This window comes from Chlorocebus sabaeus, chromosome 12, assembly GCF_047675955.1.
Source record: "Chlorocebus sabaeus isolate Y175 chromosome 12, mChlSab1.0.hap1, whole genome shotgun sequence".
Classification (NCBI taxonomy): domain Eukaryota; kingdom Metazoa; phylum Chordata; class Mammalia; order Primates; family Cercopithecidae; genus Chlorocebus; species Chlorocebus sabaeus.
In genome coordinates, this window is record NC_132915.1 from 14,678,927 (window position 1) to 14,823,105 (window position 144,179).

At 40.3% G+C, this 144,179-nt stretch overlaps 1 protein-coding gene across 1 annotated transcript; it reads left to right on the forward strand.

Annotated features, from left to right (window-relative positions):
- The first annotated feature begins 211 nt into the window (after positions 1–211).
- RASEF (RAS and EF-hand domain containing) lies at positions 212–83,625 on the forward strand. The gene is made up of 17 exons (XM_007969583.3): positions 212–910; positions 37,218–37,364; positions 41,034–41,124; positions 47,612–47,707; positions 51,079–51,156; positions 53,705–53,820; positions 55,979–56,047; positions 57,684–57,768; positions 58,721–58,809; positions 62,168–62,402; positions 62,707–62,844; positions 62,960–63,107; positions 64,813–64,894; positions 66,136–66,250; positions 70,209–70,328; positions 72,769–72,845; positions 80,423–83,625. Exons 1-17 carry the CDS (start codon positions 489–491, stop codon positions 80,526–80,528), a joined length of 2,214 nt encoding a protein of 737 aa, XP_007967774.3. The 5' UTR covers positions 212–488; the 3' UTR covers positions 80,529–83,625.
- The last annotated feature ends 60,554 nt before the right edge of the window (positions 83,626–144,179 follow it).

Sequence of the window (144,179 nt, forward strand, 5' to 3'; positions counted from 1 at the left end):
TGGGCTCTACCCAAGCAGCGCTTACGCGGAAGGGCAATGCTCCCCCCGCACCCCCGTTGAGGCCAACCAGGTCTCCCCTTCCTACGCGGAAAGCAGCGGCGGGCTCCGGGGCGTGGGAACTAGAGAAGGGAAGGCGTGCGCTCCTCCTCCCCAGCTGGGCGGAGCCGCACCCGCCCGGAGAGTGGTGAGGGCCACCGCGGCGCGCGGGCGCTCAGTCGCGGGAGGAGCTCTTTCGCGGTGCCCGGAGCCAGCGCACACCCCACCGCCCCCGGGACCTGTTGGGGACTGGCCCGAACCGTCGTCGAAGGGAGCCGCCCGGCAACCCCCGACGTCCCTCGCCCCGCCCGACGTTCCCGCTAGTGGTCAAACCAGCCGGACAAGCCAAACTCGCCGGGTCTCCCGGCAGCAGCAGGTGGCCCCGTCCTTCCAGGGAGGGCCGTGCGCCCCGCGGCGCTCCGGAGCCCTCTCGGCCGCCCCCGCCAGGCGGGATGGAGACGGACGGAGACGGAGAGCAGCTGGCCCGGCTGCGCTCGGTCTTCGCCGCCTGCGACGCGAACCGCTCGGGACGCCTGGAGCGTGAGGAGTTCGAGTCACTGTGCGTGGAGCTGCGGGTGCGGCCGGCCGACGCCGAGACCGTATTCCAGCGGCTCGACGCCGACCATGACGGCGCCATCACATTCCAGGAGTTCGCACGTGGCTTCCGCGGGGCCCTCCGCGGGGGGCGGCGCCAGGACTGGGGTCTGCTGGAACCTGCGCCCGCCGTGGCTGAGGCGGGGCCCGAGACCCCCGACAGCGAGGAGGACGAGGACGCGGAGGCGGCACAGGCCACCTCGTGGGGCCCGGCGAGTCCCGACCGGGCTTGGCAGGATTTCCAGGCGCGACTCGGGGAGGAAGCCAAGTTCATTCCCAGGTGCGAGTGTGAGCTGGGGCGGGAGGTGATCCTGGCGCTTCCTGCTTTCTTCTTCCCACTTTCTTGCAGGTGTGCAGACCCAATGCACTTTACACTTCTCTGTAAGTTGCTTGTCTTCCCTCACCTACTCGCTTTGACTTTTCCAAGATCCGCTAGAGTTAAGCAAAGGGAGAGAGTCAGCGTTTGGGGAGAAAGTTTTACGTGCTGAATCCTGAGCCTGCGACTGGCAGCGTGTTAATTACAGGAGCTCTCCTGAAATCTGCAGCCTCTGGCGCCCCGCGCGGGTTTAGGCGCGCGCCCCACATCTCACCGCGTCCTGGTTACGTCACCTTCTACCCCAGGCCTTAGGCTCGCACCCCAGGGCTGGGGCCCGGGCTGTTTGCCAATTTGGCGTCCTCTGTAATAGTTTTCTGATTTGTTGTTTTCCTAAGACTGTATAGAAAAGGAAACTTTGTTGGGTTTTTATATTGCTGAACACAAATATTCATAGATGTACCTGCTAGGCATTTTACAGAGTTCACACGTTTAATTTTCATAACATCCCGAGAAGGTAGGCTGGCTTATTTCTGAACTTAGACTTAGAAATTAGACAGACGTTAAGGGACTTGCCCAGTTTAGCAGCAGAGATTTGACCCCACATTTTGTGAACTGAAAAACTCACTTTTTATGTGACGGAATAAAATGATAAAATGCCGCTATATTCTCTGCTCTTATTGCTCTAACAGAAGTAACGTGTCAAGTCACGGACTTAATTATCAGGAGGTAAGAGGATGCCTGCAGGTGGGATTTCAGGGCCTGGAGGGAGAGAGGCTCAGTTTTTCTTCTTTGAGCTTCATTTGCATTTGTCCATCCCTTGGCGTGGTGGGTGTCTCCAGCTGCTATTTTTCACTTCATTCCCCGGCGATACACACATTTCAGTGCTGTAAGTGTTTTTCTGCTTTATGTTTGGGGTTTAGCTGAAATTTTATTGAACTCTGGCTGTCGTTATTAAGACGCTCTGAAAGGCATCATTTTGGTTGGCACATCTGAGACGGAAGACTGAAAAGGAAGTATCCCTGGAAGGTTGTCAGTGTGCTTGTTCATTGGAAGTCCTCACTTCCTCCTCCTCCCAACTTCTCCCTCCAGCTTGGAAAGTGAGGGGAATATTGGGCATGGAGAGTGACTCACTGCCGTAGAAGGGTTGTGTAGAGAAAGTGGGTGGGTAACTATCTTTTCTATTGTTTACAGATGAGTTACTCCCCAACCAGGGAAGTACAAAATTAAAACACTGCTACAACCTATACTCTTTCTTTGAGTCATCTTTCATCTGTAACTTAGTTTGGGTGCAGCTAGTTTAAAAAGGTAAGAATTTTAGGAATGAGGCAAGGTGAGTCCATATCATATTGGATATGATGTATGCATACATGTGGATCTGTTTTTCACAGCTGTCTAGTCTCAGCAACAAATATTTCACATACAACCTTAAATGATTGAAATGACCTGGATCAGTGTACAAACCAGGACTTAATATTGTTGGCGGAATTATTATTATCATGTTGCCTTTCCAAACTCTTCAGAGATTACTACGTTTAATGGGCACTGGTGTCACCTGGTAGACTTGTGTCCTAAGCCTCACCTCACCTCCTGATGTGAGATTAACAAGTACAATATTTGTCTTCCTCTCATGTTCAAGTGGAAGAGATCTAAACTGCGTTGCTGCATCAGATTGTTACCATGGCAGCCATCCGCTGTTTTGGTAAATTGGATTAATTCTACTTCACTTCCTCATACAGCTGTTCACCTTTTCTTCCATCCATCCAAATGTGATTTAAATTTTTTTTTTTGTTATTGATAATGCTGTCGGCATTATTTCAGCCAAATTTATTCCACAGACTTTACCAATAGCCTGCCATATGTGAGATACTGGCTTGGGCACTGTCCTAGGTCACTGGGGACAAAGAGAAGGGTGGTATGTAGTTCATGCCTTCAGGATGCTCATGGTGTAGATGAAACATTTTTCCAACAACTTCATTGAAGAACATTTAAAGCCAAAGGAAATTTGTAGGGAACTCTCTGTATTGTGGACATAGCTCAACAGACGGCTGCAAGCAAGAATTTTCTTTAAAAAGTCATTAAGTTGTTCATGTTTGTACACAATATTTTGGGACTTGTTTTAATATAAAGTAGAGTTTCTTCTGAAGGGAGAATTGTCTTTCCAGGAAAGTGTGCCATTCCAACTTGTGGCTTTGTTTCCCACCTGGCACTCAATCTTATCCCTGGGGACAGCCTGCCCCAGGGCTATCCTGGGGAGTGTTCACATCCAGTTTGAGAATAACGGATATTAAATAGGAAAATGTTTGGTTCCTATAAAGGTAAAGCATGACACTGTTGATTTTCATTTAAAGGATCTTTCAAGCAAAATATTAAGCAATTTTGGATTAAACTCCCCAGTCATCAGTAATCGTGATGTTAGAGGGAAGATAATACGGCATCATGAAGCGATGAAAGTGGCCTTTGGGATGTGTGTCATTCTTGAGTTCATTTTCTCTTAGAAATTTGAGGGACTTTTTCTTTTGAAGGCTGAGGAAGGAGTGTCCAAGGAGCTGTGTGACATGGTAAGCTGAGCCTGGCAGGTGTGAAGGGTCTGCAAGGTGGACCTTGACCACTTCCTGGTCAGTTTGATAAGGTCAGCCAACAGGTGAAGGCAGCAGGACAATGCGATGTGGTTACATGGGGGAATTTGGGAGGGCAGTTGCTACAAGGCTAAGAAAAGTCCTGGAAGTAGGAAGAAAATGTGTGGGTGTTGAGGGTGGAGGGGCAGGGCAGAGAGCAAACTTACAATGTAGCCTTGCCAGTTTCTGATGCCTGGGTCATTGTCTTGGTGACCGGGAGTTTCATACTCAGGAGATACTCAGTAAATACTCAGCAAATGTTTGCTGAATGAATAGAAGATACCAGTAATCTTTGATTCTTGTTTCAGATATCTGCATTTTGAGAGAAAGTGTAGTTCATGCTGTGAGCTTTTGCAGATTTTCTCACTTTTTTTTTTTTTTCAGTTACTGTTGTGAGCCGGTCATGGTGTTTAGAGATTGCCAAGAGAAGGAAATAGGCTCTGTGTGTGTGTGTGTGTGTGTGTGTGTGTGTGTGTATAGAGCATTTGATGGATGGCTGAGAGGAGGGATGAGGGTCTCTTCTCTGACCTTTAGTCAGAGCTGAAGTTTTCAGTGTTTTCTCAACTCCATTTGCAGCAATTTTGAGTGTTATCTGTGAATTGATTCATGCTGATAAATTAACTTGGAAAACCCCACATTCTCACAAACAGCAACGTGAGGGTGCAGCTGACACTGGAACCATCATGGGCCTGTGAGTGGGCACAGGTATCCCAAAAGTGTCCAAAGCAGGGACAACCTCAGGTCAGGTACCTGCTGTGTGATAGGTATCAGTGATGGGTGACCTGCCAGGCGGTGCTGGGCTAGGATTTGTTGGGACATCAAAATCAGCACCGTTAGCTGTTTCGCATAGTTTGCGATGTTTCTACATGCACCATGTTGAAGGGGATTCTTTTATTTGGTAATTTAAAAACAAATTTAATTGAGAGGAGCCAAAACTTTCCATATGTGAATTGTATAGAGATTGGCAAAACGGCTTACCTTATTGAGGAAAGGCTCCCCCATGGGACAGCAATCCTATTTAATTGGGAAATTTTGAAAAACAAGTAGCTGCCGGTAAGCAGAGGCAAAGTTTCAGTACTAGTGAGGGTTGCTTCTCCATTTCCTCTTCTTGGGTTCTAGTTTAGCCCTTTTCAGAATGATTGCCTTGTTTTGTAATAGTGTAGTTGCTTCACAGCTCCCTTAATTTACATGATACGGTGCTTGACAAGATAGAAAAGGGAGGGGAGAGATAGAGGCAAAGAAAGACATAAATACATCAGGAGTGACCCAGAGAGCAAGAGAGAAGGCCAGAGATAGAGTGGCAGAGGGGGAAATGGTGAGAGGGAGTGAAACACAGAGATTGGATGGAGGGGAAAGGAAGAGAGACTGATGGATTCCATCTTGCCTCGGTTTCCCCTCTTTCCACTCAGTGAGCCTATGGCCCTGAGCCACCTTGAGATGAGAGAGGCAAATCAGCTCTTCCCTCTTTGATCTCAGCCCTTGAATATCTTCCACATGTGAGCATCTTGGTGCTTTGTGATGTGTTTGTGGTATGTAAAGATGAATATATATATATATATATGTATATTTTCATGCTCATGGTCCTCATCCATGGAGGATGAGTACAACACCCACACATTTTCTTCCTACTTCCAGGACTTTTCTTAGCTTTGTAGCAACTGCCCTCCCAAATTCTCTTGTGTAACCACGTCACATCTGGTTCTCATCCAAGAAGAGAAGATGTGTTCTAGCCTTGCAACATGGTGGTGGGCTGCACCCAAGTCCTAGATATCAAGGGTATTTACCTTGAGTACCAGCTTTGGGATCTGTCACTGTGCTCACCATAGGTTTTCTGGAGGTTTCTTTGCCTTTTCTGGATTCTGAACCAGGATCCTAACGTCTGTGTCTCTGTTTATGTCTGAACCTGGATCTCCTTGTTTTCTAACTGTTGCTATTCTGTAGCTTTTTGCTTTTTCTCTTTAATGTGTCCTCTGTCACAGTTATGTGTATCATTACTCTGCTGACTGGGAGAAACCTGTCTCTTAATAACTACAGCTCATTATTGGTGTATAGAAATGCTACCGATTTTTCTACATTGATTTTTGTATCCTGAGAATTAACTGAATTCGTTTATCAAAGCTTAGGAGTCTTTTGTAGGAGTCTTTAGGGTTTTCTAGATATAAGATTATATTGTCAGCCAACAGAGATAATTTGACTTCCTCTTTTCCAATTTGGATGGGTTTCTTTCTTTCTCTTGCCTGATTGCTCTGGCTAGGACTTCTAGTACTGTATTGAGTAGGAGTGGTGAGAGCGGGCATCCTTGCCTTGCTCCAGAATTTAGGGGGAATGAACCTTTGATCCTTCCTCCTAGGCCTTGTGTGAATCTGTGCATGCCTTAGATTTTATGGGCTCTACTTGCTGGGTAGTGGTCACTTCTGGTTCCGATACTTGAATTTAATCTCAAGGTAGTAATTTCTTTTTGGCTTTCAGATTTGGGAAAAGTATTCTGGCCTTCTAGTCCTTAGAAGGCTCTCTGTTAGCCATCTGGGCAGTGGCCTGCTGTAACCCTCAGAATTCACTGATTGCTCAGAGCTTTGCTCTCAGAATTTGAAGAAAGATGATTTATTCTGTCCTTCTGGTTTGTGCAAAAATCAAAAGGCTTAAAAAGAAAAAGTCTTAAAACTTAGTGTTATCAGGGAAACTTTCCTGCCAGAACTACAGACTCTTCTCTAGCTTTTCCTCGACCTGAACTTGGGATTTACTCTTCTCTAAAATTACTGTTAAATTCAGTTACACTACCCCTATCTCTTTAAGCATGGAACAATCTTTATCTGTTTCTTATTTTCTGCCTGGGTTATCCAATCTTTCTTCATTTGTGAAATGAAAGTGGCTGCATCATATGGGGAATGGTTAGTGTGCCATGGTGATTCCAAATGTGTTTTGAATCCTTTTTCTCTCCTCAGAGGGTATATACAGTATACATTCTTGCTTCATGTATAACTTATTACAATTTAGGTAGCACTTGAGTGCAGTATACAGTCAGAAGAGGGAAATGGGAAGATAATATTTATTCTGAGTGGTCAGGGATGCCTCACCTGACTGTATTAGTCTCATGTGAGATTGTAAAATGGAAAGTAAACACTGTCTGTCTCCCAGAGGGAAGTTCTAATGATGGAATTGATCTATGACACATAGGATTTCTTTAGAATTACTTTGTCTAACAAACAAGTTCATTGCTTCAACTTGTAAATATTCAGGGTCTTCCAAATGATAATTGCTTTTCTCAGAGTAATTATAAGAAAAGAAGAATGAATTTTAACCCTTAAGGCCTTAGTCTGTATGTCTTATAAAAACAGGATATACAGCTCCAGTAGTGCAAATGTTTCTTTGATCCTTTCTCTAGTTCACCCAATATTGACATTGCCCTTGACATCTCACTAGGCACTACGCATACCTGACCCTGACCTTGTTTCTCGCCTTCTTAAATACTCAGGAGTTTCTGACACCTGAAGGACCTGGGGTGTGGAATAATGAATGGGAAAATTCCTCCTGGCACACTGAAACACCACTCATTCTGGACTATGGATGTTTCACATCGAATGTTTCTCAAATTGGGAGCCATAGACCCTTCGTGGTCATTACATATATCTTTGGGAGTTTTAGGAGACCAAATATTCTTATTTTCATTTTGGTGATAATGTAAAATAAATTGACGTGAGCTCATTCCAGATCACCGGCATTACAGATTTGGATGACTCTTGCATTACAGATTTGGGTATGCAATGTCAAAACCTGCCTTTGTGTTCGTGAGGCATCCCATAACACTGTGCGCATTGTCATGAGCTAAGGAGGAAGGCCGAAAGGTGGGCTGTGCGTGTGAGCCATGTTTCCATGTAATCCGAAGGTGACTGACAGCAGAGTCCTGGATTTTCTGTAGTCTTAATATAAAAGTGATGGGAGAATGGGGTTTTGATCATAGAAATGTGCTCCAGATAGCCATGTATGAGCCAGTCCCACACTGACATTGACTGTGGAGATTTAGCTTGGAAAACTGCATGCCCTGTTACATTAGCTGACGATTCTGACTAATTCTGATTTCATTGATTTTGTAAATGTGTGTCAGTGTTAGAAATGTACTGATGCTATTGGTATAAGGAGTTTATATCCGATTTGTGTTTGTTCATAGTTAAATGTAATGTGTTATTAGCAATATTTAAGTTAACTGTGGAATTCACAGGAGTCTTGTTTTTTTTTTTTTTTTGAAACGGAGTCTCGCTCTGTCGCCCGGGCTGGAGTGCAGTGGCTCAATCTCAGCTCACTGCAACCTTTGCCTCCCGGGTTCAAGTGATTCTCCTGCCTCAGCCTCTTGAGTAGCTGGGATCACAGGTGTGCACTACCATACCCGGCTAATTTTTGTATTTTTAGTACAGATAGTACTATGTTGGCCATGCTGGTCTTGAACTCCAGGACTCAGGAGATCCGCCCTCCTCAGCCTCCCGAAGTGCTGGGATGACAGGCGTGAGCCACCGTGCATAGCCTCACAAGAGTCTTTAATAAGGTCTACCTGTTAATCTAAGTATGAGAAATATTATTCTAATGGGACTTGAAATCCTCAAGAACTATATAGGACTGTAAAACGTGTGTTTCATTTCTCAATATGCATTTATCTCCTCTGTCATTTAAATTGAGGGCATAACACTATGGAAAAAGTAAATCTTAAATCTCCCAATCCTAAACAAGGAAGATCTGTGTTATTTTCCCACAGAGGAAACTCTTCTCCCCCTTTTTCCTATTTTTCATTCATTCATTCATTTACTCATTCATTCCTTCACTTAACAATTTTTTTTTTTTTTTTGGTCCACTGTATGCCAAGGACTTCACGAGGCACTAAGTACTTAGAAATAGTCTCCTGCCAAAAGTCCAAGTTGCTTAGCTGGTTTCTCTCTATTCAGAAGGTAATGACATCAGTGAGGATATAAAGTGGCGAGAATCACGAGGTAGATGGCCTGGGTCCAGCTCTCAGTGGTGGTCAGAAATCAAACAGACCAGCTACACTCAGGGAGTTTCCTCCCCTCTACCACAGAGAAGTGAAGCCTTCACGCCTTCCCTTGCAAGGCTGAAGTGTGCCAAAACTTCTTTCTTTTGTAGTCCAGCATGAGTAGGACTGCAGGTCCCTGTCAAATGACCTCCAAGCTCCTTCCACTCTTATTACATACACCGTGGGCTGTGATTAATGGAGGAGGGTTTGCAAACATGGAAGCCTCCAGAGCCAGGCAGGTAACGTTGACCCAGTGATGTGGACTCTATGGCCAGTAAGAGCCTCTGCTTTATATGCTGGGAGGAAAGCCACTTCTCAGCTTGGCCACTTTTCAGCTCCAGACAGTGGCTGCCGTGCAGGATGTGGGTCCAATGTTGACAGTGATGCTGGATTTTAAGTGCCAATTTCCAATTTTGCATAGCTAAAGAGACAGCATTTCCAGTGTGCAACCTGTGAATGTGCCCTGGTTAATTCAAATGTTAGGTTTGATCTCATTGTGAAGATCCCTGTCGATTTGAGCATGTCGTTCCATGACATCCTAACTTAGAACTTTAATGGTGTTACTTATTTCCCCTCTAAGTTTGTGGGATACCCTTTTGACCCAATGACAGTTTATCTTTACTTTCTTGTTTGCTCTTAGATGTTATTGTACTTTGCAGAGTTATCTCGCTCAGGCTCAACAGATGTTGTTGTATAATATTTTCTACTTCCAGGTTATGCTGTCCTAATGGGTATGTCCTAGGGGAGGAGGGCTGAACTATGAATGCATTGGGATGTCTAGGATACCTATTACTCTAATATTTTTCTTTCTTTTCGTCTGATGCTGGAAGTACTTGGCTGTACAGTTTTTAAAACATGTAAAAAATCAATTGGAATGAAATGATTTGTGATGAAAATTAAGGGAATTTAGTTATAAGAGGTCATATTTTCTGGTATTGTTGTATTATTTTCTTTCATTGTTGGAATTCTTCGTCCGTTAGGCACCGTTGTATTTTAGGGCTAAGAAATTTGAACAGCCACAACAGCTGTGTGTCTGGGTTTCTTTTCCTCTTTCTTTCTTTTTTTTTTTTTTTTTCATTTTCTGTCTTTTTTTATTTTGTTTTGGAGTAGTCTCATACAGGTTCAGTCAAGCTTTATTCCTTAAATGTTTTCACATGTATCTGTCCTCGTCTTCCATTTTTAAGTGGCCAGGCGGAAATACTCAAGGTAATAGCATGTTCTGAGAGCTCCTCCCCACCACGTGCACACCAAGAGCAGCCGCTATCTTTAATTTCAATTTTTTAAATTTAGTTTTGGGGTGTCTTCGGGGAATGTTCAGCCTCGATACCGTCTGTGATCATTTACAGCTATAAAAGTACGGTGCATGCTCAGATGGCCATTCTGTCATAATAGTATCTTTGATCAAGTATATCTTTTAAGTATCTAGATAGAAAGCAAAGAAGTACATAAGGAGTTATTTATTCTGAAATCTGAGTGCAGTGGTGAAAGTATCACGTATTGTTAGCTGCCTGTAGCTACCTGGTGCGAGGGCGAAGGGCTTATGGGAGGTTTAGGCAGCATTTCCTGTTTTGTTACCCATCTGCCTAGCATGGTGGACTCTACCATTTCATCCCCTGGGATAACACAGTCACCTCATAATTCTTGCGTTGTCAAACGGAGTTACAGTCTGCTCTGGGCTGAGGTGGAAGAATTCATGAAGAGCCAACACACATTTGTTTAGATAATCCATTTGAGGATACTCCTGTGTCATGTTTTCTGATGGGAATGCTGTAAACTAGTGTTAGTGTTTGTGGTGCAGAATACTTTTGCTTTTCCTCCTTGGGGATCTCTTGGTATAGCATGTACTTCAAACTGGCAGATATGGTTTGCTTGGGGATGCTAATGAATGAATTATACTACAGGCGTTTCTGCTTGAACACAGTGTATACATTCCAGAAAAGCCTAGTGTTCTGCAAACACACAGGGCATTTGGAAGAAAAGGTAGAAATGGTGCAGACCACGCGATAGCTATACTTCCGTAATAAGACTCAAATAAGCAGTAACAATCATAAAATACTAGCACAGTAAAAAAATAAATAAATAAAAAGTCATGCTAGATTCTTAATAGACATAGAAATACAGTACTCCGTAATACCTGTAGGTATCTTAAAAATGGTAACTATTGGGTACTAAGCTTAGTACCTGGGTGGTGAAATAATCTGTACAACAGAGCCTCATGACACGAGTTTACGTGTATAACAAACCTGCACGTGTACCCCTGAGCCTAAAATAAGAGTTAAAAAATAATCTGAAAAACTGTTTAAACATGAAAATATAGGATTTTGTAGGGTTTTTTTTTTTTTTTTTTCCCCGAAGGTGAAGGTAGCCTGATGGAGATGTGGGGTTGCAGCTGCTTTTAGTTAGTGGGGCAAGGACAAAATGCACAAGGATCCAAGAGAACCCGGACAACGCAGGTGGACAGTCTGTGCTAAGAGGACGATCACAGTGCGAAATGGCGTCGGGTCCACACTGCATTCCTTTGTAGCCTGCGGCGTGCAGCTGTTAGTGGACTTGCATTTCAGTGGCTGTTACTTGGGGGCATAAAGCATTAACACACTGGGAAAAGTCATTTCCACTTTAGCATCCTTCACTTACTAACCTAGGGAGTGAACTAACTGATGCTGCAGGTACCTGCATTATGGCAGAGAAATCCTAAAAGTACATCTTGAGTACAGAACTCATGGGAAGCTCCAGCAAGGCACAGAGACAGAAATGAATGTCAGATTGATTCTGTGTACACAGATTCAAGGTTTTGTGTTGGTCTAAAAGGATAATGCATCACCTCTCTCCTAAGAGATTATACCAAATGAGCTCTCTTCAGGATAATAAAAGTCCATCAGTCCACAAAAGTTTAGAAATCTATTAGGTTGTTAGAGTCCTAATGACCCTGGCTAAAATGAAACTATGATGGGATAGCTGAGCACTTGGAGCCTTGGGAAGTGACCTACTTTGTTGAATGATATTTGACATTAAGGTTTTTATCAGTAACAAATAAAGTTCTTATTCAGCTCTTTTCATCAGTCCTAGCATACATTCACTGTGAAGCTGGTACTTTGGTCTACATTGATTAACTCCAATGAAAGTGCAGTGATTTTAGACATTTGTATTAGAGTTTTCCAGAGAAACAGAACCAATAAGATATGTGTATGTGTGCATAATGTACATAAACACAGACACACATATAAAATATATGTGTTATGTATATACCATATGTATACACATATGTCTTGACATATTATTTAGAAAGAGAGAGATTGATTTCAGGGAATTGACTCATGTGACTATGGAGGCTGGTAAGTCCCAACTCTGCAGGGCAGGGTGGCAGGCTGGAGACCCAGAGAGGGGTTGAGGTTGCAGTCCTGGTGAAAAGGTCATCTGCTAGCAGAATTCCCACTTCCTCCTGGGAGATCAGTCTTTGTTCCAGGTCTTTACTGAATGGATGAGGCTCACCTACCCACATTATGGAGAGTAAACTGCTTTACTCGAAGTCTGCTGATTTAAATGTTAATATTGTGTATAGTATACCTTCACAGCAACATACTCACATGTTTGAGCAACAGTCTGGCTGCTGTGGCCTAGACAAGTTGACATAAATAAAATTCACCATCATAGCCACTAAGAGAGTTTTTCAGATATTCTCAGTTTTGAGATGATCACCGAGCATTTTTGAATGCTTCTAGCTTGCAAGTAACAGAAAAATTCGAACTATTTTAATCAGGAAAAATTCCTATACATATATTATATCCCCCCACCTTCCAAATGCCTCAACACTCCACAACGAAGTACCTAAGTCAACTTTAAAGTTATTAATATTTTTTCTCTTCCAAGAAAAGGCTTGCCCTACATCTGCTTATGGCTGTGAGATGCCCCTCTGGGAGAAGAGGTCTTACTATTCAGCCATGTTCCTGCCCCTCCACACTCACCCTGCAATCCCATTCTTCGTCAAAATAGTCATGACTTCAAACTGAGCACCTCACAGAAGGTACATCTTGGATTTGAGCATAGCTATCCAGCAAGCCACACAAACATTATGCTTTGCTGGACTCTCCTGGGCAAATTCACTGCTTTCTGGCTTCCTTTCTTGTCCTCCTTCCTTCTCCTTCCTTCCCTCCTTTCTGCAAATTGCTCTGTGAAAGGAAGGCATTGTGCCAAGAAGTCCAAAGGCTGACATTTTAATGAGGAACAGGAAGAAATTCTTTCCAGTAGGAATGGGTTCTTATCTACTAGTTTTTGTCCCTGAGTTGGAAGTTACTTACAGGATGTAATATGAGAGCACAGGGAAGCCAGAAGTGTTCCACCGGGTATAAGTCCTAAAGCAGCCACAAGAGAGCTGCTAGATTCATTATTCAGCAGCTCAGTGGGCACTGGTGGTAAATCACATCTTCTCTCTGCTAGTCAAGGGCGTTTCTAGAAATGCAAACTCCCAGGGCCCACCGCAGACTCACCGAAGCATCTGTATTTTAACAGAATCCCTGAATGGTTTGTGTGTGTAGTAAACTCTGCTGAGAAAATGAGAAGTGAGAGTGTGGGATGTGGCCACATCTGCTGGGCAGATGTTTCCAAAAAGGCAGAGAAGACCCAGAAAAAAATCGCTGAACTGGAGTAGAAGAGAGAAACTTCGCTGACTTCAAAATGTTGCCTTGGAGTGCTTCTGGTTATTTGATATCTGAATTTTGAGATGTTCATGACTGAGTTTACCTTGAGGATACAGTCCTTTATACTCCATCAAGTAGTTTGTGTATTTTGTGAATGTATTCTTCAAAGACAAAACACGTGCAAAAAAAGCACACGGAGCAGAAGCGTATAGCTTGCTGGGTTTTCAGATGGATTGCTTGAGTAAATCAGAATGCAGGTGAGGAAGCAGAACATTTCACTACATTGCGGAAGCCCAGGTTCCCCCCTCAATCACTGCAGACCCCTCTTTCCAGAGGAGTCATCGTCCTTTGCCTCTGTGTTGATGTTACATACATAGGTTCGTGCAGTGCATCTGGCTTCTTTCAGTCACCGTGATGTTTGGGAGCTTGTAGTTTAAAACTTTTATTTTCATTGATGTAGACTCTTCCGCAGTGTGAAAATACCACAATCAATTTATCCAGTTCACTAAAAATGTCCATGTGGATAATTTCTACTTCATGGATGTCACACATAGTACTGCAGTGATCATCTGTCACAAGACTTTTGGTAAGCATATGGACGTGGGCAACGCGTTGGTCAGAAAAATTGTTTGCAAAATCACTGAAGCTTTCCGTGCTAATTCAGGGTCATCATATGAAGTCTAGTTTTATTCTGGGAGGTAGTAGAATGATATCCCCAGGGATTTGTGGAGATGGTGGTTCAGCTTGGCTTTTGAAGTTACTGTGTGGAGTGTCTGTCCTTGCCATCAGGCTGCCAGATGACGTTTTACTATTCTCAGTACTTCCTTCCTTCCTGGGTCTTTGTCTGTTGAAGTTTTGGAAAACAGATTATCAGATACATTAGAATTGTGTTTTTTAAAAGCCCGGTTTGAATGTAAATGATTCCTATACCAAGCAGGAGTGTCTCAGAAGCTGTTTTTCTTTTTTTTTTTTTTCTGACTTTCCAACCTCCTTTTGGATTCTTCTTGGCGTCAGATACCTGAGTTTCAGATAGCTGGAGTGCTGCCATCATTTTGAAATTATAATATTATTATTATTTGTAGCTTTACTCCTGTTCCATTTTTATTCATACATTAACTCCTTTTTCAATTTTGTTTATTTTGGAGGTTCCTCAAGTAGACACTGTGGTTCTAAATTATCTTTTTAGACATTCAGCCACTTAGAGAGAGATAAGCGCAAAACATGGACTTACATTATTTTGAATACAAATAAGAAGTAGGTGCCCAGCCAGGAGTGGGCATAGTTCACGCTGAATGAATCCACTGGAGTCTGTCAGTCACCTCATATGTTGGTCACTGAAATTATTTTTAATCCTTTCTCTTTTGAGTTTTAGGGGAATGCTTAAAAAATTACACACCAAGATAAACAAATACTACTGCTTTGTGGATTCTCCTTGTCCACTCGAGCAAATTATCATAATAACTTTATGACAACTTTCTGTATAGTACTGGGATTTAAAGCAACAATTAGGCATTTATTTCCATTTTCTTTAGTAGCTTTTGCATTTGTTTTGCTGCCCAGAGGGTATCTTATTATCCAAGCAGGTGAGAGAGGAGTGTGGCTCAGACCACAGGGAAACAGAACTGGAAACCAAGGGAATGTTAAAGGTTTGGGATAAAAAAATATAAACTGAGATAAATGTAAATATACGGCTTACTGAAATTGCTTTTTCCTTATCTGATGAACCAGTGAGTTAAGATGATGACTCAATTAAGGGAAGACTGGTTTTTCTTTTCTTGACTTTTCCTGGGGGTTGAGGTCAGACTGTGTTGGCAGATGGTGTTTGCAGATCTGAAGGCTGTTTGCTCTTTTAGTGAACTGTGGCTCTGGGAGCACAAAAGTGGACCAGTGGCAGGACAACTGATCCTTGAATAATGTGCAAAAGTCGGATTTTAATGAGATTTTTGGCTACCTTTTTTTAAAAAACACATTTCAGAAAGTCACCCTTCCGTTCTGGAGAAAATCAAATGAAAAAGTAATTAAACGTCCTAGCAGGTTGCTGGGAAAGCAGTGGAGTGGACAGATGATGGGCAGTGGGGTCTGTCCCAGGAGGCTTCTGCTTTGTGGAAAATGTATCCCACGCACCTTGGAGTGAGACTGGGAGCCTCTCAAAGGGTATTAACTGTTGAAATGTCAAATTAGAGATGTTGGCAGCATTTTATTTCTAAGGGGAAATGTGTTTAAGAAATTCATAAGAAAATCTCTACAGCTAATTTTACTTGGTTTGATATGTTTGATCTATTTTTGTATCTTTTCATAAAACAGACGAACACTGTTATTGATTTATCTTTGTGTTTGATGGTTAGGTAGCAGGGTAGGTAGGTAAAAATCAGTGATTCTTAAAAGTAGATTATAAAATTCTGTGACATGTCTTTTGGGACACTAAAGAAATAATATCACATATATAAATAGTTTTAACATAATTCAAAGATGTAATAGACAATAATATCACGCTTAATTACATTAACTGTCATAGCAAACTAATGTAACCTTTGAAATAGGCTTTTAAAAGGGCCAGAGCACCAGGCACAGTGGCACACACCTGTAATCCCAGCACTTTGGGAGGCCCAGGCAGGTAGATCACCTGAGGTCAGGAGTTCAAGACCAGCCCGAGTAACATCTCTCTACTAAATACAAAAAGTTAGCGAGGCATGGTGGCGCGTGCCTGTAAACTTGGGAGGCTGAGGCGGGAGAATCATTTGAACCCAGGAGGCAGAGGTTGCAGTGAGCTGAGATCGTGCCATTGCACTCTAGCCTGGGTGACAAGAGTGAAACTCTGTATCAAAAAATATATTTAAAATAAAATAAAGGGGGCGGAGCAAGATGGCCGAATAGGAACAGCTCCAGTCTCCAACTCCCAGCGCGAGCGACACAGAAGACCGGTGATTTCTGCATTTTCAACTGAGGTACTGGGTTCGTCTCACTGGGGAGTGCCAGACGATCGGTGCTGGTCAGCTGCTGCAGCCCGACCAGCGAGAGCTGAAGCAGGGCGAGGCATTGCCTCACCTGGAAAGCGCAAGGGGGAAGGGAATCCCTTTTCCTAGCCAGGGGAACTGAGACACACAACACCTGGAAAATCGGGTAACTCCCACCCCAAAACTGCGCTTTAAGCAAACCGGCATACCAGGAGATCATATCCCACACCTGGCCGGGAGGGTCCCACACCCACGGAGCCTCCCTCATTGCTAGCACAGCAGTCTGTGATCTACCAGCAAGGCAGCAGCGAGGCTGGGGGAGGGGCGCCCGCCATTGCTGAGGCTTAAGTAGGTAAACAAAGCTGCTGGGAAGCTCGAACTGGGTGGAGCTCACAGCAGCTCAAGGAAACCTGCCTGTCTCTGTAGACTCCACCTCTGGGGACAGGGCACAGTAAATAATAACAAACGCAGCAGCTCTGCAGACGCAAACGACTCTGTCTGACAGCTTTGAAGAGAGCAGTGGATCTCCCAACACGGAGGTTGAGATCTGAGAAGGGACAGACTCCCTGCTCAAGTGGGTCCCTGACCCCTGAGTAGCCTAACTGGGAGACATCCCCCACTAGGGGCAGTCTGACACCCCACACCTCACAGGGTGGAGTACACCCCTGAGAGGAAGCTTCCAAAGCAAGAATCAGACAGGTACACTCGCTGTTCAGAAATATTCTATCTTCTGCAGCCTCTGCTGCTGATACCCAGGCAAACAGGGTCTGGAGTGGACCTCAAGCAATCTCCTACAGCTATAACCTACAGCTGAGGATCCTGACTGTTAGAAGGAAAGCTATCAAACAGGAAGGACACCTACACCAAAACCCCATCAGTACATCACCATCATCAAAGACCAGAGGCAGATAAAACCACAAAGATGGGGAAAAAGCAGGGCAGAAAAGCTGGGAATTCAAAAAATAAGAGCGCATCTCCCCCGGCAAAGGAGCGCAGCTCATCGCCAGCAACGGATCAAAGGTGGACGGAGAATGACTTCGACGAGATGAGAGAAGAAGGCTTCAGTCCATCAAATTTCTCAGAGCTAAAGGAGGAATTACGTACCCAGCGCAAAGAAACTAAAAATCTTGAAAAAAAAGTGGAAGAATTGATGGCTAGAGTAATCAATGCAGAGAAGCTCACAAACGAAATGAAAGAGACGAAAACCATGGCACGAGAAATACGTGACAAATGCACAAGCTTCAGTAACCGACTCGACCAACTGGAAGAAAGAATGTCAGCGATGGAGGATCAAATGAATGAAATGAAGCGAGAAGAGAAACCAAAAGAAAAAAGAAGAAAAAGAAATGAACAAAGCCTGCAAGAAGTATGGGATTATGTAAAAAGACCAAATCTACGTCTGATTGGGGTGCCTGAAAGTGAGGGGGAAAATGGAACCAAGTTGGAAAACACTCTTCAGGATATCATCCAGGAGAACTTCCCCAACCTAGTAGGGCAGGCCAACATTCAAATCCAGGAAATACAGAGAACGCCACAAAGATACTCCTCGAGAAGAGCAACTCCAAGACACATAATTGCCAGATTCACCAAAGTTGAAATGAAGGAAAAAATCTTAAGGGCAGCCAGAGAGAAAGGTCGGGTTACCCACAAAGGGAAGCCCATCAGACTAACAGCAGATCTCTCGGCAGAAACTCTTCAAGCCAGAAGAGAGTGGGGGCCAATATTCAACATTCTTAAAGAAAAGAATTTTAAACCCAGGATTTTATATCCAGCCAAACTAAGTTTCATAAGTGAAGGAGAAATAAAATCCTTTACAGATAAGCAAATGCTTAGGGATTTTGTCACCACTAGGCCTGCCTTACAAGAGACCCTGAAGGAAGCACTAAACATGGAAAGGAACAACCGGTACCAGCCATTGCAAAAACATGCCAAAATGTAAAGACCATCAAGGCTAGGAAGAAACTGCATCAACTAACGAGCAAAATAACCAGTTAATATCATAATGGCAGGATCAAGTTCACACATAACAATCTTAACCTTAAATGTAAATGGACTAAATGCTCCAATTAAAAGACACAGACTGGCAAACTGGATAAAGAGTCAAGACCCATCAGTCTGCTGTATTCAGGAGACCCATCTCACGCGCAGAGACATACATAGGCTCAAAATAAAGGGATGGAGGAAGATTTACCAAGCAAATGGAGAACAAAAAAAAGCGGGGGTTGCAATACTAGTCTCTGATAAAACAGACTTTAAACCATCAAAGATCAAAAGAGACAAAGAAGGCCATTACGTAATGGTAAAGGGATCAATTCAACAGGAAGAGCTAACTATCCTAAATATATATGCACCCAATACAGGAGCACCCAGATTCATAAAGCAAGTCCTTAGAGACTTACAAAGAGACTTAGACTCCCATACAATAATAATGGGAGACTTCAACACTCCACTGTCAACATTAGACAGATCAACAAGACAGAAAGTTAACAAGGATATCCAGGAATTGAACTCATCTCTGCAGCAAGCAGACCTAATAGACATCTATAGAACTCTCCACCCCAAATCAACAGAATATACATTCTTCTCAGCACCACATCGTACTTACTCCAAAATAGACCACGTAATTGGAAGTAAAGCACTCCTCAGCAAATGTACAAGAACAGAAATTATAACAAACTGTCTCTCAGACCACAGTGCAATCAAATTAGAACTCAGGACTAAGAAACTCAATCAAAACCGCTCAACTACATGGAAACTGAACAACCTGCTCCTGAATGACTACTGGGTACATAACGAAATGAAGGCAGAAATAAAGATGTTCTTTGAAACCAATGAGAACAAAGATACAACATACCAGAATCTCTGGGACACATTTAAAGCAGTGTGTAGAGGAAAATTTATAGGACTAAATGCCCACAAGAGAAAGCAGGAAAGATCTAAAATTGACACTCTAACATCGCAATTAAAAGAACTAGAGAAGCAAGAGCAAACACATTCGAAAGCTAGCAGAAGGCAAGAAATAACTAAGATCAGAGCAGAACTGAAGGAGATAGAGACACAAAAAACCCTCCAAAAAATCAATGAATCCAGGAGTTGGTTTTTTGAAAAGATCAACAAAATTGACAGACCACTAGCAAGACTAATAAAGAAGAAAAGAGAGAAGAATCAAATCGACGCAATTAAAAATGATAAAGGGGATATCACCACCGACCCCACAGAAATACAAACTACCATCAGAGAATACTATAAACACCTCTACGCAAATAAACTGGAAAATCTAGAAGAAATGGATAATTTCCTGGACACTTACACTCTTCCAAGACTAAACCAGGAAGAAGTTGAATCCCTGAATAGACCAATAGTAGGCTCTGAAATTGAGGCAATAATTAATAGCCTACCAACCAAAAAAAGTCCAGGACCAGATGGATTCACAGCTGAATTCTACCAGAGGTACAAGGAGGAGCTGGTACCATTCCTTCTGAAACTATTCCAATCAATAGAAAAAGAGGGAATCCTCCCTAACTCATTTTATGAGGCCAACATCATCCTGATACCAAAGCCTGGCAGAGACACAACAAAAAAAGAGAATTTTAGACCAATATCCCTGATGAACATCAATGCAAAAATCCTCAATAAAATACTGGCAAACCGGATTCAGCAACACATCAAAAAGCTTATCCACCATGATCAAGTGGGCTTCATCCCTGGGATGCAAGGCTGGTTCAACATTCGCAAATCAATAAACATAATCCAGCATATAAACAGAACCAAAGACAAGAACCACATCATTATCTCAGTAGATGCAGAAAAGGCTTTTGACAAAATTCAACAGCCCTTCATGCTAAAAACGCTCAATAAATTCGGTATTGATGGAACGTACCTCAAAATCATAAGAGCTATTTATGACAAACCCACAGCCAATATCATACTGAATGGGCAAAAACTGGAAAAATTCCCTTTGAAAACTGGCACAAGACAGGGATGCCCTCTCTCACCACTCCTATTCAACATAGTGTTGGAAGTTCTGGCTAGGGCAATCAGGCAAGAGAAAGAAATCAAGGGGATTCAGTTAGGAAAAGAAGAAGTCAAATTGTCCCTGTTTGCAGACGACATGATTGTATATTTAGAAAACCCCATTGTCTCAGCCCAAAATCTCCTTAAGCTGATAAGTAACTTCAGCAAAGTCTCAGGATACAAAATTAATGTGCAAAAATCACAAGCATTCTTATACACCAGTGACAGTCAAACAGAGAGCCAAATCAGGAATGAACTTCCATTCACAATTGCTTCAAAGAGAATAAAATACCTAGGAATCCAACTTCCAAGGGATGTAAAGGACCTCTTCAAGGAGAACTACAAACCACTGCTCAGTGAAATAAAAGAGGACACAAACAAATGGAAGAACATACCATGCTCATGGATAGGAAGAATCAATATCTTGAAAATGGCCATACTGCCCAAGGTAATTTATAGGTTCAATGCCATCCCCATCAAGCTACCAATGAGCTTCTTCACAGAATTGGAAAAAACTGCTTTAAAGTTCATATGGAACCAAAAAAGAGCCCGCATCTCCAAGACAATCCTAAGTCAAAAGAACAAAGCTGGAGGCATCACGCTACCTGACTTCAAACTATACTACAAGGCTACAGTAACCAAAACAGCATGGTACTGGTACCAAAACAGAGATATAGACCAATGGAACAGAACAGAGTCCTCAGAAATAATACCACACATCTACAGCCATCTGATCTTTGACAAACCTGAGAGAAACAAGAAATGGGGAAAGGATTCCCTATTTAATAAATGGTGCTGGGAAAACTGGCTAGCCATAAGTAGAAAGCTGAAACTGGATCCTTTCCTTACTCCTTATACGAAAATTAATTCAAGATGGATTAGAGACTTAAATGTTAGACCTAATACCATAAAAATCCTAGAGGAAAACCTAGGTAGTACCATTCAGGACATAGGCATGGGCAAAGACTTCATGTCTAAAACACCAAAAGCAACGGCAGCAAAAGCCAAAATTGACAAATGGGATCTCATTAAACTAAAGAGCTTCTGCACAGCAAAAGAAACTACCATCAGAGTGAACAGGCAACCTACAGAATGGGAGAAAATTTTTGCAATCTACTCATCTGACAAAGGGCTAATATCCAGAACCTACAAAGAACTCAAACAAATTTACAAGAAAAAAGCAAACAACCCCATCAAAAAGTGGGCAAAGGATATGAACAGACATTTCTCAAAAGAAGACATTCATACAGCCAACAGACACATGAAAAAATGCTCATCATCACTGGCCATCAGAGAAATGCAAATCAAAACCACAATGAGATACCATCTCACACCAGTTAGAATGGCAATCATTAAAAAGTCAGGAAACAACAGGTGCTGGAGAGGATGTGGAGAAATAGGAACACTTTTACACTGTTGGTGGGATTGTAAACTAGTTCAACCATTATGGAAAACAGTATGGCGATTCCTCAAGGATCTAGAACTAGATGTACCATATGACCCAGCCATCCCATTACTGGGTATATACCCAAAGGATTATAAATTATGCTGCTATAAAGACACATGCACACGTATGTTTATTGCAGCACTATTCACAATAGCAAAGACTTGGAATCAACCCAAATGTCCATCAGTGACAGATTGGATTAAGAAAATGTGGCACATATACACCATGGAATACTATGCAGCCATAAAAAAGGATGAGTTTGTGTCCTTTGTAGGGACATGGATGCAGCTGGAAACCATCATTCTTAGCAAACTATCACAAGAACAGAAAACCAAACACCGCATGTTCTCACTCATAGGTGGGAACTGAACAATGAGATCACTTGGACTCGGGAAGGGGAACATCACACACCGGGGCCTATCATGGGGAGGGGGGAGGGGGGAGGGATTGCATTGGGAGTTATACCTTATGTAAATGACGGGTTGATGGGTGCAGCACACCAACATGGCACAAGTATACATATGTAGCAAACCTGCACATTGTGCACATGTACCCTACAACTTGAAGTTTAATAATAATAAATTTAAAAAAATAAATAAATAAATAAAATAAAATAAAATAAAAAGGCCAAAGCAGGTTGTGTAGAATTCTAACAAATTTTCTTGCCAGTGTTATGTATATTCAAGCATAAGGTTTATTTAATTGTTAACAAAATGTGATGAGGAACCAGTTATCTTTGCATGATACCAGTAATAATTCAGAATTAAATGCCAACTATTTAATAATCAGTGGTAGGTATTCAATATATAATAAGTGCTAATGCAGGAAATATATTTGCTATTGAATGAACAAGTAGAATGCACTTACATATTCCACAATGTACTGATTTTGAAAGAAAAAGTGTTCTTTACTGGTATTCATGATTCTGTAGTATATTAATAAATTATTTGGAGATTTTAGAATGACAAGCAAATCCTTATCTTTTGTGGAAGCTAATGGTGAGTTATCTATGTATGCAATATATTGTCTTTGTTGATCTCCATAGAATCATGTAATTTAATTTATTTTTGGAACTCACATATATGCTATTAACAAATATAAATATTATTTTGTTAAAAATGCCCCCACATTTATTATTGAAGTATATTCAAAATATATTCAAGATTTGATATATGGGTTTAGCCATTCAGCTGATGTTGAAATTTCAGCAACCTCAGCTCACAAAAACACAAATCTGAGGTGGAGTGTATTCATCCATTTTCATACTGCTTTGAAGAAATACCCGAGACTGGGTAATTTATAAAGAAAAAGAGGTTTAAGGGACTCACAGTTCCACATGGCTGAGAGGCAAGGGAGGAGCAAAGGCACATCTCACATGGCTGCAGGCAAGAATGTGTAGGGGAACTGCCCTTTATAAAACCATCAGATCTCATGAGACTTATTCACTATCAGTAGAACAGCATGGAAAAACCTGCCCCCGTGATTCAATTACCTTCCACCGGGTACCTCCCACGACACATGGGAATTATGGGAGCTACAGTTAAGATGAGATTTGGCTGGGGACACAACCAAACCATATCATGGAACAAAATGAAGGGGACTTTGCATATCAGAAATAGTTCCAGATACCAGCAAGACAGACAGTTTCTTGAGTTGGACTTATTTTCAGCATTCTTAGCATCTGTTATATGGTAAATAGTGGGCGCATCCCCATTGAAAACAATGTGAAAGGAGAAAAGGGAAAAAACAGTGGAGAAGGCAGAAGCACGCTGAAGACTGGTGCATGCTGGTGCGTGTAAAGTTCAGATGGAATCTGGTGTGCTTTCTAGAATCTCCTACTTTCTCACTGTGTTCAGCAGGGGAGACCCTTTTTATCTTGGCAATTATGTTTCCCATAGTTCGCCCTCTCCCTAACCCTGTGCAGGCAAGGCTCACCTGCTCACTCCTTCCCACCGTTGCCCTCTTTATTCTCTGTGAGTCAGAGTTCTGAGCCTGTCGCAGATCCAGTACAAAACTCCACCTTCTCCACATCAGTTCATGTTGAGGCCTTCTTCCCAGACCTCCTGCCTCCTTCATTCATTCATTAATGGAGAAACTGCTCCAGGTCAAACCTATAGGTGCCGACTGCTGCAAGGGATATGAGACTGACAGGGTAACCAGGAAGGTAAAACATCCACAGAAAACTCAATACACAGAACTCAGATAATAAAGTGTGGTGGGGGTAGGAGGAGAGGGATTTCCCTGTGACTGGAGTATTCAGGGCTGATTTTCAGAGGTGACTTTTGGGAAAGCCTTGACTGATGTGTAGGATTTGGCTTCTACATAGCATATATGAAAGGCTTAGATTCTGATCAAAGACTCAGATTAAAATGTACTTTGACCAGGGAGGAAAGAATTTGTTTCTCAACTTCTGCAGTTTCAAAAATTGAAAAAAACAAAACAAAACAAAACAAAAAACACAGAACAGTGATGTGAAATCAGTCAAGAAAACATGCTTCATCTGAACCTTGTCTCCTTTGCTGAAAAGTTACATATTTTGTATTGAGCCCTCTACAAAATACTTGAGGACATTGAGCACCTAAGGATGGAAAAAGAATGAAGGAAATGAGATAGAAAACTAGAGTGGCCGTAGAATTGATTCCCTAAACCAGGACTTGTTTGAGAATAAAATGAGGTGAACTAATTTACTTTAAATTATGTAATTTTATCAAAATACTATTTTATTATCTAACAAATTGTTTTCATTATATAGTGGTCCTATATACTAGTGCTAGTCAAAAATTTTAAAAGTAAAGTTATTTGTAAAATATGTAAAAGGTTGATGTACATTGAAGTAAAAATTTTCTTATCACTTACGTGAACATTAAAAATTGCATGTGCAAAATAGTACTGGAACATATTCACATATTTTAATGTTAATTACCTATATCTATCTCTAATGCCAGAATTAGTGGTACTTTTCTGAAGAATACATCATCTTCAATGTGGTTGTATTAATTTTTTCTATAATATCGCTTGTAATCTTTAGAGTTATGGTTTCATTTTTTGACTACTAAATTTGAAATTGTTGACATCAGCAGTTGACTCTTCTGTGTAGATTATAATTTTTTTTAAAATTAAGAAAACACTCTCAAGTGTTGAACTATAATTGTAGAGTAATTCCAAGTGGAGGATATCGTTAATTCTTTTTTGTCTTGGTATTGACATGTAAATATTAACATATGTGAATAATTTAGTCCACGATTGTCACAGGTTCTATGTCTTTACCTCCTTTCAAAATACTTTGACAAATTTATTAACATTTATAAGACAAGACTTATCAAGTTGTGTTCGTTTATGTTTCTTTTAAATGTTGTCCAATACTTAGAGACATCAAAATTGTAGGACTTCTCAATTCTATCCTATTGTTACAGAATATAAATTTAATCAATAAAGATAGGAAGACCATCAAAAGATTTTTCTCTTAAGTTCAGATATTCCACATAATAATTACAGAATTTCATTTATACATTTGAACTCTCATCATTTAATCTGTTTAATTCCTTAGCATCTTTCTGTTTTCAGGCTTACTTTTCAATTAACTTCAGTCTGCAAAAAGCTTGAAAAATGGATGATAGCCTTTATAGTTCCCATTGCTGAGTGATTTGCTTAAAGTTTTCCAACTGATTTTGAACAAAATGTAATGAAAGCTTAGAGGACTAGTTTACAAAAAGACATAGGACATTTAGGATGATTTGCTAAGTAGTTCTTCAAAGGCCCAAAGATTTCCAAAATCTGAATGGTGATAAGCCACAAAGAGAGAAAATGACAATTGCAAAAATGTTTAGATAATGTAATTATGTGTGTAAATGTATTTGAAATTTTGACATTTTAGTCTGCAGAATATTAAAGTGTATTTGGATTCAGTTATATGTGCCACCAATTCCAATGCGTTTGTACTTCACAGATTTCTTGATTTGCTAAAAATACAATTTTTACTACAATGCTTTATTCTTTTATTTTTCACTGAATTTATGATAGCATTTGTAATAATAAGTTGAATGTTTTGTCTTTGACGGAATGAACTTCCTGAACTTTGATTCCATCTACTTTTTTTGAAGCATCTCATTGCACTGATATAAAACTAGCCTGATTTACCTTTGTGAAGTTCTTTTTCTGCTAATGCAGACAATAAACACAGCTATCATTTCACTCTTTGCATTTATACAAGATAATCGGTAATAAAAATTTGTGCAGAATTAATTTGAAACAACAGTCTCTTGACCTAAGAAAAAAGTCACGTTTCACAGGTGGTATGTAAGTAAGCCTTCTGCAGCTGCATGAGGAAAATTGTAGACTCTGAAGAACACGGTTGTCTTAAAAGACATAGATTCTGTTGCTTCTTCAGGAGCTTTATATTTTCTGGTTTTCATATGGCTAATGATACCACTATAGGGCACCATGACGTCACTGTAGGGCACCATAGGGCACCATGGTGGAGGATAATATTGAGAAGCTTTTTTTTTTTTAATAAAAAGAAGATGGTATAGTGTTCCTATGTAACGTGTACTCACTTCTCCTTATTAATATCTTGCTTTGGTGCAGTGCAATTGTTACAGTTAATGAACTGATTATTGATTCACTGTTATTAACTGAAGTCCATATTCGGATTTCCTCAGTTTTTCCCCAAAGTCCCTTTTTTGTTGTTGTTCCAGCATCCATTTAGGACACCACGTTCCATTTTGTTGTCATGTCTCCTTATGCTCCTCTTGGCTATGACAGTTAACCATTTGGAGCAGTTATGCATTTATCTACTTTCTTGAGGAAAGGAAATTGAGTACTCAACTTTTTATTAAGCGTGCACCATTTTTTTGTTTATTTTTTGAGGTTGTTGCTGCCAGACGGGTTTACTGCAAAAGATAAAAGCATTGCCATCCAATAAAATAACTAGATATACACTTAAGCCATACAAAAAGCATCAGCTTACTGTAGCAAGAGCATCCGAGGTACTCTCCATCGCTCTGAGGCAGGCCTGTCCAACTTCTGTTTTCTGTACATATTTCATGTGCACTATGCTTGTAAATTTCCAGTTTCCCACTGACTTGACCACATGGCTGCCTGGCAGCATTTCGCACATCTTGCAGATAGGAGCACAACTGACTGACTTTCGAAATGGTTGGCCGAGGCAACAGCTTCCAGTCTTTCTCCACCACCGTCTGAGTCCTGAAGGAGTTTTCTGTCTCCAGCTTCTCTTGTCCAAGCTTGATTTGTTTTATCAGTGAGTGTGAGTGTTCTGTTTCCTGCCCCTGAAACGAAAGTTTCTGGTAAGGGTCAGAAAAGGAGAGAGATGGGTTTATTCCTGATTATCTTCTGATTTAGCCACGTATTATTCTATCTTTTCCCTGGCATGGATGTCTCACACACTAAAAAGTGAAAGTGATAGTAGAGATGCAACAAATTCACCCTGGATTATTTTAATGCAACTGTTAATAAGCTTAAATGCACAGTTGGTACGCAGTTTAAGAACAGGTAATACATGTTAATGCAACTTTTTGATTACAGTGAAAGGGAAATTCTAGTTAGATGCTTACCGTGGACAGGATACAGGACAACGAGCATAAACTGGGGGTGTGTGTCCTAATCTGGGAAGGTGACATGTCATCTAAAGAGAAATTTTACATAAAAATGGATACTGTACTCCTTATTTTCTCCTCAGCGCCTTTTTTTTTTTTTTAACCGAAGTAGAAGTATTTTTTTTCCATGAAAAATAGCTATAATATACCGACTTGCACTAACACTACTAGATTATGCCTACATTTAACTTGACTCAGGTTAAGTTGATAGAAGAGGAATACAGGGAGAGCAAATGTGCATTGCAAGACAAGTGCTCTTAAAGAGCTGTATATTCTTACATATACATGGACACATATAGCACATACCTTCTATAATATCAACAAAATGAACTTCTGTATATGAAAAAGTTTGATCTGGACTTGGGGCAGGATGTGAATAAAAGCCTGTTTATCTGAGTGTGGAAGGGTGAGGTCTGCATTGCCCCATGCACATTGCTACGCTCAGGGCCTTATGTTAACAGACGGTAACAGGGGTCAGCACAGCAAGGCTCATCTATCCCTCTGCCTATTACTGTAAATAAAGTTTTATTGAAACACAGCCAAACTTACTCATTTATGCATTGTCTAGGCTGCTTTCACACTGCAGTGATAGAGCTAAATAGTTGCAACAGAGATAGTATGTCCTGCAAAGCCTAAAGTATTTTCTACGTGGTACTTCACAGAGAAGATATTACTTACCCAGGGACTGTAACTTTTGCAGACTGACCTTGAACATGACCTAATTTAATTCTCCCTTTTCAGTTCCCAGAGTACTGCCACCCATAAGACATTTCTGTTCATGGAGCTCCTGTACTACAAGGTTTTCTTCCTTTGAGCCCCTTTTGAAACACCACCCAGATGTGGACAGGAGACAACCATCTACTTCTTTTTAACTCAGTTGGGGCATGGAGTCAGGAGTAATAATGGATGGGAACAATGGCTGGCACTTACTGATTACCAACATTTTACCTCACAGCTACCCTTAGGTGGTAGCTTCTATTGTTATATCCACTTTATGGTTGAGGAAGCTGAAGCTGGAGAGGTAAAGTGTTTGGCTTTGAGTCATAAAGCTTAGATGTGGTGGACGAAGCACTTAAATCTGCCCAGGCCATTCCACTTGTCCCGTGCTGTATTCATTTATGACTCCAGAAGCCCTAGTTGTTTTGAGGCTGTGCCTGCAGTAAACCTTCAGCACGATGCTTTCTACTGTTTCTACCTTCCTGCCTCCGTTGGCGAACTCCCAGTAACTAAATATCAGTGATTGAAAATAGGAAGCAATTTGCAATCTGGATTGTTTCTAGACGTTGAATGGATCTAGTTAACTCTCTCATCTTCCAGGAAATTTTCATTTTAATACCTTTTGGTGAATGTTATAAAAATAGGTACTTAGGTAAGTAATATTTCTCTAGATGACACAAACCCAGAAAGACTTACCTGCAGGAGATATATGTGGTTAAGGGGGCCTGAGTGAGGCACTGGTGGTTTAAAACGTAGATTAGAAACTCCTGTGATCAGACAGCCACAAAACCGAAGCCAGAGAAGCCTCAGCCCCTGGACCACTTTGTCTTTCCAAGTCTGCTGGTTGCTGGGGCCAAGTTGAGGAGACCATCATTTGTTTTCTCTAAGTTGGAGAGCTGGATAGCCATTCTGTATGCAGATTGAGACCACAGCCAATCGTAGGCAACTCTGTTAGTAGGAAGAGGTCATCCTGTCTAGAAAACAAGACTTAAATTTTAGAAAGGGAATTAATATTGCTCTGTTCTAGTAGCATAGCTGGATTTGGCCCTTAGAATTTATTTTCTAGTTAATTTGGGGTTTATTCTGGAAGCATGCATACTATGTAATAAAATACATTTTTAAAAGAGTACTTTTTATTTAACTTGTATAGGAGAAAAAGGATAAACCTTTGCACTTACTGACGAAACAACTGTGATTCGTTCGGGGCATTGAACGAAGTAGGTGAACTGGTATTACATTAGTAAGAACATACTCCTTGTTCGTACCCAAAAAGAGAAATAATTATACTATCAGATTTTAATTGTCTATAATTTTACCTATTCTGGAGTAAAAACTAGTGACAACTCCTGAAGTTCTACATTTCTGGATTAAATGATAATGGCCTTAGATTTATCTTTATCTCTGCATATTTATTTCGAAATCCTTTGTTTAATTCCTTGCTTCAGCCCAAACTGTGAAAATGCAAACTCGATCATGACACCTCTTGCTTTAAATCTTGCCATGGCTTCCCATCCTTTCGGGATATCCCCGCCGACCCCCTTCAATACGCTTTTGGTCCTTGAGGATGTGCTCATTGGGCTCCTGCTAACTTGTCCAGCCCCAGCTCTCCTGCCTGAGGCTGTGCACAGCCTGTGGCTATTGATACCTGGAAGAGACCACCCCCTACTGCACCGCCTTTCTGCCTAGTTGACGTCTATGCACGCTTCAGGGAATACCCCAAGGACTGGTCACGTTCACCTGTTCTATGCTATCAGCACATCTTGTACTTAATCCTCACAGAACTTTTCAATCACGTGTGAGCTTTATGCAGGCAGGAACTCAGCTTCCTAGCATTTTATTTTCAGGATCTCACATGGTGCCTCTTGGATTGCATGCATGTTTTAATGTCTCATGTTCAGATGCTAGGATCTCAGCGTCAATGTTCTTGTGGCATTCCTTAGTGTAGAATGATGAAGACATTGGCATTTAATACTGTGTGCTTTTGTTTACAAAAAATTGGGTTTTAGATACATAAAACATACAGTTTGAATAATTTAGTGCCCTATTTTAATGCTTAAATCAGTAAGACTTGGGATCTGAGGGCCAGTTTTCCTAAGCCCCCTACTGGATCACTGTATTTCTTAGTGTGGAGTGAAGTTTTCTGTACTTAACTGGTTTCCAGAGATGTCCTGAGATCAGCTGTGTCCAAGCTTTCTACCTACCAGCCCTACTGCATTCCAGATATATAAACACAAATATATATGTCATCTTCTGAGTAAAATGTTAACCTTATGAAAATACGTGACCTTTAAAAATTTCTGTACATCTTAAGTAATACTGTTTTCTCTTCAAATAGATGTAATTTCCCTCTCAGCTTCAATGGGAATATTTGCTATTTAGGGTTCTTATTTCCCAGGGATCCTTTAAAAATTTTAAGTTGTGAAGTTTTCATCAGTAATTAGCCATTGCTACTGTCATTCATACAAATCATCATATAATTTATTGAACAAGAAGGTAAATAACATCTAAAACATTGATAATTCAAGGTACATTTTTCTCTCATTGCATTTCACTTGATATCTTCAGACACAAATTAGAGATATTAGTGTTGGTTGCTCTCTCAGCACAGAAGTAGAGACTGCTTTTTTCTTGACTGGCTAATGCTTACGACTTGATCCTTGATCTTTCTTTACCTGGCGTTTGCCAAGTACACCTGTAAACAGATCTGCGTGGTATTTGAGAGTGCAGGTGTAATTGCTTTAGATGAGCCCCTGGGTCCCTCATGAATTCAAAATGCTTTCAAGCCTTGTCACTGCTCGTCACCCTTCTCAGCACTCACTTGTGCCAACTGGGTCAGGCCCAGAAGAAAACAGAGCTATGTGTCTGGCCATTGTATCATTTCTGCTTGTTTAACTTTTGACGTCAGAAGCTAGGACACCGGAAGAGGCCAGTAACTACTACACCCTTGGGGAGGAACAAAAGATTATCTTGGCACCAAGTAATGGTGCCAAGTTTATTGAGTTGAGAAATCCACAGGCATTTAGCTGCCCAGGTGAGGCACAGCATATAAATCTTACGTAGAGGGACCAGGTATTATCTTTTGCTATGATGAAGTATTTTTTGTTTCTTTTGCTTTTCCTTTTCCTATCAGGTGTGAGAATTGCCAAGAGCGTTATGTTACAGTCTCTTGGCATAACCCAGAAGGTGCATCATTTCCACAGTATGGACCAAGCGAAGCACACAGGCAGATGGGGTCAGGGATGGAAGGTGGGACTGTGCCCGCTGCGTGTAATAGTCCTTCCCCCAAATAGCTTTAAGGAAACTAAATTGTATAAGGTTATCTCATTTTTATCTTATTCATGCTTTCGTTCTTTTAAGGAGTCCTCTTGTAATGTGGGTAATCCTTGTAGCAATAAAACATGTCCTCTTCCAAAGTAATTTTTAAAAAGTCTTGTTATATTACACATTCCTAAATGGAGGTATGTACTTAAGACCCCTGAAAACTGGCTCAGCACTTACTTTCGGTGTGAAGAGCTAGTTCTTCCCTGGGGAGCCCAACTCTGGAGCCAGATGGATTGAGTGGGAATCCTACCTCTGCTGAAGGGACATACTTGTCTAAGTCTCCTCCTCAGTAAATAGGATACTAGTGACAACATCTTCATAGAGTTATCATGAAAATTAAATGAATAATATACGTAAAGGCTTAAATCGGCACCTCGACTACATATATAAGGTGATCAATAAGTGTCTGCTTTGGTATATGAATGCTTCAGAATAACCTTTTGTTCCCTTCTAAAAAAGAGTGGGTAGTGATTGTTAAGACTTACCTGATCATAAAAGTTTTATTGCATACTTATGGTGTGAAGCTATCAAGTAAGGCGGTAAGGAAGTATGTTAATATGGAAGAAGATGATAAAATACCCAGAGAGGAAACCATAATGCCAACTTTCTAAGCTTAAGCTGACTGTAACAAAGAACTGGCTTTGTGACAAAGAACAAGTCTTACTGGCTTCATGCAATGCAGACATTTTTTTCTTATGTATCTGACAGATCGAGGTGATCAGGTAGCTCTCCTGAGCAGCCTTCCACCATGTGGTGATTCAGGGATCCAAGCACGTTCTATCACGAGGCTTAGCCATATTGGAGTTTTTCACATTAGTGATGAGGATGAGGGAGAAAGTGGGAGAGAATGAGAGAGGGAGAAAGGTGGGAAAGGGAGAAAGAAGGAGAAGGTGGAAAGGGAAGAGAGAGAAATTGAGAAAGAAAGTGAGAAAGAAAGAAAAAAGAAAGAATGAAAGAAAATGTGCTGAAGATTTTGTAAGCGATTTTACAGGTCAAGCCTGGAGGTGGCAAACACCATTTCTGTACCTACTCCATTTTCTAGAACTAGTCACATGACTCCAACTATTGGCCAGGGGTTCTTGGGAATCAGATCTCCCTGTGTGACCTGTAATGCAAAGCAAGATAGATGAGTTTCCGTAGTAGAGTCCTGGCACAACAGGTAACCATGTGACGTATTTTCTGTTAGTGGCAGATATTTCCTATAATTATTCTATTTGTATACTTCACTGTAAACTCTTTTTGAAATTCTCTGTAATGAATTCCGGGACCAACAAATGACCCAAAAATTTACAAATCATTATGTTTCTTTCTCATTTTAGAAATTTGCAGAAAGTGAGGGAATCTACTCAGATGTCTACTTCTGAACATTTTGATGTTGTACAGATAGCCAGCAAACAAGGATTCGAGGTGACGGTATCTTTGTGTGTGTGTGTGTGATGGAGTCTCACTCTGTCACCCAGGCTGGAGTGCAGTAACACGATCTTGGCTCACCGCAACCTCTGCCTCCCAGGTTCAAGCGATTCTCCTGTCTCAGCCTCCCGAGAAACTGGGATTACAGGCGCTCACCACCACGCCTGGCTCATTTTTGTATTTTTAGTAGAGATAAGGTTTTAGCATATTGGTCAGGCTGGTCTCGAACTCCTGACCTCAGGCGATCTACCCACCAAAATGCTGGGATTACAGGCATGAGCCACCACACCCGGCCCAGGTGACGGTATCTTATGTCCCCCTGACAGGCAGGATTCTATTAAAGAGCAGGTTTTTATGCTTTGCACCTTCCTGGTAGTCAGTAAATGACAAAGACGCAAGAAGTTAATGATCCATTGAAATTACATTGGACAATCTAAGAGTAGAGATTTTTCTTTTATTGCCCCCTAATAAATATGGCTCACTGTTGCAACCAGAATTTGTACTCAGTTCTGATGGGAAAGATAATGGCAGTTTCTGTGTCTTATACCACCAAATGAAGAGACTTACTACTGCAGGTTTATTAATAATATTTTCCTTGAGCAGTTCTTTTGAATCATATTGGCCTCTGTACAGATCAAGCAGTTTGTTTATAAGAGTAAGCCTGGGACCAGGTGCGATGGCACAGGCCTGTAATCCCAGCACTTTGGGAGGGCGAGGCGGGTGGATCACCTGAGGTCAGGAGTTTGAGACCAGCATGGTCTCAGAGACATGGTGAAACCCTGTCTCTACTAAAAATACAAAAAAAAAAAAAAAAAAAAAAAAAAAAAAATTTAGCTGGGCATGGTGGTGGACACCTGTAATCCCAGCTGCTTGGGAGGCTGAGGTAGGAGAATTGCTTGAACCTGGGAAGCGGAGGTTGCAGTGAGCCGAGATCACACCACTGTACTCCAGCCTGGGTGACAGAGTGAGACTCTGTCTCAAAAAAAAAAAAAAAAAAAAAAAAAGAAAAGAGAAAGAAAGAGCAAGCCTGGGAGAGTTTACAGCCACATGGACACACCTTGGGGCCGTGCTTAACTAAGCTTCAGAGTTAATGTGTACCTTGTGTTTTTCAGTGTTTCCTAGATCTATGGATTGACTTCGAATCCCATTTCTTCTGCCAGAGTTTAGCTATTTAACGCATAGGGAAGCAATATGATTTTATGGTTGGTCAGGTGGCCCACAGCGTGAAACTGAGTTTGAATCCTTATTCTGCCACTTAACCACCGTGTTACCATGGGCCCTATACAGTATGTGTTTGCTAGGGCTGCCTAGGTATTTGTGGCAAGAAGCATCACAAACTGGGTGACTTAAATAACAGAAGTTTATTTTCTCACAGTTCTGGAGGCTAGAAGTCTGAGATGATGGTATCAGCAGGGTTGGTTTCTTCTGGGGCCTGTCTTCTTGACTTGCAGATGGCTGTCATTTCCTGTGTCTTTACATGATCTTCTGTGTGTGTGTGTGTCTGGGTTCAAATCTCTTTTTATAAGGTGAGCAGTAAGATTGGATTTGGAGCTACTCTAATGACCACATTTTAACTTAATTACCTCTTTAAAGACCCATTTCCAAATATAGTCACATTCTGAAATACTGGGATAAGAAAGGTACTTCATGATGTTGTTGTCAGCATTTGAAGAGAGGATGCATACGCGTTTCCTCACACATTACCAGGAATATGGTGACTACTCGCTACATATAACTATTTTTATTACAATTATAAAGTGTATTCTATCTGTCTGTGTCTTCTTTTCCAGTTGTGAGATGGCTCTCTGCATGGCTTTTCAATTACTGAGGCCTGGGGTTATTGTCGTCTTTCTAGCGCCCTCATAGCATCTTAAAATGCTGCCTTCCACAGAATAATAGGGCAAAAGCCCAAGGAATGTTGATCAAATGGATGGGTATGAATTTTGTGCTCAGGATTTCTGAGTGGTCTTCTGTGGCTATTGCTTTGGTGTCACTGTGGTGTCACACCATAGATGGCTGTGAAATGCTCTCAGATTTCCTGGTTCCTGGAGTGGCCTGCCCAAAAACTAGACAAGGACCTGGAGAAGAGTAATGTCTCCATGTCAGGGACAGGAGACAGAAGTCGTTGTGCATTGTCAGGGGAGTAACTGTAAAATCACAGAACCAGATCACCAAACATAAGAATTATCCAAACATTGGAGGCGATTTTTAAATCAGGCAGTCTGTCAAAGTGGTTGACTTTCCTGCAATTATTAGCTATCCCCAACATTTCTAGGCTTAATGAGAATCAATGGAATTATTTTATGCTGGTATTATGGTAGGTTATCATCTCATGCCCAAAGAATTGACTCTTCTCTAAATTTTTGGTATTTCTTGTTTCAACTGGTATAAATGTTCTTTGCTTTAAAAAAGTGCTGCTACTGTCACAACCCAGTCACAACCTGTGTTAAATACTAGCAAGCAGGGATCCACTAGGATCAGAAGAAGGCGGCCAGATTGCAGAGTCTCTGATATAAGTTGTCAAGGAGGCCAGTATGCAGCCCATCAATCCAGAGAAGCTTGGATACGCTGGGGAATAGTGTGCTTATTAAGTCTACACATGGCTATAGCATCCATCCATAGCAGATGAGTTACACAGGCTTCATTAACTAGACACAAAGGGTATATTATTCATAGATCATGCTAGATTCCTCTTAGTGAATCAGCTCTTAAACTGTGAGTCAAGAACACCACCAGCCTCACCAACTAGCTCCTTTATCCTCTATCAGATCAGCTACTGAATCTGGTTAATTTTTCTTTTGAAATACCTCTAAAAATGTTTGTCTTTTATTAAAAGGTTTTAAATAGTAACTGTGAGGACTATCACAAATAAAGAGTGTGATACAATAAGAAATATGTAGTTGGGCTTTGTCCCAACTTCCTGGAATACAGCTCCTAAAACCCTTGGAATCTCCAGAGTGATGAGTGTCTTTTGTATGGTAGTGAGAAGGCTGGTAGCTGGGAGCCCCTAGACCTTCAAGAGGGGATTGGACATGATTAAGACTAAGAAAGACTGACATGATTAGAAGGTTGGAACTTTCAGCCCCATCCCTGACCTCTAGGGAGGAGAGAGAAGCTGAAAATTGAGGTAATCACCAGTGGCCAGTGATGTAATCTCTCACATCTGTGCAGCAGAATCACCATAAAGCCCCCAAAACAATAGTGTTTGGATTGTTGCTGGGTTGGTGAACATACTGAGGTGCTGGGAGGGTGCTGTTCCCAGAGGAGGCATGGAAGTTCTGTGCACCCACACTCTGCTCCCATACCTTGCCCAAAGCATCTCTTCCATTTGGCCATCCTGAGTTATATTATTTATGATAAACTGGTAAACTTAAGTCAAGTGTTTTCCTGAGTTCTGTGAGCCATTTAAGCAAAGTACGGAACCTAAAGAGGGGGGTCACAGAAACCCCTGATTTATAGGTGATTGGTCAGAAGTGTAGGTGGCAACCTGGAACTTGTGACTGGCATCTAAGTGGGTAGTAGTCTTGTGGCACTGATCCCATAACCTGTGGGGTCAGTGCTAACTCTGGGTGGTGTCAGAATGAAATTGGATTGTTGGACACTCAGTTGGTATCTGAAATGTTGGAGAATTGGTTGGTATGAGGAAAAAATTCACACATTTGGTGTCAGGAGAATTGTGACTGACATCAATGCAAATGTATATAAAAATGTGAATTTATATGAAGTAATTTTTAGCTGACCATAACATAATAGTTATATTCATTGCTGTGGTTTGACTGTGTCCACACTCACATCTCATCTTGAATGGTAATCCCCTTAATCCCCATGCATCTAGGGACAGAGCTGTTGGGAGGTGCTTGGATCATGTGGGCAGTTTCCCTTATGCTGTTCTCATGATAGTGAAAGAGTTCTCAGGAGATCTGCTGGTTTAAGGAGGAGCTCTTCCTCCTTCACTCCTCACTCTTCTCTCTCCTGTCACCATGTGAAGAAGATCCTTGCTTCCCCTTCCGCCATGATTGTAAGTTTCCTGAGGCCTCCCAGTCATGTGGAACTGTGGGTCAGTTAAAACCTCTTTTATGTATAAATTACCCAGTCTTGGGTATTTCTTTATAGCAGTGTGAAAATGGACTAATACACCCACTGTTATGACCATAAAGGCTGAAACATGTCTTATTAGGGGTGGGTGAAACATGGAATTAAGTAACTGATTTAATGTTACCTAATTGTTCTATAAATTGATTTATCTTTCTATTAAAATTTAGGAAAAAAAAACACAGCAGGGACAACAACAAAATCCTTCCTTATTAGTCACTTGCTGTGCATTTTCACTGTCCTCACAGGTCCCCCATCTCCTGTTGTGGAAAAAGTCCAACCATATCTCCTGACTGCTGTCTTCCCTTCCTTCCGATCATTGTATGATTGCTGGTTTTTCTTTCCTTAGTTCTTCATTTGTGTTTCTCTTTCTTAAAATTCCCCTGCAGAGTTGCCTTTAAAATTTTGTAATTGGTTTAATTTTTCTTTATTTGGCAGAGAAGAGCAAGTTAGTACCTTGTACCAAAACATCAACCTTGTGGAACCAAGATTAATTCAACCATATGAACATGTTATAAAGAACTTCATCCGTGAGATCAGACTTCAAAGCACAGAAATGGAAAATTTGGCCATTGCGGTGAAGAGGTATTGAAGTCCTTCCTTTATAAGTGGCCTGTGGGTGCTTTAACTTGCTCTCTGACCTGGGTGGCAAATGGGCTGAACTGCATTGTTACCCTATGATATTGGTGGACTTACTGAGCTTCAGGAGTCTAGAGCTTTCAAAATTAAGCCAGCACTGGAGAAGTAGGTCAGCTACCAATCAATCAATAGGTCATCATGATTCTATTATATAAACTCTTCAGGATCAGTGACTTGATACAGAACAATTCAGAGATTTATCTTACATCTTGCTGCTTAAAACACACAGGAGAAACTTTATCTAGAGAAGTAGGTGGAACTCTATTTGAAGCCTGGCCTTGTTACCTACGTGTATGAGACTTTGTGAGCAGGTTACTTAATCTCCCTGAGTTCAATTCCTGCATCTTCAAAATGAGGATGAATATCTTCACGTCCTCTGGGTGTTAAGACTTAGTGGATGATGTCATGGGTGAGCCCCTCACACTGCCCACCACATGGGTGCTCAGCAGTACTGCTTTGGCTCTCTCTACTCTCTAGCCCTCCTCACTTGGCCCTCCCCCTCTGAACTGAAAGCCAAAGAACTATTAAACTCTTACTCTAATACAGTTCATGTAAGCCATAGCTAGCTTACATAGGATATCTGATTGGTGTTAACAGCTATATCATGCAAAAAAGGAATTAATATGTGTTGCAGTCCAAATATCAGCCTCTTTGCCCCCTGGAAAAACTGCATTCCTTTAGCATATATTGGGAAAAAGAGGGCATTGTGCTTGTCACAGTTCTGGTGTGTTGTGTCCCACCGATGCTCCTTGCTGCCATGTGCTCCACCAGCAGCTCTCAAGACGCTGTGCACCCTGCTGGTTTCTGCCTGGAGCTTATAAACACAGCCCTTTTAATAGGAGGCTGCCCTGTCTACATAGGGGCGGGTGACTTGTCTTCAATTCTGCTGTCTCTTTATCCCTCCCATCCACATGATGCTGAAACTATCTAGTTGAACCTTCAGAGTAACTAAAGGACATTGTAATGTAGGAAAGAAAATATTTTAAATTCTTGATACAAAATAGGACCTTTCTTATAGTCCTAGAATCAAGCAAAAGTTAATCTATTCACAAGGGACTTCTTATGAACATTTTTAGTACCTGACTGACCGTTTTTCTCTTACATTAGCCTTCTAGGGGCTTCCAGTAGGATAAAGCGTGGTCCTCAGAACTCCAGAACAGCTGTAGAGCATGCTGGAGTGTGGATTAGAGTCCCAGAGTTGGCCTCTTTTGACATGTGACAGGCAGACACACACATTGATTCTTCAGAGCACCCAATAAGTATTAAAACAGACAAACTCACAGGTATACACATAGGTACACATATACAGACCCACACAAAGATATGTGGGTATACACACACATACACACGCCTCCATCTAAATATAATACCATGTACACCTACGAGGGAAAAAAACATACTGGCGTGCTTGATGTTCTCATTACCAGCTAGGCTGCTTTTTCACGGTGGAGTGAGTACATCACATTAATTCGAGCTGTGTTGGTGTCCCCGTCCACTCCCTTCTGTGCTGCTGGGGCCATCCAGAGCCAGGCTCTATGCTGAGCCTAAGTCTCCTAAAGGCTCCTTTCTTAGCTATCAAAGACGTCAGGAACTATTTAAATAGCTACTTGTAAACTATTCCTTACATTCTTAGCCATCCATTCTCACCTCTATTTTGGATTGGGGGAGGGTTTTGGCCATTTTGCTCTGCACTACACCTGAAGAATGGGTTCCCAGTGTCCTGGTGGGAGCCCTGGACTAAGGTCACAGTGAGCAGACATTTCAGTAGAAATTAGAAATTGCTGGGGCAAGCACTCTGTCATTATGCATCACCCTGATTTGCAAAAGAAGAAAAATGTTGCTCAGAAGTGAAAAGGGAGAGAGAGTCCATTACGGAGCAGTCCCAGATGTGTGGGATGGGATAGCTAGAAGAAGTAGGTGGGAAATGATCATAGCAAAGGGAGAAAGGATATGTGCCTTAGCCATTTACAGTCCCAGAGTTGACCAAAAAAACCACCAGGCATTGCTATGGAGATACATAATTTCTGGACTTCAAATAGCAGGTATTTATAAGCAGAAATGAACTGATTTCCCAAGTTTGGTTAACATAACCTTAGACAGGCTACAAGCTGAGGAAGAAGTAAATAGGAACAGAAGATAATAATGTTACTGAAAATTTTACTTTGGGGTCTTTTTCCTCCCACAATATTTCCTTGGAGTTTTATGTGGAAGTTGAACCAATGCATGAATAAATTGTGTTGTGAGGGAGTAAATAAGTCAAAAGCAGGTAAGTTGCTATAGCAGAGACCCATCAAACTAGAAGACAGAAAATCTTCTATTTAAGCCCTATCATTTGTTAATAGCATGCCATTTGTCCAAATGAATCACCTCTAAAGCTCATGGTTTAGATGCAAATCAATGTGCTTTGCCTTTATAGAGATGTGATTTATAATTGCACTCGTAACAGTAACAATTTTTCTAAAAGGTAACTTTATCTACATTCTAGAACTTTAGGGGACAAATAAGAAATAATGATTGAGATCTTTTTTTCCCTTCTCACTTTAACATATAACATTGTGAGTTTTTTATAGTGAAATTTCAAAATTATATCTAACCATCACTTTGCCATGGAGTTCTTCTTCTTCTTTTTTTTTTTGAGAGGGAGTCTCACTGTGTCACCCAGGCTGGAGCGCAGTGGCCAGATCTGAGCTCACTGCAAGCTCCGCCTCCCGGGTTTACGCCATTCTCCTGCCTCAGCCTCCTGAGTAGCTGGGACTACAGGCGCCCGCCACCTCGCCCGGCTAGTTTTTTTTTTGTATTTTTTTATTAGAGATGGGGTTTCACCATGTTAGCCAGGCTGGTCTCGATCTCCTGACCTCGTGATCTGCCTGTCTCGGCCTCCCAAAGTGCTGGGACTACAGACTTGAGCCACCGCGCCCGGCCGAGTTCTTCTTTTTAATCCAGGATTGTAACTCAGTCATGAGAGAAAAAAAAAAAAAAAAAAATTCAGAATTTATTGAGAGCCTGCAGCACTTTGATATCTTTATTGCTTGCCACAATCTAGTTTAATATCATTTTATCCAATGTATTCATTTATTTGGTATAGTCAGGTACCACATCACGATGTTTTGATCAATAAAGGATTACATAAATGACAGTGGTCCCATAAGAATATAATCCTATATTTTTACTGTATCTATTCTGTGTTTAGGTACACAAATACTGGCCATTGTGTTCCAGTTACTTGCAGTATTCAGTACAGTTCCGGTTTGCAGCCTAGGAGCAATGTGCTATACCGTACAGCCTAGGTGTGAAGTAGGCTGTAGCAGCTAGGTTGGTGTGAATACTCTATGATGCTTGCACAATGACAAAAATCTCCAAAAGACACATTTCTCAGAATGTAAGCTAGTTGTTAAGGAATGCATGACCGTATCTAGTTTTAAAATGATTTTACACCAAAATGGTCAAATTGCCAATCTCATTTTGTTACGTAGATGGAATGGGGAATATCATTTTGAATGGTGTGTTTCTCTTCATCTGTAATATATAGGGCTTCACATAGATGAGTCTGAAGTTTCTCTTCATGTTTCAAGTTCAAGAGTGTAATGAAAAGGTGTGCATCCTTTTGAATTTCAGAGCCCAGGACAAGGCAGCTTTGCAGCTGAGTGAGTTGGAAGAGGAAATGGATCAGAGGATTCAGGCTGCAGAATATAAGACACGGAAAGACGTGAGTTTCTGGGTTGGCCATTCATTCCAGCAGATCTTTATGAGGTGCTTTCTATGGAGAGGGCCCAGACAGTATTCTGGGTATCATGCATGGGTACAGCAAGTCCAGCTTCCCACAGATCCTCCCAGCAAAGGAATTTTTACTGGTGGTGTTTTTTGGGGATGGGGTAAGAAGAAATAGATATAATCAAATAAAAAAGTAAAGCAAATAAGTTCAGATAGTGACAAGTGCAGTAAAGAAATAATGTGTGATAGTGACTGGAAGAGGAGGTTGCTTAGGTTGGCGGCTAGAGGCCTCTTTGAAGGGGTAACATCAGAGACAAAGCCTTGGGAGAAGGCAGAGGCAGCCTTCGTAGAGAAGGTGACTTGACTTTCCATACTTGTGTCACTGCCCACACCCGCTGCCCACTTTAAATCTAGATTAGAGTGAAATTAAAATTCTGTCTTCAAACTTTGGTGGTTTATAACAGAATACAGTCATCACTTGGTACCCGAAGAGATTAGTTCCAGGACTCCCCCGCAACCTTGCATACCCAAATCTGCATGCTTAAGTTTTTATACAAATAATGCATATTTACATACAACCTACACATATCCTCCAGTATACTTTAAATTATCTCTGGATTACTTACAATACCTAGTGTTAACACAATGTAAATGCTTTGTAAAGAGCTGTTATACCGTATTTTTATCCGCATCACTTTTACTGCTTAAAATATTTTCAATCTTTAGTGGTTGAATTCGCAGATGCAGAACCTGTGGATATGAAGGGTTGACTGTATGCCTTTATTCAGCGTTATAGGAACCATTTAAAGTTGAAAGTGATATGTTACCTTCAGTGATTTCCATGAAGAAAGAATTTTTCTTATATTTTCGGGTGATTAATGTTTGTTGAAAACAGAAAATAGACAATTCCAGGTTAAAAATGTCACTTTCGTTTATTCATTCACCCTGTTAACACTGAATGGCAGCAAAATAATGTGCAAGTGGCCTGAACGTTGGCATCTGGGAGACCTCAGTTTGCATCCTGGCCCTGATCGTATCCCGGTGACATTGGGAAAATAACCCAACCTCTGAGCCTTTGTTATTCCATCTCTAAAATGGGATAATGCAACCTACCTGCCTTCACAGGAGTTAAACATGATGATCTATATGAAGTGCCCACCACAGTACCTGCAATGTGGTGGCTGCACCCTGGTTGTTACTGTCCTGCTCTTTCCTGTGGCTCTGTGTATTCTTGATTCCTTTTAGATTCTTCACCTTAAATGGCTTTACTGCATGTGTGCCCTGGGGTGTCTTTGTCTCCTTATACAAAGTTTAATAAGAAGCTGGACGTCATATTCAACCAGATAAATGGTTCAAGATTCATGGTCCAGCTTCAGAGCAATGGATCACCCCTTCTGCTAGCACTTTCCTTTTGGTAAAAAGGAAAGAGTAAAATCGTTTTGCTGCCTTTTTTCTTTCTCCATCTGCTGTGTTTAATCTGTGCACTCATTCATTCATCAAACACATATCAAGCACATGTGTTATTCTGTCGTCATATCTTACTGCTTCTTCTAGATAAATGCCTCTCAAATTTGTCGCTGGTAATGAGGATATTACCATGGCCCCCACCTTTTAGAACTTCATGTTTTGTTAATTACAACATCGTTAGTTTCCTTGGCTTCAGTCCGGAGGTGGCAAACCCATGCATCTATGGCATCATTTCTCTATTCCACAGCAATGACACACGTGGCCTGTAAGACACCGTATACACATGGTCACCACACCTCAGCACGCCAGTCCAGGACCTCACTGCCAGCTGAGCAGCTTTGGCACTGTGAGGAAACTTGTTTGCCTGTCCATCCCAGTGTCCACCTCACACCTTTCTAAAGATAGCTTCTCTGGAATAACATGCCCAGGCCAGTCTAAGATTTTCCCTCATTTCCTTCCATTCCACATGGCTCCCCTCAGCCCTCCAGGGTTCTTCACCCCCAGCTCTGGCCCAGTGGCCTTGCTGTGCCTGACTCTGCTTTGTCTCCAGCTGTTTTCTTTGCCTTGATGATTATCTCCTCAATCCTTTCCTCCTTCCCAAATTCTGCAAAGCTCAGAGGAACCCTCACTTTCTTCTTGATGCCCTCCCCTGCTCCTCTAGCCGCATTCACCTTTTCCTGACCTGGACTCCTATGGCATATATAGCATATATTGCCTTGCTTCAGTTTTTTTTTTTTTTTTTTTTTTTAACTGTAACAGCTTTATGAAGGTATAATTGGCATGCAACAAACTGCATATGAAGTACAGTATACGTGAAGTTTGGACATATGTATGCACTGTGAAACCATTCCCACAGGCAAGATCGTAGGCATAGCTATCCAGCCTAGAAGTTTCTTCATGCCCCTTGAAGGCATAACAAGCCTTTCTTCTTCCTTTCTTTGCCCCTTTTTGCCGGATAATCATTGTTCTATTTTCTGTCACTGTAGATTAGTTTGAAGTTTTCACAACTGTATAGAAATGGAATCATGCAGTATATACTATTTCTTGTCTGGCTTCTTCCACTCAACATAATTATTTTGAGACGTATCCATGTAATCAATAGTTTGTTCTTTTTCATTGCTGAGTAGTATTCCATCATGTAGGGGTACCACAGTGTTTAGCCATTCATCTGTTGAAGGACCTTTGAGTTATTTCCAGGTTTTGGCTATTGCAAATTAAGCTGCTATGAATATACATGTGCAAGTCTTTATAGAGGCATATATTTTTATTCCTCTTGAGTAAATTCCTGGAGTGGAATGGGTTGATCATCTGTGTAGATGACTGTGTATTTTTGTAAGACACTGCCAACCTGATTTCCAGAGTGGTTTTACAGTTATGTTTCAATCAGCAGTGTATGAGAGTCCCATTCTTTCAGCATTCTAATTGGTGTGTAGAGGAATCTCATTGTGGTTTTAACTTGCATCTCTCTAATGACCAGTTGTGTGGAGAATCTTTTCTTGGGTTCATTTGCCATGTGTATAAATTTTTTTTTTTTTTTTTTTTTTTGCTGAAGTGTCTTGTTAAAAATCTTCGGCTCATTAAAAATATAGTTGTTGTTGTTTTTTAAAAAATACTATGTTTTGAGAGTTGTTTTATATTCTGAATGCAAGTCTTTTATCACATACCTGATCTATAAATATTTTCACCCACACAGTGACCTGTCTTTTCATTCTCCTAACAGTATCTTTTAAAGAGTATAAAGTTTTAATTTTGATGAATTGTAATTTACCAATTTTTTTCATGGATCATACTTTTCTTGTGGTCTTTAAAAATCTTTAACCCAAGCTCACGAAGATTTTCCCCTATGTTTTCTTCTATAAGCTTTATTGTTTTAGGTTACATTTAGGATCTATTTTGTATTTGGTGCCAAGATATGGATCAATGTTCATATTTGTTTTTTGCATATAGATATCCAATTGTTCCCACACCTTTATTAAACAAGAGTAACCATTTTCCACTGAATTGCTTCTGCACTTTATCCAAAATAGTTTATTCTATGTATGTAGGTTTATTTCTGGGTTTGGTGTTCTGTTCCATTGATTACTTTGTCTATTGTTATGCTAATATTACATTGTCTTGATACCTATTGGTTTATAGTATGTCTTGATACCTATTGGTTTATAATAAGTCTTGAAATCAACTAGTATTAGTTCTTCAACTTTGTGCTTTTTTTAAAAAGTTGTTTTGGCTATTTTAATTGCTTTAATTTCCATAGAATCAGCCTTTCAATTTCTTTTTTTAAAAAAAACAAACAAAAACTCAAAGTCTGCAGGGAGTTTGACTGAACTTCATTGTATCCATAGACAAATATGGGTAGAATTGACATCTTAACAATATTGAAAATATGATTTATCTATGTCTTCTTTTAGCAATGTTTTGTGTTATTCACTGTACAGCTCTTGTACATCTTAGATTTACTCAGTATGTCATATTTTGATGATCCTGTAAATAGTATTTCTAAAAATTTCAATTTCCAATTGTTCATTGTGAATGTATAGAAATACATTTGAGTTTTGAGTATTTGTCTTGTATTTTGTAGCATTGCTTACATTGTTTGTACACAGTGCCTTTTTATTGGTAGATTTTGTCAGATTTTCTAGGATGATGATTATGAAATACATTAATAGTAACAGTTTTATTTGTCTTTCGAATTTGGATGAAGCTTTTTATTTTTCTTGCCTTATTGCACTGGTTAGAAGAATAAAGGAGATGAGAACATTGAATGTGATGTTAGTGGTGTAGTGTTCATAGATGCCTTTATAAGTGGAGTAGAATCCCTTCTGTTCCTAGTTTGCTGAATATTATTGTTGCTGTTGTTTTAATAAGGAATGGATGTTGAATTTTCTCAAATACTTTTTCTGTCTTATGTTCATGTTTTTTCTTTTTTAGAATGTTAATGTGGCAAATTACATTGATTGATTTTTGAATATTAAAACAAACTTGCACTTGAGATAGGCCATAATTAGTGATGATGTACTGTCCTTTCTATAGATTGTTGAATTCAGTTTGCTAAATTTTACTTAATATTTTTTCATTCATATGCGGAAGAGATATTGGTTTGTATTTTTAATGCCTTTGTATGATTTTGGCATCAGGCAAATTCTGGTCTCATAGAATGAGTTGGGACGTGTTCCCTCCATTCCAGTTTACTGGAAGTTTGTCAAGAGTTGACCTGAACTACTACCATGCCTCACCTGCATTACTGTAACAATCCCTTATCTGATTTCTCAGCATCTACCTGTCGCAGGTTTGGAATGAAATAGGCTAGTGATCATTTCCTTTATTGAGCTCTTGATAAAATATTTCTTTTCTTTTTTTTTTTTTTTTTTTTTGAGATGGAGTCTTGCTCTGTCACCCAGGCTGGAGTGCAGTGGTGTGATCTCAGCTCACTGCAAGCTCTGCCTCCCGGGTTCACGCCTTTCTCCTGCCTCAGCCTCTCCAGTAGCTGGGACTACAGGCACCCGCCACCATGCCCGGCTAATTTTTGTGTATTTTTTTTTAGTAGAGACGGGGTTTCGCCATGTAAGCCAGGATGGTCTAGATCTTCTGACCTCATGATCTGCCCGCCTCAGCCTCCCAAAATGCTGGGATTGCAGGTGTGAGTCACCACGCCCAGCCTGGATAAAGTATTTCTAAACCCTAAAATGTTTATGTTTGGGTTTGTGGCTATGGATCTAATGAAGAGACTTGCAGTCAAGTCCATTTTGATGCCAGGAAGGCTGCCTCATTAGTACCTCATTGTGAGACCTCTGTGTCTTCATCCACATGTGAGGCAGGCAATACTTGGTGCCTCACCTGTAAAGCTGGATGAAGTCAGCTTTAAAAAAAAGTTACCTTAAGAGAAGATATTGCTCTTCTGCTAAGCATTTCACATGGATTATTTAATTTACATGGATTATTTAATTTATATTGATTATTTAACTTGGATTATTTAATTTAATCCTTACAATAGTTAAAAAGAAAATGGAGGCATGGATAAGTTTGGCAACTTGCCCAGGCTCCACAGCCAATGAGCGGGCAGTAAGACACACTGCCTCTGGCAGGTATTCAGATGTGGGAGCCTTCGTCAGAGAGGCCCTACTTTACCCTCTAGCAGACTGACTTCCTGCCACATCTCCCTGTTTTTTCTTTCTTTTTTTTGTATCATTTCCTGAAATTGTCTTTCTGTCTCCTCCACTAGAATGCATGAGAACATCAGTTTTATTGTCCCCCTCTCTGTCCCCATGTCCCCAGTCCCTTAGAACCATTGGTTGGTGATAAGTGAATATTTGTACACTGAATTTTACTGACTATCAACATAAAACTATTTGAATACTGAATGTAAGATATAAAATTATATAATTTATTAAGAGAAAAGGAAATTTAGAGATGTTTCAGCCCATGGGAACTTCTGAATGGCAATCCCCTGACCTCCTGGGGTGCCTTATTGCCATTCTCTGCTCCAGAAGAACTTGAAGGGACACCCCTGAAAAGTACCAGCCCACAGGGAAGCACTTTGCATAGCAATTTGCAGTGATGTGATTGGGATTTAGATAAGGGATCATCTCTAGGGAAAAGGATGCACCCAGGATGCCTTCTTGAGTCCTGATGACATGATAGGATTCCAGTAAGCATAGCAGCCCTTCGCTGTGCCATGTCTTTTAACTAATTATAGCAATAATTAATTAATTGATTGGTGTGTTACGGCCTCTATCACAATGTGAGTAATAGTCTTAGAGGTGTCACTCCTGGGTGAGGTGTGTATGTACGTTGTGGGATTCTGCTCTTCTGTCAGTTTTGTAGGTTTCCATTCCAAAATTGCGGTACTTCTGAAGTCAGTTGATTTCCTTCTGATATCCCTTCTCACCCTCCCTGTGTAGGAAAATTGAAGTCAGCCTTAATTTGACACAAAATGTTGCTCACCTGTGGGGTTTTGAAGGTTGTTTAAGAGGGTGAACCTATTTAAATGAACACAATGTATTTTTTTTTCCCTTTAGGAAAAACGCAAAGCTGAGGAAGCCCTCAGTGACCTCAGACGTCAGTATGAAACTGAAGTAGGAGATCTGCAGGTGACCATTAAAAAGCTAAGAAAGGTAGGCGTGTGGCAGCTGGACTTATAGGAACAGCCTCAGCATCTCAGTGTATCTAAGTCGTTAACAACCAAAAACATTTGGAATTCTATTGAAGTGGCATATAGATCAGATTTCAGAATCAAGGAATTCCTTGGAAAGACCTTCTTTTCTTTTCTTTTTTTTTCCTTTTTCTTTCTTTCTTTCTTTTTTTTTTTTTTTTTTTTTTTTTTTTTTGAGACTGTGTCTTGCTCTGTCAACCAGGCTGGAGTGCAGTGGCAAGATCTTGGCTCACTGCAACCTCTGCCTCCTGGGTTCAAACAATTTTCCTGTCTCAGCCTCCTGAGTAGCTGGGATTACTGGCACATGCCACCACGCCTGGCTAATTTTTGTATTTTTAGTAGAGGCAGGGTTTCACCATATTGGCCAGGCTGGTCTCAAACTCCTGACCTCAGGTGATCTGACTACCTTGGCCTCCCAAAGTGTTGGGATTACTGCGCCCGGCCTGAAAGACCTTCTTTTAAGAGCCCCTTGAGTTCCTCTTTATTTTCCAGGGGCCACCTGTCTTTTTCATAGATCTGATCAATATTTTCTGATCCCTTCAACTGTTGTCCATAAAACTTCAGTTTGCTTTCCTTGGTCTTCACCAGCCTAGTACTCAAGGCCTTCGTGTCTAGTGGATGGCATGCCTCATCACTGTTTTTCTTGGTCATGTCAAATATCCATGTGTCCCTATCCCTAGCTTATTGCAAAGTGCATGGTAAGTATTCAGGTAATATTTATTAAATGAAATGAATATTGCTCTTCTAAGTAGAAAATTTCAGATTGAGGGTACCCTGATCACCAAGAGTCACCTGTTTTTGAAGAAGAGCAGAACTTGTTGAAGTGTGAGCAAAGATGTGATTATTATTATTATTATTTTTAATGTAGTTTGTTTTTGGCTTTTCCTCTATTTGGTTTCTAATGAGCAGGTTCTGTTTGGCTCAGTCATATCTGGCCGTTGTTTACCAGGTGGCTCTGTAGAGGGTGGAGGGAAGGGGAGGGATGCGTATCATTTGTCGATTTCCATGGTGTAAATACTCCTGTCATCGCTGATTTCATGCTACCAAGTTGATATCACTGAATTTAAGGTTGAGAAGAGATGCTTAAAGCAGACTCTCACCTGCCGGTACAGTCTGGCTCCAGCACTGTACTAGACACACTTCTTGGATCTGTTTTTCGTTTTTCCCATAACTAATGGGAATGTGTTAGCTAAGATGAAAATGGATAATTAAAGAAGGATCATCCTTGCTGGGCATGGTGGCTCATATCTGTAATCCTAACACTTTGGAAGGCTGAGGCAGGAGGATTGCTTGTGCTCAGGAGGTCAAGACCAGCGTGGGTGACATAGTTGAGATCCCACCACTGTAAAAATAAATAAATTAATTAATTAAAAAAATTAACTGCATGTGATAGCACATGCCTGTAGTCCCAGTGAGTCAGCAGGCTGAAGTGGGAAGATCACTTGAAGCTGGGAGAGCAAGGCTGCAGTGTGAGCCATGATTATGTCACTGCCTTAAAAAAATATCAAAAATCATTACTGAAAATGGTGATGAGATTAAGTGACAATTAGCTATATTTTGTATTTTATACACTATTGCAATGTAAACCTCTGGGATGATTAAGAATTCTCCCCAGTAGCCTCCTTAGAAAATTAACATCAATTTGAACCTGATATCTAATTTTCAAAAGTTATTAGGCCATGCATACTATGCTTATATTACAGAATTGAATAGACCAGTCTTCTGTTTATGCTAGAACCACAAGTTCACTGAGTCAGCGCCCTGACTTATTTCTGTGGCTTCCCAAATCTTTAGACTAAGGGAACGTCTACAAGAAGAGATGCCGCAAATGTTGAGGGCCAAGTGGTCTGAACAGTAAGAAAGGCCATGTGTCGGGAGACCTGAATCCTTGTCAAAACTGTACCCATTTTTTCCCTGAAGCACCTGGGACAGTTCAGATCATCTTTCTGATTTTTAGTTTCTGATCTGTAAAATGCAATTAATAATAAACTGTCCTTCCTATCATAATGACTGATATTTTATTGACTTTGCAGTTCACTAAGCTCTTTTTCATGATTTAAAAAATCAAATTCTCAAACTTTCTCTGAGGAGGGAATAAATATCCTACTTTTAGAGATGAGGACTGAGTTCCAGAGAGGTTAAATAACTTGTTCAGAGTCACACCGCTAATAACTGATGGAGCCATCTTACTACACAGTTTGTGCTTTCTCACTTATACCAGACTTCCTGCATGCCTGATGTGGTTGTTATGCAAAACAGCAAGATGTTTATTTGAGAGTACGTTAAGGGCTATAGTTTACTAATTTGTTACAATAGCCACTAACTGTGTCCTTGATTCTGAGAAACTCATTTTTTCCAGATGGTTTTTCTTCTCTGAAGTCAAAATGCGTGTTTAAATCAATGGCTCTTCTCAGTCATATTCAGCCTTGTGACAGTCGTGTCATATTTTTGTAAACACTATCCCTTTATAGCATCTGGCAAGGTGAAGAAGGTCCAGAGTCAGAGCACTTAGACTTGGTGAAATGTGGGATCCATTTTGATCAGTGCATAAACATTCCATAAATGAATCCCAGCAGATCCCTACCATTCCCAGAGGATGTAAGCTGTTTGTAGGAAAGGCATTTTGTTGTTGTTGTTGTTCTCCAGGTTATAAATGCTGTGGAACCAATTTAGTCTGGTAATCGTAACGAGTATGTAATTGTAATAGAAATGAGTCAACTAGCAAGCAAATCTCATGCAGAAATGAGTTAATCCTCAAGCAAAGCTTAAATGTAGGTATTTATATAATCAAGTGTGTTTGTGTCTCTAGCTTCATGTTATACTCAGATTTTATTGATTTTAGTTATTTAATAAGCATTTCTTGAACTCACCATGAAGAGAACACATAGGTGAATCGGACACTAATTCTGCTCTTAAAAAATCTTGCTCTCTAGGAGGGAAGGTAAGACATTTCTAAATAATTGTAATACAGAGTGGAAAGTGTTAAATGCAGATAATACAAAGTAGAATAGAAAGATCCAGATTTCAATGTAGCATAACTGAGTAAAAGCAAGAATTGGATTGCTTAATAGTTGAATGATTTCCAAAAAGGGCTTTTCAGCTGTTTCCAGAAAAGTTCATTTCACAACCAAACCCCCTTTTTCAAATGTTTAAATTATTTAGAACAAAATTTCAAATCCTTATGGATTTTATGTAGTTTAATGATTTATAAAGTCACATAATGTTGAAAATTGGTGACTTCTAGAATTCTTATATGTATATTCAAGGATAGTCCTAAACTTAAAGCAATTCAAAGTGAGTTTGTAAGCACACAACTTTTATTTGGTCTTTCAGCTCGAAGAACAGTCAAAACACATAAGTCAAAAGGAAGATGTGGCTGCACTGAAAAAACAAATTTATGATTTATCAATGGTAAGAATTACCTTTTCACTTTCAGAAATGCACTTCCTGTTAGACCACATCATCGTGCTCTTATTTCAGTGTTCCAGGAAGACCAGCTTAAAGAGAAATTAATGCTATAGTTAGAAAAAGTCCTTAAAATACATTTGGTCAAAGATATTATTTATGCAGGCTTTTCCCTCAATAATATGCCAGTTATTGTGAAAGCTTTAACTTATTTTTCTTACAAAGTAGTAAAGACATAGTGTTTAAGTTTTGTAAAACATGGTAAACCCTGTATTCTTCCAACATCAGCTCTGGTCTGTACGATGTGATGCTTTGTGATGAGGATATTAGTGCCTTGCCCCTTCCTCCAAGTTTTTTTTTTTCTTTTCTGTCGCTTTTCCATCTTACGCCAGCCACATCTTTACTTTTAGTACTAACAAAATTGATAACATTTACATCTCTTCTGTTATCTTTACTAAATTTTATTTATTTTGATTTTAGATTAACTCCCAAATTTGAAAGCAAATAAAGAGCGTTTTCTTTATTATGATTCTAAATATTTTCACTGCAGAGCTAAGAAATGAATGAGGCTTGCATTTCTTTCTCTCCATTCATTATCTCTGTTCCACTTAGAAGGCTCCCAGCTTCGTGGTCAAATGAATTCCTAGTTCCAGATTTTTCCACATCTTAGTTGGCTTCGTATTTGGGTAATGACATTCTTGTAGAGTTATTTGTTTTTCTTGGGTTTCTTGTTGCAAAAAGAAGCTCTACTATTTTCATGATATCACTGATACCTTAAGACTTATTTATTCTTTCCAATGCATGAAATTTGTTTAGTTTTTCTCCTTGAAAATATTAATTTTGGAGTCTATAAAATTTCAGTTCTTTTTTTTTTTTGAGGTGGAGTCTCGCTCTGTCGCCAGGCTGGACTGCAGTGACATGATCTCAGCTCACTGCAACCTCTATCACCCATGTTCAAGTGATTCTCCTGCCTGAGCCTCCCAAGTAGCTGGAACTATAGGCACGCACCACCACGCCCAGCTAACTTTTTGAATTTTAATAGAGACAGGGTTTCGCCACGTTGGCCAGGATGGTCGTGATCTCTTGACCTCGTGATCACTCACCTTGGCCTCCCAAAGTGCTGGGATTATAGGCGTGAGCCACCGCACCTGGCAAAATTTCAGTTCTTATTGGACTGTTTTTTAAACTTGCTACCCATATGTTCTGCAATTTCTTTTCACTGGGCTTTTCACCGAATTGCAGCATTTTGCATATTGCAATTTTTTGGGAGGAGAGGGTTTCATCCTCATTTTGCCGTAGCACATCCTCAAGAAACTTCTTCAGAAAGAACACGTGAGAGAGAAATTTTCTCTGTTTTTGAATATTTGAGAATGTCTACATTCCCCCTCACAATTTATTAAGTTTGTCTAGATAAATAGGCTTTTCTGGGACTCCTCTGGGATTTATTAATTTAATTCTTTCTCGGTACCATTTTTTTTTTTCAAATACTTGGCAGTGGTTGGTGATCTGTTCATATTTTAAAGTGAAGGACTAGCTTGGTTACTTGAGGTAGCTGGTGTAGGATCCTGTGGGGTGTGAACAGATCGACTCACCTGAAGGCCTCTCTCCCGAAAGAGTGTCTTCCTAGGAGCTCTGTGTGTGAAGCTGGCAAGGGACCCCAGGTACCAGCGTGAGTGGGGCCGGGATATTCAGAGAGAAGCCTTAGCTTTTTTTACAGGAGCCACTCAATTTTAAAAAAGATAATCTCTGTCTTGTCTTTAGAATCCACTCTGGCTCTCTACTGTTACTTGCTAGGGTAAGACAGGGGATGGGCTTGGTGGGAAGGGTGCCTTACTATACAGTTTTAATCTCTCTTTCCAACCCCATATCTGGTTCCATCTTTCTGGGGTTTGGCCTGGTCACTTGTCTCCTTCTGGGTTCTGTGTCAAAACCTTGAACACACTTCCTCTAGACTTCCATTTCTCCACTCTCTTCCCTTTGGCAACACATTTCCATCAGTTTCCATTTTCTAGAAGTGCGTTTAAGTCACTTGAATGCTCTGGCCCCCTCTTCCATTCTTTTAGCTGTTACTGGTTCATTTCCTTTGGCATTTCATTTTAATGAGGTTTTGGAAGGGGAAAAAGACAAATTCATGTGCTCCGTCCACCATCTTGAACGGATGTCTCCAATATTATTTTAAGAAAACACAGAAATTTTTGGATCACACTGGTTTATTTTTAAGTGCAAAACTTAAAATATTAAGTGATAGAATTTATTTGTAAAAAGTAGCCAGTGTACCTACAGGTACTATTGATTCCACAAAATGTTTATCAATAATTTTATAGCTCTCATTAAATAAAGCAGACGTTCGAATGGTTGGTGTCAGTTAATTTGCCAGTAACGTGTTGAAATACATCATGGTAAACCCTTGACTGTTGTAGTTTGGTATCAAATATCAAGCATAGAAAAATGAAGAACAACTTTGAGAGTTTAGATTTTTGACACAACACTACTTCATTTCTCCTAGCCAGAGGAAAATATGAATCTAATGACCTCCACTTTTCCTTTTATCCAGGAAAATCAGAAAGTTAAGAAAGAGCTTTTAGAAGCACAGACAAACATAGCCTTCCTTCAGAGTGAATTAGATGCTTTGAAAAGTGATTATGCTGATCAGAGTCTGAATACTGAAAGGTATGAACTTTGCATTTTGTTTGTTAGTTTGAGTAGAATATTGAGATGATCATCTGAGCAAAAGAAGCAGCTCAGTTATGGAATAATGAAGAGTTAGTAACTTTGCTAATATCGTCTTTATTTTCTAAGGATTTTATTTTCAGTATCAGATTTCCCAGTGCTTTTTATGTTTTTAATTTTTTAAAGCAAATAGAATAATTATTGTCTGCGTAGGCTAGCGTAGGGCTTAATAAATGTTTGAATTAGCTGGGAGCTAAAAGAATGTACCTACAGTGTCAAGGGTTAGTGCTTATTAAAGTGCTTTGAAGTCAGGAATCCTGGCCATAAAACATAAGAAAGGGAAAAGTAGGCAAGTCGATTTTTGTGTGTGTTAGTTTTGCAGTATGGTGTTAATACAATAAATCCTAATACACATACATACACTCACAGACATGTATTTATATATAAGGAACATAGACTTGTATATTTTTACATGGATGGTAAATATAAAATGCATAGATAGGTGTATATGTGTGTATCCCCTAGGACATGTACGCTTGGGAAAAATATCTTTTTTTGGGTTTGTTTGCAAACTTTAATCGGAATTAAGGTCTTATAAGGTCTTAGAAAAGAGTGAAATATTGTTTACTACATACAAGTCTCTGAACTAGATAAGGAGTTATGAGAATATATATAAATTCTCAAAACACGGAGCCCACATCATATATATATCATATATATGATATATATATGATATATGATATATACATATGATATATGATATATATATGATGTGGGCTCTGTGTTTTGAGAATTTCAAATTTAGTTGGGGGAAAAAAAGCAAAAAGATTATAGGGTTTAACAACAGAAGAGCTAAAAAGTATCAGAAGCAGTGCCACTAACGTCGTCATGGTTTGGGTTAATTGCTTTGTGATCACAAAAAAGATTTTGTTTTAGTTCAGAAGAGGTGAAGAACTGTATTAAAGAGGTGATGCTGGAGGTGAGCCTAGGTAGAAAGATAGCTCTGTGCTGGGAAAGGGGGAAGAGGCAGCCAGGATGGCACCATCAGCAACTCAGAGCTGGTGGCACTGCTGCCTGCCAGGCACTGTCCTGGTCCTTCACAGGCATTAACTGATCCAGTGCACACAACATCCAGTGAGACAGGGACCTTCATTATGTCCATTTTACAGATGGGGAAAGAGAGTCTCAGAGATGTTCCAGGTAAGGCAGTAACCAAAGCAGGGGCCAGAACATAGGGAAGGATGCGGCTTGGGGAAAGGTGGTCAGACCACAGGGCAGAAGGAGACATTTTGAATAGAAAAGCAAAAGTTTAAAAAAAATTAAGACATTTAAAAGCTAGTTTAAGGTTATAATAGAATGCCCCCAAATTTTGGGTTAAAGAACTTAAATTCCTGTAGACAATTAGGAAATGTGTAGTTTTATTATCCAGGGAGCAGATGATATTGTGAACCAAAGATAGCCTGGGCGTTTTGGGAAGCTAGTGATGAGGTTTATGTGCTCAGTGGGATAGGGGCTGGAGGAGAGGCCGGTGTTCTGAGTGCAGTTTGGGGAAGAAGCCAGAGCTTCCATCATAAAACAACAGAGGGATTGCCACAGGGTGAGTGTCGCATGAGCTTAGCAAGCCTGGTTCTTTGGGGGTCTCTGTGGTTTAGGTAAGGAGAGGAGGGAGGGCAGGAGTAGGGTGAGACAGGGAAAGAGGAGGAATCACAGTAAAGGAGAAAATAGATGGAGGTGGGATTATATAAGGATGAGCAGGGAAGGTTCAGAGGATTGAAGGCACAGTTTCTGAGACGCCCTAAGGAGAAGGGACTCAGGAGATTCAGCCCTCATGGAGAACAGAGCTGGGTCAGCAAGGGGGGGATGGAGGAGCTGGTGGGTGCTGAGATGGGCTGAGGAGGAGAATCTAGGCTTTTGATGTCGGAGGTGGGGCAGAGCCTCACAGGAGAAAGCACAGGATGTGAGTGTGTTCGTGGAGTAGCAGAAGGAGAGCAGGCCGCTGAGGCTACAGAGGCCCAGAGCAGGAGCACGGGAAAGGTAGAAAACTGTGGCCAAGGACACTCGTCTTTGAAAAAGGTGGAAAAGGGTCTGGGAGGGTAGGTATAGATGAGGCAGGGCTTGACACCTAATTCTCACTCAAACATAAAATATAATTTTACAGGGATCTGGAAATAATCCGAGGATACACAGAAGACCGAAATAGTCTTGAGAGGCAAATTGAAATACTCCAGTAAGTTATCAGATCAAATGTTCATTACGTTTACATTTCACTTATTTTTTTGTTGATAAAAGACATAACACATAGAACGTGAGTTTGCCACGTTCTGAGGACTGCATTTGTGGCTCAGTGTGTGTTTCTTCTGAGGGTGTATACTTGGCATCTCCTCTTAGCTTTCTGATGCTTATAATCCAAAATAAATTATCCAGATGTGGGGAATGGAGTATAAATCTCTAAACATCTTGGGAAGTCAGGGGATATGTCCAGTGTGTCTTTATTATGCGTCTATAAAGAGGAACAGCCCTGAGCACTCAGCTTTCTCTGAGTTCTGTACTGCGAGTTTTTCAGGCTTCTCCTATTAGTGGGGCCACAGGGCTCTGCCTCCACAATTCTTTCTCAGTTTGTTGTGTTTACTTAGAAGCATATTTTTCTTAGTTTTTTTTTTTCCTCTCCCCAAGTAGAGATACACCCACTCTGTCAGCTTTATGACTAGGTTATAGCAGTTCCATCCTCTGAGAGTCTTCCCCACAAAACCTAGCCCTCTCCCTCCCCTTTCTTTCTTTTCCACCCGTGCCGCATTGTCTTCTGGTTTCAGTTCCTGCCAGTGAAGTCAGGTCAGGTTTGACCTTTTTTCTTTCCCACCATTTTTGAATGCTTATTAAATCTCACCTGTGGCAGTTGTAGAGTTCATGTATTTCAGTAATCCTTTGAGTTATTTTATTCATTCATTCATTCAACAGATTTGTCAGTACTTCTTACAGGCCAGGTATGCCAGGAGTAAAGGATAGAGTGGGAAGTGGGTGAAAAATCTCTTTCTCCTTATGGGGCTAGTCTAGGAGAAGAAGAGAGAAATGGATCAATAATTATAGAAATAAATATGAAAGGCCAAACGAGAGAGATGCAGCAAAAGAAAGGTACATGTCCCCTAAGGGGAGCTTTGGCCTATCAAAGAAGGTCAAGGAAGTGTTCCGGAGGAAGTGAGGATTGAGCTAAGATGCGAAGGGTGAACCAGCCTTAAGCTGGGGAAGGTTGGCCACTCTGTGGGGTAGGAGCTGTGGAATCATAGCTGTGCTGTACAAGAGGGTGCTGAAGCTCTGACAGCTTAAATGACTTCTGTTAAGTCATATGGAAATAAAAGCTAGGATTTGAACCCAGATCTGACTGAGATCATCACCCAAGTGTTTACCTGCTACACGACGGTGCCAGGTGGAACAGTGCCAGGCCGTGCATAGAATGCAGGAGCTGCCAGGAGCATGAGGCCAGATACAACACACCGCGTTCATCCCTGACCTCTGACATGTGGGAGCTGGCTGGCCAGGTTCAGGCATTTAGGGAGCTTTCGAAGACCTGCATGAAATCTGTTCAGTCAGTGGGGCTGCCTGAAGGAAGAGTGAGTTCCACAGCTCAGACAGGTGACTCCTGCAAGGCCCTGCGACTTTTAAGGAGAGAGGAGTCATCGATTCAGCTCTTCTACTTTAAGTAATGAATTACCTCAGTTTATGAGGTTTGAAGGGAAGTGGTGGAAAGTTGCTGAAGGTGATAAGCTATTCCACATTCTGAATGTTACAGCTAGAAAAGAAAGTGATGGCAGTGACCCCCCAGTGATACTTTCCCTGTCTCTCTTTCTGCTTGTTTCTTTACTCTGCAGAACAGCTAACCGGAAGCTACATGACAGTAATGATGGCCTTAGAAGTGCCCTTGAAAACAGTTACAGCAAGTTCAACAGATCTTTGGTATGCCACTTAGTTTTTTATCCTGTATTTCATTCTTTCTAGTGGTGGAGTATTTTGGTGTTCACGAAAATAATGTAATTTCTTAAAGGAGAATGTCACATAAGTCCTTATAATAATGAGAAGATCTTTGTGTAAAATAAAACGAGGCAGCATTCTTCCAAATTAAAAAGTATACTACCCCTCTGAAGAAATAAGTGTCTTGATGTTAACCAACTCTTTCTATAGATGTTCTAGGAATCTAGAGATAGGTGTGTAAAATGTAATCTTTGGCCTGAAAGAGTTTATCATGTAGTAGGAAGTTAAGATGTACACAGATAGATAGGAGAATCCCATAGAGGTGAAAATAAAATACTGCCCAGTTGAGAGCTGGGAGAAAGTGCTTCTGTCTGAGGGGTGAGTTTAGACTTGTGAGTATTCTTTATGCCCGTGAGATGCTCAGAATGGGAGCCTTGGATTTCAAACCCTCCTACAGAAATCAGCTTAGCTCATTTGGAATTGTAAGGGCCTCTCCCAGGCTGCCTTTGTCACAAGGCCTCTTATCCCACTTGTGGAAGTCAGCTTCATGTGTGAGATTCCAGGGTCATATGGGGATATGGAGGGGTCAGTCACTAAGCCAAATTATGGTTCAAGAAGAGACACGTTCAAGGAAGTTGGTGGTTCACGGTCCTGGCAATGTGGGGAACCACAGTACTCCTTTATGGAATGTGCAGTAGGGTTTGGACGTAAGATAGGATGAGGAGGAGAGCATACTATAGCAGTCATTTTCGTCGCAATGTTTCCCTTGACTTTTTTGCTCACATTTGCTCAGGTAGTGTAATATAACTTTTAGTTATACTAGAAGTTTGAATAGTGTGATACAGTTTTAAAAAGTGGGTTTGTGTGTGCCTGTGTGTATGTAAAGTGTTTACATGAAAATTACATGAACTAACAAATAATTACTTCTATCTTACAGCGTATAAATAATATCTCACCAGGGAATACCATTTCTAGAAGCAGTCCCAAATTCACTGGTCATTCCCCTCAACCTCTAGGCTATGACAGGTATGTTAACACGTCCTCACTTTTTGTTCGAGTTCGGGATCACAGTTAAAAGAAAAGTAAATTTCCTTGGAGGTGAATTAAAATAATAGAATATATTTTGATCACTAATTTATATTTTCCATGATGTTAAAAGTTTCTAAAACATGAATCATGTAAAAATTAAAAGTGTTTCAGAGAGCAAAGTTATTTCCTGAAGATGTTATGAGTTGTTTTTTTATATACTCACCATTACCTCATCTCTAATCATGTCTTGTTTCTTAGACTCAATAAGAGATGTTTCAGGGGTGCAAGTAGAATTATGGTATATGATGCTGCAGTATTTCTGGTGTATAATGTTGAAACTATTGGCATGATCTGTAAATATTTAATAGCTCAGCATAATATTATGTGAGCTATGTTGCAGAAAAGGGAAACTTTCAAAGCAAATATAAATATGGCTAGTAGATCCTTATAAAATAGCTACTGTATTGAAGGAGTCGCAGAGGCTTACCAAAAGTTAGAATTTAGCCCTGCATTTAAGCAAATGAACTGAAATATTAGGCCTTTTATTACGTGAGACCTAGTAATCACTTAGAGATTACACGAGTGTATGTGTATGTTTATACACATATGTCCAGTGTTGCTAGTTAAAAGTTAATTTTCTAATATGTCAAAAATTTGAAATTGGAAGTGAAAGCATAAACATAAAGTTTCCAATTCTCTATATCTTTGTGACTTTTAGCTTCATGTTTATCCCCTTTTCATTGGGGTACTTTTGGTAACAAAAATAAGGTACCTAACATCCTGGTGTTAGAAATAGTCAGGTTGCCATTTAGGAAGACCTGTTACGAAGGCTTATTGGTGACCACTTCCAAGAAAATTCTATCAGGTTTAAGTTGTTTCTACTGTTTACTGATTTGCTCAATAAAAAAAATCTAATGGCTTGATTTATAGATAGCTGATTATTCTGTTATTGAGAAATAATAGATTTTTTTAAAATGTGTAGGTGTGATGTCATTTTTGACTAATATTTAAAATGATTCTAAGCAATTTGGGGGGAAAGCTATACAACTGAAAAGGATTTCAGAAATTTCCCTGTGATTCATTTTGAAAAGATTAGACATCATGAAAGGCTCATAAGAACTGGAGTAGAGCTCATCAACAAAATATTCTATGGGACAAAGTCATCGCGTCCCCAGCATGTTTGAGTGATGTAGCACTCATGTGCCTACTTCCTTGAGCTGTGATGAGAGACCACCATAGCCTCAACACCATGCCCTTTCTGGGTGTGTGTGTGTGTGGGGGGTGATTATTTTGATATAAGAAGTTAACATTTTATTTTCTTTTTGATGCTCATATAAAAATGTAATAAAAGCATGTACATCAAATTAGATGTACAATAAAATTATATTGTTTTTATAGCTTTATTTGGTTTTATCTTTAAAATTTATGTTGGCTTTGTTTTTTGCAAGAACTCTAACAAAAATTTAATTTGTTTTGTAATTTTACGTAGTTAATTATAATGAAAATATTGAAGGGCGGCAAGATGGTTGACTTTGAAAAGGATATGCCGTTCAATTGAGTTTGAGAAAGTTTGACCTGTACCTGTGTTTTTATTTTTATTATTTTTACTTTGAAAAGTTTTTCAACTTTTATTTTAGATTCGGGGGTACATGCACAGATTCGTTATATGGGTATATTACATAATGCTGAGTGTGCCTATATTTTCAATTTAGAGTCTAGATGTTTATTCAGGTGAATTCTTAATTTGGGACTTCATGTTTTCTTTGCTCCTTGTCAAAATACAAGTGGGCTTAAAATAAATCATAACCAGTAGTGAAGACATGGAGCTGAAGTAGTTTGTAGTAGATTATAACTAGAATGGTTTTCTTATGTACTTTACAGATGGACCTAAAATCAGTTTCAGAAGGAGAGTTTTATAAATAATGCAATAATATGTTAGCAATATATTTTCAGTGTTATTGTTAATAATACATATTAACAATAAATATTAAAATATATTAATGTATTTTATTATTGCTATTAACAATATATTAACACACACTCACATGCACACATGCACACACCTAGCTAGCTGCATAGATTGAAATATGATATAAAATTCTTGACTCAGAATAAAGACTTTATAATTAAGCAGTATTGAGAGAGAGAAAGTTAACTCATCTTTTTAGTTAATTTTAAACATTTGCTAATGGCATAAAAATACTTTTGACTTCTCAGATTTACATGGCTCATACTTAATTATATTAAGCTCACCTCTCATCTAAGCATGTCTACTTCTTGTTTCTCATATCTGAAGACCTATGTATTGTGCTTATTCTCCCTTTCCAGTGATTCATGTAAGCATATTGGTAGGATGGTGCCCATGGTGTGTAGTGGGTGGTAAATAAGTCATAACCATCATTGGTAAACTTAGATTCTTATGGAAATCAAATGGAAAAGCAAAAGTAAACAGGGATGTATTCAGTTTCTTTTGATTCTCTTGTTCGATATGAATTTCTCCCTCACTTATAACATCTCCAGAGTTTCACTAATGTTAAGATCTATATAAGTCAGGAGTTCGAGCCTTTACCCTCCCTATGAAACATCTCCCAGAAGGGTGTTTCCAGACGCTGTGTCAACATTTAGTGGCAGAAAACTTATGTGTCAAATCATACATTCCAGCAATGTTTCTAATTGCTTATCATTTTCATCAGATGTTTCTAATTGCCTATCATTTTTTGCCGTGTTGATTAGAAATATAACACCCAGAAAAGCTTATCTTATTTTGTCTTGTGCAACCTGAGAGGATGTGATCTTCTTCATGTATCAGCTCTTCAAGTATTTGAAGAGAGAAACCGTTAAGGGTTAAGTTGAGTACACCGAATCTTATTTTTCAGATCTGAGGGTCTTGAGTCTGACATTGTGGTTGCCTTTTCCATTTGGGCTCTCAGCAGCCCTTTTAAGTACAGATGTTATCCAGAAATGGACACAGTGTTCAGAATATAGTCTGACCACCTTAGAGTAAAAAGGCTCATATGTTCTGCATACATTTTTATAAATACAACTTGAGATTGTGTTTATGTCTTAGGTACCCTCATTCTTTTTGTATCAGGAAATAACATGATTTTTTAAATGGCCTTGTTTGTTGAGTGTTTGATGTAAGGGTCTTTATCTTAACTGATTGCTGCATAGAATGAACGGATGCTGCTTTGAGCATTTTATGTCCCCTAATACCTAATCATGAAATACACTGCGGCTCTTAGCAAAAGTGAGAACATCGGCCTACTTGATTCCATCTAATAGCATGTGGTCTATTGCCTGTACGTTCTTGAGCATCCCCAGCCCTCGGTAAATTGGTCTTCCCCTTTATTACCAGGTCATCCCGCTCTTCCTATGTGGACGAGGACTGTGACTCCCTGGCCCTCTGTGATCCTCTGCAGAGGACAAATTGTGAAGTTGACAGCCTGCCTGAAAGCTGCTTCGACAGCGGCTTGTCTACCTTGAGAGATCCCAATGAGTATGACTCAGAAGTGGAATACAAGCACCAGAGGGGATTTCAGAGGTCACACGGGGTGCAGGAGAGCTTTGGAGGTGATGCTTCAGACACAGATGTAAGCCCTAGAAACCACTGCTCTCCTAGGCCTTCTACGTGATTGAAATCTGTCACCTTATTTACCTTCTATCTGTTATGGGAATCTGTTTTAAAGGTCACAAACATAAAGCATAGTTAATAAAATACTTTTTTCTCCACAGAGTTAGGGAGAAATTCTCATAGATTGCCATTCACTGTCACTCTATTCCTGAATATTAATAGCATTGACTGTTGATTTAGTTGCATAGTTTTCTTCTTTTTAATCCATCATATATACATTTTAGGCTTTGTTTCTTAACTGCTGACATTTTTTTAAAAAATAGGTTCCTGACATAAGGGATGAAGAGACATTTGGTTTGGAAGATGTGGCTTCCATCTCAGACTGGAAGCCCCAAGGAACTGTTAGTGAAGGCAGCATTGTTAGTTCATCAAGAAAGCCCATCTCAGCACTCTCCCCCCAGGTAGGTGTCTCTGAGACACTCCTGTTCATGAACACTGCTTCTTTTCTGTGCAGTGTTACTTATTAGGATGAAAACTGGCAATACCTTTATCATTCACTGTGGCTTTTCCCCCCAGACAGACCTGGTAGATGACAACGCTAAATCTTTTAGCTCACAGAAGGCTTACAAGATTGTGCTTGCTGGGGATGCTGCAGTGGGGAAGTCTAGTTTCCTCATGAGACTTTGCAAGAATGAATTTCGAGAAAATATAAGCGCCACCCTGGGTATGGCTCCTATTTTGGTTGATAATGGGAAAATGATCTTCCTTAGCTCGATTTTCTCGTCTTCAGGGATTACATACACAGATACTCAGTTAAACAGTTTTCTCTTTCTCTGTGTATGTGCACGTATGTAGGTGTGTGTGTGTGTGTGTGTGTGTGTGTGTGTGTGTGTCTCCTAGTCTATGGAAAGGTCCTTCTTGTTTTGGCCAAGGCCTGCTTTTAGGAAAGGAAGACTAAAAGGACAGAGATATCTGGCTGGGTGCGGTGGCTTATGCCTCGGCACTTTGGGAGGCCGAGCCAGGCGGATCACTTGAGGTCAGGAGTTCAAGACCAGCCTGGCCAACATGGCGAAAGCCCATCTCTACCACAAATACAAAAACTAGCCAGGCATGGTGGTGGGTGCTGGTTGTCCCAGCAACTCGGGAGGCTGGAGAGTCGCTTGAACCTGGGAGGCGGAGGTTGCAGTGAGCCGAGATCGCACCACTGCACTTCAGCCTGGGTGACAGAGTGAGACCCTGCCACAAAAAAAAAAAAAAAAAAAAAAAAAAAAAAAAAAGATACCTGCTTAGCCAATCAGATGAATCAAATCAAATTTAGAGCCTGAGATATCAGATTCATTTATTTGGCATGGATTTCCTGAGTCTCACTAAAAGCAAGATGCTGTTGTAGGTGCAAAGGATACATAGTGAAGAAGGTTGACAATCCCAGCCTGCACTGCACTTACGTCCCAATGGAGGGAAAGGGTACAAAAAAGAGGTTTAGGGAGTGGTGCAGTTTTACACATGTGGCCAGGAAAACCCTTTCTGCTAAGGTATCATTTGATGTTAACAGAGTGAAAATATGGATTGCCACTTTGTCATTATGGTCAAAACCATAGCCAGATATATGCTCCGTTCTCCACCTTCACAACAGAACAGTAGAACAAGTAGTATCCTGATTTCCCAAATGTGCATAATAATCAGTAAAAGGAGCTGAAGATATGCAAATTGTCATTTATTTTTCTTCTTCGTCTAAAGAATTCTTATTTTGATCATCCGAAATGTTAGAACAGTCCTCTTCACAATGGGTGTCTTTGTAAATTTACGGTTCTCTGATACACTGTTCAGGATGACAAAGCTGAAAGTTTACTTCAATTTGATTCATAGAAAGACTACATACAGTATTTGGTTCAGTTGTCAGAGACCATGATGCATGTAAGTGTGTGTGTGCTCTAACGTGTGTATATATACACACACATGTGTATACATGTTTAGATATACATACATTTATACACATATACCTACATATACACATACATGCATATACACAAAATATGTGTCTGCACCTACACATATACATACACATATACACCTGCACATTCACGCATGCCCACTCATACACACATGTACACACACCCACACACACACACACACAAATATGACTGAGTTCATCCAGTCATCAGGGAAAATAAAACATAGATTTTTTTCCCTTGGCTCATAAATTAAATCATTCCCCAAGTCAGCCAACCTGCAGATGGTGCCTCTGCACACACGTGTGGTCTGACTTGCCATTCCTATTTGAAGGTCACTCTCCTTAAAGGTCATGTTAATTCCTCCCTCCCTGGCTGAGCTGTGGCTTATTGGCTTTTGCCTCATCTAAAGAGGGCTTGAAAGTAAAAAGCCAATGGAATTATTGACATCATGCTCTCCACTCTCATGTTCCTTTTCAGGAGTTGATTTCCAAATGAAAACCCTCATTGTGGATGGAGAACGGACAGTTCTGCAGCTCTGGGACACAGCTGGTCAGGAAAGGCAAGTGCTTTCCGCAGCACTGTGGGCTCTCCTGGGTTTGCACTAACAAGCCTTGTAGGCCACTTGATGTTCTTCATACTCAAAATTCTATAATTATAACATAATTTATAATTATATGTATAATTACATGTGTAATTATAAAGTGTATTATAACTGTAAAATGCTTATCTTTTCGCACATCTCCTCCTCCTTCATTTACCTATGACTGCTGTGAGAAGAGGATCTTTAAGCTTCTTTTGAGCCGATGTTCAGTTGAGACAGAGAGTGTCCTTTGCTAACAAGAGAGGCAGCACTTTTGAGTGCAGTGACAGCCTGAGGAGCTCCCTGGCTGTAGAACAATAAATGATGGAGAAGAGAACCAGTCAGCTCCCCTTGATTAAGGGCAGAGGCACAAACCAGATAGCGGACTCGCATCTCGTGGTGGCAACTTACCTTGCATTCCTCACCGATAAGCAGAGCATGCAGCACCGATTTTAATCTTGTCTGACTCCTTGGGAACAAAATCATTCAGTTGTTCAACCCATAAGTATGGGATGCCTGCCTCTGTACCAGGCATTATTCAGCATGCTAAGATTCAGTGGTGAACAGACAGGCACGAATACCTGCCCCCATGGCACTCATATTCTCTAGCAGAGTGGGAATTTCAACATTTAAACAATATCTGTGGTTGACATGATTGTATTTTTAAAGTACTTATGAAATATTGCACTGGGTTTCGAGTTAGGGCATGTGTGTTGAGGTGTGCTCTTCCCACGGCAAATCCCCTGACCCCCATGTGTGTAAAGCCCTGGTATGTTACGGCATTCCACAGGGGTAGTTCCTCCACCCACCCACCTACAACACTTCCTGACCAGCAGCAAAAATCAGTATTCTCTAGTTTGTACCTCCGTCCAGCCTCCTCTGTCCCACATGTGGCTTCTGGTAGCTTGTTGCTGAGGTTGAAATTTTTGGGAACTGTGCCCTCAGCCTTGCCCTGGTTATGCTCTGGGGATTGTAGACATTGTTGGGGTTGTTTGGTAGGGAGAAGGATTGGATTTTCTAAGTCGGTCACCCAGACTCTCATCCTGTTACCTTTCATTGGGTCATTCGAGACCTTTGAAATGGCTATTTCTCAGTCGTATATTGCAGTGAGAGTCTTCTCAATTTGGGGTTGATTTTAGAAGATGAGAAAAAATGAGCATAAAAGAGAAGACGAATGAGGCAACACAAACTGACTGATGATGCGGTTTTCTCTTTCTCAGATTCAGAAGTATTGCCAAGTCTTACTTCAGAAAGGCAGATGGCGTTTTGCTGCTGTATGATGTTACGTGTGAGAAAAGCTTTCTCAATATACGAGAATGGGTAGATATGATTGAGGTAAGAAATCACGATGGAGAAACAGAAAATTACATGAGGAAGTTTTAGGCCATCTTGGAAAATGCTGTTGCTCTTCTTTGTCGGAATGAACTTGATTAGGAACCGTTGATCCAAGCCATCAGGAAGAACTGGATGCTACAGGCAGAACTGGCAGCATTCATCTCTTCCTCAGGATGTGGGCACGTTTCCCTGAAGCCAAGGACACTAATGAAGGAAGTTTTGGGGAATAAAACTTCTAGGTTTTCTTATAGATAAAATCAGAATCCCATTGTAAGCAAGTAAAACTCCAGATCGCCTAGGAAGAAGCTATTACAAACAAGGAGATGGTGTGGTTGGGTGTGTAGTGTAGTTGAGGGCATGTAGGGGCGTCCATGGGCATGGGAAGTACAGGTGAAACACCACCTGGATATGAGTGTGTGTCAAGGTTCAGATTGTATGGGAGCTCTCTTCTCTTCTCAGCCTTATTCAGGTAGTGATTTGGGATCTTTAGATGTCTCAGGGTACTACCGAAATACCAACTGGTATTTTAAATATGAGCGTAGCTTCTGTGCTTTCTGTGGTTAAGTAAGATGATGTCTTTCACCTGAGGAATGTTTCTGTCCTCTGTTTTCATGGTAAATAATTTTGAAAAGTAGGAAATGATTTTGACCCCATTTAGCATGCTGCCAGCAGTTATTAACATAACACTACAGTTCAAGCTATGGTTCAGCATGCTCTCTTGAAAAATAAAAGTAGCGGCTAATACAACTTTTCAAGTAAGTATATTATCTATAATTTAAGCAGGCATCAAATTGCAGTAGTGGCTGAACAGAGGACTGGTTGCTGTCTGATCTCAATTTAGCTTCTGGCATTATTGTTCACTTTCTAACTAAAGTAGTAATGTGAGAAATGACGGATTGCAATTGGCAGTCAGACTTGAACAGTGATAAATAAATATGCACTGTGTTCTACCAACTTATCATGACTTAAAATGATTGTAAACACAGTGAAAGTGTGTTTACATTTATGTAACATTTTTACTTCACAAAATTTCCCGTGTTATAGTCATCTCTCTAGCATCTGAGAAATGAAATAAAAAACATTATCCTAATATTTTGTGAGAAAGTTGAAGCATAGAAAGCATAGGTAGCACTTACTTATTTAGTGGTTAGGAATAGAAGAGGGGCTCACACCAAACCTCCTGATTCAGCAGTGGTTGTCGTTTTGATAAAGCACCAGCGTGAGCAGAAGATTACTTGAAGAAGCCTCTGACATCAAGAAGGAATCCCAAGGCCTGTAATTCCAGCACTTTGGGTAGTCAAGGCAGGCAGATGGTTTGAGCCCAGGAGTTCAAGACCAACCTGGGCAACATAGTGAGACCCCATCTGTACAAAAAATACAAATATTACCTGGGTATGTTAGTGTGGACCTCTAGTCCCAGCTACTTGGGAGGCTGAGGTGGGAGGATCACATGAGCCCTGGGAGGTCAAGGCTGCAGTGAGCCATGATTGTGCACTGTACTCCAGCCTGAGTGACAGAGCGAGACCCCCATCTCAAATATAAAGGAATCCTAAGGTGTAATTAGAGCATAGAGGAGCGGTAGCTACGCAAATGAACAAATGGAGATCCCTGGGATAGAGCAGTAAGTCCAGCGAATAACAGATAACCCTAACTCATCTATACTAGTGTTTATAAAATCCACAGCAAAATTGTTTTATCGTTGACATTTTGGATTAGTCTTTATTTAAAATCTTTGGGTTATGCTGAAGAAAAGGAGGCACAAAAGCCTAGAACAGCCACAGCGAAATAACCCTTATGTCGAGTGGCGCACTGCCATAATTTGCAAAGCACCTTCACGAGCTAAGACATCTTTTCTGCCATTGGTATCACCTTTTCGTAGGGTCTGAAAAGGAAGAAAACTATAGAAGAGATGAATTCTTAAATTTGTTCTGGATGAAAAATTAGATACTACTAATGGCGTTGTACTTTCACCTTAGAAAAAGAATGGGCACAGCGAAGTTTCTCCATGACTTACTCTTTCTAATTTGAGGAAATCCTACAGGGACAGTTTGTATGGCTACTGTAAATATGGGTAGAAATGAGTGGTGTGATCACCTGGATAGACCAGAGGATTGAGAAGCAGTAGACTGTCAGCGGTGAACAGACCCTCTTCATTAATAATTGATACACCTCGATGGAAAACTGCTGAGTTAAAAAATCTTGTAATAGAATTATGGATAAAGTAAAATTATAGCCATTTATTTACCTGGCATGAATATTTTATTGATTGAATATTTGGGTAAAAGCTGAATGGAGATACTTGAGATGTCAGATACTTGAGATGTAAGATCTCTTCCCAACATTCAAAAATATTTTTTGACTACCTGGTTCCTGTGTAGCAGTCTAGGTTCTCTGTGTAGCCCTATCCTTATGGAGCTTGTGTTCTAGTAGGGGAGACAGATGAAAAGCAGCAAACATAGATCAGTAAATGAAATGATATGCTAGAAGGTGATAATGTTATAGAAACAAAATGAGAGCAGGTTGAAAGGCCTGACGATGAGGAAGTGGGCTGCTGTTTTCATCAAGGCAGCCTCACTGCGAAGGAGATATTTAAGTTGAGACTTGAAGGAGGTGCCCTTTACCTCTGTGACTTTGAGGCGTCATTTAGATGCCTGGATTCTTGGGCTTACTGAAATGAATATTTGACTAATAACTTTCAAGTGATGCCCCTTGCATCCTGAGATCATCAAAGAAGACAATTAACTAGCACATGAATGAGTGAAACAGCTAATTTTGGAGAAGGCCATTCATTCCCGTCTTTCCTTTGATTTTATTACACTCTGGAGCCTTCTGTCCAAGGAATGTTGCCTGAAGAGAAAGGAAGTCAATTACAATTTCATGTTGCGGCACGTTTTTTGATCCCGCATCAGGAATAGCCCCAAATCCAATAAGTACACAGGTATCTTTAGTCACTGCAAAGAGTAATTTCCACATGTTTTCCTCAGGGCTGCCCCTTCTCTTATTTAGGAACCAGAAACTTGTGTTTCTGTGCTAGTCAGGTTGTCTTGTATTCTCATCATAGCCTGCTGAGGTGGGGTATGCCCTCATTCAGTCCTTCATTTTACAGACAGGGAGACTACAGCAGAAACCTGCGGAGAATTGCCTGATCTCACACAGCCAGTGGGTCCAACTGGTGGAGGGGTGGGTCTCAGACTTGACTCTGCCACACTCTTCTCACATTCTATGAGTTCCACTGTGACTCTGGGACCCTGTGACCATTGCACAGGCTGACATGGGAGCCTTATCTTAGAAACCATTACTTTGAAAGATTGGTCCTTGACTCTTTCTTAGAAAAATGTTGACCTTCAGGACTTTTATATTTTGCTTTTGTTGTAAACCAGAGAGCAGTGAGTGTGGAACTTCCAGACTGCCTTTTTGTTTCATTATAGCTGAAGAATTACTGTGTGTTTTATGACTATAATAATGAACTTGACTTGTGATCACTAGTGTTTGAAGTAACAATTGTAGAAAATTATGTGGGCACCACAGCCAAATATGATTCTATGGTCATGCCTTTTGAGTTGATATTGACTTGTTGTGCTCTGTGTGCTAGAGATAAGAACTTAACAGATATGTGTTTCCTTTGCCGTAAAACTGATTAATCCCAGTGCCTTTTAGCCTTTTCATTAACCTAAGGATGGGGCATTGTGTAGAGGCAAGGGTTATGGAGTTAGTTTGGACCCAGGCCCTGACCCTTATACCTTCTTATTTAATGTCTCTGAATTTCAGTTTTCTCTTCTATAAATGGGAAAATGTTTGACTGTTTTTAGAGATGCGTTGGGGTTTAAAGATATCCTCTATATAGGATTTGGCACAAAGGGGGCAAAGGGAAAATGGCAATTGCTGTTGCTGTTGTTCTGTGGTCAGCGTAATGTGTCCAGTGTTTCATGTGTGCCCCACTTTTCTTTCTTCCTGGTAGGATGCAGCCCATGAGACTGTTCCCATCATGTTGGTAGGAAACAAGGCTGACGTTCGTGACACTGCTGCTGCAGAGGGACAAAAATGTGTCCCAGGGCACTTTGGAGAGAAACTGGCCATGGTAAGAGTGAGGAAGCCTCAGAGTTGGAAGAGAACATAGGGGTTTGATGGCTTTGAAGTCAGTGACCTTTCACTTTTGTCTACCTTTGCTTGAGAGGTCCTTTGACAAACCTCCCCCATCTCAGGCATCTGTCCTTACCACAGGCAGAACTGCCATGACTCCCACCTCTTTTATGCCAAGGATTAAGTCCCTTGGGAAAGTAAAACAATCGCATAATCATTTTCTCCCATTGAGTATCGTTGACAAAAAGGAACCTAAATAATCCCATCATCTTCCTCCTCCCTCTCACCTGGTTCCTAGAAACCTTCTCTAGTCCTGGAATCCAAGTAAAGGAAGAAAATGGTGTCCTGTTTTGAAAAGATGGCTTCGGTTTCAGAGGGTTATAATGCCAAAGGTAGAAGATGGTACAGTGTCTCACCTGTGTGGAAGGGAATTGGAAGACTTCTTCTCTGAGATTTGTGTCTAGTTGATACGAAAAATCACTCCCATATACAAATGCATACACATTTTGGGGTATGCATTTGTATACAGGAATAAACTCATTCCTATTCAGATTGTTGTCATGGACAGTGTTTATTCTCCCGTCAGTGTCATCTGTCATCATGTCAGAATGCTACCTGGCTCTCTTCTGACCTGTCTTACCCATACAAGTACTTAGATGCACTTTGGGGCAAATCAGTTCATATTGCAGCAGTCTGATTTGATGTTGATAGTGTTGTCTGTCGTCAGCACCAGGAAAGAACTACTCTGTAGCATATGTATGTGAACTTCAAAAGGAAGTTTCAGTTTTAATATTTTAAGCTGGAATAATTGTTCTTGTTTTAAAATTTAGAACTGCACACCAAATGTGATAAGTGTCAAAACTAGGCAATGAAATGCAGAAGAGATTCATTCAATCCGTATTTATTGGTATCCACCATGTAAAAAAACACTTCATTATGTGTGGGCCAAGAGCAGAGAACACAGTGAACAGTCCTTGCCCTCGTATTGTTTACTATCTGAGGGAGACGGATGTTAAGCTCATGAAATCCACATGCTAGACACAGTCCCACACAGCCACTTTGAGATCTAGTTCTTCTTGGCTGCCTGCCAGCTTTATTCCCTCTCCACGATTTCCCAGAGTTCCCAAAGTTTGCTTCTTCATGCATCGTGTGACCTCCATAGTCCCGCATCCTCAAAGGCAGTCTCTGTTTCATCCCATATCGCCCTGGATGTAGAGGTCAACACCAGCACTGACGGTTTCTACCAGAAATGCATTTGCTTTGTGGTGTTTGCAGATTTTCTATGGATTTGTGGGCTCATGGGTAAAGTTCCCATTGTGGCGTTTTTCCCCATTTCCTGGCTTTTCTTATTCTTTCTGTTCTAGAGCAAGTGTCACCTCCTTCCCGTGTTCCACACAGGACTGTTTAACCCACACCCAGGCCCACAACACTTAGTTCTCCTTTATTAAGAGAAAACGTCTCCAGCTGGTCAGACAAAGATACACAAAAATAACTTGAGCAATTATAATTGTGGCAGTTGCTGTGCAGGAGGATCAGAGAGTGCTTGGAAAGTTTACGATGGGAAGTCCTAATACAGACTTTTCAGGGTTAGGAACGACTGAATCTTAACTTCAAGGCAGCATTCCCTAAAAATCCCAAAAGTAGGTTAGGTGTCGGACTGGTGGAGGGTGGAGGGAACCTAGGTGATGGGAAGAGCAGGTGCAAAGGTCCCGAGGTGCAAAGGCTTTGCGGACACTGGAGAATTGGAGGAAGGCAGAGGAAACTGCAGCTCTGTGAGTGAGGGGGGATGAGTGAGGTGGAAGGTGAAGCTCGGAGCTTGCCTGGGGGGCCATGTGAAGCTGGGCCTCATTGGCCATGGAAAAGCATTTGTACATTATCTAAAGAGGAACAGGAGGCATTGAAAGATTTGAAGCAGGAGAGTGACATGATATCATATGCACTATGGCTGGGAGGTTGCGTAATAGAAGACTAGAGCGTATCCTTTGGTTTCAGCAAACATGGAGGCTGCTGGAGCCAGAAAGGAAAAGTTAGCGGGAGGGAGGGTGTGTTAGCTGCTGGCCAAGAGGAAACAGACTCTTGATGGACATTTAAATCCTGAGTGGTTATCTTGAACTCATTTTTATCTGTCTTGGAATATTTGATAAAGAACATTTGGTAGCATGTGTTTTGACTGTTGGAAATAAAAACCTTAAAACATGAAATGTTCTATTTTTTTAAATGTGAAGTAAAAATCCTCCAACTAGGAACTGTTCCTGGAGTAACTATGCTTAAATCATTTTCTTTGTAAGTACTGGAACTCTGAATTCAGTTTCTTAGCTATTAGTTACTCTTAGCATGCTCAGTAGGAACATATTTTTATTTTAACTGATTTTAAAAGCTAAAATTTCAGGAAACTCAATGAAGGGCTTCATTTAATTGTGTATATTTCTTTTCTACAGACGTACGGGGCATTATTCTGTGAAACAAGTGCCAAAGATGGTTCTAACATAGTGGAAGCTGTTCTGCACCTTGCTCGGTAACGTTTGGGAAAATGGATGTAGGACTGAATTTTCGCTTGTTGCATATGTCACATTTCTTGTCCAGAATGTGCAGATAGAATATATGTGGGAAAACACTCTCTTATCTTTCAGTCATGGTGGGAGAAATAAATATGTGGATATTATAAAAACTGGCAACGTTGCTGTGAACACTGGCAAAATATCTTTACTGCCAAACAAAAGAGGTGCATCTGAGGTGTCGTTGACATTTCTGAAAAATGTCACCACAAAGTTAATAGTTGACTTGTATGAATCATTTCCAGGAACCAGATTTTATACACAAGGGACTATTATGAATACAACTGTCAATTATGATATTTCCCCGGGCAAAAGGGGGGAAAAAACAAAGCAAATGTATGTCATGCCAGTTAGAAACACTTTGTCAGAATTATTACCTAGGTAATTATTAAGCTAAGGCAATAGTGTTAATAATAAATAACACTTGGGATGTACAATAGAACGAAAATAGCGTCATTAAAGAACTTGGATATAAATGTATGTGGTTTAATCCTTGAAGTAATTCTTAGGAAATAACATTATACATTAGATTTTTCCCTTCTACCTAGTTTTCTGCCATAAATGAGAAGATTATTCTTTACTGGCCTAAAGGGATTAAATATCAAAAAAGGAAAAAAATCAAAGTGTACATTACAAAATTCAGAGCAATCATCTTTAATTGCAGACAAAGTTAAAATATAACTTTAGGCATGTCATTCTTTTTCTGATTATTTGTAAGGTTTTATAAGAATCTTAATTTTAGTATGATAATTGGCCTCTTCTGCTGGTGAACATTGATAGTTAAAATACTTTGCAATATCTTTAATGCTGTTTTTCAATTAATGACTTAGGGCCGGGTGCAGTGGCCCACACCTGTAATTCCAGCAGATCCCATTGGTTTCAGCAACATGGAGGCTGCTGGATCCAGGAAGGAAAAGTTAGCAGGAAGGAGGACGTGCTAGTTGCTGGCCAAGAGGAAACAGATTCTTGATGGACACTTAATTCCTGAGTGATTATTTTTATCATTTTTATGAGAGGCAAGGCAGGAGGATCACTTGAACCCAGGAGTTTGAAACTAACTTGGGCAACATAGTGAGACCTTGTCTCTATTATAAAAAAATATATATATATATACACACACACACACGTGCACACATACACACATATATATGTATGCACACAAACATACACACACACATATACACATTAATGACTTGGCATTTATAGTGCTTAATAAAATAGAGTTCTATTAATAGAATGTTTGGACTAGGGCCACGTGATAAGCTATTGCCCCCACTTAAGAGAATCAGGATATGGACTTCGGGTGTCCTGCTTGGCATTAGTTTGTGGCAGGCTTGGCAGATGCCCTGTATTCACACTCAGAGTCTTTGAACATTTCCCTCTTTGACATCAGTCCAGGAAAGATAGCCACCTCCCCCTACAACACTGGAAATCATTTTTGTTTCAAGCAAAAACAGTGCTAACCTTGAATGTGCCCTAGCACATTTTTTCCTTTTGCAGTAGGCTGTTTTGTGCATCTCTGTAAAGGAATACCCGAGACTGCAATTTATAAAGAAAATAGGTTTAATTGGTTCATGGGTTCTGCAGTCTTTACAGGAAGCTTAGTGCTGGCATCCGCTTGGCTTCTGGTGAGATCTCAGGGAGCGTTTACTCCTGGTGGAAGGTGAAGGGGAGCCAGCGTGTCACATGACGATGGAGCGAGGAGTGGGGAGGGGCTACACTCTTTTAAACAACCAGATCTCCTGTGAACTCAGAGCGAGAACTCACTCATCACAAGGGATGGAGCTCTGCCATTCATGAGAGATCCACCAGCTTGATTCAATACCTCCCACGAGGCCCCACCTCTAACACTGAAGGTCAGATTTCCACATGAGATTTGGAGGGGACAAACCTCCAAACCATTTCATCTTTTAAAAGAAAAAAAAGCAAATATTTGAACACTCATACATTCAACTAAATTAGATGGGGTTTCTTGGGTTTTTTTGTTTGTTCGTTTGTTTTTGGCTGTGAATAGTAGGAGAATCATGGGCTAATATCACATTCATGAAAAAAGAGTCAGAGTAAAACTTTTATCTATCGGGTTGAATAACAGATTCCACGCACTTGTGGGTACACAGGGAACACCAGCTGTTTGGCCAAACAAGCTACATTCAGTAAAGAGGGGAGTGTTCAGTAAAATGCGGAATTTGACTTCACTAAAGATCAAATAACTGTTGAATTGTCAGGTTTTTACTTTTCAAATGGTTGTGTTGGTGTTTCATTCATATGTTTCTGAGAACTGCTGGATGGAAGTGATCTAGTTGCTGGGGCAGATGGCAGCAGGGAAGGATCTGCAGGTCTTTGGAGCATCCCTGGGATGCCTTAGCCTTGGTCAACGGAGCACTGCATTGCTGCTCCCATGCAGCAGTAACGGATGCAGCGGGTCAAGCCTTGCATGTGGTTACTGGCTGCTCCCCAGCATATTGGAGGATTATGGTGTCACGAGGCTCCAAGTCCATTCTTAAATCTATTTCTAAATAGCTATGAGGTCTTGAACAAGTCCCTGTCTTTCTTTTGGCAACTCTAATTTGTAAAATGAGGGAGGGGGCCGAAGAAAATGACCTCAAAGGTCCTTTCTAATTCTAACAGTCTGTGACTCTGTATAGACTCTATATGTGACAACCTGTACTCCACTGAATATCTTAATCACTATTTAATGCTCAATTGTCTTATGGGGTCATATTAAAGTTAAATGGTTCCAAAGTGCCCCAGTGAAGAATCGATCTCTTTATTATGTCATAAAGATGGGAGAGGCTGTAAGTTTCCTTTGACTTTTTCCCCATCTGCTCCTAGGAGGCATGTTGGGCCAGCCAGGTGTTGGCCCTGCTTACAGTGAAGCTTGGACACCAGGTTGTGTGCGTTTACTTAAAACAACTGGTATGCAAAAGCATTTTGATAACTAGGTTATTTCAGCTGCATAATGGATAGGTTATATTTATTTTAAAAAGCTTTAGACAAGTAAAGAAATCAGATAAGCTTCTTGAAAATCATTTCGCATAGAGGTTTTTGTTTTATTGTTATTGCATTATGGCCTGGCTTTGGGCTTCTAGTGATGTTAGTGATGTGTTAAATATAAAAATTATAAATAAAGCAAACATATGAAGACTTCAATTGCTTTATACTTAGCCTTCAGATTTGCTTATCAAATTACGCAACCTTTAAATGGAAATGTTATAGTCTCCACAGGTAAAATTATCATTTGTTCAAATTTTACAACCTTGGGAAATTTATGTATAATGCAAAACATGTATGTTCTCAATTTAGATTTCATAGGGTGAGATCATATAATGGCATAAAACTAGGAGAAGGTATGGGTTTGCACTGTCTGAAACAATTTATTTTTAAAGGGATGCCATAAATATTTGGTTAACAACCTGAACTACTCTGCATTTTCTTGGAAAATCTCTCAATCCCAGGAAGAGTTTCTCCTAGAAACGCAGTTTCCGTGTAGTGCTGATAGGCCGTCGTTCATGACCATTGTCCCATTAGCAAGTAAATTTGCCATCACCAGAACCACAGGCTGTAAACATTTTGCAATAGATTCAGGTTCAAGAGCCATTTAATTATCAGTTGCCTGAAATTGGAGAAAACACAAAAAAACTTAGGCTGATGTATCAGTTCAGCATCAGAGCTGAGCCCGTTGGGTATAAATCTGTCCATAAGACTGAGCCATTTAAACTGCAGTCGTTAAGCGTATGGTAGATTTTGGTGAACCCTAATTTTCCCAGCCTTAAATCTGTTTTAGATGTTTAGAATTGTATCTTTACAATTTCCTTAACGTGGAGCATGCCTGCATTTTTGGCTGAAGGCCAGATGAAAGTGTGGGTATATACTTTCCTCCTTAATATTTGCTTTCAGGTTCAATAATGTTTGCATTATGGGCACTGAGCATGTGCATAGCCCTATGCTATGTTCAATAGAGACATCAAGGGATTAAAAGACTGGCCTTGCAATTTAACATTACAGAAAAAATAATGACAATATATGACCAGGCAACCATATGGTACGTAGCTGATAGAGGCCATTGGATCTACAAGAAGAGAGAGATGTGAATTGTTCAGTGAAGATGCTATGATTATTGTGCCCATTTTACAGATGAGGAAATTGGAAATTAGAATACTTAATCAGCTTGCTCAGTGACACAGTTAGTAAGTGGCAGCGTGAGGACTCTTCACCACCAACCTGGATCATTGGCTTGCTGCTTAAATGTTGGTAATCTCATGGTCTCCGGCTGTTGTCTCTTTCTTTTCGCTCTCTGTCTGCCTATATCTTCCATCCACACAGCTTCTGGAACCATCTCTACCTGGTAACTTCCAGTTTTTGTATTTTTTAACCCCCCACCTCTTTAAAATTCCATAGGCCTAGAGTGAACTCCCCACTGGAAGCTCCATAGCCATGGTGACTCTGCATATCCAAATCCTAGTGTGTCCATGTGGCTTTAAACATGTTCCTCAATCTGCATTCCCTTTCTCAGGAATCTACCAAAATTATAATTAAACAATAGTCACCTGGAGTCAATCTTGATTCCTTTTCTCTCTTGCTTCACCCCTTGCCTCCAGTGGCTTCTGAAGGTCATTTTTCAGTCTCTTTGAATCCATGCATTTTTCTCACTTTCTCCCTTTTTCTGCTTTGGTTCAGGCCTCAAAATTCCCTCCCTGGGCTAGTGCAAGAATTTCTGCCTCAGAGTTTCTCTAATATCAGTTCATCCTCTACTGTGTAATCAGGTAATCTTTATAAATAAAGATCCAGTTAATATTTACTTTCTTGCATCCAACCCCACATTGGTGTCCTACCAACAACACAGAGTCCCAGCTGCTTAGCATGTGGCTGATAGCCCATCACAGCCTGATATGGTTTGACTGTGTCCCCACCCAAATCTCAACTTGAATTGTATCTCTCAGAATTCCCATGTGTTGTGGGAAGGACCCCGGGGGAAGTAATTGAATCATGGGGGCCGGTCTTTCCTCTGCTGTTCTTTTGATAGTGAGTAAGTCTCACGAGATCTGATGAGATTATCCGGGGTTTCCACTTTTGCTTCTCCCTCATTTTTCTCTTGCTGCCGCCGTGTAAGAAGTGCCTTTTGCTTCCCTCCATGATGCTGAGGCCTCCCCAGCCATGTGGAACTCTAAGTCGAATTAAACCTCTTTTCGTTCCCAGTTTCGGGTGTTTTTATCAGCAGTGTGAAAGCAAATGCCCTGACCTCAGCTACCTTTCTGGTTGAATTTCTATCTCTTTTTCCCAAATGAATGATAATCTGTAGACACAGCAAACGTCATCCAATCATGGCCAAGCTCTTTTATGCCTCTGCTTTTCTGCATGCCGTTCCCTGCACCTGGAGTCTCCTTTTCTATTCTTTCAAAAGGTCTCTCCAATATCAAAAGTCTCTATGAAGCCCCATCTCCGTGAAGCCCACAACACATCTGTGGGCACAGAGTGCATCTGTGGTAGCTGCTGTCTCAGGACCGTGAGATTATTTAGACATCTGACTCTCCCTCAACGCTCACTAGCTGAAGGTCCCAGAGCCTGGCATAAGTTGGGCATTTATTCAATGACAGAATGACCGAGATTTTGCATTTGGAAGTTGTGTTAATTTTCTGTTGCCCTTGTAACAAACTCCCACAGATGTAGAGGCTTAAATAATCCAAATTTATTATCTGACAATTTTGGTGGTCAGCAGCCTGAAATGAGTCTTCCCGGGTGTTTGGGTTTGAACTGTGTCTCCTCTTTCTTCTCCTGAGTCTCTGTTGCCTCATCTGTGAGGTGAGGATAGTACTGCTCACCCATCTCCTGTCGGGTGTGTGTGTTTGGGGTATATATCAAATATGAAAAACATGTATATTGCATTTACCAGCTGGCCTACAGCTAGAATGAGCTTATTTTTTCCCCTGCTGAGATGTCCTCTTTCCAACTGACAGTGCAGTGGTTTTCAAAAGGTAGGATTTATCGGCACCTTCTGCAGCTATGCTGGCCAGTTTGGTAGCCACTAGCCACTCACAATGTGGCTAATCTAATTCAGATGTGCTGTATGCAATCAATATATACTGGATTTGGAAGGCCTTCGACACATTATCTCATTAATAGTGTTTTTATTGACCACATGCCGGAATGACCATATTTTTGCTATACTGGGTTAAATAAAATATATTAATAAAATTAATTTTACCTATTTCTTTTTACCTTTTAAAAATCTGGCTACTAAGTAATTCAAACTGACAGGTATGGATCCCATTGTGTTTCTGTTGAGCACTGTGGCTCTGCTGGAGACACACAGACTCCTGGTAGTTTCAGTTAAGTGCTTCATCTTAAACCATCCCAAAATGTAGTTGCCCAAAACAACAACCAAATTTTATTTCTCACAATTGGCAAAGGTGGCTGGATCTTAGCCAGAAAGTTTCTCGACTGCTCTTGTGTGGGTATCTCCTATGTTTGCAGTCAGATGGCCACCAGGGCTGTGGCTCGGGCTGGATGTCAGCCACCAGGGTACTTCTCCTTGTGGCTTCACTCCATGTGGCATCTCAGTCCCCAGGGCCACTCTGGTGGCCTCTCTCCATTGAGGAACCCTGGACTTCTTGAACCCTAGACTTCAAAAGGGGTAGCGGTTGATGCAGCCCCGCATTATAAACACTTGGGCTTAGAAGTCACAGAATACCATTTCCTCCATATTCTGTTGGTCAAAGCAGGTAGAGAACCAGCTCTGACCAAGAGGGTAGGGAGGCAAACCTCCACCTCTTGATGGGAGAGGCATCAGGCACTGACAAGGAAGGGCAGAATTATTTGGGGCCATCTTGGGGAGGCACTCATCTCGCCCACAGAGACAGCCATTCAGCTTGTCTAAGGTGAGACTTCTGGTCTTCATATTTCACAAGCATCCCCAGTGGCTACACCTGGAAGGATACTTCCCTAGGGGGTTTTCATAACATCTTGGAGAGTAAGACATTTTTTTGTGAGTCTTGCCTCTAGCAGTTAATACTGGAAGAAACTTATAATGACGGAAAAGGATGGTGGTAAATCCATTGTTACCTCCATGATCACCATTGCTTTTGTTAAGCTCAGCAGGCATTACATGAAGCTGAAAACCAGGTTCAAGAGTGTTAAGGAGCAAGCTGTGTGTATCACAGGTTCTGCAGCATCCTGAAACCTTGGAGATAGTGAGGAGAGGAGGGTGTGTGTGTGTGTGTGTGTGTGGCCTGGCGCTCAGAAAACAGGTGCTGGAGCCAGCCTGTGTGGTTTGAATCCCACTTCTGTAGTCATGTGACCGAAGGGAACTGTCTTAACCTCTGTTTGCCCTCATTTCCTCACATACAAAATGGGACACAGCAAATTTATATGGTTCTTATGAAGATTAAGTCAACACCTATAAAGCATTTAAAACAATGTCTAGAAGGCCATGCAGACACTCAGCATGGCTATTTTTATTTCTACAGAACCATCTGTGGCTTAGTTTTTATACCTCAGTAATCCTCTCTCTCTCCTCTCTCTCTCTCTGTCTTTCTCTCAGAGAAGTGAAAAAGAGAACTGACAAGGATGACAGCAAATCCATTACCAATCTCACCGGGACCAATTCCAAAAAGTCACCACAGATGAAGAATTGTTGCAATGGCTAAGTCCCAAACATCCTTGACCTGTGAAGTCTTCATTTCCAGAATACTGAATTTGTGTGACTTATTTGGCTGTTGACAGAGTGGCATATCCTACTGACACTGTCATATGGAGAGTTACAGTGCAGGAAACCCGAACCCTGCTCTCAGGTCCCTCTGGAACTTTGGCTTTTCTTTGTTTTGTCTCAGTGAGTGGTTTGGGCCCTCTGGTTAAATAGACTAGTCATGTCCTTACAGGTTTTAAAAGATAACATGTAAATGTTTTCTAAAATGGTAAAAAAAAAGAAAAAAGAAAAAAATCACATGCTCACATCAAAGCTGTAGAGGAAACTGACATAATTAGATTCATGTGGTAGCTGAATTAGGTTACCCACGAAGTCAGCATTTAAGTATTTGATATTAAAGTTCTAGTAAAAAGGGGTTCTCATCCTAGGTTTGCTGTTAACTGGCCTTGTGATCTTGGACATGTCACAAGCCCATGTCGGATCTGTTTCTTCATCTGTAAAATGCACAGCTTGCCCTCAAAGGCCTTGCAGCCCTTGGCACCTCAGATTCTGTAGGAAGCAGTAGGAAGGAGAGTGTGGTGGCCCACAGCTAATAATAAGAACTGTGGTTATTCCTGCTTTTTTAATATTGGAGTATTGATTTTTCTCACTTCTGAAATAAGGACAGAATTTAATTGAGAAAAAAAATGGAAACATCTATTTTTTATGTATAAAGAAACATGCTTGAGACAAAAATAGTTGTGTATAAAAGAGGATATTTCATAATCTCAGAATAGTTACAAAGCCCATGTTTAAATTTGGTGTTAAAAATTGTAATGAAAACATGTAAAGCCACATACTGCTGAAAGCACAATGCCCAGGAAAGTTGTTACTCTTCACTTAAGGGAGTGGTTGCCAGGGGCTGAGAAAGGGAGGACAGGGTATGTGGTTTCTTTGAGGGATGATGAGAATGTTCTGGAATTCAAATAGGGGTAATAGTTGCATAACTGTTTGAATATACTAGGAACTACTGAATGGTATACTTTGAAAGGGTGAATTTTATGGTTGTGAATTATCTCACTAAAAAAAATACTAGTACTTAGAGTGATTTAACATGTTGCAAAATGAAAATATCCCTGCTGATTTCAAACCTTCCCATGGTTTAGAAGCGTAACCTGTAATGTAATCCAAGTCCCCTAACTCCCTAGTTGCTAATATTAACTTCCTTAAGTAATAATCAATGAAAGAAATACTGTGTGTGGTTTTGAAATAATGTTTTTAAAGGAGGAATTGCCATTAGGAAAGGTGAGTCAGGGTCCTTTGTTTAATGTGACTAGTCCCTCATCATCACCAATGACCTGGTTGGGCCTACTCTCCTTCCAGAATCTGCATTGCTTCCCAGACGTCCCCACTGAGATGTCTCTAAGAGCCAAAGGAGTCAACAGCTGAGCCTAGGGTGGGGCTACAACACAGAATTCTAATTTACCTTGCTTCATCTAGGTCCAGGCCCCAAGTCGCTTCCTGAAGGAACTTAAAAAAAAATAGCTGTTATTTATTGTATTATATAAGCTAAAGACATTTCTTTTTGTTGAATCAAAACAATTCCATGTAGCAATATTTTTTCTGTTCACGATGTTTGTGATAGAACCTTATATTCTGCAAGCGTCAGTTTTTTAAAAAACGGAAATTGACCAGATATGTTACAGGCAAAGATTATAAATAACTACAACATCATTTAACTTTTGTAAACATACCTTCTCCCTGTTCAAGACATCTGATATTTTTGCTAGAAAGTTGGATCTATCCTCAGCAACTCTGCCATGAATTCCTGTTTCCTGGTTCCAGAAAAAGAAAAGATTACATTTCTAATCATAAAGAATGTCTTGCGTATGGGAAATTTTTCAAAATAAAGGGGGTATTATTTATGTGGCACGACGAAGCAAAAGTTTTGCCACGGCTGTTTGTCTTAGTGGCCTCTTTTGATGAGATTGATGAGATTGGATCTGATATAGATGCTGATATATGGGACACATGTTTAGGTTTTGGTGCAGTTGCACAAAACTGTGTTAGTTTATATGTTACTGTGTTGCCTTTATTTATTCTCTCCAAAGTGTCTCTTTTTATTTGTTTTACAATCTGTAAAAGAGTATACCTGTAATACAGAAGTATTTTCATAGTCTTTGTCTCTGGATTGTCCCGTCAACGTACCCGATGTTGATGAGATTACACCAGTGCCTTTGATCATCAACCGATCGTCTTTAACTATTTGAGCCCTGATAAATATTTTGGTAACATCATCCAAATTAGAGACTTAGAGCTCTGGTTAGCAATCATGTTTCAAGAGAAGCTTCTTAATGTATGCTGCAGTGCTGGGAGATCCTGATTATTACCAGCGTCTTGATTTCATGAAGGTGTTCTCAAATTTAAAGCACATTTTCAGTAAGAACAAAAATATTTAATGTTTTTATCCTAGACTTAATACATTTGCATATTACTGTCGAAGTTATTCACCTTGTCCCTGTTTTTCTTTAAGAGCTTTTAAAATCACAGTTACACTATAGTCGTTTTTAAAATGTATCCCGATACATTGTAAAATATTTTAATTTTATTATGGAAAATAATGTTGGATAAGGAGATATTTTTCACTGTTAACTTTTAGCCCATGCATTTTCATAATTTATTTTTTTCGCTTGCTGCTTTATATGACACATGTGACACTTGATTATTTAATACTTCATGTGATCTGCATAAACCCAAGTTGCACAGCCGTCCTGCTGAAGATAAAATTGAGGTTAAAGATAAAGATTTATTTTCGTATTTGTACAGTGATCGGCTTCAGAGTGATGATTTTTGTGAGCTTTTATTGTATGTGTGTGTAAGACATTTCATATGTATATATTAAGTAGGCCTCTGAGTGTTGAATAATTGTTTTATGATTTTGATTTATATGGTTTACATTTTCATTGTATGGGCCATATTTCGTTTTTACTGTTTATTTCTCTTCAAACCATTAATAATTATAAAAATAAAGTGTAATTTTTATAGCAATGCAAATGTCTAAGGAACTACAAATATTTTCTACATTGTAAATTCAATAAAGCTTGCTTCCTTTGGCCTTTTGACTGTTTTCTTCAACTTTACTGCAGATATCCCTGAAGTAATTTTAATTCTAGGATGTGTCTGCCTGAAACCATACCTCTAAAACACTTGCCTTTTCTGGCCATGGTGAGCCGAGTTTTGGGAGAGAAGAATACACACCTGGTGTTCAGCGCTGTGGTACAGACAAGTCATCCTGGCCAACGGGGCAGCAGGTAGACCAGCCTGGGGCAGGACAGCCAGGAATAGTGAGGTTTTTGTAGAAGAATGTCAGTGCTCTGGCCATCCTCATGTCCTCTGAGGAGTTAGACCTTTTCCCTGATTCTCACCCCTTTCTTTCTACCCCCACATTCCCATGCACCCCAGTAGGCTGAGGCTACCTGCCCTCACTCCTATAGTACCTTTTTAAAATTTGTCAACATCCTTGTTGCCCTTATACTTATTACATAGACAGATGCCCCCTGCCCTTAGCCACTTTGTCTGCTACCACCTCCCTTCTGTTGTGTGCAGTGCTTGATACTTTAATCATCCTAATTGTTGAATGGATGGTCAAAGAATTAACTAGTTAAATAAGGTAGGCTTTGCAAAGAGTGTCTGCCAACACCCCTACCACCACCAACACACACACATAGACACACATACATGATGATGATGGACAGTATAAGTAAGAGGCAGTCTAATGTCCATGGTTATGAGCTCTGAGGCCAGCCTGCCTGGTTTGAACCCGGCCTCACATGTAGTAGGGGAACTGTGAGCAGGGGACTTAACCTCTATGTATCCCAGCTGCTTTATCTGTAAAATAAGAATGATAACAGTACCTTTCTTGTGGAGTTGTTCTGAGAACTAAATGAGTTAATGTATGTAAAGGTCTTGAATCATGCCTGACACTGTGATTGCCCTCAATTAAAAAAACAAAAAAATTCATTTTGCAGCACCGTTGGCTGCATTGGTCTTGTGGATACTGCCACCAATGAATAACAGACCTCCAGGAGTATGCCAAGTCACACTGGGGATAGAACATGTTAGAGGATTCTCTTTGACATAAGTTCATTGACTACCTTCCACGTACGTTCTTGGTGTTTCAATGGACACAAAGTTGGGGTATCATATAGGATAGGTTATTGTAAAGGGTGGATTAACAGAGGAGGAAACAATTGAGGAGAGAGAAATAAGGGTCTGAAAGTTAGAATGGAAAAGTGTGAATGGAATCATGATTAGGGTAGGATCTCCATTTACTAATGGCTGATAGGATCAAGTAGTGAAAGGGACGAGGAAAATATTGGAGCCTGACTGGGATTTTGAATCTAAATGATAGCAAAAGTGGTAGTGGGATGATGGAATTCTCTAACTAAATGGAAGCTGAACTTAATAGCTTGTTGAAAGAGAAAGAAACATTGCCCATAGATATATCCCCAAATCCACATAATGGGAATGAATCCCCAGGAAAGCATATCATTTTGCAAGTTTTAAAATAAAAAGAACAACTTTTCTTTTCAGATATCAGCATGGAAATATATTTCCGAGGATGGTTCCAAGATGGCCGAATAGGAACAGCTCCAGGCTACAGCTCCCAGCATGAGCAACACAGAAGACGGGTGATTTCTGCATTTCCAACTGAGGTACTGGGGCATGTTGGACAGTGGGTGCAGGACGGTGGGTGCAGCCCGCCCAGTGAGAGCCAAAGCAGGGTGAGGCAATAACTCAGGAAGAGCAAGGGGTAAGGGAATTCCCTTTCCTAGCCAAGGGAAACCGTGACACACAGCACCTGGAAAACAGGGTCACTCCCACCCTAACACTGCGCTTTTCCAAGGGTCTTAGCAAATGACACACCAGATTATATCCCATGCCTGACTCGGACGGTCCCATGTCCATGGGGCCTCCCTCATTGCTAGCACAGCAGTCTAAGATGTAACTTCAAGGCAGCAGCAAGGCTGGGGGAGGGGCGCCTGCCATTGCTGAGGCTTGAGTAGGTAAACAAAGTGGCCAGGAAGGTCGAACTGGGTGGAGCCCACCGCAACTCAGAGAGTCCTGCCTGCCTGTGTAGACTCTACATCTAGGGACAGGACATAGCCAAACAAAAGGCAGCAGAAACCTCTGCAGATTTAAATGTCCCTGTCTGACAGCTTTGAAGAGAGTAGTGGTTCTCCCAGCATGGAGTTTGAGATCTGAGAATGGACGGACTGCCTCCTCAAGTGGGTCCGTGACCCCTGAGTAGCCTAACCAGGAGGCACCCCCCAGTAGGGGCAGACTGACACCTCACATGGCTGGGTACCCCTCTGAGAGGAAGCTTCCAGAGGAATGATCAGGCAGCAACAATTGCTGTTGAGCAACATTCGCTGTTGGTAAAAGGTAAAAGCAAAACATCTACAGATTAGCAAACTGTACGTAAGATTGAGAGTCATTTGGTAAAGAATCAGATTTATTGAATGCTTTCTAGGGTGACATAGCATATCATTTCTCTCCTCCCTAAATCCCATTAATAAGAGAGTCAAAGGGAGTTTTAAATCTATCCACAAGAACAGAAGACAAAACCATCAAAATTGTGAAGCTGGAAAGCAGATGGATAACTGAATATTGAGATAATTGAGTTCTGAGTTAACAGACCCAAGAAAGCTGAATCCTAGGTCAGTCCTGGGAGAGAGTTGTGAACAATTCAGATATATATCCCGGATTTCTCAGAAGGCTCAGGAAGTGATAGAATTAGGTACCTCAAATGGTGCTGTGAGGCAAAGTGGTGTGAATGCAGTTTGAGAAGCAACTCTGTCCTTACAGGTTATTCTCATGCTACACCATTATTACCCTGTGTAAAGTCTGGTGATGTGTTTTCTTGAGTGAGAAAAACAGAGGGCTTCTAGAGTTATGGATGCCACTGGATGCAGTTGAATGTGTTGGTGCTGTTCAAAATCTGGCGGAATTGATGACATCATCTATTCTGAGTGCCGAATGCTAAATGCTAATACTCCCCACTCAGCTTTTAGAACACTGATCCTTTATCCTCCAGAGACTGAGAGACTTTTCTCCGAAGTGCTGCCCTAACAAGAGGAAAGCCCTAAAGATACATCAGGTATGTTTACAACAAATGGCTCCCCTGATCACCCTACAGTAAAGTTCAAAGTTGACAAGTTCTTCCCCACATTCAGAACTTTAAATCAGGTTATTAGCTCCCCTGAGCAATCCAAGGATCACTGGATATTTGTGGAAAGCCTCTTAACATGGAAAATGCAGACCAAAACAAACAAACAAAACAGAAAAATATCAGCACAGGGAAACAGAACATACGCAGAGAGGGAAAAAAAATCTATCAGTGTATTCAGAGAGATAGATGTAACTATTGCAGCCATGAAACAAGAACAAGGTATTATCAATAAGGACATTCATAGAGCAAAAATAAGCTTTTAGAAATTAAAAACATGATAGAAGTTACTAACAACAACAACTAAATAAACTTTGGAAGATAAATTTGGGGCACCTTGCAGAAAGAAGAGCACAAAGAGAAGACAGGAGAGGAAGGATGTCCGATGTCCAAAAACAACTGTTCCAGAAGGATACAATGGAGAAAATAGGATGGCATAATCATAAATTATTCAAGACAAAATATCCAGAACTAAAGAGTGTGAGTTGCTCCATTGAAACAGCCTACCTAGAACACAGGAGAATGGACGGAAATAGAGTATACTGTCATTAGAGCCCTATGTCTGGAGAAAAATACTCTCCAAGTTTCCAGAAAAAAAGGAAAACAAAGTAGAAAACAAGAATTAGAATGGTTGTATAGATCTCAACAGAAACACAGAAAGCAAGAAGACAGTGAAGCAATGCCTTCCAATTTCTGAAGGAAAATAGTTTCCAACTTGTAATTCTACACCCAGCCAAAATACTAATAAAATGTGAATAATAATGACATTTTCAAGATATTTAAAGTCTCAAAAAACCTATCTCTCCTACGCTATATGAGAGGACTTCAAAAAGTTTGTGGAGGCCAGGCGCAGTGACTCACACCTGTAATCCTGGCACTTTGGGAGACAAAGGCGGGTGGATCACCTGAGATCAGGAGTTCGAGACCAGCTTGGCCAATATGGTGAAACCCTGTCTGTACTAAAAATACAAAAATTAGCCAGGCGTGGTAGCAGGTGCCTGTAACCCCAGCTCCTTGGGAGGCTGAGACAGGAGAATCGCTTGAACCCGGGAGGCAGAGGTTCAGTGAGCCAAGATCGTGCTACTGCTCTCCAGCCTGGGCAACAAAGAGTGAAACTCCATCTCAAAAAAAAAAAAAAAAAAAAAAAAAAAAAAAAAAAAAATGTGTGGAAAAACAGAATTGAAAGATAAAAATTAAAAATATAAACTTTAGTTTTCAACATAAGCTCCATCAAGTTCAAGACTTTGGTAAGCAATGATACCAGCCATTAGGCATCCCTAAAGAACCGAGGGTCCTGGAAATTTAAGTATGTCAGTGCAGTCTTTTTTACGTGATACTGCATTCCAGTTTTAGCTGTCCCAAGAGAAAGTGTTTGGCTATGGAGAGAAAGAAAGAGAATAGAGAACTGGAAGGGAAGGAAGGAAGAGGGAAAGGAGGGAAGGAGGGAAGGGAGGAGGAAAAGAAGGGAAAGAAAAGAAAGGAATAAAAGAATCACAAAGTGGCACACTCTTCCTGCCTATGTTGCTGCTGGATGTCCAGTGCTCAGCTCACACTCATCTTCCCAGGTTGTCCATCTCTGGTGAATCCTGTTTCCAAAAACGAACCCATCGATTTTCAACTGATACACCCAGAGGGTCTCTTACAAACTCTTAGGAAGCTAAAATTAAGCTTATTCTCAGGAAATAAAGGAAAAAATGAGGAAAAGAGTGAAGGTAGGAAAGAAGAAAGGAAGAGAGGGAGGGAAGAGGAAGACTAATGTTCTATGGAAAGCAATTTGTAAACTTTCTCAGCAGGGCATGGTGGCTCACACCTGTAATCCTAGCACTTTGGGAGGCAGAGGTGGGTGGATGGCCTGAGGTCAGGAGTTCCAGACCAGCCTGGCCAACATAGTGAAACCCTGTCTCTACTAAAAATACAAAAAATTAGCCAGGCATGGTGGTGGATGCCTGTAATCACAGCTACTTGGGAGGTCGAGGCAGGAAAATCACTTGAACCTCACAGTGAGCAGAACCTTGCAGTGAGTCGAGATCGTGCCATTGCATTCCAGACTGGGTGACAGAGCGAGACTCTGTCTCAAAAACAAAAAAGAAAAGAAAACTTTTTCTAACATATATTTGCATTTTATTAAAACACTTTTATGTCACTTGCCTGTGTTTTTACTAACTACAGGCAAATGAGTCTTCATCATATTTTAAATGTATTGATTAATAATCAAGAAATTAAATGACTCAGATGATCAGACCCTGTGGTAGACATTTGCCACTTCTTTTTTTTTTTTTTTTTTTTTTTTTTTCCTGGCATCTGGACAGCCTTTTCTTTAAGGGGAGTCTCTCTGTGAATATTAGTGGGAAGCAGAACTCTACATATCACTAGAGAAGCTGAAACGAAGGAACACTGCCTCTCCCTGTCTCCTGAACCTGGGGTTTAGGTTTGTAACCTAGACTTAGCACAGACCACGCTTGCGCCCAGCACCCAGCACTAAAGGAGCAATGCAGACTTGAAGGGCAGGTATTGAGTCACTCACATCACGGTGCTGTAGTGGCAGGCCAGCACGGGGAACATCCTGACTGGACTCTAGACTCTCTGGGACGTGGCGTTAGCTATACCCCTTGGGATTCCGAAGCTTATTGTTTGTAATCCGCATGGGGTTCTGTCAAGGCTTCCTATCAATTCTGTGAGTTACCCAATGGCCTTTGGATGAGATCATTTTGCTAAGGTTCAAAAATAAAACACAATATAGACCGGGCTTGGTGGCTCATGCCTGTAATCTCAGCACTTTGGGAGGCCAAGGGGGGCGGATCACCTGAGGTTAGGAGTTTGAGACCAGCCTGGCCAACATGATGAAACCTCGTCTCTACTAAAAATACAAAAATTAGCCAGGCGTGGTGGTGGACACCTGCAATTCCAGCTACTCAGGAGGCTGAGGCAGGAGAATCTCTTGAACCAGGGAGGTGGAGGTTGCAGTGAGCCCAGATCATACCATGACACTCCAGCCTGGGCAACAGAGTGAGACTCCGGCTCCAAAATATATATATATTGTGTGTGTGTGTGTGTGTGTGTGTATATATATATAGTGTGTATTTATATATACAATTCATCCATGAATCAATCAAAAAGCCAAAAATTAGTCTGTTATATAGGTCTTGTTTTTCTACTTGATCTGTATTACTTTCCTATTGTTCTCTAATGAGTCCTCACAAACTTTATGACTTAAAACGAAGCAAGTTCGTAAGGCCAGCAATACAAAAATGGGTCTTATGAGCTAAAATCAAGGTGTCAGCAGAATGGCCTTCCTTCTAGAGGCTCTAAGGAAGAATCCCTTCCTTGTCTTTTCCAGCTGCTAAGAGGCCACCTGAAATCCTTGGCTTATGGCCCCTTCCAGCCATGGTGTCATGCCAGTTTCAGCTTCTGTCCTCACATCTCCTCAGACCCTGACACTCCAGCCTCCTTCTTTCCCTTACAAGGACCCTTGTGACTGGATTGAGATTACCTGAATAATCCAAGAGAGTCTTTCCATCTCAAGATCCTAAATTACATCTGCAACATTCCTTTTGACAGTAAGGTAACATATTCAGAGTTTCTGTGGATTCATACTTTGGATCCATGATTCTGTTTTTTGCAATATCTGCAATAATTATATATGATTATCTTTTTATTGTCACAATTTTCATGTTACTAGGTGACATACATTTTTTAAAGGAAGAGAGTTTTATTCTTTAATATTTTTCTTTTTAACCTTCTAATGAGGTGTGTTGGTGATTTTTAAAAATTCCTAAGTATCCTTTGAGAGCAGTAAGTGAGCAACTTGCCATTTCAAACATTAAGTTTCTGTAAATGACCACAACTTGACCTGGCCAACTAAACACTTATACAGCACTGATTAGGAAGAGAAGTCTTTGAGCTGCGGAGAGAAAATTTAAAAAAGAAGGTATACTTCTTATTCTTGAAGAACATATTGGTTAGTTCACAAGATCATAGAAAAGGCTATCTTCTCATCAACTGGAGAAAATGGAAGCAGTAGTAAATTCCAGCTATTTAGCAACAGGAGAATGTGGGTTCCCACAGGATTTCCCCACCAGCCACTGGTTTGTCTGCTCCATACTTCTTAATGTTTTAGAAGCTGTTCAAATGGCTATAAACATATATGGCCTTTTGAGAAGTTTATAACTCCTGAGATTTTAGACTCAGTGAAATGTCAATGGGAGTACTGATCAAGCACACAGGGGAATTACTAACATACATGGAGGCATATACAACTGACCGTGTGCTGATGGTCTATCATAAAGGATGCTAGAAATCCACCCATAGAGTATCAATCAGACTTGTGCTTAGCTCATATTCTGGAAGGCACAGATAAGATATCTATTTCTTATTGTAGACAGGAAAGCTAGTATTTCCCAAGTGTTTACTGTGTCCTACAAGCTTTTGACATGTTTTCTCATGTTATGCTTGCAATAACTCCTGTTTTAACAGATAAGGAAACAGGCTTAGCCAAGTCAAGTGGCTTAGCAAAGTTAAATCAGGGCCAACATGACAGAGCTGGAACTCAAACCTAGGTCTGGTAGAATCTTTGCACTACAGTACCCTGTCTTAGCCAATGCATGTCTTAAAGATCACCCAGCCATGAAAAAGGATGAGATCATGTCCTTTGCAGGGCCATGGATAGTGCTGGAAGCCATCATCCTCAGCAAACTAACACAAGCAAGAACAGAAAACCAAACACTGCATGCTCTCAGTCATAAGTGGGAGCTGAACAATGAGAATACATGGACACAGGGAGGGGAACAACACACGACCAGGCCTGTCAGGAGGTGGTGGAGTTGGGGGAGAGCATTAAGATAAAGAGCTAATGCACACAGTGCTTAATACCTGGGTGTTGGGTTGATAGTTGCAGCAAACCACCATGGCACACATTTACCTATGTAACAAACCTGCAATCCTGCACAGTATCCCAGAACTTAAATTTAAAAAACAAATAAATAAAAATAAAAGTTAAACAAAAAATAGATCACCTAGACTATTAAGTCTTAATACTCTTAGAGAATAAAATATCTCATGACTTAATGATTATAATGTGTGTTTAAAAAAAAAATCCTGGGAAACATCTTCCCTTTCTACTATCTGAACTCATCGGGTTGAAGTGCTTGGAAGGAGGGGATGGCAATGTAAGGTGGCTAATGTTCTGTTTCAAATTCAAGGTGACCATCTCAATGGTCTTTTCCTTGGGGTGGATCAGGACTCTTGCAGTTCTTGCTTTAGTAAGACTATAGTTTCTATAGGGTCTTTTTTTCCCATTAGTCTTGGCTATTGGAAACTCTGCAGTTCTCCTAAGAACTAATTCTTGATTTGCCAATTCAATGGGCAGTGGTGGGAGCAGAGTCAGGGAGAAACTTTCTCATCTCCATAGATTCAGTCCATGAGGAGACTCTCAGGATAGAGTTATCAAGCACTAGTACTGAGAATGAGTTCAGAGATTATCCACACACTTGTTTTAATTGGTGAAGTAGCTGGTAATTAGGGGTAGCCTGTGGTTGTCATTGTAGTTTCAGAACTGGACCCAGGACCCAAGCCTCTTGTCTTCAGACTGATAGTTCAAGACGCCACACTTCCTCTTGCTTTCAAGCAACAAAACCCGACAGTGTGGGGTTGCTTTCCTCCACTCTGTCTTTCTTTTTTTGTTTTGTTTTTTCTCCCTTTTTCCTTCCTTCCATTCTTCCATCCTTCCTTCTTTCCTTCCTTCCTTCTTTGTATTTTTTCTTTCTTTTTGGTGGGTACAGAGGGACATAGGGCTAAGCTTCAAGTCAGAGAAAGGAAGAGGAACTAGATGCACATGACTTGGTTACTAGTGAGTCTCTTAAGCATAGAAATAAAATTATTTCCCCCGTGAACAAACAAGTAAACAAGATCCTAACCTAAGCTACTAATGGCATTTAATGCACAGCACTGACTATCAGGTAATTTTCTTTTTAAAAAGAACCCTAATAGGCATAAAGATAGGAAATTAATCACTAGATTTAGGGAAAAAGACTTGTTCATGTGAGACAGTTTTACAAAGGAATACAAAGCACATAATGACTCATCAGAACACAAACTCAGGAAACCCAGCTGAGATGGCTATTTTTCTCTTGATAGAATACTTCAAATATTAGGAAAAATCACCTTCCTTCCTTCCCTCCCTCCCTCCCTCCCTCCCTCCCTCCCTCCCTCCTTCCTTCCTTTCTTCCCTTCTTCCCTCCTTGCCTCCTTCCTCCCTCCTTCCCTGTTTTCCTCCTTTATTCTGTGAAGTATGTACTTATTTACTCATTTTTTAATGAAAGCATTGTTGTAAATTGAATTACATCTCCTAAAATATATGTCAAAACCTAAATTCCATTAGCAGTGAATATGACCTAATTTGGAAGCAAGGTTTTTGAAGATGTACTCAAAATACAAGGAGGTCATGTTTGACTAGGGTGGGCCCTCACACTATGTGACTGGTGTCCATACATGAAGGGGGGAAAACATGTAGAGGCACGCACAGGGAGGACACCATGTGACAGACTGGAGTGATGTGTCTTCAAGACAAGGAATGCCAAGGGCTGCCGGCAACACCAACAGCCAAGAGAAAGGGATCAAACGGATTCTCCCTGGAGTCTTCAGGGGTGCCTGGCCCTGTCAACACCTTGATTTTAGACTTCTGATTTACAGAACTGGGAGAGAATCAATTTCTTTTGCTTCAGGCCACCCAGTTCATGATAATTTGTTACTGTTTTCCTAGGAAACTACTACGGTCACTAGACATTTCCAGAATTCCTGCTACAGCCAGGTGCTTTGAGGTGTGTGTGTGTGTGTGTGTGTGTGTGTGTGTGTGTAGTCAGGAGGAGAGGACCAGATGAACAAAACACAGCTGGTGCCCTCTAGGATCTCACAGTCTAGCAGTAACGTTAAGAGACTTTGTGATCGTTCCACTTTACCCACAGGTGTCTCCACTTTCAGAACAGCAGTCGAGGGCAGGTGACCTCTATGGCTATATACACCTGTTACACTTTCAATGAGGAAACTGATTGCAGGAAAAACTGCAAGGAGAGGAAATGTTAGTAATCTTTAGAGTACTGTAGGTAGAAATTGGGAAGGCCAATTTCTTAAATTATTTAAGGAATTTTGAAAAGATTTAGGATTTCTGTTTTGAGTTGTTTCGGGGTCCTTAACCAAGATGAAGAAGACTGGAGAAATCAAATAGAAAAAGGTAGGAAAATTCTGTCTGAACATATGTTTAGGGGAAAACGGGGTGCAGAGAGCATCAGCTCCTTGGAGACCTGGATCATATGCCATTTCTTCAACATCAACCCTTCCCGCTTCTTTCAGGTACTTTACATATTCAGGTTGGGTTGAATTAAGGTGTAGTCATTTCCCCAGATCTTATTTTACACAGAACAGCTGAGCTGGTGAAGAGAGGTGGGGAACCACAGTGGCCTCAACTTTTGTGCCAGTGAACATACCCAGGTGGGTCTCATCCTCTGAAGTCAAGGTCAGGCCATTTCCTTTATGAACTTTAGAGGAGATGAAAAAGAAGAAGATGGAGAAAGGAGAGTGGAAGTCTGGGGAGAGTGGAAGAGCAAGGAGCAGCAAGAGCAGGTTGAGGAGATGGTTGGAACCCAATCAGATGGTGGTGGCCAGCCTGCTTCAGCCTAGTGGACACTTGGAGTTGGGCTCACACCTTGATAGAGCCCAACCTGAATGCTTTCCAACCTCTCCTTTATAAAATAACTAGGGGTGGCTACAATTTTAAAAGTAGCTGCCCACTGATTGATAATGTCAAATTTAGCAATCCTGTTCAGAAGAGATATAACCTTCTGAAGAGGTTTATATGTCTGATGGAAAGAGATGAGTAGACAAAGAGAAGGCAGCACGACACAGCACGAGGCACTCAAGAGCTGCATTAGGGATATGTCTAGATCAGTGTTTCTCAAGTTTTAATTTCCCACAAAAAGTTCTTTTTAGACATATTTTCCTAATTGCCCTCTGCCCAGGAAATGTTAATGCCACAGATATATTACATATATGTTTATGAACTGTGCACATAGCTGTGTTTTGTATATTTAAAAAGTAAGGTCCCTCTCACCCTCCCCTCCAAGAGAAACAATTTTCCCCTCTTGGGGGTAATATCACCCCCCTTGAGAATTCATGTCTAGATGACTTCCAAGACCTAGGAATTGCTGAGTTGGAACAGATGTCATTGTACCCAATATTGTATACAGATGGGCTTAGGAATCTGACAGACCTGGCCTTGAATTCCACTTCTGCCACTTCCTAATTCTGTGACCTTGGGCAACTTACAAACATATCTTGAGTTTTAGTTTCCACATCTGTCTTATCTATATTAAAGACTATTTAGATTAAAAAGTAAAGAAAGTTAAGTGTTTTGCACATTGCTTGACATCTGGCCCATGATCAGAGTGGATGTTCTTTCTAGTTATTTGCCAGGCTGTTTTCCCCACTCTCTGCATAGAACACTAAACGAACACCAAATGAAGGGAAGTATGTGCTAGTTAGGTCAAGGAGTGATACAAATGTGAGCAACTAATTTGCAGAGATTTGTTTTTTCTTCGTAAAGAATCTTACAGATAAAGAGCATGACAACTGTATTCTCTAAAGGGATTTGCTCACCTGGGAGCCTTGGGCCATTGGGAAGCTCTGTCTCTGTTTCCTCTCACCAGCCTGGCCTTACGCTGGAGAGGAGGCTGCAGACCTCTTCAAAATGTTAAAAACAAAGAAACAACACTCAGATGAACCATAGTATAGAAAAAAATTAATTTCTCTTCAGTTGTGTTTCCTTAGCCTAAGGTGACTCTGTACATGGGTAATGGGAAAAAGGAAAAAAAAAAGAGAAAAGAAAAAGGAGTGATAGAGGAATAGTTCTAAAGAGATGAACAAAAGCAGAAAAGCGCTTCCTTCACAATGCAGGTGGCGTCTAGGAAGGAGCTTAAGGTGGTAGTCATTTTCTAAATGAGGTGTTTACATATATCAGCTCTCAATTTCTAGGAGGTAGGTGATGATGCATTTGGATAATCCAGGACACTTGCTTTTCTTTTACCAATAAGACATCAGAATTTTTGCCATATTACAAAGTCTTAAAAGTCTGAGACCTGAAAGGACTTTCAGGTAACAACTACAGTTTTTATGATAAATCAGTTGAGAAAACTGAGACCCCACCAAAGAGGTTAAGTTATTTACTCAAGGTCACATGGGTTGTGAGTAGCAGACTGATGTACACACCCAGGTTTTCTGATCTCAGATCCACTGGTCTTTTGGTTCCAAGGTAGCAGTTAGTAAAACCAGGACTTGGAAAAAGCACAGGATGTGCAGTCCAATTGACTGGGACATGGATCTAGCTCTTCCCCTTATCAGAAAGGTAGCTTTAGAAAAATCATTTAATCAGGTTTGTTTCTGATAAATAACAGCACTGTGGAACAGCAAAATTCTGCCTGAGGAGCAAATATATCTGCACATTGTAAGTGCTTCATCAATGAGAGAGTATCTCAAACGTCAAACCCAGGTCTCTTGGTTCCCAGAATATTGGCCCCTTCGACTGGAGGCCTCTCAAAGGGGTCCTAATACATTTTCATCTCTGTCAATTTTTATCATAAGAAGTTTCTCAATATCATACATTATAAGAAAAGTGCATATTAAAACCATAATGATATATTAGTTTTCCTAATGATTAACTTGGCAATTGCAAAAAGTTTTATAGTAAATTACGTTGGGAAGTATTTCTATGCACATGCGTAGTTTGGAGTATTAACTGATATCACCCATTTGGGGGGTGATTTGGCAATATCTATCACAATTTAAGGTGCATATATTCTGTAACCCAGCAGCTTCACTTTCACAGATATGTCTACACATATCCAAAATGCCTTATCATTACAGCATTATTGGAATACAACCTAAATATTCATTTAAAAATGAGTTAAATATATTATGGTACATCTATACAATGGAGTGCTATGAGGCCTCAAGGAAGAATGAAACAGCTCTATATATACTGCCCTGGAACCATGTCTGAGATGTATTGTCAAGTGAAAAAGAAAGTTACAGACTGATATGTATACCATGATGTGGTTTGTGGTATAAAGGATGTGAATACACATATGCTTACTTATGCATAGGCTATCTAAGGAAGGATACAGAAGAAATTCAGGAGAGGATAACTGGGGAATTGGGAGACAAGAGTGAGAATGAGATTACTGCTTGGTATCCATTTTGGAACCTTCTGAGATTGGCTTCATGTACATGTATTACCCATTTAAAAAATAAACACAAAACCAAAAGAAAGCCCAGCCAAGCAAAATACTTGTGGTCTCTGGTGCTGGCGCAGGCTGCCCTCCTGCCCACCTACTCTAATCTGCTTGGCTCACCTTCTGTGGCTCTCTAACCTCTTGGATCTTCACCTTGGCTCTTTCTCTTGATTTCCAATACCTACCACCAACCTCCTTTATCTTGACGACTCATTGCAGACGCACACCTCTGGCTTCCATTGCTGACACGCTTTCCTGGACGCGAGGCTATGAATGCTCTCTGGCTCTGTGGAGTTAGGCTTGCTGGAGCCACCCACTCCTGATCAGGCCAGCTAGGTCACTAGTTAGCTTATACATCCTGGCTCCAGACACTGCCTATGTACAAGGAGAAAATGGACTACTTGGTTGTCCATTGCATAGAGGTACAAGCAGGGCTACCTATGTCAACATTTTACCTTTGATTGGCCGGGGACATCTTGGTTTCTTCATTTACTTGTTTCCTCATTGGTTGATCTGTTCTTTTTTCAGTCATTCAGTCAATACTTCTGAATGAGAGGAACAAAAGCTACCGTCCAATGGGATTAGTATTAGGAGTATACCTCCAGATTTCGTATTCCTCCATTTTCCTTTTCTCCAACCCAATGGATAATTTAGATTTTATTATATCCTGATAGCATGAGACAATAATTAAAGCTATTGCCAACTGAATATGTTGTATGAACAGTGGCAGCTTCGAGGATTGATAGGGACCTCCCTTTCACCCTCACTAACTAGAAGGATCTACAAGGTACAACAAAGAGGCATTCAGTTTAATGACATTTGCAGATGAGCCTTATTTCCCTTGGCTGATTTTTTTAAAAAAATCTTATTATTGAGTCTTTTCAGGGTTTCAGTTCTCTCAGAGGGCACCTTGGGAGGAACAATAAATGCCTGTAGCCAACTGACCACTTTCTGTCTTCAACCACCTGGGACCTAGGATGAGGTTAGAAGTGCTGCCAGGGACCCCATCAATATTGAAAAATGCCTCTGGCTTGATTAAGCTTCAGAAACGCCTCCATTGATTCTATTCAAATATTTATCGAACACCTACCTCAGACCTGGTACACTAATTGACCTCAGAAAAGTCCCCTTTGCCCAAGCCTGAGAGGGGGAAGTATACAGGAATGCTGGCTGGGAAAAGGAAATTCCTCATGGGTTGACCGAAAAATGACTTAGTTCAGGTCCAAGCAGAGAAGGATCCAGGAGAAACAAACATTGGGTCTAAGAACACTGATAAGGGTTTATGGCCCTTGTTACTAGCTAGCTGATCTGACCTGAACTGGAATCCAAGAAGTAAAGAAAGTATTTAGAATGGCAGCAGATACAAGCAATGACCTTCATAAAATCACCTTTCGGAGACACCATCTTGAACAACTGCACAGAAAAAAGCATTACAGTCTCTTGACTTGTTCTATAGAAAATACCTTTTAAGGAGACCGTGTTAAATTTAATATTTCAGAGTACAGACTTGAGGCTGGGCTTGGTGGTGCACACTTGTAATATCAGCATTTTGAGAGGCCAAGGTGGGAGAATTTCTTGAGGCCAGGAGTTGGAGACCAGCCTGGGCAATATAGTGAAAACTCATCTCAACAAAAAAATTTTAAAAAAAAGCCAGGCGTGGTGACATCCATCTGTAGTCCTAGCAACTTAGGAGACTGAAGACTCAAATAAATACTCTGGAGATACACTACCTACCTGGGTCTGGATCCAGGCTTTACCTCCAAGTTTGCTTAGCCTCTGTGCCTCCCAATCCTCATCTGTAAGATGGAAATACGATAGGACTCATCACATGTGCTTGTTTGAGGACAAAATGAGTAAATAACTGAGCCGGCACCAGAACCCTAGTGAGTCCTCAAAAATACAAACAGTTAACTGTGGCAAGTTTTGCCCTTCTGAAAACGACCGTGTCTTCCAAGGAGTGGGATTGTTAATGTGCCTAGTTTTGGATTTTGTGCTCTGAAATTTTTGCACTGCAAAATACTTTTTTCCTTTTCTGTGGATTTGCTTTGCTGTCCTTTCCACATCATTTTTTGTTCTCACAGCATTTATACAAACAAAGGCAGCCACATGGTCTGTAGTCCCTGGAATGTGTTACTGATGTACATATGCTCCTTAAGTTCAAGGAGGAGCCTTTATTACTGGCTTAAAATGTCATGAAGTGATTGCAGTTGAAAATCCCTGGGGTCAGGAATGATTTGTTTCCATTTTTTGCCTGTTTCTTATCGCAAGTATCATTAATAATGTTGACTAAATCATTATCTTTGCAACAGCCTACCGAAATTATCTTTTCCCTGAACTTGTGTTTATATTAATACTGCTGAAATAACTTCTTCATCAAATACAAATTTCTCGTGTTTATTTAAAATGGTTTGCATTTCTGCACAAACTGACATTGCCTGAGGAGAAAGCCAAATAAAGACCTTATCAACAAGAAGGCTTTTGAATTTGTCCTCAAGATAGTGACAGTTATCAAGAATATATCTGTCCAATTCTGTCATTTCCAGAACTTAAGTATGCAACAAGTTGTCATTGGCTTTGTCCATTTTTCTGTCCCCACAATACTTCTTGTGCTCTGAGTTGATCCCTAGTAACTTTCAAATAAATTCCATTTTTGCAATCGAATTGCAGTTCTGACCATATGGACCTATTCAGACTTTTGTAACATTCCATTTCTAAATGATTTTCTGCCAATTCAGTTCAAGCTACAAATCAAATCTAACCTCTGTAATAAAAAGAACTGCAGAGAAAACCGTTTTCCAGTTGTCCCTCGGAACCATTCCTTAAAGGACCTCCCACTTTCAGGCCAATCATAATTTTTACGAACATACCCGTGGTCATGCTTTTTGATTTCATAATCGGCTTTGTTTAAGTGAAACTGAGGGAACAATGTAGGTTCTTTTACCCAGCCCATGCAGTGGAAGAAAGGTGCCCTGTTAACTCCACAGTTGCCGCTGGCCTGGCAGCAGTAGGTTGGTTATTCTACCACCTCTAGGTGGCAGTGCAGCCCAAGACAACGTACTGGGTCCTCGGCTTCCTCCCCTCCCCCTCTCTCTGGGTTGGCAGCATAGGTTGGATTGGCATACAGGGAAAATAATCATTAAAAATAAATGCAATCAAAAGAAGTAGGTTATTATAGTGGCACATTGGAACTGCTTTTGTTAGAAGTCTGTCAGCCTCCCATTAGAAATGTTTGGGAGGAGTTTACCACTCAGCTGCAAAAATATGCTGGAGGTTAAAAATGACACTCTCTGGGACTCAACCTTGTTGCCTATTTATTCCTCAGAAGTTTGATTTTAGATGGTTGGGTGGCTTTGAAGTAGCATGCAAAGACACACAGATGGGTCTGTTTTGCTTAAGGCAATTCATAACTGTTTTTGTAATACTGAAATGCATTATGACCCAATGAGAGGCTGAGGTTTCATGGGCCGCACCAGAGTGCATGTCCTTATGAGGATTTCAAGATTACATTCTAAAAATATTGTCGTGTGGGTAGATAAAATGTTATTGTACATTGCTGCTTAGTAAAAAATTTAGATAGGTTTAGCAATAACCTGGGTCCTCCACCTCATCTGAGGACAGTCTCTTTCCCCGCCCCTTCTTCTAGGCCATCCTTCCGTCCACTGTAAAATGAAGAGTCACTTTCCATGAACATTAACATCAGATGTTAAGTCAGGATTGCTTGCATCATGCTATGGCAGCAAGTGAGCCCCAAATCTGATGACTTAACACCACCAGAATGTATTTCTCATTTGTACAGCCTGTCTGACTTGGGCCGTGGGTGACTTTGCTTCACAGTCACTGAAATGCTACCATCTTGTAAGTGCACCACATGGACTAAGGGTTCTTGGACCATCTCTTCTGGACTTTGTTCTGGAACCCATACGTATCACTTCTGCCCCCAGCTCATCCCTGACAACCAATGACAGGTCCCCACTTCACTGCAAGGGAGTGGGGAAATATTCGGCAGACATCTCAGCCTCCATCATAAATCACTGTCATCTCTGCATTTTAGGATTCTATGATCTTGACGGAGAGACAATCTTATTAACTTTTTAATGCTCCCAACTGTTAACACCAAATGGCTTGTTAATTCCTCAAAAACTAAATTAAATGGAATACCTCGAAGAACTCCCAGGCTCACATCAAGGGGCAGGCTCTTGTAATTTTTTTCTGTGAAGTCTTATTCTCCTTTTCTAGACAAAATTAATTGCTTCCTCTCTGTGCTTTGGAGGTGCTATGTTCATGCTGATGGCTTTGGGTTTGTCACAGCTCAATTTGTAGCTCCTCTATCTCTTCTGATAGAGTATATTCTCCTTGATGGGAGGTAATCAGTTTTATCTATTTTGTATTGCTGATCCCTAAAAAGATATGGATGAAGAAAAATGAAATGATGAAAAATGTTATCCTATGGAAAATAATAATAATAATGTTTTTGAGCTCTATGTGCTCTGATGCTAATGAAGTTTCAAACATATAATATACATAGATGTCTTGTCTCTTTCCATTCTTAGAATAATCTTTGAGGCAGGTGCATAAGGGAACTGTATTTTCAGAGGTTGAATAACATTCCCAAATTTGTGAGGTAGCAAATACTAGACCTGTGGTTCAAATTCAGGCCTCTTTGATTGTATTTCTCAACCACTATGCTAAATGCATAATGATTTATACCCTGATTTGCATGTCTTGATAACTAAGACATAATTTAAAACATTATAGTTGAAAGAAAGAAAACTCACCATGCAAAGTAATGTCAACTTGAAGTGAAACCATGTCCAAAGGACAAGAGACCTGGATTCTATTTCTGGTGCCAGTTCCACCCACTTAATAGTTGTATGGCTTTGAGCAAGACTGTTCATTAGCTTCACCCCAGTTTCCAGAGCTGTACGTTGAGATTTAAGTCTGTATCAACTTTCACCTTTACTATATAAATTGGATATCTTCGTAAAATGCAGATTCTGATTCAGTAGGTCCAGGGTTTCTGAGATGCTGCAGTTCTAACAAGCTTCCTGCTGATGATATTGTGGCTGGTCCATGAGGAACATTTCGAATAGCTAGGAGCTAGATGATTGCTAAGGCTTCTCGCTATCCGATTTTGTGAGGGTTTAGGAACTGTTGGATTGAACTACTTCTTAATCTAAATAATTGGCACAAAAATATAAAGCAATTGATCAGTTATTCTCTCTTCTTCCAGCAACATATGTAGAGTTTCCTTGGAGATTCTCTCCAATCCTTAAAATATATGTGCTTCAGGTGAAATTTGGAGGTATCATTGTTTAAAAATTTTCTGCCCACAACAATTGGTTTAGATGATGTCATGAGATAGACTTAAAGTCAGTAAAATACAATCAAATATGTTCCTTGGAATTTAGGAACAGACATAGAGACTTTTTCGTGCTGGACTTGAACTCAAATGTACTAGAGCAGCCTTAGCTATTAAACTTTAATGCCACAAGGATAGAAAGATATTCATGATGAGAAAATGGATCCCAGATGTGGAGGCAGAGGAGGCAAGTCCAGGGGAAGTCTTTTGAGCTTTACTTGTCAAAGTAACTGGGCAGACTCAACCATAAATAGTTGGAAACATGTATTAACTTGTGTGTATGTGTGTCTACACACTTCTATTATGTGATTAACCAGTTAGATGCTTATCACCTAGTAGGCCCAATTTCCTTCTAGATAAGGGCCTTGGGACCTGGGGTCTGGGCTCAGCATTGGAGAATGGACCTGAGGGGTGATTCCCAAGTCAGAATTTAAGGTTGAAGCCACCACTAAAAGCCAAACAGAAAATACAACAGAAGGATGGATGAAGCTGCAGCGTGGTAGGAAATGGGAGGGAAGCCACAGAACCACACTGGAGATATAAGGTCACAGCCTGAGGGCTTGAGAGCTAAGAATGGAGCCTGCAGAGTCCCTGAGCTGCTGGAATCTGGCTGGGGCTCTTCCACAGGGCTGCCTCTGTAGTGGGAGACGGAAGAATCAGGAGGTGTGCCAAGCCAGGGGGACATACAAGGAGGTTGTGCTGCTCTCTGGGGCTTTAGTAGGGCAAAGACGCGACTATAGGCCGCAATTTGCTTTGGTTAGTGAACTGCTGCTTGCAATGCCTCTGGTTTGTGTGTGTGTGTGTGTGTGTGTGTGTGTGTGTGTGTGTGTGTGGTGATTATTTATTTTCCCGACAGAAGCAGTAATCTCAAATGGCCTCTTGAGGCTGGGCAGCTATTATGCATGTCACAGATGAACTCCTCTTAGGACAGACGACTTCACTTTGACCTGAGGCAAAAGCTATTTAAATTTTATTAGGGAAGCAGGCCAACCACCCTATTAGACCTTTGGGTGATTAAAAGAAAATCATCCTATAAAGCGTTCCATTATATACGTCTGTTAAATGGCCATGGCTTCCTGAGGAATGTAAAATATCTGATAGGCAGATGGCATAACAGGAATGATTTATCTGAATCAAGCTAAATACTGGAACTTAATTTTATGGAATATCACGGGATCCCTGGTTTTCCTATTTCTGAGCAATTGCCTTCCTTTCCCCCTGCCCACAAACGTGGTTGCCTCAGCGTATTCTGAGCCCCATGTTCCTGCAATTGTTTCTGTCTTGCTTCAGTAACTCTGGAGCATTTATCCATGTAATAGCATGGTCTTCCGCCCCACTGCTTATACAGCCCTTACGCCTCAATGAATTTGCTTGATGGGATGCAGACAAATGCTACTTCGTATATTTTATGTATTTAAATGAATATTTATAGCAAACAAAGGAGGCAGACATTTTTAAAAAGATATAATGGTTTTGAGGCAAATGGCTAATTAGGTTTTTATCATCTACAATAACTTACGTTTTGTACGTTCTTCATTTGCCTTATAGGATGGGGTGTTGGGCCGTATTTGAGTAAGTTGTGCATACTGACATGTAGGCTTATTAAAAACTGAAACACATCCCAAAATATGATTTCAAGCTACTAATTTGAGTTAATTATTCTGCAATGGTCATTTACATGTGTAAAGATATAGGTATAAGGATATTCTAAACAGATACTTTTTTTTTTTTTTGAGACAGAGTCTTGCTTCTGTCACCCAGGCTGGACTGCAGTGGCGTGATCTCGGCTCACTGCAAGCTCTGCCTCCTGGGTTCAAGAGATTCTCCTGCCTCAGCCTCCCAAGTAGGTGGAACTACAGGTGCCCACCACCACACCTGGCTAATTTTTGTATTTTTTTCAGTAGAGACGGGGTTTCACTGTGTTAGCCAGGATGGTCTCGATCTCCTGACCTCATGATCTGCCCACCTTGGCCTCCCAAAGTGCTGGGATTACAGGCGTGAGCCACTGCGCCTGGCCAATACTTTTTTTAAAAGTGATTTTTTAAATAAAAAATTGTTGTGGGTACATAGTAAGTGTATATATTTATGGGGTACATGAGATAATTTATGGGATACATTGCATGAGGCATGCAATGTGAAATGAACACATCATGGGGAATGGGGCCTTCATCCTCTCAAGCTTTTATCCTTTGGGTTACAAACCATCCGATTACAGTCTTTATTTCAAAATGTATAATTAAATTATTATTGACTGTAGTCACCCTGTTACGTGATCAAATAGTAGGTCTTATTCATTTTTTCTATTTTATTGTATCCGTTAGCCATCCCCACCTCCCCTCCAGCTCCCCACTACCCTTCCCAGCCTCTGGTAACTATCCTCCTACCCTCTATGCCCATGATCTAAAAGGAACTTTTTTTTTTTTTTTGAGGTAGAGTGTTGCTCTGTCACCCAGGCTAGAGTGCAGGGGCACGATCTCGGCTCACCGTAACCTATGCCTTCTGGGTTCAAGTGATTCTCCTGCCTCAGCCTCCTGAGTAGCTGGGACTACAGGCATGCACCAACACGCCAGGCTAATTTTTGTATTAGCCAGACCTCAGGTGATCCGCCCGCCTCGGCCTCACAAAGTGCTGGGACTGCAGGCATGAGCTACCATGCCTGGCCCTGAACAGAATATTTTTGATTGAGAAAAATTAGACACAAAAATGTATCCAAAGGATGCCCATATTATGGTAGAAGCTCACAGTGGAATATAATACAGCTGCTAAAAATGAATAAAATAGATCTATACTTGCTGGCCAGGAAGGATTTCTAAAAACAAAGACAGTCTCGCAATAGGTATGTGATATGGTTTGGCTGTGTCCCCCACCAAATCTCATCTTGAATTGTAGCTCCCATGATTTCCACATGTTGTGGGAGGGATGCTGGTGGGAGGTGATTGAATCATGGAGGCGTGTCTTGCCTGTGCTGTTCTCGTGATGGTGAATGGGTCTCACAAGAGCTGATGGTTTTATAAAGGGCAGTTCCCCAGCACATGCTGTCTTGTCTGTCACCATGTAAGATGTGACTTTGCTCCTCCTTCGCCTTCCACCACGATTGTGAGGCCTCCCCAGCAATGTGGAACTGTGAGTCAATTAAACCTCTTTCCTTTATACATTACTCAGTCTCAAACATATCTTTATGAGGGGCATGAGAACAGACTAATATGGTATATATACTGTAAACCTGTATTTATTAAAATATTAATGGTGAAAATAATATATTAATTTGTATTCTCATAAAACTATGAAGGAAGCGACCAAATTTTTGTCAAAAACTGCCTCCTTTCTAAACACATTTCCATATAATTTTATTTTGGAATTTATTTTATAATGCGAAAAACAAAGTATTTTATTTCAAAAAGGGTCCCAATTTGGCATATATAGATGTAATTCTGGTCTATCATTGCATACCTGGCCACTGAAATATGAGCCATAAGGTAAAAGGAAGCAATGTCTACTGATGTTTATGGAAGAAAGGAGAAGACCTTTCACCACAATAGAAATTTGTGAGCTGCTGGCGTGGCAGGGAACTTGGCCACAGCATATCTAATGAACATGGAGAGAATGAAAGACTGAGGGGGTTAACGTCTTTCCCAAGCTCCTGCAGTCAGCTGGTGAGGAAAAGGCAATAGTGAGGTCAAGACTCCTAGGATGCTGGGCGCGGTGGCTGTAATCCCAGCACTTTGGGAGGCCGAGACGGGTGGATCACGAGGTCAGGAGATCGAGACCATCCTGGCTAACACGGTGAAACCCCATCTCTACTAAAAATACAAAAAAGTAGCCGGGCGTGGCGGCGGGCGCCTGTAGTCTCAGTTACTCAGGAGGCTGAGGCAGGAGAATGGCGTGAACCCGGGAGGCGGAGCTTGCAGTGAGCCGAGGTCGCACCACTGCACTCCAGCCTGGGCAAGAGTGAGACTCTGTCTTAAAAAAAAAAAAAAAAATACTCCTAGGATGCCCGACCCTATGCTCTCTCCATGAGTATCTGCCTCCCAGTTTAAAGTTTAGTAGTACCCAAGTTTTGAAATATGTCTTTCATCGCATTTGAAAGCTAAATAAATACATACATCTCATTAGTTTAAGAATCCTAAAATATCTGTGTCTTCATTGCTTCTATTTTATTACTGTGCGGTATGATTCTGGTTTTGCGTCTGGGAAATGAGTTAATCATGACCCTTCCTTACAGCCCTCTGAGACAGGGAGCCTCATTAGGGTGCCTTCATTTTCCAGATGAAGAAACACAGCAGCAAGAGGGTAAGTGATGTACCCAGGGTCACATGTTGAAGGTGGTTAACAATCAAGTCTGGATCGGAGAGTTCTATCTCAGATGGAGTCTATCCTAAAGCATTAAAAACAAGTCCTGAAAGTCCAGGACACTTGCCAGTGCCTCATAGATTCTTGTATTTCGGGACTCCAAAGATTGAATTTTTGTAGTAGGAAAAAAAGGGAGATGAAATGATAAAGTTAGAAAGGCAAAGTAAGTATATAACAGGGATAGTAAAGAGATAATTAACCCCTTCACCATTGAGCCTACATTTACATATCTGTGAAGACGGTAGTACTTACGGAATGCCTGTGCGTAAAGCATCTGTTTCCACTCTCTCAGAAAGATACAGAAATACTCTTTTTGCCTTCTTTGTTCCTATGATGATGGGCATGCGGTCGATAAAAAGGTTTAGAGTTGTCTATCTCAGATTTGTATGATGTAGCAATGAATTTATTTTTATGGGATCATTCTGTGAATAAGAATATTTCGATTACATATTCACAATTTAAATTAAATCCTCCATTAATTCGATGGGAAAGAGTCAGATAAGGTGAATCACATTATCCAGACTCTTCTGAGACACTCACACCCTTGATGAATCTACTGGGACTCTCAATTCATCAAGTGCTCTTGTTAGAATTCACAAGCAGGTATTTTTCCTCTTTTTTTTTTTTTTTTTTTTCCCCCTCTCTCTCTCTTTCTCTCTTTGTGAAACTTTGGTTATATGTGCAATTCATTGTGGTCTTGTGCTTCCTATAAAACACACACCTTTGTGTTAAATGATTTCTTGTTAGAGGCATTAAATGAATCCCCCAGTCCCTCTCCCAGGGCAGAAACCTGGTAATCAGAAAGATGGTATGAACTTTGCACCAGTCATCATCTTAGCTGTCTCCAGGAGTTTATACTGATTTCTGTCAAATAAAAGCTGACCCAGAAAGACAGCAAGTGAACCTTCAGAATAATATGGTCAGGAGGAGTTATCACTGGGTGTTGGGTTGAAGTTAGGTTTACAAGATCAGTCCTATGAGTTGCTGCCTGGGTTGGGTGTGGGTAGGGAGGGCAGTCCTCAGATATACCAGGCCAAGTGGTCTCCAGAAGATGACTTAGGATGGAGACCAGCTATGTTTGCCTCTGGGTTTCTTAGAAAGAACTGCCACCCCCAGCGCGCACCCCTTCACCCCTTCTAGTAAAGCTGGTGGAGGGAGGTGAGCGGAGTTAAATCACACTCTTCTTCCCAAGTAGAATCCACTCTTTCTTCCCAGACTGAGTCTGCAGAAGCCTCCATTGGTACCAGGTAAAGCCAAAGGCACTCGTGTATAGGGGGCATGGAATGAGCTGGTATGAACCTCTGTCATTCTGTGGGTGGGTGGGTGGCAGGGTGGGAGTTAGTTTGGTGTGTCCTGATAGATGGCTGGTGACATTCATAGGGAAGACTTAAAGAGGATACTGCAGGAGAAGCTGAGAGGATTTGGGGAGCAAGGGGAATATAAGACATAAGGAAGCATTCAAGAAGTGCGTATTAGGAGAGAGGATACCTTCCAAAGACCTTTGGTCAGGGACTATGATGGGGAAGGGATTTAGGCAAGGAAACTAGCATGAGTCAATATAGAAGGTAAATAGTTGAGGTATGACAACCATTTGTGGTAACTAGACACATGGTGAATGGTTTGGGAGAATGACTCCAGAAAGCTAAATTGAGGCAGATTGTAAAACTCGTTTGACATCTGTTTTTGAAAAGTAGTTTCTGGTAAGCATTAGTTAGAACCATTTAGAGTAACTCATTCACTTCTTGGCCAGTATTACATACCATATTAGCAATAAAATATATGATCAAATCATAAATACAAATAGAGATGTGGAAAGAATAATATCGTTTGCATAGCTTTGCCTTACATGTCTTTTTAGTACTGGTTATCTACACCTAGTGGAAGTAGGTAGTTTAGGTGTTATTCATTTCACAGGTGATAAAATGGAGACACAGAAGCTGGTTTGAATCTCTGTCATTCTAATAACCTCAGTCACTCTAAAAGCTCTGACATCTCCAAAGCTCCAGGGAAAATTAAGAGTGAAACTCTGATAAGAACCAAGATGTCTCCGCCCCAGTCTGATATCCTTTTCCATTGAACTGTACTGTCTAATATTGCTTTAGCTAGAATCCTTTCCCTGGCAAATATTTCTCCCATTTCCTACTCCGTTCACAAACATAGAAGGAAAATATGGACCATTTGAGTGACAGGGTCACCTGGAACTAACAAAAAAAGACTGAATAATTTTTTCATATCCATCATTCTCAGTAGGATGCATTTCCTCTCTTCTTCCACCCCCACTCTCCTCCATCCCCCAGTCCCAGGCATCAGTCCTTTCTGTTACAGAGCTACTGAACCCAGCTTAATAAAGTAGTTTTGTAAAAGATTAGATTAGATTTATTTTATCCTTCAGAGACAAAAAAATCATCACAGAAAAGAGTATTTCTTTCCATTTAAGGGCATAGCTTGTCACATCTAGCTCAAGAAACACTTGCTGAAATTATTTATTTTATCTTATCTGGGCCCTGAAAAAAAATTAGACATTGTTTTGAAACATCATTGAGTTTGCTTTTTTTTTTTTTTTTTTTTGGTGGAGAGTTGTTACTAATCTACGCAATTGTCAGGTTTAGCAATCAAGCTGCGTCATGTTTGAATGTACACTCTGTAGAGTGAATTCCGCTTGGGTACCATAAAAGCACAGGATTTAGAAATGTGTGATGAAAGAGATGATTTGCTCTTCTATTTATTTTCTCTCTTTCAAAAGAATGTTATTTGAAAAGGGAAGACTGCAGTGTAATCTATTTCATTCTGTTTTGATGGTAGCCTCCCCTTGTACAACATATCAATTTTAAATAATACAGATTCCCATCCCCCATAAATGCATAAACCTTTCAAGCTCAGAGATTCTAGCAGACGACTGACAAAGCCTTAACTTTACTGAACATGATGCTATAATTAAGGAAATGTGGACTTTGGAGGTAATCATTAGTTCTCCCATATGCTTGTCTAGCCTGGGATTTTGCCGCCTACTACGTTTCCTTCTTAATGACAATGTTGGGAGGCTTCCATGTAATTGAAATTGCCCCCTTTGAAGAATTGATGTGCTAAGTGATCATGTAATCTCATGATCAGCTAGTAAGAGAGAGATGAAGAAAATTTGTATCCTGGCACAAAGTGGAAACAAACAGACAATTATATGGGAAATTTCTGTACTACTTTGCAAGTTTGTGCTATAGAATTAAAGAAGCTAGATGTTGCCCACTGCTGCATAAATTTAGAAAGATGCTTCTAGATTGTTTTAGGTAGATCATCAATAGATTCCAGTTATACTCTATGAACTCAACAACTTGTAGTGAAGAACCATGTGTATGTACATACGTCCATACCAGAAGCAGGTGTGTGGAGTCTATTACTCAGCTATTTCTGCAATAGTGTTGCATTTTGAACATCCTTAAAATTTGCTCACAGGTCTATGGGTCTTGTGCACTCTGACTGGGTGAGTCTAGACTCTGGGATCCAGGCTCCAGGACCCAGGTTATGGCACATGTTGGGTTTGGATCAGCTCCGTGAGTTTTTCATCCTCCTTGGACCAGCAACTATCCAGAGCCTCCCCTTCATATGGCAAATGGCAAGAGTGCAAGAGAGCAAATGGAAACAAAGCGCCACCAGAGGCCTCAGCCTTGGACTCTCTCACTATCTCTCACCCACAACCCATTGACAGATTGCAGGGTCAAGCTCAACACAACTGCAGCAGGGCAAGAATTCTAAGTCACATGGCAAAAGGCGTGGATACATAGAATTATATTTATGTGTAATAATTGCAAATAATGATTCAAGCTACCAAGAGGTCAATGGTCTCATGGTGTCCATTCTTGAGAATTCTTGGACTACACTTTGTTTATTTTTGTGGTCTCTTTATGCTCAGATTCTCAATACAACAATACAACTGTTAATACCACATTCATTTCAAGTGAAGACGAGAAAATTTGCTGGGGGAGAGGGGAGAGAGCATTTGCTTTACAGAGGGTCTTTTTTCTTGGGGATTTGTTTATGAATATGTATAATTAGGTCAGAGAAATGTTTAGGTTTTGTCTCAGTCACTAAATACCTTTTAGAAAATAGGTAGGTGTTTTTGTTGTAGAAAAGCCCACATATTGGTGAGCCCTCTCTGTCATGGGCAGGAGGGAGAACTCTTACCTTCTTCCCCAGTATCCTTCATTACCTGCTCACTCGTAAATATCCTGCCAGTCAGTACAGGGCAATCCCAGGTGAAGGCTGGGTGCTGGCACTCTCCAGAGTTAGTGTCTGTCTTGGGAGAGCTACTCTCAACTGTCATTTTGCATAGGTATGGACTTGTGTTCCGTTACCTGGGAAAGAATTTAAGTATAGAATACATTTAACATTATATTCAAATATGAAAATGTACAGTACCTTTGCCTCAAGGAACACTTCAAAATTCACATTCTTTTGCAAATTTTTCTACATTATTATAAAAGAAAGAAAATAGGAGTCAAAAGCATATATGTTCTTCTCGTCTGGTTGTGCATGTGGTCCTGCTAAGCCTTACTGTACTCCTTGCTCCAAGGCACTCAATTTATTTTATTTTTACATTGTCTGAAGACTAGTTTTTTTTTTTTTTTTTTTTTTTAATGTGGCAAACTACTCAAAATAGAACTGTCCACTAACCTTGAAAACATGTCCATTGATCTGCATATTAGTTTCCATTCTGGTAATCTCTCCCAAAATTTAAGCTCTAAGAAGAAAATTTTAAGCCACTTTCTTAATCTCAAGCTCAACATTACATATATGCATTTCACAAATGCACTTGGATTCTGGAATGATTTTGCTTCAAATACCTTAATGCAGAGATACAGAGGTGGAGGTGGCCAGAAGGTTTGGCTCCTCAGCTCAGTCCCTGACACTAGTTTTGTGTCCTAAGGAAAGAGAGAGCACCTCTGCATTTCTGCATGGAACATGGCTCAAACAAGAGTAAAGGACATGCAGGACTGTCCTGTCATCTTCAGGGCATGAACCACTCTTGGTTTCCCAGAAGACTAAGAGCTAGTGGAGGTGGCTGTCTTCAAGGAGGGCACAGTAGTAGCTTCCAGGTTGCAGAGACATGCAACCCGGAACCCAGCAAACCCTCAGACAGCTTTGCTGACACCAGACATGCCAGGGGCTGCCAAAGTGGAAGAACAAATGAAATCTGTGTTTGAAACCCAGGCAAGACATCTCTGAGGGTCCCAAGAAAGTACTGGGAAGATTTAGCATGTGCATAGATAGAGAGGATAAAGTGCTGCAGAAAGACAGAGCTATAACAAATCAGCAATTTTTTGCTTACCAACATTTTTAAATTTATGCTCACAAGCAGAAACCAAAGGCAATTCAAGGCACTCATAAATTGCTAGATGTATTTGGCCAGGTATATATGTTGAATATCAACTGTTGAGTTTCTGGGCCTTATCCAAATAGTTCTCCAATGAGTGTTTGTTTAAAGTACGATCATCAGTCCCATGAAAGCAACTCCTTGCTGCCTCTTCTGTCTTAACATCCTTACAGTTCTTTGTTCTGGTGATTCTCCAGTTTGTGGCCATCCCACACTCCTGCTCTTCTTGCTGGGCAGGATTTTTTGGAGATGATGTGTCTAGTTCCTATCTCATTCTTTGATATTTCACTAAAACACCTGTTATCAGACCTCAGGAATAGGGAGATTATTTTTTGCCTGGTTGGAGGTGAGCATTTAGTGGGGGTCATTTCTATCCTTAGTGTGCAAAGTTCTGAACCCCATACTTTGAGAGCAGAGGTCTGAGGCATTGCCTTAGGATCTGGCCAGTTCCTGGTTTCGAAGATTTATATCAGTCTTCAGCCACAATTCTTAAAGCAGCACTATAAGAACATATTAGGTATACTTCCACTATGTCCTAGCATTTTGTAATGAGGTGCATTTGAGTACTTTTATGCCATACACATCATAGAAGTCACATTTCAAATGCATTTCAATTACTGACTCATACTTCTGCAATATAGATTTTGAAATATCTTGCCTACAAATTAGACTGAGTTTTCAGACTCTTTTAAAATCATCCAAAAAATGATCATCTATAGGTTTTTATAGAAAGTAATAGGAAATGAACTTTTTAAGTAGCATCAATGTTAAAAGAGTTATCCTGGAGGCATAAAACATTTTCAAGGTTTTCCTAAGTGCTCCTTGAGACAATGGCACCTTAGTGATTGAGATTTGAACTCCTGTGATCTGCTTAATACTGACAAGGTTATTTTAAGGGCTTTGAGCTCTCAGACACGAGCAGCATTTCATTACCTTAGATTTCAACAGAACTTTTGAAATGCCAAGGGTTTGCCTACTGTTCCCAAGCTTGGTGAAATATAGCCAGGTCCATCGGGTCAGAGGACCTTACCTTTGAATGCAGCCCACCGTGAATGTGAAATGCTAACTCGTTATAGCCAGAGTATTTGAAATGGCCTTTCTGTTCTTAATTAGTGAATGCTTTCTCTACCACTGACTACCTGGGTCTGACATGATGGAGAATTTGCCTGGTTCACAGGGGGGCCTGGGAGAGCCATTATCAATCACAGTGTGTTAGAAATGAAAGATGGAAGAAAAGATGATTAAAGCTCCAGTGGCTGCCTTCACAAATGAACTTCAGGAGAAAAACCAGTTTTAGTGTAAACGTGGAGAGTCTTCATACTGGAGCTTGATAAAATTAAAGGCAATGCCAGGTAATATAAACCAGTGTTGAATCTTTCTTTTATTAAAACTGGGCTAAAACAAGGAGTAGAAATTTGTCAGGTGCAGTAATTACTTTGGTACTTTACTGATGAAAGCTGTCTCGGGCAATGCCCTCCCCTCATCTATTTTCCATTTCCTCTGAGTTCGACTTTCAGCTGCTAGAGGAGGATAAATACAAAAAGAGGTGAGAGCAACTTCACAGCCTGTCTATTTATAGATTAAATATTTCTAAGGGCAACAGAGGTGGTTTTTTATTCTTATACCTTACCCTGAATTACAACCTTGAGAAAATTTCTAGATTATATGGTCCTTAGGAGAACATAGAAACATACATGTTAGTGACCATAGAAATTGAGGAAAAAAAATCCAAAAACCTGGTGAGAAAACACTGGTTGCAAGTGAAAATAATATAACCCGGATATTGCAGCTGGGGCAGGAAATGGGAGGAGGATACAAGAAATTGGTAAGGAAGGAATGAAAAATCTCTTAGGTCATTGCCACTCAAAGTATGGTCTGTGAAGGAGCGTAAGCTTCCCCTGGGAGCTCATTAGAAATTCAGAATCCCAGGTTCCAGAATCTGCAGTTCAATGAAATCCACAGGTGAGATATAGAAACGCTAGAGTTTAAGAGGCTCTGGTATATGTAAGGCCCTTAAACTAAGTGATACTCAGGGAGTATCCAAAGCCAGGGAGACCCATAAAACCCAGAAGAGATTCACAGTTTCTCAGCAGGCATTTGCAGAGGGCATGGCAGTTAAAGGAATTATACATGTAATGCTGGTGAAGACAGAAGTATGTATTAGGTTAATGCAAATTGAAAGGAATGGCAAAAACCACAATAACTTTTGCACCAACCTGTAGCTAGTGCAATAGAAATTCACATGAAATTTTTAGATTTAAGACAACAAAGCTCTCTCTTTTAAGGGTTAAAATTTGTGCAATAGAAAGGAGTTAAGATGCTTCGCAATCATAGAAAGGAGTTAAAATGCTTCTCAATAGATACTGGTTATGAAAGACCTGTCCAAACAATGGTGACATGAATGAGTATCAGATGTTGAACTACTAGAAGCAGGAGAGAGAGAATTAGCACCAGGCAAGAAGACAGGAGTGTCACCCAGGATAAAGATCTGCTTCTAATCACTTTCTGCTAACAGCTCTAACAAAAGCCTAGCGAAGTGAAATTAACAACAAACCCAGACTATGCTTAGCCATGCTAACACTTTGTAATTTACTGAAAATCCTTATCTATTCATGTATGTCCTTAAATTAACTCTTTAATAAACCCTACATAATTCACCCATAAATGGGTTTTGTTTCTTCACAAGCACAGGCTTATTTGCCTGCTTCACTTGTATATGCTGTGAGACTTTTACCATCTGTATCTTAGTCTCCTCTGCTTCAGTTTCTTTAGCTGTAAAATGGGGATAACAGTAGTACCTACCTTATAGGGTTCAAGGATTAAATGAACTAGCATGCATTATTCACTTAAAAGAGTGCATGATACAACGTTAAGCCTTAATAATTACTAGTTATGATTATTACTTATGAAATCCTAAACTAAAAGTATCCATTTAGGTATTTTAAAGAGAGGTAGCTGAACCAGGGCAATTTAACCAGCATTTGAGGTCATTCTGCTGGTACCCAGGGAAGCCAGATCACATCAGGATGTATTATTTTTAGGGATACCTTAACTATGAGTATTAGATAGAATTTAAGTAGTCATAAACGAACTTAAATGTATTTTCATAGAGCCAAGAAATGAATTCTTTGGAAACAGAAAATCCATTACTTATCTTTGCTTCCAGAAATCTCAGCCATTTTCTTGGATCCTTTTTCATTCTCACTCACTTTGAAGGCCAATTCCACATTAGTTGTTCCTGTATAAATAATAATGGCCAAAGCAGAGTGGCTGAATTTCATCCTTTAAAATGTAATTGAGGAATCGAAATTAATTTGCAGTTGCATAATGCATCTTTTTCATATGACAAGAATACTAGAATACAATTAAGATACGATGAAACTGTAAAACTTTTAGGATCAGCTGAGACTCATGAAGAATGAGAGCTTATTCTTAAAAACAACTTTAATCAAAAAGCAGTTTGACCCAATCACTTTGTAGTAGTTTTTAATGTGCATTTTGAGGATTTTCTTTCTCTACCTCCTCTTGTTCCTCCTTTTCTTCCTCCTCCTTGATCTCCTCCTTGTCCTTCTCTTCCCACTTTTTCTTTCTTGAGTGGTATTTCTGCAAGGAAACGTCATTAACAAACGCAATTTGTCATAGACGATGACAGTAATCTCCCAAAGCAATGTATTTTAATAACTTTCCTTTAGGAGGCATAATAAATACGCAGAAAAAATAAATTTGATCCGTGTTGTGGGGTTATGTGAAAGCTTTTTTTTCTTGTCATGATTCTGCTCTGACATTGTTTTGTCTTAAAGCAAGTCCATTTCCCTTCCTTAGGCCTCAGTATCTTAACTGTGAAATCTAGACTAAAATATAAAATCATATATCCAACCAAACTTAAAATTCTACTCCTCAAAAATTAGGACCCTGCACAAAAGAATTACGAAAAGCATTTCTAACTAATTAGTTTAATTTGAAGTGGTTTAGAAGAACTGGGGTCAGGAACCATCATGAGACTGCCCTAGGGTAGAAGTGCAACTCTTTCCTTGAACATAGTACTTTCCTTAGGTGAATGTAATTTCCGAGAGTATTTCCCGTTTTCCTTCAGACAAGGGCCATGTTGGTCAGCCTGTTTGTAATATGGGTTTTGATTTGCAAAGGTGATTTCCTGCATCTGCTCTCTACATCATTGAAGATGTTGTTGGAAATCTACACAAAATTGGGAGAAAGAGGTCCTTGGATGCTGATGCATTCCACTCATAGTTGCTTGGCCCGTGTGGCTCAGGTTTGGCAAGGAGGACGTGGCAAAGACTCAGTGGAAATCCTGAACCAGCAGGGATGACTGTAATTGATTTCCTGGGCAGCCCCTTTGCTGCCTTCTAGCCCAGGCACACTTCTTTACCTTTTTTTCTATTTTCTTTCTGGCTCCATAAATAATCTGCGAAGTGGACAATTGGCAGCCAGAAAATCAATTGGCCTTTATATCTTCTCTAATTAACTTCTCATTGTCAAGCATTCACAAGACATTTGTAGGAAGTAAACGAACTCTTCCACCTGTTACAATGCTTTTGATATGTGACAAAACAAATAAGGATTCAAGATGGAGCAAATAGCTGAAATTCTATAACTGAGTAAACTCCGTGTGAGCTTCCTCTTATCTTAACTTGTATATCCATAGAGGAAAATGTTTTCCTGAATAATAAATTATTAATATAAATAATAATTATTTAGAATTAAATATATTACCTTTTCTGTTCTCTGTTCTTTTTTATTACATTTTAGTGTTGGATTACAAAAACAAACTGAGAACGTTGTAAATACATAGAAAGTAGGAATGACAAATTAAAAGAAAAATTATAAAGCACATGAACGTCCCTAAGGCTTTGAAATTAATGCATATGAGGAGCACAGCAGGTACATATTAGATGCTTAAAATATTTAATAAACTAATAAAAATTTTAATATAATTCTTATTTATATTTCCATCTACTAGTGGCTTAGGATATAAACTATTTGCCTTACATTTGCCAATGGTGTACAATTCCTTTACATTTCTTTTTAATTTAAAAAGGCATAGATTCTTCCTACACACTTACATGAATGGCTATAATGAAAAAAACACTGAAGATTCCAAGTGCTGATGAAGATGTAGAACAACTGGAAGTCTCATCCATTGCTGGTATATATGCAAAATGGTACAGCAACTCTGGAAAACAGGTTGGCAGTTTTGCATAAAGTTAAATATTCACTTATCATAACACCTTGCAAGCACATTCTTAGGTATTTACCCAAGAGAAATGAAAATATATGTTCCTACAGAAACCAATGCCGATAGTAGCTCTATTCATAATCACTCAAAATTAGAAACGGCCCAGATGTCCTTCAGCTGGTGAATGGATAAACAAACTGGTACAGCCATACGATGGAATACTACTCAGTAATAAAAAATAAACAAATGATGAGTTCATGTAACTACTTGGATAAATTTTCAAGTAAAAGGCATTATGCTGAGTGAAAGAAGCCAATCTCAAAAGACTACATACTGCATAATCTCCTCAAGAAGTCATGTGTTTGCCAGGGGTTCGGGATGAGGGGAGTGTGTGAGTACAAAGGAGGACAAGAAGGAGTTTTTTGGGCAAAATGAATCAGTCTTGTATCCTGATTACGCTGGTGCTCACATGAATCCATACATGTGTAATAATTCGTAGAGTCGTGCATTGAAAAAAGCCAATTTCATGGTATAATACTTTTAAAAACAAAATGAAAAAAAAAAGGACTCTTATTGAAGGCTATTAAACAATAGGGAATATAAAAATAAAATGGAAATGCTTCATCCATCACCTCTCTGGGAAGTCAGACTTGGGTGGGTACTCTTTCAGAGCTCTCTGTGTTCTGCTGACAAGCTGAGAGTCACCTGTGAGACACTGACTCAGGAGCAGATGGCCTTGATTTGTGCCCTAGACCTTCCACTTATTTACTGTAGCTCTGTGACCTTGGGCAAATTGCTTAACCTCTCTGTGTCTCAATTTCCTTCTGTTTATAATGGTGCTAATGGCAGTGTTGTAGGCATTTACATAGGCATTACATTTACTGTGTAAGTGTTTGCATTTTTACTACACAAATGTGTATTACACGCACACATCAAGTAGATTTATGTAATTCACACGGCCTTTTTTTTTTTTTTTTTTTTGAGATGGAGTCTCACTCTGTCGCCTAGGCTGGAGTACAGTGACACAATCTTGGCTCACTGCAACCTCTGCCTCCCAGGTTCAAGTGATTCTCCTGCTTCAGCCTCTTGAGTAGCTGGGACCACAGGTGCGTGCCACCACACCTGGCTAATTTTCTGTATTTTTAGTAGAGACGGGGTTTCACTGTGTTAGCCAGGATGGTCTCAATCTGCTGACCTTGTGATCTGCCCACCTTGGCCTCCCAGAGTGCTGGGATTACAGGCATGAACCACTGCGCCCGGCTATTCACACAGTTTTAATGTTGAGTTTCTCCTTTTGACATTATATTGACATCACTTCATGCCAATATATAAAGATTTTCACCACTATGTATTAGAAAGGCTTCACAGTAGTCTATCATGTCTATAAACTTTAATATATGTCATATTACATATTATGTACAAATTACATGTATTTAATAAATTTAATATTAAAGTATAATATTATGTACCTTATTTAATGCATAATCTATATACTATATATTTAATAAAGTTCTTATTGAGGGTACCCTTTTTAACTTAAACCAGTTTTTAAAATTTTTGCTTTTGAAATTTTTTCTCCATCAATCCAATCTCAATGTTCCTTCTACCTTCCACATTTTGTTCAGACTTTATGGTTTATAGCTGGTGACTTTTCCCCGCTTCCCATCCTCTTTCTCCTCTTAAAAATCTTTTCCATGAATCCAATAGGCTTTTGGGAGGCAGTGGAGGATGATGTGTGCAGTCAGTCGACTATCTTGAACCACAAGCTCTCACTGTCTCCTAAGACCATCTCTTGAAAAAGAGTTAGGAGAGACACTCAAGCGGAGGAGTATGGTTGGGGAAGAAGATGACTCAGGCCAGGAGATTTGGGTAGGGATTCTGCATAGCGGTCAGTTAGCTGGGTGAAGTTGGGAATTTACTTTGTATTCTCTGGTTCCCGATTTCTTTAGCTGTCAAATGGTATGGATAGACCAAGAGGCCTCTAATACTCTACACTGCCCTCTTTACAAGTGAGGAAACTGGGTCTCACAAAAATGAAATGATTTACCAGTGATCAGCCAGTAAGTAAGATGTAGAGTTGAGTTTTGAATGCATAAGCTTCAGATTTCACATCACAGCTACACCAAGCAGACCTGAGCCATCCCACCTGGAAATCCGGAGATCTGAGTACGAAGGGGACAGGAGAAACATCCTCATCGAACACTGTTTCCTACCATAGCAAGGACACACATGGATGTGGGGATATGTGCTTGCACACACCGAGGCTATCTCAGGAGGTCTTTGTCTCTGGGGCCTCCCACCCCTGCACTCCTTCAGCAGAACTGTGTTCTAGAGCCTTACCTGCCCTGGTTCCTCCAAAGTGGGGTGGGGGAACTGCTCTTGACTTGGCCCAGCACAGAGAAGGCAGCCTGGGCAGATGGTGGTGCGGCTGGTTGCACAGTGGTCGGCCTCTCAGCGTTGAAGAGCTTGGCTGTGCTCATTTGAAGTCGCTCTGACAACATTCCTCTCCTGGCAGCCATGTACTCTCTCCTCCAGTCTTGTGCAAGCAAATGGCTTTGCAGCCGCTTCCCTCACGTCTCGGTGTAGGTTAGGATACAAGCATTAGGCCTACCTATGCATTTGCAGACATTTCATTTATTTAAATCACTCCACAAGGCCTGCTCCACATTTCATTTCCTCTTTTCTTTCCATGGATTTCCCTTTGGGATGCATGAACACAGTTTATTCTTTTTAGTCAATATTAGGTTTTTAAAAATAACAAAGAAATCCCCAGTCCTCTGAATGCACAAATAAATAAGCAAACAGAAAATCAAGCCAACAACCCCTGTATCCAATAAACCCATTAAAAATGCCTCTTCGCAATCCTCATCAACTTCTAATTCAGAGACAAATATGCTTGTTTCTTACATGGTTTAAGAATCACATATTTGTGTATTACTACACACCTTTAATTTCTTTTGTAGACAAGCTTCTGGGATCCTAATTTGTGTCTCTTCATTCTCTCTGTTTCCTGTATTCTGGCCTTGTTCTTCCCCCCTACTTCTCCACTACGTGACTGCCTGTTCCTACGAATCGAAAGCAGTTATATAATATGGCCAATCTCTTTGAGACTCCTCCAGACCCGTTATCAACTCTAGTTGCACCTTAAAATCACTTGGGGATATAGTTTGTCTTTGTTGTATCCTAGATTTACATATATTTAAAGGTATCTCAAATGACTTGTAGGTAAAAGGAAATAAGAAAGGGCAGCATTTGTAAATAAGACCAGCTTCCTTTTTTCTGCCTTCCTAACTCAACCTTTTCTTCTTCCGGTAGTTCTCCGAGAGGTAATAGAAGGCTCCAGGTGGGTGTTTGTTGACTTGAGAGTGTTTGATCTGGCAGTGCTTCAACACTCTGTGTGGGAGCGTGGTGGCTCACTCCAGAGCTTACTCACTTTCAGGAGCCACAGGATGAACACAAGGTACAGGTTTTTCACTTGTTTTTCTCTTTGTTTTTTTAAACAGCTTTAATGAGGTATAATTGATATATTAAAAAACTGCCTTTGGGAGGCCGAGGTGGGGGGATCACGAGGTCAGGGGTTTGAGACCAGCCTAGCCAACAGAGCGAAACCCCATCTCTACTAAAAAATAAAACACAAAAAATTAGCTGGGCGTTGTGGCGGGTGCCTGTAATCCCAGCTACTTGGGAGGCTGAGGAAGGAGAATTGCTTGAACCCGGGAGGTGGAGGTTGCAGTGAGCCAAGATGGTGCCACTGTACTCCAGCCTGGGAGATAGTGCGAAACTCCATCTCAAAAAATAAACAAACAAAAAAACTGCACATATTTAATGTATACAATTTGATGAATTCGGACATATGCATACACTCATGAAACCATTGCCACCATCAAAGTAGCAGATATATTCGTCACTTCCAAAAATTTCCTTCTGTCCCTTTGTTCAGTGGTAAGAATATTTGACATGAGATCCACCCTCTTAAATTGCAACACGCACAATTTAGTATTATTAACTACAGACAGTATGTTGTATAGCAGATCTCTAGAACTTACTCATCTTACACAACTGAAACTTTATACCAATTGAACCACATCTCCCTATTGCTCTTTCATTTTTAATTCTGAAAGCAGTAGAAGAATGATGTAGGATTTTTAGACTCTTCAATAATCAGATAAGAAATGAGAGGGGGAAAGAGAGCTCTAGGTTTGAGAAATTTGCATAGAAAAAAAGATTTGTTTCAGTCATTGTGCATTACAGTATTGATGGTGTCACTGTTTGGAGTGTTTTTGGATCTGGTTCTTTTTAAAATACTTAGGGACATCCCGGCTATAAAGACACAAGGCATTTTGCACAGGTTGTGTGTTTAAGCTCATGGGAAGACAGTCATAAAGCACATCTTCTATGTCCACCTTCTGCTGGGTATTGAGAAAACGCTTTTCTCTTTGCCTAAGCACCTGTGTTGAATTTGGTAGCTGTGATGTTTGGACTGATTCAGCAGTAATTCATCTCCAGGCTAATTATGAGCTCTGTTGTCATTTTGCTTGATGTAATTAAACTGCATAGCTGGAGAAAGTTTGGAAACTACAGTTTCCAAGAAAACTCTTCCCTGTAACTTGGCAAGGAGCTTCAAGAGTGACAACATAATCAGCCAATTAAATATAAGCTGGAAGCCTGATGTCCTTCAGGATGAGTTTATGGGAAGAAGACAAATGTGTGTTCACAAGAGGCACCTGCTGTTTTACTGCTGTCTTTTTGGAGAGTTTAAAGTATTCTAGAGGTTTTCTCTCATTAATCCTTTTGATAGCATTATTAAACAGTAAATGGAACAAGCATTTTAGTCCCTTTCCAACAGATGAGATGATTAACATTGTGAAGGTTAGTTGTCAAAGGGCACAGTGACCATGCGTCAGAAGAGATTTCAATGACGCTTTTTTTTTTTAGAAAATATGATGCTTCTCTGCACAGATTTCTATAATACCCCTCAGCTATATAAGAAGATTATACTAGCATGAAATATAAATATGTCCTTTGGTGAATAAATTCTTTAAGTCTTTTGGGGCCAAAGTTTTATTTCATGTTTTCGTCTAAGGTAAGGAGATATAGACCACACGCCAACTGTAACCTAATGGAGGGAGAATGTGGCTGAATCTCACTGGCCTTTGCCTTGCTCAGCCAAAAACATCTACTGTAATTGCAGTGTTTCTAAAACCATATCTGTGTGTGTGTGTGTGTGTGCGCGCACTCCCCTACTCATACTCAAGAACTCAGCAGGATGTGGGGTGATACACGGACTCACATAAGTAGAGCTCTTAAATTGTTGTATTTTTTGTAGTTACCTTATATATTTGACAATGGCTTTCTATTAGCCATAGTAGGAGAAAAAGTCCTTTTAAAAAGACATTTATTTTAGTAAAACTGTGAAACATACAATATAAAATGCTAAATAATGATCATTTGATTTGATATGGGGGTAGAACCCAAATCACGAAGGCGGCACTTGAATGACTCAAGTTTGAGAAACAGCAGCCTCTATCCATTGTCCCCTACTCCTGTTGAGAGGACTGTCTGCTAATTCCTTTGCCTCAACAGTAATTCATTTTGTGAGAGGCAGGTCAGATAAGAAATCTAACGTGTTATCCTCTGAAGTCATCAATATATATGATGGTATCATCACAATAAAGAAAAAATAATGGAAACCATATCCAAGCTCTGCCTGGTGTCTCTGGATTAATTTTAGTGCCTAATCATTTGACTAATCAAGGCTTAGATCTTATGAGCATGAGATTTAGTGCCTGTGATAACCACAGATTATGATTATGCCCTAAGAGTGTTTATCCTTACTTACCCTGGCATGCCAAGGAAACTAGCCATACTTACATCCTTTTCTTCATAACTATAGATAACACTATAAATGGCCAGATTCAGGTTTTTCATATTGACTTTGGCTTTAGAAAATAAGAGAGACCCTAAAGGAAAATATCCTAATCCACACTTCTTGAATGACTGATACACATAAGAACATAGATAAATCTTTTTCTGGGGGTGGGGGGTGCGGGGAGGAGTCTCAGTTTGTAGCCCAGGCTGGAGTGGAGTCACTGCAACCTCTGCCTCCCAGGTTCAAGCAATTCTCCTGCCTCAGCATCCCAAGTAGCTGGGATTGCAGGCACCTGTCACCACACCTGGCTAATTTTGTATTTTTAGTAGAGATGGGGTTTCACCATGTTGGCCAGGCTGGTCTTGAACTCTTGACCTCAAGCAATCCGAAACACCTTGGCCTCCCAAAGTGCTGGGATTACAGGTGTGAGCCACTGTGCCCGGCCGGCGCCCAGCCGACATAGATGAATCTTAAAGTGAAAGACGCCAAACTCAAAATGTTACACACTCTCTAATTATGTTTATATGACTTTCTAGACAAAACTATCGGGACAGAAAACATAGTCATGGTTGCCAGGGGCCAGTGGTTGACTTTGAAGGAGCCTGGGAAACTTTTCAGTATGATGAAACCATTCTTGATCTTGGTGGTTGCTGATGACTGTATCTAATTGTGAAAACTTCTAGGACTAGAAGGGTGAATTTTACTGGCTATAAATTATGCCTCAATAAACCTGACTGGAAAAGAAATATGTTTTAGTGTTTCATAAGACAAATTACAAGTACAGTGTGAAGTAACAGTCAAACTCAAACAAAAGGCTAGCCAATACCTGCAACTCGTTCCTCAAGGGACGAGAAAGTCAGATTCAACCTTTGAATTGATTTACATCAATGGGCATCCTCTTAATCTGTATGACTAGGTTAGAAATGTCCAGTGTATGCTTTTATACAAACTGTTCCCATTCAATCTTTTTGTGTTTGCTCACGATGACATTCATTTCAGTGCTATTGCTTCTCATAGTGGGAAACATGTTTAGGTTCTGGCAATGTTATGGCAAAAAGTAGTTTCCCTAGTTTCCTACCGGATATAGTAACTCAGCTGAAAATGATTGGTCTGGAGCAACTTTTTAAAAGAGACAACACCATCTTTGCTTTTGGTACAATTAGGAAATTCCTAAGAGTCAAAATTAGGAAAGCATAACCTTTTTGAGAAAACATTCAGAATTATTTGGGAATGGCCAGCTTATTTAATTGTGTGATCAGGAGCAAATAGAGATTCGTTTCCATGTAAAAGTAGACTTTTGCCAGGAGTTGGGCAAGTGATGTGAATTGTGAGATGCCAAGATAGACATGTGAGGACAGCTGCCTGTGATGCTGTGGTGCATCTTCCAGGAGGCTTGTCACTCGCTGGCTTCTTGAAACATATGCTTGTCCTCTGGTTTGGTGAAGTAAGAACCACTCAAAGCTTTCAATGAGTTGATTGAAATTGCTTAAATAAATAAGATCATGTAAATTATGGCACTTAAGGAAAACCATATTGGCACATTTTTGTAGGTTCCTATACCTTGAAAATATAATGTATCGAGGTATAATGTATGACGTTTAAGCATGTTTTCATAGGACTAATTTATTTTCATTTGAAGGCTAAGTATATTGTTGGCAATAAAGATCATTCCATAGTTCAAATAAAAGGTGCCTTTTTCCTGTGGCTTTTCAGGGAAGTTTTAAAAACTGTAATACAAGAATTTCTGATTGATACATGTTATTACTCTAGTTTTCATAACTGCAAGTGTTACGATTCAACAGCTGATTTCTACCATTTCTATTTTATTTTATTTATTTTCCTTTCTTATTTTCTGATGATTACAAATGGTTAACTGTGTTCACTTTCTGATATCTATGACATCATTTTTAAAAATGCAGACCTTACCAGAGCAAACTCCTGGGATTGTTTACTGATCGCTGACTCAGCTAATTCTTCACGAACCTTGCAAGCAATCCAGAGCAGCTCATTTGTGTTTACTTATTTCAACAAAAGATAAGTTGGTCCCATCTGCTCCGCTGGTGGGCACATGAATTAGACCGGCCAGTCATTGCGTCCTGTTCTTCCTCTGGCTCCAGTGACCCATATTCCAGTGGACCGGATATAGTAAATCAGCTGATCACACGACCTATGACAGGCCATTAAGAATAAATTCATGATGTTTTGCTAACATTATGGAGAAGACATAGCTCCATAACTTATCTGCTGGTGTTACTAAGTGCAATATTTCTGGGGCCACCTTTAATCCTACTGTAAGAAAGTCTTTGGAGAATACAGAGAAAACCAGAGACAGGCGATGGGGAGAGAAATTCTTCTGTCTTCTTTAGAGAACCTGATTCAACTTGCCTGAAGCTGATATCAGGCTACTCCTAGGCTTAAGAATATACAAGACAATATTTTTTAACCTAATGGAAGTTGAACTTCTGCCCCTTACTAAAAAAGACGACTGACTAAAACACTCATTGCATGCAAAGATTCTGGATAATAGATACATTTCTGGTTTCCAAGAGTTTACAATGAAAAGCAGAAAGTATAAAAGATAATAATATCCATTTAGGATTACTCTTCACAATGTCCTGTTTTTCTCTCTATCCCAGAATTTCCTACTTTATGTCAGAATTATTTGCATATATCTTTTTCTTTTGTGACAGATTACAGAGAAGAGAGCCTGGTTATCTATTCAGTTTCTTGTTCTTAAATATCTCGTACAAGTGCTTTGCACGTGGAAATGTTCAGGAAGTTTTCACGGAACCTTACATGAAAAGACAATATTACTCAGGGACTGACGGTATTGGATGAGTGGTTTAGAGCATGAGGTCCTATCATTTTGGGGTTAAATGGCATTTTTTTGGTCCCCTAGTCAAGGTCCTCACTCAAATTGCTGCCACTAGATGATTTGTGCTTTGTTTTGTTCTATAGAGCAAGGCAATATTTCTGGGGCTCAGTACTAGACAGAGGCAGCTTTGTACTAGGATGGGAGAAGGGAAATTGGAAGATTAAGGCTCCAGGAGTTTACATTTTTGCAAAGAATATGCTTCATTATCCAAATAATGTCAAATTAACCTGTTCTTTTACCAAACTCACACTTATGAATCATCAAATTCTAAGTTTAATAAGGAAAAGAACATGGAGAAAAAGATAGCTCCCACAAATCAAAAATATGTGCAATAACAATCATATCTTGATTGTAATCATTGTTTTGACATTCTTTAGCTCAATTACTCCTAGCTAGTTTTATATAGTTGCATTGTGAAAACATTTTCATAATTAAAATTAAATATACTGAAAAGGTCTGATTCTTTCTTCACTCGCAGGAGATATGAGTCTTTGTTCTTCCTGGAACAAACTAAAGTGAACTTCTTTCCTGTCTGCTATTTCTCTGTCTTTCTGAAGTGGAAGCAGCTGAAGCTCCTTTCTCCAAAGTATATAACTAGATATTTGCATTGAATAGTTCTTTCTTTTAACTTTTAATTAATACAGGCATGAGTGGGAAGGTCTGCCTCTTACAGGAATGTATATTTGAGGACAAAAAAATGCTTTTATTACAAAAGGTAAGACTCAGAGAAGGAACCGAAAATGCCCAGGTGATATTCAAAATCTATATGCTCTTTATCTTAGATTATGCCATTCTGTGGTATATGAAATAATGATGGCTTATGTTTAATAATCCTTTCTATGATTTCATTAGATAAATAAGAGTATATGCCTTTCGTAAGAAGAGGACAGCTGGAATCAGACAGACCCAAATGAGAATTCCTGCATCATCATTTGCTAGAGCTGTTAGTGTAGACCAGCCACTTACTCTGTTTCAGCTCCATCTTACTTGTCTGTTCCCCGTGGGACTGCTGTGAAGACTAAATGTTCTAATGACTAGGAAGCAAAAGCATAGTGGTGGTGGTGGCAGTGGTTAAAAATTAGCAGGAGTGGCCAGGTGCGGTAGGTCACGCCTGTAATCCCGGCAATTTGGGAGGCTGAGGCGGGTGGATCACCTGAGGTCAGGAGTTTGAGACCAGCCTGGCCAACATGGTGAAACCCTGTCTCTACTAAAGATACAAAACTAGCCAGACATGGTGGCACATGCCTGTAATCCCAGCGACTTGGGAGGCTGAGGCAAGAGAATCACTTGAACTTGGGAGGTGGAGGTTTCAGTGAGCTGAGATGGCGCCACTGCACTCCAGCCTGGACAACGGAGGGGGATTCCATCTCAACAACAACAATAACAACAACAACAACAAACAAAAAAAGAAAAATTAGCAGGACTGGTCTCTATTTCCTTCCTAGGAAACATGATGTGAGGACAATTCTGTTGTTTTCCAGGGTTGATTGGGTAACATGGCTGGCTAGGTCCCCTTCTTCCTCCACACTCCAGGTGTGCCCCTCCAAGGATGCATATGTGGTTGAACAGGGTATCCTCTCAGGATGGAGAAAAACTGTTCCTCAGTTTAAGGCACATTTCCAGGGAACATGGGAATGAAAAATGGTATAAAAGAAGCTGAGACGGGCGGATCACGAGGTCAGGAGATCGAGACTATCCTGGCTGACTCGGTGAAACCCCATCTCTACTAAAAAAAAATTACGAAAAACTAGCTGGGCGAGGTGGTGGGCGCCTGTAGTCCCAGCTACTCGGGAGGCTGAGGCAGGAGAATGGCGTAAACCCGGGAGGTGGAGCTTGCAGTGAGCCGAGATCCGGCCACTGCACTCCAGCCTGGGCGACAGAGCGAGACTCCGTCTCAAAAAAAAAAAAAAAAAAAAAAGAACCGGCCAATAATGCTGTCAAATTGTGAGAATAAAACTAATGCTGATTTTCATGTAGCTGATTTTTTTTTTTTTTGTAAAAGGAATTAAATTTAAACAAAACCAGCTTTGATCAAAGAAGCTGACCTTTTTTTTTTTTTTTACGAGAAATAAGGATGTTACTAAGAATTTAACAGTTTATTGCTAGAATAATAATAAACAGTTTATTGCTAGAATTCCTCCACCATGAGTGGAGGAATTTTTGCCTCTTGTTCTTTGTTAAATCCCAGCTCCCAAGACAGTGCCTGTCATATAAGAGGCACTGAATAAATAATTATTGAATGAATAAATGCACTGTTGCTAAAAGAAAAACAGGTGGACATGGACTGAATTTTCAGCATGATAAATGTGGCCATGCAAAATAAATTAGATAGAAGCAACATGATTAACCCAGGAAACCTAAATTCCCCTTCTCTGAAAATCTCTAAGATTTCTCTATTACTCTGTAAGAGTAGTCTTCGTGCTTCTGTTTCCAAGATTGTGTCAGTCTAACCTTTGAAGAGAAGAGGATGGCCCAAATACATTCTGAGGTTTGAAGGTTCTAGAAGTCTCATGGAAAGCTTCACATTTGTTTGTAAGAGTTTTCCTCATCTTAGGACTGGGCAAGTTTTTCAAGGCTACAGGGATATTTATCCATGGTTAATCTTCTACCCCAATCATGCTTTAAGACAAATTTTCTTTCTACAGATCCATATTGCTTCTTACGCTATTTCATTGGAAGCCATCTGTTATCTGTGTGTGCCGATGATAATGACCAGAGTGATATTTATTCATGGATCACCTTTCCTTCACAGAAAGCAGGAATCAGTTCCACTATCTGGGCCATAAGTAAATATTAATAGCTGAATAACATTGTTGCTTTCTGTCTGCAGGCAACAGAGAAAGGAGTCTTGCTCATTGTTTCACAGATAATAGTGATTTTCTGTGTCCCACACCATCTTCAGTCCAGGATATCATAATATATGCCTTATGGTTCTATTTTCCTTTCGAAAATAGTGCAGTAGATCAAAGTATTTATTTTCTTTCTAAGAATAGCTCTTCATTCATTCAAACTCCTTCTCTGAAACATGTATTTCTACTAAAAGATTTCCTGGAAATTTTGTGTAGAAAACAGTGCTCACTTTATAATTGGTTTGAAATCAAGTAGTATTTTAAGAAATAATTTTCTTATTATCATGCTGGGGTACTGATAATTTTTTAAGGAAAAGGTAACTAATTTGATAATTAAGTACTCTATATTTCTATACCAAACGTCTAAAAATGAACAGGTTTCATGCTATATTTAGAATTAGGGTTTTTTTTGTTTTTTTTTTTTTTGACTCTTACCAGAAATAAACTGCAGTCCAAAAGCCTCTATCATAGCCATAATACATCCCAGGAAGGCACAGTTGGAAGACAAGTTTGAAACAATGAAACTCACAGATTAGAAAGACACTCAATACAGATTTAAATTTCACACATCATCAAAAATGCCCTATGATGATGTTGAAGAAACCGAAAAACTCAGTTTGCTAAGATCAATTTTGTTACATTACCTACGTAAATAAAAGACAATGCACATGGTGAAATTAAGGTGACTAAAATAGCAAGAGACATCCAATACTCTCTGGTTCACTTTGAAGGTATTATTTATGAAGGTACTTTAGTATCATATATAATGCAAATGACAATATTTCTAGAAATATATTTGTGTTCTATGGATTCATGGATGATAATGCCTGGAGCATTCCAACAGAGGTAGTTGCATGAATTAATGGAGCACATCTGGGCATGAGTCCAATAAAAATGTTAGCTGAATGCTTCCTTGGGGGGAAAAGGATACTGAGAAGTAGATAGCTACAAGCAACTGATGCTGGTTAAACAGAACATCCTCCTTACTCTTTTTCCACTCACTTCAGAACTAGGTCAGCTATATGCCTTTGAGAGAGGAGGAAGGCTTCAAGGAGTAAGTTTACTTTAATGCAGTCACTTTTCAAGTAATTTACTTCTTTTTGGATAGATCGACATTGCATATGAATACCCAGGCTTACTAGCAAGTCCTTAATAATGAAGTCTCCACATTTAATGCTGATATCTCAGATTTATGCTGCACACTTCTTAGAAGATCAAAGTACAGTACTTAATTCTCAATTTCTATGGAACTATATATGTGAATACATTTATTTTGTGTTGAGAACAGTGGAAAGAAATAGAATGACATTAACCAGGCCTTATGGGAAGAGTTCTCTTCTTTCCAGCTCACACTTTTCCATGAGGACATAAGGAAATAAAAACCCTGGGCTCATAAGAACCTCTATGCCCCACTTGCCAGTCAGGAATAGAAGGCCGTGGGAGGGATTTTAATTGATTTGTAATGGGAATAGCAGAAAGGACAATGTGGTGTGTGATAGTTCACCCAGGTGGGCTGGCGCTTGATCTTTATTCTCCAACTACAGTCAGGTAGTGATTATATCATTGCAAAAATGAAAGAAAAAAAGACCTCTCCTCCATCTATCACAATTATTTTCTGAGGCTCCACTGGAATACTGTGTGTAGAAATGTTTTGATGATTGTAAAGAAAGATGCAATTGTGAAGTGCGGATGTTATTATCCTCTCTAATGGAAAGCTCCCTGAGGGTTTATACCTTTCATAAACCTCTTTCAGCTGCCTACTTTATTTCCCAAACACTCCTCCTTTGGCTCTTCCTTCCTTTCGTTCTAATTACATCCATGAGGAAGCCTCCATTAGGAATTAATGAGCATTAGTACCTTAATTTACCATCTGCTCCCCTATTCCCCCCTTAACAAATGAAGGTGTGTCTCAGCTTCAAGACCTTATGTTGGTTGTAGCCAGGCAGATGGGAGCGATTCAGATGAGAAAGACTCTTTTTCGAGGGTACCAAGGTCATATATGGATTCAGCGCTGCTTTTGGAAGCCAGATGGTAACTAGAAGGTGAGAGGCTCTCGGTTTAGAGCCCCTGCTATAGAACATACTGGACCCACTGGCATTTGTTTATTCAAGCAGGCATTTATTAATTCAACTGCATTCCTTGTGTGTCTGGTATGTGACAACCCATACGCCAGACGGTAGAGATATAACGTTGAATAAAACAGAGCTCTTTTCTCGAATTGCTCACAGCCTGGTGGAAGAGACAAGTACATGTACTCAGGTAATTGTAATGCAATGTTTGATATGCTGTATAATAGTGATATTGCACTGAGTCTAGCTTTGGATGTGTGGAACTGAGCTACTCTCAAAATTTGGGCCTTTCAGAGAAAGTACTGTTCTCTAAGCTTCCTCCATGTCTATTAGCAAAGGGGAGCTGGTTTGTGGACCACTAGCCAACTGATAACCCCAATTCCGTATCTCTCTTGTTTTTTCTGCCTATATATGCTATGTTTAGTATAGATTTCACCTCAGATGGAACTGCAGCATTAGAAGTATTTATATGTACAGAGAGAGTAAAATAATCTCCTTATAGCTATTCCTAATAACTATGTGTCCTTTATTGTTTAGTGAAGAGGGTGGTGAATTAGAATCCTAATAGAAAGCAGATGGCACTCAAAACTATTTACAAAGGTGTGAGCATAACCTCCACACAAGGGATTGTATAGGAATCTGGGGATAGTAGCAGCTGAGCTGACACAACTTCTGAGTCTGAAGGGAGACAGAGAACAATCAATTTCTGAAACCTTGAAGAAGAATGTCTTATAAAATTGACCTCCTTGAGAGGTACAGTGGCTTTCTAGCGGAGGGACATGGCAGGCCCACATTCAGGCTGTCTCACAGAGAGAGAACCAGGAAACAAATGCCATGACCCCACTCTCCTCTTTTCTCCTTCAAATCTCCTCTTTGGTGCTCTCTATTGTCCAGACCACAGTAGACTGCATCCATGCAGGTCACCAGAGGGATGGAGAGTGAACCCAGAGAGAGAAACAGGATAACCATCAATGAAAAATCACAAAAACTCACCAATCAAGCAAGTAATTATGCTGAACCCCCTTGGGCACTCTCTAATTGGATGTCCTGGGTCCTCCCAATTCTTAGTCCTTTAATACCTGTTTTTCTCCTTCTCTTATTCAGACCTTGTGTTTAGTTTCATTTAGTTTCTCAATTCATACAAAACCACATCCAGGCCATCACCAATAATTCTATACGACAAATCCTCCTTCTAACAATCCCACAATATCACCCCTTACCCCAAAATCTTTCTTCAGTTGAATCTCTCCCACTGCAGGTTCTCACACTGCCCCAATCCTGCTTGAAGCAGCCCTGAGAAACATCGCCCATTATCTCTCCATATCACCCCCAAATTTTTCACCACTACAACACTTCACCACTATTTTGTTTTGCTTTCCTTATTAACATAAGAAGAGAGGGATGTCAGGCCTCTGAGCCCAAGCTAAGCCATCGTATCCCCTGTGACTTGCACGTATACATCCAGATGGCCTGAAGCAACTGAAGATCCACAAAAGAAGTGAAAATAGCCTTAAATGACGACATTCCACCATTGTGATTGGTTTCTGCCCCACCCTAACTGATCAATATACTTTGTAATCTCCCCACTCTTGACTCTCCAGCTGTAACATGAAGGTGTGGGGGTACATATTTGTCTGCTCCAAATATGTTTTATATATATGCATATATAAAGTGCATACCTATTTAATGTATACATAAATATATATGCATGCGTGTATGTTTTTTTGAAAGTAATAGCACACAAGTTTTGTATAACTACTTTCTTACTTGAGATGCTTGCAGAGACATTTGAACCAAACATTGTAGTGTATCAAAAGCCTAGCTATATTTTCCTTTAAAAGAAAAAACTTTTTTTGAGATGGTGTTTCACTCTTGTTGCCCAGGCTGGAGTGTAATGGCACAATCTCGGCTCACTGCAACCTCTGCCTCCTGGGTTCAAGCGATTCTCCTGCCTCAGCCTCCTGAGTAGCTGGGATTACAGGCACTTGCAACCACGCTTGGCTAATTTATTATGGTAAGTTTCAAACACATACCAAAGTGAGAGAATGGTATAATAACCCCCTAAATGTCCTTTATCTTGATTCAGCACTTGTCAATTCGTGATCAATTGTGTTTCCTTCATACCTCCATTCAATCTCTCCACTCTTATTACTTTGAAATACATCCCAAACACCATAGCCTCTTACATTTGGCTTTTGTTAGTTGAAAGGCATGTTAAAATAATTTTGTAATGAACCACCTCTCTCAATCACAAATTAAGGATAGACGTACAAGAGCTAAATCATTGGCAGTATTTATTTTTTTAAAAAATCAGTCAGCCCTATTTGGCTATATTTAAAAATGACAAATAAATGATTGCAGGGCTGGGCATGGTGGCTCATGCCTGTAATCCCAGCACTTTGGGAGGCCAAGGTGGGCAGATCACAAGGTCAGGAGATCGAGACCACACTGGCTAACACCGTGAAACCCCGTCCCTACTAAAAATACAAAAAAATTAGCCGGGCATGGTGGCGGGTGCCTGTAGTCCCAGCTACTCTGGAGGCTGAGGCAGGAGAATGGCGTGAACCCGGGAGGTGGAGCTTACAGTGAGCTGAGATCATGCCACTGCACTCCAGCCTGGGTGACAGAGCGAGACTCTGTCTCAAAAAAAAAAAAAAAAAAAAAAATGAAAGGATTGCAAAATACAATCAACTGACACTATGTAACTATTTATTTTGTTATAGTTTAAAAATACTGACTTGTATTTTTATTTACCTCTGTTTTTCTCTTCTTTCCTTTTTTAGTTAAATAAAAGAAAACTAAAGAAACTTTCATTTGGGAATTTAATTACCTGACCCTTCCCAAGAAAACATACCGGGAAGCTCTTATGGGGCACTAGTTAATGCAAAGAACATGGTTTCCCTCTGATGTGTAATGTCACGCCTTCTATATAGCATATTTCAGTACAGGAGTGGGTCTGTTTTGGGTGTCCCTTTTTATTCTGTTTGTTTACTATTTTTTAAATCAGTTTGCTAATATTGCACTGTCTGAATTAGTATAACATTATAACAGTTTTTGATATTTGGTGCTTGAAGTTTTCAAAAGTATCCTGGCCTTTCTTGGCTTGCTCTTCCATATCCATTTTAGATTCAGTTTGTCAAATTCAGTAGGGAGGAAAACAAAACCTCCAAAATCCTGTTGGTGTACAGCAGTTGCTTTCTAAAAGGAGCTGAAATGCAAGACATATTTCTTGAGAACTTTGAAAGTTTTCTGGAAGTTTCTAACCTGAAGACTGCATGAGACTGAAGCTTGAGACAAACAGGAATGAAATATTATTTTCTTTTTATTGCTACATTCATTTTTTTCTTTAAAGACAAAGTCTTGTCTGTCACCCAGGCTGGAGTGCAATGGCATAATCTTGGCTCACTGCAACATCCGCCTCTTGGGTTCAAGTGATTCTCCTGCCTCAGCGTCCCGAGTAACTGGGACTACATACATGCACCACCCTGCCGGACTAATGTTTGTATTTATAGTAGAGACAGGGTTTCACCATGTTGGCCAGGCTGGTCTCAAAAACCTGACCTCTGGTGATCCACCCGCCTTGGCCTCCCAAAGTCCTAGGATTACAGGCGTGAGCCATCTTGCCCAGCTTTACATACATTTTTAAGCAACACTTAGCCTGATGAAAAAATAATATATCTTTCTAACGTGTATGTTGAGCGTAGAACTTACAGCTGTTTAGTGTAGCTTTCTACTCACTTTAACATCTTTCTGTGTTACAAGGGCTGCCACAGTGACGAAAAAGACAAGGTTGAGAAGAAACATAAAATGATTGACAGAACATTTCAGCCAGTTATCTAGAAAAATGTTCACCATGGACTCCAGGGCAATGCACTGATGAGTCAGATTCATTGGTTGATGATTCAAATATATCATTGGTGAGGATCATGGCTGCAACATAACTGAATCACCATTAACTTCAAAATAGAGGATCTGAATGCTTAGGGATTGTATAACTTACTGCTGTGTAACAAATTATTGCAGACATAGTGGCATACAACAACCCAGGTTGTTGTTATCGCACAGGTTCCACGGTTCAGGAGTCCAGGAATGGCTTAACCGGGTCCCCTACTCAGGGTCTCATCAGGCTTCAATAAACAAGTCATTAGACAGCATTTTCATCAGGACACTGAGCTAGGGAAGAATCTGCTTCCAAATTTATTCAGGTTGTTGGCAGATTCATTTCTTTGCCTCTGCATGACCAAGGGCCCCAGCTTTCTGCTGGTTGTCAGTCGGAGGCCACCTCAGCTCCTCACCATGTGGCCTCTTCCACATGGCTGCTCCTCATCCAGTCAGCCAGGAGCATCTCTGACCATACAAGGCTCAGTCCTTCTTTTCAGAGCTCTCACTTGACTAAGCCAGGGCCATCCAGGATGATCTCCATTTTGATTTACTCAAAATCAACTGCTTTGGGATTTACACCTGCAAAACCCCTTCACCTTTGCCATGCTTGATTGTTTAGAAAAAGTCATAGGTCCTATCACAGCCAAAGGGAGGGGAGGATTATACAGGCTGTGAACACCAGCGGGGCAAGAATCCCTGGGCCACCCTAGGGTTTCTTTGCCACAGGGCAAAAAGAAAATGGAAGAATAATTATCATTTGCGGTTACAATTCCAGGCACCCGTTTCTTTCCAAAGTAAGGGACATTTCTGGGATGAAACTTGCCCAGGCAGAGGTGTTCAAGGGCAATGTACCTCCAGTCTCATTTGACTTCCTTGTGTTTGTGAGATGTGAAATGCCGCCCTTTAAGGAGCAGCCTCACTGAGCTGTTCAGGAAGGTTGTGTCACAGAGGTTGGGGAGATCGCGATGGGTTTTGTCCTCTTTAGAGGAGCCGATTTGGGGCCTGTGGCTTCTACAGGCAGGCAGCAAAGCTCTTCTTGCCATCAGCAGCCAACGATAGAGTTAAGCTCTGACTTTTGTCCCCAAGCCAGGAGTTTTTGATTAGATGCTTAATTGTGATTGGAAGCTTATGTTTAGGGTATAGGCTTAGTGACCTGAAACACTCAGGAACACATTAGTAGCTACTCTTAAGCCTGCTCTCTGAGACATGAATAAAAGGAATCGCAGGGTGTATTCTTGGCACAAATGCTGAGCAAACAATCACCTTCCTGGCGATGCTACAATTCACTGGTACAGGTGATTTTGTTTGCGGCATTTCTGTCGTACATCTCCCTTCACCTTTCTGGCCGCAACCTGTGAAAAATTTTCATCACCGTGGGGATTAGTGCCTAATGGCAAGAGAAAAAGCAATTAGCATTTCCTAACAGCTAACCAAACACAAAAGCTTCCCCAGGCCTTGGATGGAACACCTTTGACCATTCATTGCTCCTCGGCTGTAAAGCCAAGCACCTTACAATTTGCGCTTAATTACACAGGAAAAGAGAAATTTGTTTCTCCGGGAGAGCCTCTGAGAACCTGTTGGGGAAAGCTTTCAGTTTTAATTACAGATGAAATACTGGCTGAGGCAACGTTGAAAAGGAATTACCTTTCCCTTTTTCTTCTGATTTTGCAAAACAGCTGGCCAAACAGAGAACCACGGCTCTGTTTAGGCAACCTGTGCAGGGTGGCTGCAAGGCCGTGCTGGGGTTCATTTTGCAAATCAGCTGGAAAGATTTCTTTGGGGCTTAAGGAAGCTAATTTAAACATTGCCTGTGTACAGAAACTTTAATCCCTCTTAATATGTCAGCTGTGCCATCAGACAAGCAGACCTCCTGTGCTGGTGTACTTGAGAAGAAAACCAATACCGTCTTCATTATTCAAACCATCAGCCCATAGACAAAGGGAGAAACAAGAAACAAATCATCCTGGTGACACCCAGATCTTTCCTATTTCATCTTGACAGGGTTTTGTTTCAATGCTGCGCTCTCCCTCTCCCCCTTCCTGCAGCTCTTGCCTCCTGTTACTCTTTATGGTAATTGAAGCTGGGCCCCAAAGCCCTCAGAGGCTTGTATCTTCTTCTCACATGAGTGACGCTTCAGTGATAAACTTGAACTTAAAGTTACTGAGGCGGAACTGAGGGTTCATTTGATAGCTAGTGGTTTTCAGCAGCTCCGCGGGGCCTCGGAGACACAGCATGAGGTAGATTGTTAATGTCCTGTGAGGGAAAACAATAACACATTTCATTAATGCGTTCATGTGTGAAGCATCCATTAGTGCACTGGAGGTATTAATGACGTTATGCTTTAAACTGACATGCGGGGCATGACAGGAATTGCAAGGTCGGATGGGAACAGATGACATGATGAACAAATATTTGAATGGCTTCATTTGCCTGTGGGTCAAATGGTGGGTACAAGGAATGGAGGGGGTGGAGCTGGGAAGGAATACTTTTGTTTTAACATAGACCAGTGGCAGCAAAACGAAGCAGAATAAAACATACATGTATGCACATGTGCCTCCCTCCCTGCACAGAAGCAGAAGGGTGGGGGAAACGTGAATGAGAACTAGCAGGACTGGCTGAAAGCTGCAGGTCACGTGACGATTTGACTGTGGGAAGGGGCCACACAGACTCTTGGCTGTGGGGAGCCTTTCCTCAGGCAAAACCTTCCTCCAGAGAATCTCATCATCAAACCAGGATAGAGACTGGGGGGTGCACTCTCTGCCCAGCCGGAAAATGAGGGATGTGAAATTTGCAAACATAAATGTTGGCCAGTAGGATCACTGGATCCTTCATCTAGCCCCTGGCAGCCTAAGACAGTTACCCTACGTTACTGGGAGAAAAGCATGAAGACTCAGACTTGACATTGACCTCTAGTAGCAGGCGGTTTGTTGCAAATTTAACAACTATGCAGAACGTGGTCAGTGTCGGAATGGGGGTTAGCGTGAAGTGTCTTGGGAAACAGAGGAAAGTGACTAATATGTAGGATAGCATCAATCTGGGTTTGCCACAAAGTTTTGCTGTAGGCCTGTTTTCCCAGCATAACGACTGGGATTTTTAAAGGTATCCTAATTTGAGTTAAAACAAATCCCTGGTATTAGGAGTCAGGACAGAACATTCTAGGATAATGTTCTGTTTCTGGTTCTAGGTGCTGGTTCCACAGGACTAGTTCACAGTGCACTTATAATTTGCACCCTTCTTTGTATGTATGTATGCATTTTTTAAAAAAAATCGTGGAATGTAGCTTGCTGAATTGAATATATATAAGCTGAACTGGGCAGTTACTCTTTAGCTTTTGCTTTGATCATGAGATGTAGAAAAAGTATTTGATGTTCTTCCTGGGTTGCAGCTGCTCAGTGCTCGCAGTGGATTCTGAGTGGGGAGGTTTTTACAGTTGCAGATTGGGTGGTTAATGTCAGCAACACACATCTCAGGGCAACAAGTGTAATTCAACATGAAAGATCTAAGCATTTGGTGTCTTCTCTGAGGAGGACACCCTTTGCTTTTCTTACTCAGACTCCAATGGTCTTTCTCAGTCAGAGAAGACAACTCCCTTAATGCTGTTGTAAGGCAGAATGAGGGCTGAGCCAGCATCTAAATTAGTAAGAGAGTGGACTTTGCATGCTGTGAGAATCAAACGCCACCTTGGGCAATCTTAAATGACAATCTCCCCAACAAGAAGGTTATTGCAGGATTGAACCTCACGACTTCCGTATCTTTTCCTTTCCTAAGGTGGATTTTAGATCTGGTTTATACTGTTCTAAGTGACCACAGATTGGGGGAAATGTGCATGAAACTATAAGAAATTAAGATTGAGCCCCTCAAGATGTATCTAATCAATTCCTGTGACATTTGTCCCAAGACTAAATAGAAACATCTATGAAGCTTTAAGATGTTTTCCCTCCTCAATTAGAAGCTGAATATGATGAATCTTTCCCGATAATATTTTAATATTGCTATTTATTCATTGCAACTACTGACCTTAGTTAATGTTGAAAAAGACAGCGTTACAATAAATCAGAATAGCAGGAACACGCCAGGGATGGTGCACGTGGCAATTTTTTATGCCAAACATTTTTGGAACCAGGACTACCTAGAAGTTGATTCTGTGTTCACCATCCTCTCTCCTCATTCCACAGACCCTTGAACTTCTGTCTGACTGTCTCTACACATCCAAGATACCATCCTATCCAAAAGTCTGCCTGGACCCCTACAGTATAGCTGGGCAGACCTCTGATATGTCGTTACCCATGAACCCAGTTTTCCTCTCTTATAGTCCTCGTTGCAAGTCTGTCTGTTTTACCAGACTATGGGTTACATGGGACGTCCGTGGCAGACTTTGATATAGGTATTCAATAAATGGATGCCAAAAGGCAATACAAGAATAGAAATATATAATTTACACATATATTTCCTTTCATAAGGAAGTTGACAGTTTGAAATGTTTCTGAAACATTCAGTTATCTTGGTACACATGTCTCAAGTTTCAAACTCATGGTTCATGTCCTAGTTAAGGAAATATGCAGATGAACGTCTAAACTCTGGTAGTTCAAACCATATGGAATTGCTGATAATTAATGATCTTTCAACCTATTATTTTGCTCTGTACATTAACAGATACCATTTTAATTGCAAAAAAATGTGCTTTCCTTCATAGAGATTTTAGTAACTTTTTGCCAAATGGGCACAAGCATCTGGACGCTTTTCTTTGTAAGCCAAGCTCAGAAGTTGTTGAGCATTTGCCATCTCTAATTGATGATACACGACTGTCTGACATTGACAGCGAGAGTTGATGCCGGCTGGTGCTGGTGCAAGAGAGGTGAACGACATCAAGGAGGGAATCCTGGATTTAGCTTGTTCCCTAGTGCCTTCGTGAAGCTCAGCATCGTGACCTTTCTGCCTGGGAGATGACTTGTGGCAGATGGCAATGAGCTAAAGGGCAGGGTTGGCATTAATTAAGTCCAAAAAATTAATCCTGAATAATTTGAGGAGAGAACATTATAGGACTCCTTTTCGTGGTAAATGAGACTTTTTGTTTTTTATGAAGATCTTTGCTTTTGCAGAATTTCTGTCATTCATAGTTTAGGCACAGCAGAGAAATTTTCACATGTTGAAGAACGAAACCTTTGTGTTGTAGGTAGAAGGAAGGGGTTAATATGCCTTTAAAAGAGGGTAATAAAGAGCAATTACAAGTACCCCAAATGTGAAGAAGAGATGGTTCAAGGCATAGAGAAGGGTGAGCCCAGGAAGTAACGTCTGCTACACTAGTCTGAGTACAGCAGTCTGACTGCAACTGATAACTTGTGAGATGACATCTTTTGAATGAACTGACCCCTGAGCAGAATGATAGGAAAGAGTGTGTCCACAGCTATACTTTCCATCACAGGAAGAGCAAAGACATGCACAAAGATAGCCATTCCCACTCATAGGCAGACATCACTAGTCAATGGCACCTCCCTGCTGAGTCTGAGCTCAGACATGACCTCAGAGTCCTTCTCAATACAGAGCTTTAGACAGCCTCTGTGAAGAAATCTATTTACTATTCCCGCACGCATCCTGAGCAGGCAAACTCTCAGAAAAATTGTGGCAAACTCACAAACAGACTGGCTCAACTTGCTGAAGAGCTTATCAAATTCAAATACTTTTCCCATAACCTTTTTCCCATAACGATCCCCTCATCAGTTCTATAACAATGGCATCCTGTGTACTCTTAGTATTTGCAATTTATTTTCATCTGCTTTTCATGGAAACTTAAGAATTTAAAATAGAAGAGTATTGAAAGAAACTTCATTTGGATTTTCTTCTAAAGATACTCTTAAAACTTTTATCCTCAGTGTTTTCAGGCCGGATGTATTTCTCAACAGTCACTTATTTTTGTTTGCATTCTAAATATTTGGAGGTATAATTAAATTCTATTCAAATTTTATTGCCTGTTTCATTATGAGCAAGAAAGATGTTGCCTTGATAAATATTTAAAAAGTGGCTGTCAAGAGTGAACATTTAAAACACACTGAAATTCAAATACACTGAATTTATATTTATAATTGCTCTGTGTGCATTATTTTTTCTGTTCAGACTAGGTCTATGCTGGAGTAAAAAGTGATATTTCCTTCTCATTTAATTGTTAAATTCTTCCCTTCGAACCTCCAATATTCAAAAATCAACATTCATTACTAATTCTAGGTTCCCCCTGCTGCTTTTATGGAAACCAGCAGAACATTAAATACTATAAAGCAGGTTCATATTATAATGAAGCATTTTCTCTTCTTCTCATCAATGTATCATGCAGATGGCATCAAATGCATCCACCGCAAGTAGCCAAGGCCTCCCCAGCTTATTTATTGGTCATGCCTTGAACTCAGGTGGCTCAGCACAAAACATAAACTGTAACTGTAAATTGAGAAATGGCTGGCTATTTGGCCATAGGATCTTGGTTGACTAATGCCAATTTACTTTTATTTTCTGTTTACTCGTGGTTCGAAACCTCAGAAAAGATGGTGCAGGTAGAGAGTAAAGTAAGAAAAGGACTCTCCTGCCACTCTCTGCCTCCTCTTTCCAAAGTGTTCTTTTAGTACTGAAACATGGCATGTATTTTTCTTTTTCTGTTGTATGAAGCAGATATCTCTCAGAAGCCTATGAATGTCTTGTTCAAATAATCTCCTGTGTTTGTTCAAGCAGGATTTTCAGCAGTTGAGGCAAAAATTGGACTCATCTGGGGGCTTTTTGCTGTCTTATTTAGGCTCTCACTGGAAATAAACTAGAACCACAAGTACACTCTCATTTTTCCAGTTGTGGTTCTTTCACAGCAACTCTTTGTATACAAAGGTCATATAATGTAATGTATGTTTCTGGTCGGCCAGAATTTTTATTTACCTTACTGGTCTGCTTTAATGTTGGCTGAGGCAATTTGTAACAATGGGAAAATGTAGAAAAATGTAAGTGCAAGGAACCTACTGTTTCCTATCTCACATACCTCCAGGTACTTCATTTAAAGAGACCGTGTTTCTAAGTCCTTCTTAAAAGTAGATTTATTGTGGTCTAAAGCAGCAATGCCTGATATATACTGTGAGAAAAATATGTAGTTTAAAATTTTATATTAACCATGTTAAGAAATAAACATGTCAAGTTAATAGGTACTTAAGTAAAAAGAAGCACATCAAATTAATTTAAGTCATACATTTGATTTAACCCAATATATCCAACATGTAATCAGTACAACATGCAATCAACATTAAAAAAACCAACATGTAGCCTATATAAAACTTTTTAATGAGACAATATCTTTCTTTCATACTGTTTTCAATGTCTGGTGTGTGTTTTACACATACAGCACATCTCAATTTGGGCAGGTCATATTTCAAATGCTCATTGGCCATATGTTTCTAGTGGCTACCATATTGGACAGCACAGGTCTAAGGCATTGAAGCACATAATTTAAAATTTTCTATTAGTTATGTTTAAAAAGAAGCATATAAAATTAATAAGTCCCTAAGTAAAAAGGAACACATCAAATTAATTTAAATTATATATTTGACTTAACTCAATATATCCAACATGTTATCAATTCAAAATGTAATCAACATAAAAAATCAACATGGAGCCTATATAAAAATTTTTAATGAGACATTTTTATCTCATATCTTTCTTTCATTGAAGCAGGTGTATTCATCTTGGAATTATCAATAGCAAAAGTGGCCTAGGAGAGCATGGAGTGAAGAAATCCAGATATAATTTAGAGTTTAACCCTTTTTAGGGGTATTTCCCAAGAGTAGGAAGGACAAATTTGAGTTTTATCCTCATATTTTAATTATTGGTCTACTTCAAATCACTTGTATCATATAGTGCTATGTACTTTTTCAAAACGTTTCTCATTTGCTACTGTTGACAATATTATGAGATTGGGGGGGCAGGTGACTATATTCTCTTCACTCTTTTGAGATGAAGAAACTGAGGCACAGTTAAGTGATGGCTCTGTCACTTGTATGACAATGACAGTAATCACGGTATGGCACTAGAACCCATGACTTCTGAATTTATTCTCTCTGATAAATGTGCTAAAGTCATTGAACTTCCCTAAAGCAAATAATAGAGAATAACCGGGAAAGTTCATTATTTGGATGATACATGCCTAAATAAAAGGAAACTGTCTGATATGGTTTGGCTGTGTCCCCACTCAAATCTCATCTTGAATTGTAGCTCCCATAATTCCTACTTGTCTTGGGAGGGACCCAGTGGGAGGTAATGGAATCATGGGGGCAGGTTTTTCCTGTGCTGTTCTCATGATAGCGAATAAGTCTCACAAGAACTGATGGTTTTATAAAGGGCAGTTCCCCTACACATGCTCTCTTGCCTGCCACCATGTAAGATGTCCCTTTGCTCTTCCTTTGTCTTCCACCATGAATGTGAGGCCTCCCCAGCCATGTAGAACTGTGAGTAAATTAAACTTCTTTTCTTTATAAATTACCCAATCTTGGGTATGTCTTCATTAGCAGCATGAGAATGGACTAATATGGTAAATTGATACTGGTAGAGTGGGGTGTAAAGACACCTGAAAATGTCATGCTCCACATTTTCCACCAGTCTTGGGTATGTCTATTAGTGACATAAGAATAGACTAATATAGTAAATTGATACTGGTAGAGGGGGGTGCTCCTGTAAAGACACCTGGAAACTTTTGAACCAGGTAACAGGCAGAGGCTGCAACAGCTTGGAGGGCTCAGAAGAAGACAGGAAAATATGGGAAAGATTGGAACTTTCTGGAGACTTGTTGAATGGTTTTGACCAAAATGCTGATAGTGATATGGACAATAAAGTCCAGGCTGAGATGGTCTCGAATGGAGATGAGAAACTTATTGGGAACTGGAGCAAAGGTGACTCTTGCTATGATTTAGCAAAGAGACTGGTGGCATTTTGCCCCTGCCCTAGATATTTGTGGAACTTTGAACTTGAGAGAGATGACATAGGGCATCTGGTAGAAGAAATTTCTAAGCAGCAAAGCATTCAAGAGGTTACTTGGCTGCTGTTAAAAACATTCAGCTTTATGTATTCACGAAGATATGGTTTAGAATGAGAACTTATGTTTAAAAGGGAAGCAGAGAATCAAAGTTCAGAAAATTTGCAGCCTGATGAAGCAGTGGAAAAGAAAAACACTTTTCTGAGGAGAAATTCAAGCTGGCTGCAGAAAGTTGCATAAGTAATGAGGAGCCAAATGTTAATCACCAAGAAAATGGGTAAAATGTCTCTGGGGCATGTCAGGGGTCTTCAGAGCAGCCCCACCCATCACAGGCCCAGAGGGCTAGGAGGAAAAAATGGTTACATG

What these genes read in the sequence shown, in the direction of transcription:
- RASEF (XM_007969583.3), top strand. Translation starts at nt 489, where the DNA reads ATGGAGACGGACGGAGACGGAGAGCAGCTGGCCCGGCTGCGCTCGGTC. An exon ending in CCATTAAAAAGCTAAGAAAG is followed by an intron (nt 47,708 to 51,078) that starts GTAGGCGTGTGG and finishes TTGGTCTTTCAG; the next exon opens with CTCGAAGAACAGTCAAAACA. An exon ending in CAACCTCTAGGCTATGACAG is followed by an intron (nt 58,810 to 62,167) that starts GTATGTTAACAC and finishes CTTTATTACCAG; the next exon opens with GTCATCCCGCTCTTCCTATG.